Source organism: Dermacentor andersoni, chromosome 11 (assembly GCF_023375885.2).
Source record: "Dermacentor andersoni chromosome 11, qqDerAnde1_hic_scaffold, whole genome shotgun sequence".
In the NCBI taxonomy this organism is placed as follows: Eukaryota; Metazoa; Arthropoda; class Arachnida; order Ixodida; family Ixodidae; genus Dermacentor; species Dermacentor andersoni.
The window spans coordinates 66,276,514-66,420,692 of record NC_092824.1 but is presented as its reverse complement, the minus strand read 5'-3'; the positions used below and the strand labels follow the sequence as shown (position 1 = coordinate 66,420,692).

The 144,179-nt window shown below is 45.4% G+C and overlaps 2 protein-coding genes and 2 long non-coding RNA genes across 13 annotated transcripts; 1 reads left to right on the top strand and 3 right to left on the bottom strand.

Moving 5' to 3' along the window:
- The first annotated feature begins 7,291 nt into the window (after nt 1–7,291).
- On the top strand, nt 7,292–31,620 carry LOC129381582 (uncharacterized). Of its 2 annotated transcripts, none has more exons than XR_008609763.2 (7): nt 7,292–7,901; nt 10,237–10,620; nt 16,087–16,471; nt 26,133–26,274; nt 28,022–28,209; nt 29,991–30,383; nt 31,552–31,620. It is a non-coding gene; the product is annotated as an uncharacterized lncRNA (long non-coding RNA). The 2 variants fall into 2 exon arrangements; XR_008609765.2 differs by having other exon boundaries at nt 28,022–28,245.
- Nucleotides 31,621–33,699: 2,079 nt separating this feature from the next.
- On the bottom strand, nt 33,700–55,132 carry LOC129381568 (uncharacterized). Of its 4 annotated transcripts, none has more exons than XR_011891219.1 (9): nt 55,037–55,132; nt 54,556–54,722; nt 53,874–53,993; nt 46,821–46,913; nt 44,801–44,905; nt 40,709–41,558; nt 39,337–39,501; nt 35,223–37,314; nt 33,700–33,772 (listed from the first exon to the last, which is right to left on the bottom strand). It is a non-coding gene; the product is annotated as an uncharacterized lncRNA (long non-coding RNA). The 4 variants fall into 4 exon arrangements; XR_011891220.1 differs by having other exon boundaries at nt 33,700–37,314; nt 40,709–40,847; nt 41,464–41,558; XR_008609739.2 differs by having other exon boundaries at nt 33,700–37,314.
- A 35,437-nt stretch (nt 55,133–90,569) lies between these two features.
- Nucleotides 90,570–114,285, bottom strand: LOC140214293 (uncharacterized). Of its 5 annotated transcripts, none has more exons than XM_072285693.1 (5): nt 113,903–114,263; nt 111,078–111,200; nt 106,031–106,132; nt 102,226–102,348; nt 90,570–90,733 (listed from the first exon to the last, which is right to left on the bottom strand). In XM_072285693.1, exons 1-5 carry the CDS (start codon nt 114,001–114,003, stop codon nt 90,595–90,597), a joined length of 588 nt encoding a protein of 195 aa, XP_072141794.1. In that variant the 5' UTR covers nt 114,004–114,263; the 3' UTR covers nt 90,570–90,594. The 5 variants fall into 5 exon arrangements, with proteins under 5 accessions (XP_072141794.1, XP_072141792.1, XP_072141791.1 ...); XM_072285691.1 differs by lacking the exon at nt 90,570–90,733 and adding an exon at nt 95,705–96,968 and having other exon boundaries at nt 106,031–106,129; nt 113,903–114,285; XM_072285690.1 differs by lacking the exon at nt 90,570–90,733 and adding an exon at nt 95,705–96,968 and having other exon boundaries at nt 113,903–114,264.
- A 1,815-nt stretch (nt 114,286–116,100) lies between these two features.
- On the bottom strand, nt 116,101–141,914 carry LOC126518364 (uncharacterized). Of its 2 annotated transcripts, XM_055064540.2 has the most exons (6): nt 132,470–132,672; nt 132,262–132,359; nt 130,585–130,705; nt 124,246–124,372; nt 120,688–120,786; nt 116,101–118,401 (listed from the first exon to the last, which is right to left on the bottom strand). In XM_055064540.2, the coding sequence occupies exons 4-6, from the start codon at nt 124,368–124,370 to the stop codon at nt 117,183–117,185; spliced, it is 1,443 nt and encodes a 480-aa protein (XP_054920515.2). In that variant the 5' UTR covers nt 124,371–124,372; nt 130,585–130,705; nt 132,262–132,359; nt 132,470–132,672; the 3' UTR covers nt 116,101–117,182. The 2 variants fall into 2 exon arrangements, with proteins under 2 accessions (XP_054920515.2, XP_054920516.2); XM_055064541.2 differs by lacking the exons at nt 132,262–132,359; nt 132,470–132,672 and adding an exon at nt 141,667–141,914.
- Nucleotides 141,915–144,179: the final 2,265 nt, after the last annotated feature.

Here is a 144,179-nt window from a genome sequence, read left to right as displayed (position 1 = left end):
TAACACACTTAACAAACCAAGGTCCAAACGGTCAAAACATGTTCTTTCAACGTTTACGATGCCGTCGCTCTCTCGTCAGGGCTTCGACACCACACCGTGACCCAAATCGTCCCAGCCGCTGGCCCAGCGCGCTATCGCCACTTCGAGCAACAGAACAAAGGCAGAGAGATTTGCGTTTCACTGTCCCACTGCATGTCATAGCAATTTCGCTTGGAGCGAAAGCAAAACTGCAAAAAAAATACTTGTAGACTAGTTTGCCAGTCAACAGAATGCCAATCCGTAGCCTGTACTTGCCATCATTCCCATGATGGTTGAACGATCGCAGCGCCAGATTTCCCTCTACTTATGCTAATATGAAACTCTATGTGCAGGGGTACCTGCCACTTGGAAGTCGAGGAATTCGCTGCATTTCAGTAGACCTATGTCACGCCCACTTTGGTCACTGAGCTGTTTCAACGGTGCGGTGTCTTGCTACCTGCCCTGCAGACATGGTGGCCAGGCCTTCTAGCATGATGGTGTCTGACAGCCCACACCACGGACCTGGTGGGCAACTCTTCTAGCAGGCTGATGTCTTGATCCCCACCCAGTCCATCTGGTAGCCAGCTGATATGACGGCCTGGTAACTTCCTTCCCGGCCTCATGACGTGATAGTCAACTGCTCTAGGATCCACGTGACTTGATGTCCGCCCTGACGATATGGTGGCCAGCTGATCTAGCGACCTGGTAACTCGATTCGCACTCTTAGGAAATGGTGGTCAACGGTTCTAGAAGAGTGGTGTCTTAATGCCCAGCCAGCATGTTTAATTGTCAGCTGATTTAGAGACATGGTATCTCGGTGCCCGCTCTGCTTACCAGTTGTCCAGCTATTCTAGATGTATGGCATCTTGCTGAGCCCCCTGTATACCTGGTGGCAAGTAGTTCTGGTCGCCTAGGCTGGTGATCAGAAGATCACGCGTACATTAAGAAATAAGAGGTGTCAAATGTATTTTTTTTCTATCACAATTTCATTAAGAAAAAGAAAAGTTAAAAAAAAAATTATGGGGTTTTACGTGCCAAAACCACTTTCTGATTATGAGGCACGCCGTAGTGGGGGACTCCGGAAATTTGGACCACCTGGGGTTCTTAAAAAGAGAAAAGTTGGGCGAGTTGTTTAACATGCAGAACTTCAGCGTTTGTGTTGTCCTCGTAATTTTCGCGCTTTTGATTCGTGCCATTACTGTGTATTTAAATATTGTCTTCGCCTCAATAACGGGCGATGTATGCTGAATCGATATACCGGGTAGAATTCGCATTGCCTGCTATTTCGCCATAAACTGTGCATGTGTATGCAAGAAAGAGTGCTCACATACTCTGGTGAATACCTTTAGCCTATAACGCGCGAACGCCACTCAAACCGCTTTTTTGAAGATACCTTGAATTTGATGCATCAATGATCGCTGCTCTTTTATGCATGACACCCCCGTGGCTATTGGTTCAAACAACGCGAGGACGCACAGTCAAGTTGCAGACAAGGTAAGCAAAATCCTTGCGACTGTTTTGAATTATGCTCTGATAAATTTTGGCGTTGAGGCCACGCGAACTGCCATCAACTAGTTTTTCTGTAAGCGCTTCCTTTCTCGTGCTTAAAAAGAAAAGCGAATCTGCCGTTAGACAAATGTGCTACAGCTGCCTCTTCAGTGCACCACGTGCCTGAATTTGTTGTCATGTAGATGAAAGAAATAACCTGTAGGTGCCCTATTGCCAAACGCTATTCAAAACTTGCTGATAGTATTCAGGACATACTGCAAGCAGGTTGACATTTGTTGATGTTTAACCTCGTTTTTTATCCTTTCTCTCGCGGCAGCATCAGTAAAAGATAATGCTGATACGACGCACATGTTCTATTTGAGGCGTTTCTTAATAAATGTTTTACAGCGAACACAATTGTTCGATTTCATCCTATGCAATGATAAATCCACGCAATATTTATGGGCAACCTTCGACTTGGACATCCTTTAGAACTGTGCAATACACCGTTCAGAATCACTCCGAAATGCAAACACCAAATCAGGCGGATGCACAGTGTGAGGCGTTTGTGTATAATAATAATAATAATATTTGGGGTTTTACGTGCCAAAACCACTTTCTGATTATGAGGCACGCCGTAGTGGAGGACTCCGGAAATTTTGACCACCTGGGGTTCTTTAACGTGCACCTAAATCTAAGCACACGGGTGTTTTCGCATTTCGCCCCCATCGAAATGCGGCCGCCGTGGCCGGGATTCGATCCCGCGACCTCGTGCTCAGCAGCCCAACACCATAGCCACTGAGCAACCACGGCGGGTAGGCGTTTGTGTAGCGATGTGAACAGGGTGAAGGATACGTGTGATGCTTGTATAGGGAAGAATGCGAATGACAGGTGTGTGCACAGAGAACTAGAACATGTGCTTACCAGTGCTGCTATTGTATTACCACTTTGTATGTTTGTGTATCTCTAGGATAGGTTTCATATTCCCTTTACGTGTGTTCACCCTCCATTGAACTGTATAGCTTCTGCGTTTCATCTGACATGCTAATTCTACCGACTGTGCTAATTGTACACCTTCTTATCTTCTCTCTATAATGCTCGCGCATGTATGTGTTGCACACTTCGTGTGCTTTCATTATGTAATATCTCCCCTCCCCTAATCTAATGCCTGAATGGGCGAAGTGTAAGCTTACAAATAAATAAATAAATAAATAAATAAATAAATATTCGGGGAAATGGCAATTTTGAGAAAGTGCTGTTCGGCAGCTTTGCGCAAGGGGTCATTCATGGCCATGTGCACTCTGCTTTGACGCACAGGGCACATAGCCATTGCCCAGATTCGTCTGCAACGTGTACTTTCGCTTTTTTGTTCACTTCTGTTTCCAGTTTTCGGGAACTCCTCTTTCGCTTTAGTTGTCCCGTCAAATTCTAGGTGTTTATTTTATTAGATGTTAACCTGTAAATATACTAACCATAATCAACAACAGCTACATTCTACAGACAACAAGATTATGAGAGAACAACGTTGACATGACGACGTGATGGTGAATGTGTGGTTGGTGGCGCGACTGCCTAAGTGCTGCGGCACGAAATGGGTACAACGCTAAACACGCACTGCGGGTGCGCCGCCAATGACGATTTCCATTGACGATTTCCATTGATTGTTTCCATTGACTGTTTCCATTGATTGTTTCCATTGACTGTTTCCATCGACTGTTTCCGTTTACTGTTTCCATTGACTGTTCCTATGAACTGTTTCCATTGATGGTTTCCATTGACGGTTTCCATTGACGCTTTCTATTGACTGTTTCCGTTTACTGTTTCCGTTTACTGTTTCCATTGGCTGTTTCCATTGAGTGCTTCCATTAACTGCTTCCATTGACTGTTTCCATTGACTGTCTCCATTGACTGTCTCCATTGACTGTTTCCATTGACTGTTTCCATTGACTGTTTCCATTGACTGTTTCCATTGACTGTTTCCATTGACTGTTTCCATTGACTGTTTCCATAGACTGCTTCCATTGACTACTTTTGCCGCCACCGCTGCTCACGCAGCAGCAGCGGCGGCGCCGGCGAAAGTAGCAGCGCACGGTTTAGAAGGTTTACGCTAGTAAACTTCTAAGCGAATAATTTTATTGCCTTTTCGCCCGTTTTTGTGGTTGGTCGGTGGGCAAGGGTCGATGGTCGGACTCGGCATGCAAACCGTTCATTCGTTCGTTCCTTCGTTACTATGTTCTTCGTTAATTCGTTCTTCGGTTCGTTCGTTCGCTCGTTCAGTCATTCGTTAGTTGGCTCGTTCAATCGTTCGTTTAGTCAACGGTAGGTGCTTTCCTCCGTTCGTAATTTAATTTGTCCGTTCCTTCACTCGTTCGTTCGTTTGTTTGGAAATTATTATCTATAGCATATGAACACTTTTTTCCCTGCAACAGCACTTAAGTAGTCCTTCCACCGCCGTCAGTCATCATCGTATAGCCGTCATATTACTGTCGTTTTGTAATCTTGTGTTTATCATACTCCGCATGTCGGTCGGATCATTTACGGGTCACTGTTACGTAGAAGTTATTATTGTCGCTTTCTTATCTCACTGGTTTCGTTACTGTGCCGTCGTTTTCACACCCCTGTAGTTATGTCATCGCCGTCTTGTCGACGTCACAGTTAATCTTGGTCGCATTCATCACCGTTGGGGCCATGTCATCGTTTCGCCGCGGTCGCCTTCGCGACACCATCTAAGGGTTTATGTTGTACTTGGCACCATCATGTTCTCGTGATTTTTGTCATGTTTCAGCCTTCAATAGTCATCGTACATTGCCTTCTCAGTTTCTCTTTCGCACGCACTCACGCATACCTCTGAACGGCCTCGCAGGGACTCGCCCACGAAATGTTTTGCATGACAAAAGAGGTGAAGCATCTCATGAAACCTTGCAGAGCCGTTACTCTGCGGAGAGATAATCAGGCAAGTAGATATCTACACACAGTGGCAGCTAGCGTAACCATAATGTAAACACTATGCGCACAACGTAATAGGAGCAGTTTCAAAAGCGCATGCTTCTGGAGGCACAATGTCAAAATATGTACATAATTTGTTATGAAGCATATATATATATATATACATATACACACTCACACACAATGTGTTCTAACGTTAGATGTGCGTCGCGTGGAAGTGTCAGCAAACGAGGTATTATATAAGCTCTGTGCGAATACCAGCAACGTAGTTCCAGTGCGAACCGCTGTTCTGCGTAATAAAAACTACATATACTCCTACATGAAAGATCACCATGTAATATCTGCACATAAGTATACCTGAAGAAGAGAGACATCCTAATAAATTAGCACAGTCTGATAGATTGATTCTTCAATGCACTTGTCTGGCTATCCTGTCGGTATGTTCAACAAAAAATGTACACTCCAAAATGCTCCAATATGTACACAAACATGTGTCACGCTTTTCTGTGCGTACACCTCTTATCGCCATTCTTGCATCGACAAGCACAAGTTGCCTTTGCCCTCGTCACATCGCTGGGTAGATGTCTTAGGCTTTGTATCCACCTTGTTCTTTGTTTGAATTCCACAACAGGTTCTGAACAGTGCAGTATACAAATATAGATAAAGGTTCCATGAGATTAAAGTCTTGATCTTTGTGCTGAATAAATGTAAACGTTTTATGGGTTTACACACTCAACAGCACGAAAGTAAACACATTTGTAGGAATCGTCGTTAGTTGGATAGCTTTTGATTGTACCCTTTACTTCGCATAAATTGCAACATATGCCGAGGATCTCCATAGTTTTGTTTTCGTGTGGCATGCATCAGACATTTCCAAGGCAGAACTTGGGCGAACTTGGACATTGCAGGATGTACGGAAGCGTGACGATATGGGAAACGAAATTCTACTCGGGATCATTTATTGACATCGCGGATTTCATTGCGTTTCATATGCGGTGTTGGTTCTGTACAAGTCAATTATATGTATAGTTTAGAACAAAATAAGAAGTTGATAGGCTACGCAAGCATTTAGTCTTCACCTTGCTAATCCGGAAGCCACGTAATCCTACTCAATTATTTACTCCTTATCCTTACAATGTACTTGCACTTGCCTTCTCGCGAATATAAAACATCCTATTTACTACTTTGCCTCGTTGGTAATATAACACAATCATACTCATGGTTAAATAATGAACTAATCGAAGCCAAGCCCGCAAGCATAGCTCGATATCCTAACAAAACAAATGAAGATAGAAGTGTATATATATATATATATATATATATATATATATATATATATAATATGTAGTAGAAATGAGATATAGCATTCATTACATGGTAACACATGTTTTTGCGATAGCGCAACCAATACCACGCTCATGCTGTACAGAAAACAACCAGTACATCTGTAGTGTATTGCTTCATTGGGGTACTTGGGGGAAGATAAATGATGTCTTCTTTCTTCTCGAGTATTTGTCATTTAATTTTGTTTTCTATTGCCCAAAATGACCATGTTGGATCGTCTGCTTACGCGTTGTTCCTCATTGCACCTATCAAAGAAGGTCAAAACTAAGCTAAGCAATGGAAATGAAGCGAACCCCGCACAAAAACATACACCTGTCATCATAATCATCGTCATCCTGTTTTGTCCCCTCCCAGCAATTTCCAGTGACCCTCGCCATGCTCCACCTGATTGCCTTTTATGCCTGGCAGCTTCGTAACATTATAACACCGCTTATATTCCTGCCGTCCTCTACTGCATTTCCCCTTCCATTGACACCCATTGTGTAACTTTAATAATGCGCCGGTTATCTGCCCTACGCACTGAATGTTCCACCCTGCTCCAGCTTTTCCTTCTAATGTCAACTAAAATATGGGCTACCCCTGCTGACTTTAACATCCACATCGCTGTCTTCCTGCCTCTCAACGTTATATTTAACATTTATCTTCTAAATATTACTTGACAGTCTCGAACACTCTGGGTCTCACGTTACTGCCCGCAGAATGCAGTGATTGTATCCAATTCAAGGACAGCTGTAAGCTGCAGATTATGATTTCATAAGGTGTTCCGTATGCGATGCAACCGATTTTATTTCCCTCTGTGTTTCCTTCCCTTGATGAGGATCACCAATGAATGATTTGCTTTGATATGTGTTATTGTAGAAATTGATTACCAATCGGGGAATGTTGTTCTCGTGCAAGGTAATTCAACATTACCTTATAGCCCTATGTATACTAATCTTTTGCAATAGTCTCATTCCTCGGGCTCAGTCGTACCATAGTAATGATACTTTAACGCCAATTTCCATAATAGATAAAAAAATATTTATACACACCAGAATATCGGCACCAAGGAGCTGGAACGTTATAACAGAGAACTGATCCTTGTAGCAAAGCTCATCGCATGCACAACGGCCCTTAAGCGGAAAGGATGGAAGGTGGAGTCTACGACATTTGAAAATCAGAAGGCAGACATTACAGAGGGAAAACTGCATGCTAGGGTAAGTAAAGGTCGACTGAACGTAAGCCAAATGTCCGGAGAATTTTCTCGTGGCGTCCAACTTCCAGGCACATGGTTATCGCCGAAAGCTCCAGGAAGCTCAAATCTTGTAAATTAACAAAAATTAGCTATAGGTAGAGAGAGATACTCGAGCTATAATAAAGGTATAGGGTGGTTAGCTTTGTTACACGTTATCTTCGGATGACAACGGTGCACGTCTCATGCCAAGAATTTCGCGATCATGTAGTGGGTGGCCAAGGCCTGTAACTGGGTGGCACAACCTGTAATTTTGCGCTTCATTGCGCCGTTTTGATTTGTCGCTGTGATGAGACATTTATCCTCGAATTTTACAGAATGACTCATTTATTGAAAGTTGGCGCTATGTCCGTGTGCTTAACTTTCCTTTCCCTTTTTTCTTCTCCTGTCCATCATTTACTGCCCGTCAGCCTATTGGTGTCTTGTCATAAAACCACACGGACCGTTTAAACTGGCGCTACTGTATCCGGGACTACGTAGGTGAATAACTATCATCGAGGCGCTGACCGCCAGTGGTTCGAAAGCAACATCTGGGGCGATCACTTCTTGGACAATCAATTTGGGAAGAGATCACACCGGATCTGTGCACGTATACGGCCCAAAGCGTTTCTGGATCTGTGCTAGTCTCGCTATCTCATGGTGTGCAGAATAGGAGGTCAAGGTTTCGTGTTCTCATCCCTTCAAATCTACTTCTCACATAGGCATGTGGTGTCTTTTTCTCTTTTTTTCATTGGGGCCGAGAATGAACGATCACGAGATCGGCGTGGCCATGTCGTGGTACACGCATATATCGGGCAAGGACGATGCTGGCCTTTCGTGCGTCGTGGGCGTCAGCAGTACAACTGCGGCCAGACTATACAACCTGGCCAGAAAGGTGAGCGCATCAAAAACACAATCACCTGCTTCCTACTCTTTCCATGGCCTTTCGTTGCTCTGTAAAAATGTTTACACTGTTAAGCGCGTTTTCTTACCCTTACCGTTAGGGACGTACAAAACTTTACGGAGGCCGTCAACGGAGCTCTAACTAGACGTGCGATGACAAAAGACGTAGTTGAAAACTATCGATTCATTCTGACAGCCTTGGACGCACAGAAATATCCGACAAGAGAATTGCACAGGGAGGGATATGAAACTCTGCTTATCGTATATATGCAGCACTCTCTTGAACAAACCAATCAGCGGACGGGATGCGTAAGCATTTAGTTGTTGCTCTTCACCTTGCTGTCCTATTTACGACGTTATCTTACTCAATTCTTGACTACGTCTATTTACAGTGTACTTGTACTTGCCTTGTCGCAAATATAGAACTGCTGATAAAAATATTTACTTGAGCTCGTTGGCAATATAGTACATATATACTGATAGTGTATAAATGTTCTATTAAAGCGAAGCCCGCAAGCATAGCGCGATCCTCTGACAAAATAAAAAATCCGACAAACATAAGGTGATATATCATCCATTCCGAGATACAATAGTCATTTACGAGATAGCACAACTAATGCCGTGCTCACGCATGACAAACAACCGACCGATATATCTGTAATGTAACGCCTGATCCGCGTCTTCAAAGAAAAATAAATTTGTCGGTAAATTTTATTCGTTATTGTCCAAGGTCAAAGCGTTTGTTCGTCTGCTTACCTATTGCACTTCATTGCGTCTACCAGCGAACATGACCGTAAACAGTTCAGTAATGAAAAAAAAACTTTCATGAAGAAAAAAATAAAGCATACATTATCATCACCAGCAGTTTCCAAGCACGTCACCTACCAGCAGTTTCCAATAACCCTTGTCTTGCCCAAGCTCATTTTATCTCATGCCTTCCAAATTCCTATTTTTATCGCAGCACTTAATTGCCTGCCGTCCTCGATAGCACTTCCCTTCCCGTGGCACAAATTGTGTAACTCTAATATACCACCGGTTATCTGCCCTATACATTACATGGCCCGGCCAGCTCCATCTTATCAGCTTAATGTTAACTCGAATAACGACTAGCCCTCAATTTCACTCCGCGGTCTTGATGTCCCTATACGATAAGTCGTACATTTTTCATCTCAAGGTTCTTTGTTGATCCCAAGGTTTCTGCTCGCTATGTTAGCACCTGCATAAAACAATGACTGCACACAATTCAAAGATACTGGTAAGCTGCCAGTCATAATTTCACATTGCGTGCCGTATGCGTTTATTTTATTGTAAACGGTCTTCCCTAATCACGGCTGCCTTTCACTGATTGGCTTTGATAAACATTTTCTGTCACCGATTCTTGAGACTGACTACCAATCGCGAATGGACACTCTGTTGCTAGGCAACTTAACGTTACTCTATCCTTCTTTATATTAACGTTCAACCTTACTCTTGCATGTTGTCGGCTCTGTCTTACCATAGAGGTCATACCTTACGAGTAAAACGACATCTTATAATCGCAAAAAGTTTTACATGTTGTACAAGTTGGCATGTTCCACTGGGTGTCTGCCAATTCTTGGCCAATCCTGCGGAATGGTTATACGCCAAGATAGGATATACATGTGGTATTGAATATACATGCCGTAATTTCGAAACCAATATTCAGGTAAGCTTTTAACGAACCATTGATCTTTCTAGCTGAACTCATCTCAAGCACCGCAGTCTTCACGAGGTATGGGCTTAGATGCAGTCCATTGCATTCGACAATCAGTCATCAGACATGACGCAGGCAAAACTGCATGCTGCGTTAAGCAAAAATGCAATTAACCTGAGCCAAATGTTAGAAAGTGTTGGCGTACAGTTTTCGGGCTTACCGCAATCGCCGAAAGATAAAAGAAACTGAAATATTGCATATAAATGCGCATGAATTCACACGAATGAGATGAGGTGAAAACATATCACGGATACGTTTGTGATGCATTAGTAGCGCACGGCACTCCTTGTGCTATCACTTGGAGAATTACGGTATCTTGAAGTGGGATGGCCTAGGCCCTTCTGCACAAAATACAATTGCGGTTCTTTCGTTTTGCTTCTCCCCTCTGATGATACACAGTATTTACCCTCGCCTTTTCCAGAATGATGGATATGTTGGAAATGGGCGCTAGGTTCGTGTGCTTCGCTCGCGTTTGCCTCTTTTTCTTTTACTGTCAATCATTTACGGCCCATGAGGTTATCAATGTCTTGCCAAAAAACACCATGGCCCGTACCTTTGCGTTTCAACTGGCGTTGCTGTGTATGGGACTACGTAGGTGAATAACTATCATCGAGGCGCGGACGACCAGTGGTTCGGAATCAACGTCTTGGGCAATTGCTTCTCGGGTGATCACTTTCGGAGGAGATTACGCGGGATCTGTACGAGTGTATGGCTGAAAACCTTTCTGGCTACGTGCCAAGCTGGCTACCTGATGGTGTACAGAATAGGTAAGGTTTCTCGTACTCACCCAATTCATCGTGCGTCTCACATGCGTGCCCGTTGTCTTCTTTCACTGGTTCCGGATGAACGGCCCGAAATCGACTTTGTCGTGCCGTGCACCCATCTGTCGGGCAACGACGATGCTGGCCTTTCGCGCGCCATCACCAGATCAAGCGAAGGAGGCAGCGCGGGGACTGGCTGCACGAGTCAATCAAGCAAGGTGAGCGCAACGAAGAAGTGAATTGTTGCACCGTAACTTTTCCACTGCCTTTCGCACTGGCAAATTATTCGCCTATGAAACGATTTCACGCACTTCAAACTCGAGTACGCCAATGCTTGTATTTCTTAGCAATGGTGTGGGAACAACACGCTACAAAATATTATTTCAGTATTTTCTTATATTAAGGAATAATTATAAAAAAAGATTTCACTAATGCGGCCCACAATCCGAACACAATGATGTTATTGTCGTTTAATTTTGTTATTGCCAAACATGACTCAACAGGATGAAAGTAAACATATTTGTACGCATCGTTGTCAGTTGGACAGCTTTTGATTGCACCCTTTACTTAAGCTTCACATCGTATAAATTGCAACATATGCCGAGGATCCGCATAATTTTATTTTCGTGTGGCATGCGTCACATATTTTGACGGCATAACTTGATCCAACATGGACATTGCAGGATGTACGGCAGTGTGACGATAAGGGAAACGAAATTCTACCCTAGACCATTTATGGACATTTCGTACTTCACTATGTTTCCCATGTCGTGTTGGTTCTGTATGAGTCAGTGGTATATATGCTGCACCGTTTTGGACAAAATCACAAGCGGATGCACAACGCTACTATTTATTCTCTGCTCTTTGCCTTGCTACTCCAGAAACCACGTGATCCTATCTAATTCTTTACTATTAGTCCTTCCAATATACTTGCACTTGCCTCTCGCGAATATAAAACATCCTTATGAATACATTTACAATTTGGGCTCGTTGGTAATACAACACAGTTAGACTCATAGTGAATAAATAACTAATCGAAGCGAAGTCCGTAGGCATAGCCCGATCTTCTAAGAAAAGAAATCAAAAACAGGAGAAATATAAGAGCCCTATATGATGCATTCCAGGGTAACATAATTTCTTTTTTTTTTTTGCGACAGCGCAACGAATGCCACGCTCGCACATTACAAAATAATCACCGTCCCTTCCCAACCGCGAAGATGGTCGAACAGCGAAGCTATATTGTTTAAACCGTTGCACCATGTAAGACATACTTTGCAAACAGTCTATATTGTAAATCTTTCGTTTCGCCATTCTTTCACCTCACTTTTGCTGTTGCGTGCTTCGCGTGGTGAGCATGCTTTATGAATGCTTTTTTTTTTTTTGCGGTTCTCCCACATATTTGCGCTGAGGAAGGAACTATGATACTCTCGGAACTCGGAAGCTCTTCCAAAGAAGCGTTTAACTGCCCTACGCATGATATGGCGTGCCCAGATTACTCTTTTCCTCTTAATGTCAACTAGAATAACGCCTAGCTCTAACAAACCACTCCGCTGTCTTCATGTCCTATCCTCTCGAGTATTTGTTGCTTAATTTTGTAGGTTATTGCCCAAAGTCACCACGTTTGTTTGTCCACTTGCTTATTTAATTTTATTGCGTATATAAGCGACCGTGACCGTAAAAAGATAATCAATGAAAAACAAAGCTAACCTCAAGGCAAAAATAAAACCGTCATCGACATCACCGGCAGCCTGTTTATGTCGTCTCCCAGAAATTTCCAACCACCTTTTGTCTTGCACCAGCTGATTCTATCTTACGCATGCCAATTTCCTAATTTTCAAACCATACCATGCCTAATTGCATGCCATCTTTGGAAGCTTTTCCAAACCAGCGCTTAGCTGCCCTACGCATAAGATCGCCTGCTCAGATCCCTCTTTTCCACTTATGTCAACTAGAATAACGCCTAGCTCTAACAAACCACTCCCCTGTCTCCTATGTCCTATCCTCTCGAGTATCCTTAGCGTAATTTTGTAGGTTAGTGCCCAAACTCACCACGTTTGTTTGTCCGCTTGTCTATTTCGTATTATTGCTTATATCAGGGACCGTGACCATAAAAAGTTAAGCCATGAAAAACAAAGCTAGCCTCAAATGAAACATAAAGCCATCGTCATCATCACCAGCAGTCTGCTTACATCATATTCCAGTAATTCCTAACAACATGTTGTGTTGCACCAGCTGATTATATCTTACGGCTTCCAACTTCCTAATTTTCATACCATGGAATACCCAACTGCCTGCCATCCTCGGAAGCTCTTACAAAGCACCGGTTAACTGCCCTACGCATTAGATGGCCTGCTCAGATCCCTCTTTTCCTCTTAATGTCAACTAGAATAACGGCAAGCTCTAACAAACTACTCCGCTGTCTCCTATGTCCCATCCGCTCGAGTATTTCTAGCGTAATTTTGTAGGTTATTGCCCAAATTCACCGCGTTTGTTCACCTGCTTGCCTATTGCATTTATTTGCGTGTATCAGCGAGCATGACCGTAAAAAATAAGCAATGAAAGACCACGCTAACCTCAACGGAGAAATAAAACTGCCATCATCATCACCAGCAGCCTGTTTATGTCCTCTCCCAGAAATTTCCAATAGCCTTTTCTCTTGCACTAGCTGATTCTATGGTGCGCCTGCCAACTTCTCAATTGTCCTACCATGCAATACCCAATTGCCTGCCATCCCCGCAAGCTCTTCCAAACCAGCAGTTAATTGCCCTACGCATTAGATGGCCTGCCCAGATCCCTCTTTTCCTCGTAATTTCCACTTGAATAACGGCAAGCTCTAACAAACCACTCCGCTGTCTCCTATGTGCTATCCTTCCGAGTATTTGTAGCTTAATTTTGTTGGTTATTTTCCAAACTTACCGCGCTTGTTCACTTGCTTGCCTATTGCATTTAATTGCGCATATCAGCGAGCGTGACCGTGAAAAGATAAGCAATGAAAAACCAAGCTAATCTCAAGGGAAAAACAAAACCGTCATCATCATGACTAACAGCCTGTTTATGTCATCTCTCAGAAATTTCCAACAACCTTTTCTCTTGCACCAGCTGATTATATCTTACGCCTGCCAACTTCCTAATTTTCATACCATGCAACACCTAATTGCCTGCCATCCTCGGAAGCTCTTACAAACCACCGGTTAACTGCCCTACGCATTAGATTGCGTGCCCAGATCCCTCTTTTCCTCTTAATGTCAACTAGAATAACGACAAGCTCTAACAAACCACTCCGCTGCCTCCTATGTCCTATCCTGTCGAGTATTTGTAGAGTAATTTTGTAGGTTATTGCCCAAACTCACCACGTTTGTTTGTCCGCTTGTCTATTTCATTTTATTGCTTATATCAGGGACCGTGACCTTAAAAAGTTAAGCAATGAAAAGCAAAGCTAGCCTCAAATGAAAATTAAGAACATCGTCATCATCACCACCAGCTTGTTTATGTCATCTCCCAGAAATTTCCAACAACCTTTTGTCTTGCCCCAGCTCATTATATCTTACGCCGGCCAAGTTCCTAATTTTCATACCATGCAATACCTAATTACCTGCCATCCTCGGAAGCTCTTCCAAACCAACGGTTAACTGCCCTACGCATTAGATGGCCTGCCCAGATCCCTCTTTTCCTCTTAATGTCAACTAGAATAACGGCAAGCTCTAACAAACTACTCCGCTGTCTCCTATGTGCTATCCTTTCGAGTATTTGTAGCCTAATTTTGTTGGTTATTTTCCATTTTCACCGCGTTTGTTCACCTGCTTGCCTATTGTATTTATTTGCGTATATCAGCGAGCGTGACCGTAAAAATATAAGCAATGAAAAACGAAGCTAATCTCAAAGGAAAAACAAAACCGTCATCATCATCACTAGCAGCCTGTTTATGTGATCTCTCAGAAATTTCCAACAACCTTTTGTCTTGCACCAGCTGATTGCATGGTGCGCCTGCCAACTTCCTAATTTTCATCCCATGCAATACCTAATTGCCAGTCATCCTCGGAAGCTCTTCCAAACCAGCGGTTAATTGCCCTACGCATTACATGGCCTGCCCAGATCCCTCTTTTCCTCTTAATGTCAACTAGAATAACGCCAAGCTCTAACAAACCACTCCGCTGTCTCTTATGTCCTATCCTCTCGAGTATATGTAGCGTAATTTTCTAGGATATTGCCCAAATTCACCGCGTTTGTTCACTTGCTTGCCTATTGCATTCAATTGCGTATATCAGCGAGCGTGACCGTAAAAAGATAAGAAATGAAAAACCAAGCTAATCTCAAGGGAAAAACAAAACCGTCATCATCATCACTAGCAGCCTGTTTATGTCATCTCCCAGAAATTTCCAACAACTTTTCTCTTGCAGCAGCTGATTCTATGGTGCGCCTGCCGACTTCCTAATTTTCATACCATGCAACACCTAATTGCCTGCCATCCTCGGAAGCTCTTCCAAACCAGTGGTTAACTGTCCTGCGCAGTGCATGGCCTGGCCGCTCCATCCTTCGCTCTTAATGTCAACTAGAATAAGGGCAAGCTCTAACAAATCAATCCGCAGTCTTCTTGTCCCAGAGCGAGAGGTCTAACATTTTTCATCTGACAGTTCTTTGTTCATCCCAATGTTTCTGCTGAATATGTTAGCAGCTGCCGAAAACAATGATTGCAAACATTTCAAAGATACGAGTAAGCTCCCAGTCGTAATTGCCTAATGCGTGCTGTGTGCGTTCCAGCCGATGTTAATTTATTGCAAATGGTATTTCCCTGATCACGGCGGCCTTTGACTGATTAACCTCGATATGCGTTTTGTCTCTCCGATTTTCGGCTACTAATCGCGATTGAACTTTCTGTTTTTAGGCAATTCAACATTACTTTGTGCTTCTGATATTAATATTAAACCTCACTCTTGCTTGATGTCGACTGAAACTTACTATAGCGGTCCCACTTTACCAGTCACGTGAAATTGTATATTAGAAAAAGGTTGAACGGAACAATGATATACATGTGATAATTACTGCTGCAAAATTATGGTAGGGTCAGTATAACGAAGAATCGATCCTTCTAGCAAAACTCATCTCAAACCCGGCAGTTCATACGGGGCACGGACACATATGCAAACTCTCACATTCAACAATCAGTCAGCAGGCATGACGTAGGCAAAATTACATGCTGCTTTAAGCAAATGTCCATGAACTTGAACCAATTTTTAGAATATATTGTTGGCGTACAGTTCTCGGGCTTACCGGAATCTCCGAATTATAAAGGAAATTGAAGTCTTGCATATTCATGTAAATAAATCCAGACGATGGAGAAGAGGTAAAAGATATACCGCTGATGCGTTTGTCATCCGTTAGTAACGCAAGGAGCACTTTGTGCTGTCATGTGGAGAATTACGGTATCATAGAGTGGATGTCCTAGGCCCTTCTGCACAACCTGAAATTGCAGTTATTTCGTTTTGCTTGTTCCCTCTGATCAGGCACATTAATTATACTCGCCTTTTCCAGAATGGTTCATAAGTTGGAAGTCGGCGCTTTGTTCGTGTGCCTCTTCTTTTACTGTCCATTATTTACTGACCATGAGCCTATTAATGTCTTGCCATAAACCACCCCAGCCCGTTCTTTGCGTATCAGCTGGCGCTGCTGTATATGGGACTTCGTAGGTGAATAACTATCATCGAGGCGCGGGCGGCCAGTGGTTCGAAACCGACATCTGGGAAGTCCACTTCTCTGGTGATGCCTTTCGGAGGCGATTCCAGAAGATCTGCGTGAGTGTGTGATCGAAAACCTTCCTGGCTCTGCGCCTAGCTGGGTTCCTGATGTTGTACAGAATAGCTCGTTTCTTCTATACACCCTATTCACCGTGCGTCTGACATGCTTGCCCGTTGTCTTCTTTTTCATTGGTGCGGACAACGAACGGCGCGAGATCGACATGTTCGTGTCCTGCATCCATCTGTCGGGAAAAAACGACGCTGGTCTTTCGTGCGTCATCAACCGACCGAGCGGGAGAGGCAGCAGGGGACCCACTGCAGTAGTCAAACCAGCAAGGTAAGCGTATTAAAGGCATGACGTGTTGCGTCTTAATTTTTCCATCGCGCTTCACACTACCAAAGTAATCGCCCACAAGACGATTTCACGCACAATAAACTCGAGCACGCCAAAGCTTGTAATTCTTAGCATGGAAGTGTGAACAAGGCGCTATGAAAGTTTATTGCAGTATTTTCTTTTCCAAAGAAAAATTCAGAAAATAACTAACTAATGCAGTACAGAATCCCAACTAAATAAGGTTATCACTGCCAAAAATTACGAATTAGATTAACTGCAACTTATTCAGGGGAGCAGCGCATAATAACAGGGAAGAAAGAAAATGGCACACGTGCGCTTCCTCACAAAGGAAATCGGAAAATGGCATGAAAGCATCTGCGTCGTTCACATCGAGTATGGGGCGCTGCTATCCAATTAACTTTCAGTTATTAACAAGCGATCGCCTTGTCTTGCTGTTTCGTGCGCACCGCGTCAGTGGTTACATTTATCATTGCAGAATCCCAGCAGCGAAATTTCTCTTGTCTACTTACCTCGCTTTCCTGTAGTATGATATGTTGTATAATTGTCGTAACCCCTTTGTATGTTGTCGTAAATGTCCGTTTTTTGGTCAAGTTAGTAGTTAATGTTAGTTCGCTTTGAACGATTCGTCGTATAAACAGGTTGTATATGTTTTTCTCACCCTGCGCTGGAAATGTTAGAAATATTGGGCATCTTGTTCACGCGCGTTGCAGTGAGTATTCTTTCTGTAAATATTTAGCCTCGTCTATACCTTGCCAGAATTGCTTCGTAAAACATATAAACTGGCAATGTCTTGCGTTTACCTAATCATGTAATTCCCAAACATAGTTTCCCTTCAAAAAACGAATGAAACATCTTGTGGGCATGTATTTCTGGCCGTATGGAGTACAGGTGCAAACAAAAGTAACTAGAACAGGAGACCTGTGGTTGAACTGCATCACAATGCCCTCTAGTAGACTCAAGGGAAAACAATAAATCAGACTACGCATCCTCGCAGGCCGGTGATCATTGTATTTTCATCAAAATGCCCTCTAGCAGCTTTGAGGCTGCGCGAGCGGATTGGGCATTAGAACAGAGTCGGTTGCAGCTCCCATGTTCCAGTTACTTTTGAGCGCTCATTTAAACTCGTAAGATATTGCAATGAAATGTTGTTTTAGCAAAAGCTCCATTAGTATAAAATTACTTGTTTGTTCTTAAACTATCCGCAAATGAAACCTCTCTAAGCATATGAAAAACGCCAAGTTTCCCTTGCTTGAAATTTTGAGCTCTGAAACTTTGCGTAGCATGAAGGATGCGTTGTTCAATGCAGCGATGATGCTCATTTGGTCTAGATAACAGATATAGGCAAGTGTAATCAGCACCGCCGCGCACGAACACACACTCGTGTGTAACAATTACCGCGACTGATAAGACGAAGTAACGGCACGAATCACGTCACGGCAGATATAAAATTGCGACTGCGGACATATATATATATATATAATATGTACATACCGCGTTTGTTTGTTTGCTTGCCTAATGCATTTCATTGCGTATATCAAGGAGCATGACGGTACAAAGTTAAGGAATAAAAAACAAAGCTAGCCTCAAGGGAAAGATAAAGCCGTCATCATTATCACCAGCAGCCTGTTTCTGTCATCTCCCAGCAATTTCCAATAACCTTTTGTCCTGCGCCATCTCATTCTATCTTACGCCTGCCAACTTCCTAATTTTAATGCCATCCCATACCTAATTGCCTGCTGTCCTCACAAGCACATCCAAACCAGCGGTTAACTTCCCTACGCATTTCATGGCCTGCCCAGCTCCGTCATTTCCTCTTAATCTCAACTTGAATAAGGGCTAGCTCTAACCAACCACTCCGCTGTCTGCTATCGCGTCGAGTATCTGTACCTTAATTTTGTTGGTGATTGCCCAAACTTACCACGTTTGTTCGTCTGCTTGCCTATTGCATTACATTGCGTTTATCAGCGAGTGTGACCGTAAAAGGATAAGCAAGAAGAACATAGCTAAGCTCAAGGGGAAAATAAAGCCGTCATCATCATCACCAGCAGCCCGTTTAAGTCATCTGCCAGCAATTTCCTGTAACCTTTTGCCTTGCACCAGTCGATTCTATTTTACGCCTGCCAACTTCCTAACTTTCACACCATCCCATACCTAACTGCCTGCCGTCCTCAGAAGCACATCCAAACCATCGGTTAACTGCCCTACGCATTACATGGCCTGCCCAGTTCCGACTTTTCCTCTTAATCTCAACTAGAATAACAGCTAGCTCTAACCAACCACTCCGCTGTCTGCTATCGTGTCGGGTATTTGTAGCTTAATTTTGTTGGTGATTGCCCAAACTTACCACGTTTGTTCGTCTGCTTGCCTATTGCATTTCATTGCATCTATCAGCGAGCGTGACCTTAAATTGTTAACCAATTAAAAAGGTAACCTCAAGGCAAAAATAAAGATGTCATCATCATCATCACCAGCAGCCTGTGTATGTAATCTCCTACCAATTTCCAGTAACCTTTTGACTTGTACGAGCTGATTCTACCTTACGCCAGCCAACTTCCTAATTTTCATACCATACCATACCTAATTCCCTGCCGTCCTAGGAAGGACTTCCAATCCAGCTGTTAACGGCCCTACGATTTACATGGCCTGCCCAACTCCATCATTACCTCTAATCTCTACTAGAATAACGGTTAGCTCTAATAAACTACTCCGCTTTCTCTTATTTCCTGTCCTCTCGGGTATATATAGCTTAATTTTGTTTTTGATTGCCCAAACTTACCTCGTTTGTTTGTTTGCTTGCCTAATGCATTTCATTGCGTATATCAAGGAGCATGACGGTACAAAGTTAAGGAATGAAAAACCAAGCTAGCCTCAAGGGAAAAATAAAGCCGTCATCATTATAACCAGCAGCCTGTTTCTGTCATCTCCCAGCTATTTCCAATAACCTTTTGTCTTGCGCCATCTCGTTCTATCTTACGCCTGCCAACTTCCTAATTTTAATGTCATCCCATACCTAATTGCCTGCCGTCCTCACAAGCACATCCATACCAGTGGTTAACTACGCTACACATCATCTGGCCTGCCCAGCTCCGTCTTTTCCTCTCAATCTCAACTTGAATAACGGCTACCCATAAAAAACCACTCCGCTGTCTGCTATCGTGTCGAGTATCTGTAGCCTAATTTTGTTGGTGATTGACCAAACTTACCACGTTTGTTCGTCTGCTTGCCTATTGCATTACATTGCGTTTATCAGCGAGTGTGACCGTAAAAGGATAAGCAAGAAGAACATAGCTAAGCTCAATGGAAAAAGAAAGCTGTCATCATCATCACCAGCAGCCCGTTTAAGTCATCTCCCAGCAATTTCCAATAACCTTTTGTCCTGCGCCATCTCATTCTATCTTACGCCTGCCAACTTCCTAATTTTCATACCATACCCTACCTAATTCCCTTCCGTCCTAGGAAGGACTTCCAATCCAGCTGTTAATGGCCCTACGATTTACATGGCCTGTCCAACTCCATCATTACCTCTTAATCTCTACTAGAATAACGGCTAGCTGTAATAAACTACTCCGCTTTCTCTTATTTCCTGTCCTCTCGAGTACCTGTAGCTTAATTTTGTTTTTGATAGCCCAAACTTACCGCGTTTGTTTGTTTTCTTGCCTAATCCATTCCATTGCGTATATCAGGGAGCGTGACGGTAAAATGTTAAGGAATGAAAAACAAAGGCAGCCTTAAGGGATAAATAAAGCCGTCATCATTATCACCAGCAGCCTGTTTCTGTCATCTCCCAGCTATTTCCAATAACCTTTTGTCTTGCGCCATCTCGTTCTATCTTACGCCTGCCAACTTCCTAATTTTAATGTCATCCCATAACTAATTGCCTGCCGTCCTCACAAGCACATCCAAACCAGCGGTTAACTTCCCTACGCATTTCATGGCCTGCCCAGCTCCGTCATTTCCTCTTAATCTCAACTTGAATAAGGGCTAGCTCTAACCAACCACTCCGCTGTCTGCTATCGTGTCGAGTATATGTAGCCTAATGTTGTTGGTGATTGCCCAAACTTACCACGTTTGTTCGTCTGCTTGCCTATTGCATTACATTGCGTTTATCAGCGAGTGTGACCGTAAAAGGATAAGCAAGAAGAACATATCTAAGCTCAAGGGGAAAAGAAAGCCGTCATCATCATCACCAGCAGCCCGTTTAAGTCATCTCCCAGCAATTTCCTGTAAGCTTTTGCCTTACTGCAGTCGATTTTATTTTACGCCTGCCAAATTCCTAACTTTCACACCATCCCATACCTAACTGCCTGCCGTCCTCAGAAGCACATCCAAACGGACCACGCGGCCACCGCAAGGCTTGAGGCCTTAGGCATGCATAACACGATCGAGGAGCTCTTAGACGCTCACCACACAGCCCAAATCCGTCGTCTCTCGCTAACCCCGGCTGGCCGCACAGTCCTCCGGAAGCTCAGTCTCGAGGCTATCCCCGAGGGGACAGAGTACATTACGATTCCGCGAAAGGTCAGGGGGCATATTTATGCCCCACCTCTACCCCGCAACATGGACCCCGAGTTCCATCAGGGCCGTCGGCAGGCACGCAGTGAAGCCATTTGGCGACGCTACGGCTCGCAAGATGGAGTGCTTTACACAGACGCAGCCAGACACCCTCGGGGTGACCTCATGACCGCGGTGGTAGCGGATCACAACGGAGGACTGATAGAATATACAACAATCACGGCTGGCCGAGTGGTGGAAGCGGAGGAAACCGCGATTGCCATGGCCATGCATGCGGAAGCGAATACCGTCATCAGCGACAGCAAGCAGGCCATCGGCAATTTCGTCCGTGGTAGAATTTGCAAACAGGCGTACCATGTCCTCACACGACGCCCCCTAAGCGGCTTGAAAACCCTCGTGTGGACCCCCGCTCACGCGGCTGTGCCCGGCAACGCGTCGGCTCACAGTCTGGCTCGAGATCTCGCGCGCCGAGCCTCGTCCGCGGATGCGGACGGCGTGAATGAGGAGGAGAGACACGAGGAACCCTGCGAGACCTATTATGAAATAGCTCATCGGTATCGCTTGAGGCGTCGCGCGCTTCCACCACCGGCCAAGCAACTCGACAAAACGCAAGCGGTCGCGTTTCGGCGACTTCAGACAAATACATACCCACACCCAAAATACATTAACAAAATCACGGGGGGCAGGGAAAGCGACAAATGTAGGCTATGTTCAGAAATAGGAACACTAACACACATAATGTGGGAATGCACCTCGCTCCCGTTCTCTCATCCCCCCGTCAGCAGCGAGACTGACTGGACAGCCTGGCTCAGTTCCGGGGACGTCGACCGACAACTTGAGCTGGTGGACTGGGCGGAAAAGGCCAAGCAGGCCCAGGGCCTTACTTGAGCCCTAACCCTCAGCCACGTCCCTCTTTACCCTTCCCCCTTTCAATAAAGTTTATCACCACCACCAACCATCGGTTAACTGCCCTACGCATTATATGGCCTGCCCAGTTCCATATTTTCCTCTTAATCTCAACTAGAATAACAGCTAGCTCTAACCAACCGCTCCGCTGTCTGCTATCGTGTCGGGTATTTGTAGCTTAATGTTGTTGGTGAATGCCCAAACTTACCACGTTTGTTCGTCTGCTTGCCTATAGCATTTCATTGCATCTATCAGCGACCGTGACCTTAAATTGTTAAGCAATTAAAAAAGCTAACCTCAAGGCAAAAATAAAGATGTCATCATCATCATCACCAGCAGCCTGTGTATGTAATCTCCTACAAATTTCCAGTAACCTTTTGACTTGTACGAGCTGATTCTATCTTACGCCAGCCAACTTCCTAATTTTCATACCATACCATACCTAATTCCCTGCCGTCGTAGGAAGGACTTCCAATCCAGCTGTTAACAGCCCTACGATTTACATGGCCTGCCCAACTCCATCATTACCTCTTAATCTCTACTAGAATAACGGCTAGATCTAATAAACTACTCCGCTTTCTCTTATTTCCTGTCCTCTCGAGTACCTGTAGCTTAATTTTGTTTTTGATTGCCCAAACTTACCGCGTTTGTTTGTTTGCTTGCCTAATGCATTTCATTGCGTATATCAGGGAGCGTGACGGTAAAAAGTTTAGGAATGAAAAACAAAGCTAGCCTCAAGGGAAAGATAAAGCCGTCATCATTATCACCAGCAGCCTGTTTCTGTCATCTCCCAGCAATTTCCAATAACCTTTTGTCTTGCGCCATCTCATTCTATCTTACGCCTGCCAACTTCCTAATTTTAATGCCATCCCATAACTAATTGCCTGCCGTCCTCACAAGCACATCCAAACCAGCGGTTAACTTCCCTACGCATTTCATGGCCTGCCCAGCTCCGTCATTTCCTCTTAATCTCAACTTGAATAAGGGCTAGCTCTAACCAACCACTCTGCTGTCTACTATCGTGTCGAGTATCTGTAGCTTAATTTTGTTCGTGATTGACCAAACTTACCACGTTTGTTCGTCTGCTTGCCTATTGCATTTCATTGCATCTATCAGCGAGCGTGACCTTAAATTGTTATGCAATTAAAAAAGCTAACCTCAAGGGAAAAATAAAGCTGTCATCATCATCATCACCAGCAGCCTGTGTATGTAATCTCCTACAAATTTCCGTTACCCTTTTGTCTTGTACAAGCTGATTCTATCTTACGCCAGCCAACTTCCTAATTTTCATACCATGCCATACCATACCTAATTCCCTGCCGTCCTAGGAAGGACTTCCAATCCAGCTGTTAACGGCCCTACGATTTACATGGCCTGCCCAACTCCATCATTACCTCTTAATCTCTACTAGAATAACAGCTAGCTCTAATAAACTACTCCGCTTTCTCTTATTTCCTGTCCTCTCGAGTACCTGTAGCTTAATTTTGTTTTTGATTGCCCAAACTTACCGCGTTTGTTTGTTTGCTTGCCTAATGTATTTCATTGCGTATATCACGGAGCGTGACGGTAAAAAGATAAGGAATGAAAAACAAAGCTAGCCTCAAGGGGAAAATAAAGCAGTCATAATTATCACCAGCAGCCTGTTTCTGTCATCTCCCAGCAATTTCCAATAACCTTTTGTCTTGCGCCATCTCCTTCTATGTTACGCCTGCCAACTTCCTAATTTTAATGCCATCCCATAACTAATTGCCTGCCGTCCTCACAAGCACATCCAAACCAGCGGTTAACTTCCCTACGCATTTCATGGCCTGCCCAGCTCCGTCATTTCCTCTTAATCTCAACTTGAATAAGGGCTAGCTCTAACCAACCACTCCGCTGTCTGCTATCGTGTCGAGTATCTGTAGCTTAATTTTGTTGGTGATTGCCCAAACTTACCACGTTTGTTCGTCTGCTTGCCTATTGCATTGCATTGCGTTTATCAGCGAGTGTGACCGTAAAAGGATAAGCAAGAAGAACATAGCTAAGCTCAAGGGGAAAATAAATCAGTCATCATCATCACCAGCATCCCGTTTAAGTCATCTCCCAGCAATTTCCAATAACCTTTTGTCTTGCGCCATCTCATTCTATCTTAAGCCTGCCAACTTCCTAATTTTCATGCCATCCCATACCTAATTGCCTGCCGTCCTCACAAGCACATCCATACCAGTGGTTAACTACGCTACGCATCATCTGGCCTGCCCAGCTCCGTCTTTTCCTCTTAATCTCAACTTGAATAACGGCTACCTATAACCAACCACTCCGCTGTCTGCAATCATGTCGAGTATTTGTAGCCTAATGTTGTTGGTGATTGCCCAAACTTACAGCAGTTGTTCGTCTGCTTGCCTATTGCATTACATTGCGTTTATCAGCGAGTGTGACCGTAAAAAGTTAAGCGATGAATAACAAAGCTCACCTCAAGGGAAAAATAAAGGCGTCATTATCATCACCAACAGCCTGTTTGTCATCTCCCAGCAATTTCTAATAACCTTTCGTCTTGCGCCATCTGATTCAAATTATGCATGTCCACTTCCTAATTTTCATACCATACCATACCTAATTGCCTGCCGTCCTTCCAAACCAGCGGATAACTGCCCTGCGTATCATCTTTTCCTCTTACTGTCAACTAGAATAGCGCCTAGCTCTAACAAACTATTCCGCTGTCTTTCTGTCCCTTACCGAGAGGTCGAAGATTTTTCATCTGACGGTTCTTTGTTCATCCCAATGTTTCTGTTCAATATGTTAGCAGCTGGCGAAAACAAACACTGCAAACATTTCGAAGGCACGAGTAAGCTGCCAGTCATAATTGCTTAATCCGTGTCGGGGGCATTCCAGCCGATGTTTATTTATTACAAATGGTCTTTCCATGATCTTGGCTGGTTAGCCTCGGTATGCGTTTTGTTTCACCGATTTTCGGCTGACTACCAATCGCGAGTGAACATCTTGTTCCTAGGCAATTCAACGTTACTTTATGCTTCTTATGTTAATATTAAACCTTACTCTTGCATGTTGTCGACTCAGACATACCATAGAGGTCCCACCTTGCGAGTAACATGAAATCCTATATTAGGCAAACGTTGAACAGCACCGTGATATACATGTGATAATTTCGGGAGCAATAATATGGTAGGGGTATAACGAAGAATCGATCCTTCTAGCGAAACTCATCTCAAGCGCCGCAGTCCATACGGGTCATTGGCACTTATGCAATCTATCACATTCAATAATCAATCATCAGACATGACGTAGGCAAAGCTGCGTGCTGCGTTAAGCAAAGGTCCATGAACTTGAGCCAAATGTTAGAATTTACTGTTGGCGTACAGTTCTCGGGCTTACCGGAATCATCGAAGAATAAAAAAAAATTAAATTATGGGGTTTTACGTGCCAAAACCACTTTCTGATTATGAGGCACGCCGTAATGGAGGACTCCAGAAATTTCGACCACCTGGGGTTCTTTAACGTGCACCTAAATCTAGTACACGGGTGTTTTCGCATTTCGCCATCGCCGAAGTATAAAGGAAACTCAAATCTTGCATATTCATGTGAATAAATTCAGACGATAGAGACGAGGTAAAAAAACATACCGCGAATACGTTTGTCATGCGTTAGTAACGCATGGCGCTGCTTGTGCTGTCACGTGGGGAATTACGGAGCCATGGAGTGGTATCATGGAGTGCAGATAGTCTCCTTCTGCACAACCTGCAATTGCAGTTCTTTTGTTTTGCTTCTTCCCTCTGATGAGACAAAGTAATTACACTCGCCTTTTCCAGAATGTTTCATATGTTGGAAGTTGGCGCTATGTTCGTGAGCTTCGCTTGCGTTTGCCTCTTTTTCTTTTGCTGCCCATAATTTAATGCCCTTCAGCTTTTAATGTCTTGCCATAAGACACCACCGCCCATACCTTTGCGTATCAGCTGGCGGTGCTGTATATCGGACTACGTGGGTGAATAACTATCATCGAGGCGTGGACGGCCAGTGGTTCGGAAGCGACATCTTGGGCAATTACTTCTCGGGCGATCACTTTCAGAGGTGATCAAACCCGATCTGTGTGAGTGTGCGATATAAAACGTTCCTGGCTCTGCACCAAGCTGGGTTCCTGATGTTGTGCAGAATAGGTCAAGGTTTCTTCTACTCACCGCATTCACCGTGCGTCTCACATGCGTGTCCGTTGTCTTCTCTTTCATTGGAGCTGACAACGAACTGCGCGAGATCTACATGTTCGTGTCCTGCGTCTACTTGTCGGGCAAACACGACGCTGGCCTTTCGTGCGCCATCAGCGAGCAAAGCGGGAGAGGCAGCAGGGGACCCACTGCAATAGTCAAACCAGCAAGGTAAGCGTATCGAAGACATCACGTGTTGGGGGGGGGGGGGGGGGGTAATTTTTCAATTCCTTTCCACACTGCCAAAGTAATCGCCTACAAGGCGATTTCACGCACAATAAACTCGAGCACGCCAATGCTTGTAATTCTTAGCAAGGAAGTGTGAACAAGGCGCTACGAAATTTTATTGCAGTATTTGCTTATATAAAGGAATTCAGGAAATGAATCTAACTAATGCAGTCCACAATGCCAACTAAATAAGGCTGTCAGTATCGAAAATTGCGAATTAGGTATACTTCAACTTATCCAGGGAAGCAGTGCATAATAACAGGGAAGGAAGAAAATGGCAGACGTGCGCTTCCTGACAAAGGAAATCGGAAAATGTCATGAAAGCATCTACGTCGTTCACTTCGAGCATGTGACGCTGCTATCCAATTCACTTTCAGTTATCAGCAAGCGATCGCCTCGTTTTGCTGTTTCGTGCTCACCGCGTCAGTGGCTACATTTATCCTTCCAGAATCCCAGCAGTGAAATTTCTCTTGTCTACTTGCCTCGCTTTCCTGTAGTATATGTTGTATAATTGTCGTAACCCCTTTGTATGTTGTCGTAAATGTCATTTTCTTGGTCGAGTTATTAGTTAATGTTAGTTCGCTTTGAACGATTCGTCGTGTAAACAGGTTGTATATGTTTTCGTAACCCTGCGCTGGAAATGTTAGAAATATTGGGCATCTTGCTCACGTACATTGCAGCGATTATTCTTTCTGTAAATCTTTAGCGTCGTTTATGCCTTGCCAGAGTTGCTTCCTAAAACATGTTGTAAACTGGCAATGTCTTGCCGTTTAGTTAACCATGTAATTCCCAAACATAGCTTTCCTTAAAAAAAAAACGAATGAAACATATTGTGGGCATGTATTTCTGGCCGTATGGAGTAAAGGTGCAAGCAAAAGTAACTAGAACAGGATACCTGCGGCTGAACTGCATCACAATGCCCTCTAGTAGAGTCAAGGGAAAACAATAAATCAGACTACGCATCCTCGCAGGCCGGTGATCATTGTATTTTCATCAAGATGCCCTCTAGCAGCTTTGAGGCTGCGCGAGCGGATTGGGCATTAGAATAGAGTCGGCCGCAGCTCCCATGTTCGAATTACTTTTGAGCGCTCATTTAAACTCGTAAAAAATTACAACGAAATGTTGTTTTAGCAAGAGCTCCATTAGTATAAGGTTAATTGTTCTTGAACTATCCGCAAATGAAACCTCTCTACAGCATATGAAAAACGCCTAGTTTCCCTTGCTTGAAGTTTTGAGCTCTGAAATTTTGCGTAGCATAAAGGATGCGAGGCGTATAAAGAACAGCGGATAGGTGGTTTTCATAGACTGCCCATAGCCGTCGCACCTATTACCTGGTGTATTGTAGGGGCAAAGTTGTTTCAAATGTTTCATGCTGGTTATGCTATATAACACTAATAACGACTGCAACAGGTTTTGACAGTCATGTGAAAGACAAAGCTGAAGGTAACGCTCTATTGAACTAGCCTTAATATGGACCCATGCTGTAGTCTTTGCCAGGCCGTAAGCCTGGCATATGCATTGCCAGACCCCTGTGCTAATCCGTTGTTCATCGAAATAAAGGAATGAACGACACAAAATTACTCCCGATTTCTCTCTAATGTGGCTGCAACTGTTTAGCCTGGTCAATTATTCAATAAACTCAGAAAGACGAGTATATGTCATTCTCACTGTTGCCTTGGCATCATCCCAGGTCGACCTGACTTCTGTAGCAGCGAGGTGAACATCTCCTGCAGCATGCTCATGTCAAGCCACGTGTAGCAGCTGCGAGCAACGCAGGTGCCACAGTGTTCATGCCCCTGGCAAGGCTGAAGCCCACTGTTGTCCTCGCGCAGCCGGATGCTCCACTTTGGATGTCGGTTGGCCAGGATGTCCAGCAAGGTTGAACCTTCTTGCTCAGCGTTTTTAAGTGCAAAAGTATGTTGTTTAATTGACTCGGCCGCTGATATTTACAGATTAGTACATTTTGCTACGTTTTCACATTTCATGTCAGCGATGCACCGTTTCCATATTTTACGCTAACAATCAACGATCTGTGGATGTAGATGTCAATGTAAACTAATGCACCGCTTTGGCTAATCCGACACGCAAGGCTGCGCGCTAAGACTTATTCAATATGCGTGAGGTCTAAAGTATGTGTAAAAATTATACAAAGCGAGTTTCAACTGCTGAAGTCGGCGACAACAAACTCTAAGGCAGCCGCGTCCGCAGACGGAACTCGGCACGCCTTCAACGGCCGCATTGCTGGCACGAGAGAGCGCTCAGGCTTGCTCATCCGGTGGTCGATGATTGCGACGTGGCTTCCAGGTACGACATTGCTACCATGAAGAAGCCAGCCGCGATCGACGAAACGCGTAACCGACGCAGACTCAACATCGGTGCAGCTGCACAAATCGAAGGGCGAAAGCCCCGGCTCCCTTCCAAAGCATTGCCAGCGGCATGCGACAGAGCGCAGCACAGAAAAGTGAAAAAGTTGGATTAGAAATGAACGCATGCTGTAAACTACTTTTCCTTGTTGAGCTGAACATTTTCGGTCTAATCCTGAGCTTCGGAATAATTTGCTAGTACTGAAACAAGTAAATCACAATTGGGGGTAGCATCAGCGTAATTTCAAACGTGAAAATTCTGAAAATATTCGGACATATCGTCCCGTTCCGAAGTTCACCTGCATTTGTTTATGCGATTTGAATTAAGACACCAAAACCTACACTACAGACTATTGCTACATGCTTAAACAGAGGCTACATAGCAATTATATTCCATGTACCTACCTCACCAGAAATTCAATTCTGTCATTTTCTGATCAGGTTTGTATATATGCTGATGGTACAGTGGTTCAGAATTAAAATCTAGTTAAAGCCCATTGGCTAAACTTAGCCCCTCAAGTTAACAGTACGTAATGGCGGGTCTGCGTATGAAACATCTCCTTCAGCTAGCTTAATGTGAGCCTTGCAATCGGAGCAGATAAGCACTCGTTTCTGTATCGGAATTCATACTCCGCCGATTCATTACTTGGACTCGTGCTTTTGACACACACTGGCTCGCTTCACAAATGAGCAGCGTGCCATTGACAGGTCGCTATATGAAATATTCAGATCTTTGCAATTAATAGGGTGGGCCATAAGATGGCGTATATATTCTGGCTGGAATTGTCCCATATGTAGCACGTGGGTCGGGCTGTGCTCTTGAAACGCCAACTAGATGCATGCGCAACAGCGCAAGAACGTTGTGGCGTCCAAAAGTTTAGATAATGTCCAGTCGTGTAGTTTATATGAACTCTGTTGTGTATTCGCTTGACTAAGAGTATTGGGATTGTATTATTTTTCGTACATAGCCAATATATGTATGTTTCTTTCAGTACTCGTCAGCATATTATTTACCGCGTAAAGCCCCTTTACATATTGGCCCGATGAGCAGCCTGTTAGGTATTGTAAGTAAATAAAAAATTAAGTACATAAATAAAGTGGACTTTAATTGGGCTATATGCTGCGTAAGCGGCGCTAGGAAGCAGGGTCTGTAAATTTCGCCCTCCCACTTTTCGTAGCACCAACTTGGCATCGAACAGTATGCGAATTCCTGACAGTTGAGGAAAGCGCGCTGCAAGCAATTAATTCTGCCTGAAGGAGTTGCCATCGCTCTCAATTTTTTTTTTACGGTTCCAGAGCTGCGTGCACACCGGAAGTGACGATGATGGCGAGGATCTGCCCACCACGGACTTCGGAGAATCCCTCGATCTGAAGCAACCTGGTGTGCGAGCCACCGAGCAGCCGCTGACCCAGACTGGAGAGGTTCAGCTCGAATGTCAGGTCTCGAACTTGCGTCAGAGTGCCCCCTTTCACTGTCACGACGACGTGGCCATTCGCACCGTTGCTGAAAAGAACAAGCGCTTGGTTCCGCACACACAAAAATAAAGTCTGAAAACACCGCAGGCCAAAAGGCCAGAAGACGACGACGATGGCGACGTGTAACGCCCATGACGTGAAAGATGTCTTACACTTCACGTACCACGACTCGAACTAAAAAGTGTTTCCGGGGTACGTCCTGGGTAGCTTGAGGTGAGTTACGGGCGGGTCTTCGAAATAGAGCCTCGATAGCACGGCGGCTTACCGAGTTATATAGTTGGTAAAGGGGGAGGGGAAGACAAGGAGTGGAATGTTGGTGGAGTGCATGACTAGCTGAAATAACGAAAAACCCACGTACGACTGCAAAATTAGCCGGAGACTTTTGCGGTGGCGTATGTTATTTGCCTACTGTTATTCAATAAGCGAAGAACTTTGTTCAGGATCCTTTTAACCCTGCAATGCATAACGCGCCTTCCGATTGCTGCGCCGTTCGAGACTGAATTTCAAATTTCTGCACGTGAAACAGAAGTAGCGACATACATTCCTAAGCTGTTCACGTGTGAAACTCGGCTGCAATATAACTACTAGCTGCAGTGCTCGTTATGTTTGCTGAAGCTATCTTCAGTATAAGTTTGCGCTCCATGGCGAGAAATCAAGTTGTACGTATTTTGTGTAGAACGCTGTTTGGGCATTGCAAGGTTTAATGCGCCCAAATACGTTTGGTGTCTGTGTTGAATGCTCTGAACAGCGAACGCGTCAAAGTACTTGAAAAACTGCAGCAGTGGATAACGAAGCCTGAAAGGACACCACACCACTGCAAAATTTGGAGTTCATCTGGGAGGCGTACCGCAGGTTGAGTAGAAGACGTCGGGATAATTTATCACTCGGAACTGGCGCCTGTGTTGTGTAGCAGGCAAACTTACGCGTGACATTAGCATGTTAAGCAATCGCCGTATAAGAATGAAAAAGCTTGTTGAGCATCGGAAGTACTTTCGTGCTGTTCTGTAGTTTTTCCGCGTACTTTTCTCTCGCGTTCCACAATCTTCGCGAACTGCCGTGCGCCGTGCTTATTAGCCGGAGGCTTCCGTTAAGCTGTTCCAAACATACTTGTAGAATGGATTTCGTTGTTTCTCGCACAGATACAGCCTTCTGGGTTTTACGATGTCCAGGACTTCGGAATTGCCACTAAGAATTTGTGATAGTATTTGTTTTCCCTTGCCAGCGTTACTTTCTATTCCCGGCACCTCTCGTTCTAGTAATGGATTCGATGTCGTATTTGTGAGAAATTTGCACTTTCGGCGTCATGTGCGCGCATGTATACGGCGTAAATTAAGGTGGGAATGTTCGGTTTTTGATCGTCCCTCAATTTTGTTTTTTACAGGGCCGGAGGAATGCTTTTGCTGGTGTACGAATGGTTAAGAGCTCCGAAATAAAGTTACGGTGTATGGAATTAAGGCCCGTGCGTGTCTGGTCTCTCTTCGCTAGCATTTTCTTTCAGCGTGGACAAGCGTCCGAGTGTCGCCAGTCAATCGACAAGTATTTCTGTCAAAGGGGGACGTGGGTCTTCTCATAAAAGGAATTGAACAGCTTGCTATATTGAACCGCTCCTCGCAGTGCTACTAAACCGGGTCAAGGATTCAGATAACTACGGCGTGTTCAGTGACGCCCGATACAGTTCCGCTACGCTGCTGCAAAGTGTACGCAGAGTGTAGCGTAATGTGCACATGAGCACGCGGATAGAGCATGTGGTATGTTGTCGGCAGAACGAACTGTGTGACCAGCTAGGCAGCAATAGCGGCCCAGCTGGCCAAGCTACTGGTCGAGAAATAAACAGCGTTCGATGTGCCGTTCCGGTAGTCGAGCGGCTTGAGTGTTGATCTCGTATCCTTCAGGACGGCAGTTCGAATCCCGGTGCCTGCATCGCTGAAAAAAAAAAGGCAGCGATGCCGGGGCTCAAAGTGCCATCCATGAAGGTTCGAGGTGGACCGTTAAGGCTGGGTCTCGGACCCCAGAGGACCTCCTGCATCGTAGTACCGGCGTACGCATGGCCAGTGCGCGGATTGAAGGCGGTGCGGACGTCGGCACAACGACACAGGTGACCCCCTGGGATCTACGTCGCCGTGCAGCTGGCTGGCGGAACTGGGAGTTCCGGCACCCAGCTGTGCTCTCGGCCGCCGGAATGTGGCGGATAAGAGGGAGTTTTGTGTCATGGTGCACACTATTTCCTCTCGCTATCCCCCGGGTATCCTAAGAGGGTGGATACCTGCTGCTTTTGGGGGAAGTGCGGAGGGCACCCCACGGAGAAGGGCGACCACACGCGAAAGAGAAGACACAACGACGCCCAGAGAAAACCGACCTGCAAACGACCGGAGCCACCCCTCCACAGAAAATCGCCGCGCACCCAGCGACCCCCCCCCCCCTCCCCCGATCTTTTGCCGCGCCAGCTCTATAGAGGTCGGCCCTCGAAGATGTCGCGCGGCCCTCCATAGAGCGCCCGAGGGCCGCTCTATGGAGGGCCGCGCGACCTCTTGGAGGGCCGACCTCTATAGAGCTGGCGCGGCAAAAGATCGGGGGGGGGGGGTCGCTGGGTGCGCGGCGATTTTCTGTGGAGGGGTGGCTCAGGTCGTTTGCAGGTCGGTTTTCTCTGGGCGTCGTCTGTGGTCGCCCTTCTCCGTGGGGTGCCCTCCGCACTTCCCCCAAAAGCAGCAGGTATCCACCCTCTTAGGATACCCGGGGGATAGCGAGAGGAAATAGTGTGCACCATGACACAAAACTCCCTCTTATCCGCCACATTCCGGCGGCCGAGAGCACAGCTGGGTGCCGGAACTCCCAGTTCCGGCAGCAAGCTGCACGGCGACATAACTCCTAGGGGGTCACCTGCGTCGTTGTGCCGACGTCCGCACCGCCTTCAATCCGCGCACTGGCCATGCGTACGCCGGTACTACGATGCAGGAGGTCCTCTAGAGGTCGAGACCCAGCCTTAACGGTCCACCTCGAACTTTCATGGATGGCACTTCGAGCCCCGGCATCCGCATCGCTGCCTTTTTTTTTTTTTTTTCACAGCGATGCAGGCAGCGGGAATCGAACCACCGTACTGAAGGATACGAGATCAACACTCAAGCCGCTCGGCTACCGGAACGGCACACCACACACCGTTTTTTTTCTCGACCAGTAGCTTGGCCAGCTGGGCCGCTATTGCTGCCTAACTGGCCACACAGTTCGTTCTGCCGACAACATACCACATGCTCTATCCGCGTGCTCATGTGCACATTACGCTACACTCTGCGTACACTTTGCAGCAGCGTAGCGGAACTGTATCGGGCGTCACTGAACACGCTGTAGTTATTTCAATCCTTGACCCGGTTTAGTAGCACTGCGAGGAGTGGTTATAGCAAGCTGTTGAATTCGTTTTATGAGAAGACCCACGTCCCCCTTTGACAGAATTAGTTGTCGATTGACTGGCGACACTCAGACGCTTGTCCACGCTGAAAGAAAATGCTAGCGAACAGAGACCAGACACGCACGGGCGTTAATTCCACACACCGTAACTTTATTTCGAAGCTCTTAACCATTCGTACACCAGCAAAAGCATTCCTCCGGCCCTGTAAAAAACAATATTGAGGGACGATCAAAAACCGAACATTCTCACCTCAATTTACGCCGTATACATGCGCGCACATGACGCCGAAAGTGCAAATTTCTCACAAATATGACATCGAATTCATTACTAGAATGACAGGTGCCGGGAATAGAAAGTAACGCTGGCAGGGGAAAACAAATACTATCACAAATTCTTAGTGGCAATTCCGAAGTCCTGGAGATCGTAAAACCCAGAAGGCTGTATCTGTGCGAGAAACAACGAAATCCATTCCACAGGTATGTTTGGAACAGCTTAACGGAAGCCTCCGGCTAATAAGCACGGCTGTTCGCGAAGATTGTGGAACGCGAGAGAAAAGTACGCGGAAACACCATTATTTGATTTTTTTTTTTCGTTTCCGGTTGACTGTTGACATTCTGGCTCTTCTCCGCGCTCAAAGTCATCTACACGGTAATGTATGTACGATTTTATTGTTTGTAGGAAAACGAAGTCAGAGTGGACACGCACGGCATTAATTCAATGCAACTTTATTTCGAAGCCCTTAAACATACATGAAACAAAGCATTACTCTGGGCGTGTCAAGGAACACGCGTACACGTAAAATGAAGAGGCGGCTCTGCCCATTTGCTGATCCTCAGCTTTTAGTTTATGTAGTCCAAATGTGCACATACGTCTCAGGGACGATGGAAATATGTTGAAGTAATTTTGCAGTACCAAAAAAAAAAAAAAAAAACCACCAGCTGCCGGGAACCGGAAGTACATTACAAGTACGCAAGTCAAAATTAACGTGACAGAGAAATGTTTCAGAACGCCATAGCAGTTACTCGCAAATATTCAAGCACGTTTGCAAGAGCCCGAAGGCAGTAGCTTCAGAAGGAAATCGATTCTACAGAGACAATATTTGGAACAGCTTTAAGAAAGCATTGGGCTAAGCACAAGCACACAACTATTCATTCGGAAATAAAATAAGGCGGAGCACCCGAGAAACGTACGCGATAGCACATCATCGTCAACATCACCAGCCTTTTTGTCCACTGCAGGACGAAAGCCTCTTCCTGCGATCTCCAATCACCCCTGTCCTGCGTCAGCAGATTCCAACTAGCGCCTACGAATTTCCTAATTTCATTGCCCCACCTAGTCTTCTGCCGTCCTCGACTGCGCTTTCCTTCTCTTGGCAAACTACGAAACTGCGCGAAAGTACATGCGATATTGAAGTGGCTCTTATAAGGAGGCTGCTTAGCCTACGGAAAATGGAAATGACATGTGTACGTTTTCTGGCTACACAATCAATACACAGGCGCCAATTGAGGCGCGCGTCATAAGTTAATCCGATATTTTTTTATGTACTGAACCTGTTGTACGTCTCAAAGGCGCACTGTGGATATTGCAGTAGTAGTAGTGTCGGGCTTCGTTGCCCACTTACAAAGCCACTGGTTATTGAAGTGAACACTTACCTTGCCGTCGAAGGCATCCAAAAACATTGGCACCGACAGAACTGGGGAGTATTTAACGTTGTAATGGCCACTGTTCTACATAAAAAACTCGCCGAATTTCCTCAGCATTATTTCTCGCCATCCATGGCATATTTGTGCTAAAGAATGGTCTATGACCAGCGGGAATCATTGCTGTCGCTAGTAGTTGGCTTCCTAAGCTATTCAACACTGACACTTGGCTCGGGCGAATATGGCTAAAGAGCGGCAGATTGGGCGAGTTGGTAGTTTCCCCATGTTCAAAAAGAACGGCGCCGTTTGAAACGCACAGCGCCGCGTCTCTCCCTTTCCGATGTCCCACCTCAATTTTTTAGCGTTTGTTTTTTTTTTAGCAATGTGGAATTTGGCTACTTTGTGTAACGCGCACAATTTTCGATTTCGGCGTCCAAACTGCGCAGTATATTGGACATGACTTAAGCATTACAGGGTTCAATGGTCCTGAACTACATTGGCGGCTCGCTGTGAACATCCCAGCCAAATTTCGCAGTCATGCGCGACGCGTACTTTTCCGTTCTTCGAGCTATTCGTCCCATCCACACACATTCCACTCCTTCAGCAATGGGGGGTCACGGCACTGGATTACACGGACAAGAGCGAGACACTACGAGCGCCAAATTTCAAGAGAGCGTTTATTTCCATAAAAACAACATAGTCGCAGGTCCGCACACCGAAAACGTCCCAACCACCACCCACGAAAACAGACCGCTTGAAGGAACGCCAATTCACTTGCAGTCAGGGCAAGTGAAGGGCAACTAATGCAGCTATCAGAGGTCCTCGCTATCAAAGCAGCGTCAACTTCTCGCGTAACTTTGCGTTCAAATAAAACAGACCGCTTCGTAAACGAGAGTTTACGCCCGAAATGACCGGACTGCACAGACACATAAGCATCTTAGCATCGATTCAATATCCGGTTACGTTCTCTTAACGTATCATTCAGGCTGTCCAACGTAAATCTTCCTGCATGATAACGGAAGGCGATAGACATTCTTTACGCATGGCACTAGAGGGAGTAGAAAATTCTTTTTGCAATCTGCGTTTTTTTTAACAGACGGATCAGTGGCGCTGCATAAGCTGAGCAATTTCTCCAGAGCAGAAACTACTGCGTCTGCTTTAACCTCTCGTCCAAGTTTCTTTAGTGCGCGTGATAGGTTATGCAAATACGGCACAACGACCTTTTTCGTATTATCACTACTGCTCATGTGCATGCTATTCTGTTTAACGCACTTCCTGCTACTGATACATGGTCAGGGCAACCATAGTTCCATGCACGCTTTTTGCATGTCAAATCTTCTAGAAATTTTATGGGAACATGATTTCCGGAGAGCGTTGTGAAGACAGGTTAGCCATTGTTCGCTTCAGTAGCGTAGACCGAGCTGAATGCTGCTCCCGCATCTTTCATCCTTCCATGTGTGGTGATTGGGACTATTTCGGTGCGCGGCCCTACATACGCGGTGGTATTTTGGAAATAAACGCTCAGTTAAAAGTTAGAGCTGGAAAACACTGATAAGAGCTAAACAGGATGATCGCTGTGACCCCAACCCATGTATGTAACCAACTAGTCCAAGGAACCATTGCTTATAAATTTCACTCTTCTTTCCTCTGCCTTTACGAACTCGATAATTCGGTAGGCCATCGTGTTATCGGTACTCTATTTCGGCTACCCAGGACCTACCTCGCAAACACTTGTCAGTTCGACTCGTGGTAAATTAAGTATGAGTCGTCTTGCACGTCATGGGCGTTACATGTCGTCATCGTCGTTGTCTTCTATCCTTTTGGCCAGCGGTGTTGTGAGTCTTTATTTTTGTGTGTGCGTAACCACGCGTTTGTCGGAATACTCGGCAATGGAGCCAATGACCACGTCTTCGCGACGATAAGTATGGCCACTCTGAGGCAGGTTCGAGACCTGACGTCCGAGCTGAATCTCTCCAGCCTGAGTCGGCGACTGTTCGGTGGTCCGCGCGCTAAGTTGCTCCTTGACGAAGGACTGCCATTCGAAGTCCGCGGTGGGGATATCCTCGCCATCATCGCCACATTCGGTGAGCACGCCGCTGAGGAACTGTAGAAAAAAAACCAATCATTTGAGAATCCTTCAAGCAGAAAGAGATGCATGTCCCGTATTTTACTCAGTTTTCAGGAATTGGCATCCTGTTCCATAGAAAGGCGGGGCTACGGGAAGCGCGAAGACGAAATTAACGGACCCGGGTCATGCAAAGTGGCAGTCGAAAGAAAACACCTCGAAACACTCGAGAAGTAGGTAACACGCCCTAAGCTTTCTACGAAAAATTATTATAATCAGAATACGCATCGTCAAGCAAGTATACAAGTACAATAGTTGATATAAACTAAACAACAAGATAGTGTCGAAATTATCGAACGCCACAACGCCCTCGCACTGCAGCGTGTGCGTCTAGCTGGCGTTCGGTGACAAAACGCAGCTCAACCCTCATGCTCCATGCGGGACAACTCTAGGCGGAAAAAATAAGCCATTTCATGGCTCCTCTTATAATTAGTAAACAACCCTGAATATTTCCAATATTCACCGGTGAATTACATACTGCTCCTTTGAGAAGACTGCCAAAGTTTGCCAAAATCACGAGTCCAGGTTACGAATCGGCACAGTATACGAATTCTGATACAGAAACGAGTGATTATATGCTCTGAATGCAAGGCACAGATCAAGCTATCCTTACAAAAGGTTTCGCGTGCAGCACAGAAATGCCACGCTTTTATTATCATCATCATCCGCCTATTTTGAGTATACTGTAGGACGAAGATGTACCCCATCTCTCGTCGGCTTTCGAGTGAGAGAAGCGACCAGTTGCACCAGTATTTTGCCCTCAGCTCTCTAAGTTCTGTACGAGGTCGTCAACGCCTCGTATACCTAGCCGAGTTCACGGCCTCCTGCGTACGTGAGATTCCGGAACTGTGACGTCAAAACGGTTTAGAAATAATTCGACACTGTCGCGGATAGATCAAGGACTCCGAGTTTTTAGACCTGTAAGGTTTACGAAATGGACTGCAGAAACTACCGAAGCCTGCGGCCCACCGGAGCCTTGTATAGACATTTGGAAGCGAACCATATATAGGGGAGCGCTCATTTTTGCTCACGCATGATCTGCCTATTAGAACAGACTTGCATTGGTGGGCATTTTGTTTTCAAGTTGAAATTAAATTTCACCTGACCCATCCTTCTTCCTTGTGATAGCTTAGTACTCGTCAGAAAGTTCTGTTCAAGCTCAATACTTCTGGAACAACGGGTTCTTTAAACCTAAGTAGGTGTTCCCTTTCATATTGAAATCACCTGTAGGAGGTCATATCCCTTTACGTGTCAACTAGGTTAATATAGCTTGTAAACGTGCTGGTTATTTTTAAAGGCTTGAGTGAAGGTTTTGCTGTATCTGTCACGAAGAAAAACAGGATATGGAAGGAGAGGACACTTCATTTTGTTCAATACTTTCTTCGTATATGTTTTTGCTAGTAATTTGCATGGTGTAACCTTTGCTCTGAAACTTTCTAGGATTGGGACATTGTTCAGTCGCAAATATAACACTGACATTTGCATTATTTGGTCATATCATGTAACAATCCTTCTCACTTTTCGTTCTTTTGGTCCATCATTGGGTGGCATGGCACCAAGTCTTTGTTAGTAGTATCGGCCAATTTCTGAGAAAAAAAATAAATTGTGGTGTTTTGTGTCAAGACTACAATCTGATTATGAGGCACACCGTAGTGGGAGACTCCGGATTTATTTTGTCCACCTGGGGCTCTCTATCGTACACCTAAAGCTAAGTAAACGAGCGTTTTTTCATTTAACCTCTATCGAAATGTGGTCACTACCACTGAGATATATCCGCAATCTCGAAATACATTACCGCATTACCTATCTATCCGCATTACCGCAGTCATTAGCCATAACCACAACTTACTTACTACAGTGGGTGCTGATAAATTAAATTATAAATGTAATCGAAGGCAAACGATCATTACATGTTATAGCCTCTGGTGTTCTCCGTTGATTCTTCGTCGTTGCACAGACGGGCACTGGTCTAAACTTTCCCATTCAACGTGGTACCCTTACTTTGTCGTATGTTGCTTGCCGTCTTCATCTCCGTGCTTCTGGGAGCCATCTTCTCGAACGTAAGGGAAGAGCTCAACCAGGCGCACGTCTTGGATCGGCTCGGCTTTCACGATGCACTCCTCGGTCTCTGTCTCTAGCCGCTTCTCCATGGCTATATCGTAGACGCTGCGAAGACAGTGCTCAAGTCACCTGTCATCATGCTATGTAACAAATGTGGTATTATCACGAAACATTTTTTCATCAGGTTATAACTACTGAGCCTCCATTTAGTAGAACATTCATTTGGGTGTAGAACACGGCAGCAGGGGTATACCAGTACTGATATTTTGACCGTAAATCTGTAGAATTAAAGGTATCTGGGAAACATGTTTGGTCATGCAAGATTATCTATTTTAATAGGAGCAGACTTAAGGGTCCCCTGTGATAAATATCTTAATTTTAGCACATCAGCCAAATTGTTGCACCGGTGGACAATACTTGCAATACAATTTACAGAGTGATGTTAATTCATTAACAAAACACCCCTTGTTAACTTCATAATTAGTGAAGTTAGGTTGGTAATGTTAGTATTGTAATTAGTGAGGTTAGTGAACTTTAGTTCACACGTTTGAAATTAGAAATTGAAGCTGAACAGGAACAAAGCGATATTTGAGCAAAAATTATTTGCTTAGCAATGTGTGATGAAATGCATTGGCGCTCCAGTTCACACTGTGAACACTGAACAAGAAGGAATGCTTACAAGTTTCAACCGGATAATCAATGCATTTCATCGGAGATATTTCTTAAAACTAGTGCTAACCACGGGAGTTCTTGCTCAACTAAGGTTACTTCTTGACTTCCACTGATTCAATTCGACAACGAGGACATGCATTCTAACATGAATCTTTAACTTTAGTTGCGTCAGTTCGTCAGCTAATACCACTTTGCAATTTGTTTTGCAAGTAGTGCGCCCCTCTAAATAACAGCTGATGTGACAGAATTGCAATATTCACCAGCAGCGATCATAATTGAACTTGTTTACATTAAAACAGTTTAGCAGGAATACTAAATTGCTATATGTTGCTCTTAGAGAGCAGCATCATGATGGAAAATAAAACAAATTGTGCTAACAACTCCACTTAAAATACTTTCCCATGATTCTGATACAAGTTTCAAAAACTGATTCGCATTTCTATCACCTACAAGTGCGGTAGATCAGCCCAATGTAATTAATAAAGGGAAAATCAGATAGTTCGTAGCAATTGCTACAAAAGAAAGTCATACGGCTTCCTTTGTAGCAATTGCTATGAACAGGTAGATGTCTGACTTTCCCTTTATTAATTACTTCTCTCCACCTTGCGGGTTTCCGCAGAACTGTACGTCAAACTCTTGCCTTTGCTTCAAGTTGTTGACAAATTCGACTTCGCCCTGCCATCTGCTAGCTGCCTGGTTAGCCCAGAGGGTAGAGCGGCTGCCCCGGAAAGGCGGTGGTTCCGGGTTCGTGTCCCGGACCAGGACGAATTTTTCTTCAACTGCGAGGCTTATCTTTCGAGGAACACGTATGGGTTTCCTTTGTAGCAATTGCTGCGAACGGGTGGATGGCTAATTTTCCCTTTATTAATTACTTCTCTCCACCTTGCGGGTTTCCGCAGAACTATTACGTCAATCAGGCCAATGTCTTTCTCAAACCAGTTTGGCGTGAAAATGTTACGTGTGACGAGGTGTCAACGACGGGTTTACGATGGAATTGCATACATCATATGCAAGGCAACATATCGGTTTTTTATCAGATATTACTTTATTAAGTTGTCAAAGGTGGTACAACTGGCTCAAATTACGTAGCCTGGTCCTTTGCGTAACTTCACTTGTATGCCTAATATAGATGCGAGGACAAACGGTACCGTACTGCAACTCCACTATTAGATTTCATAACACAGTTTCCAATTTAAAAATATTTGAGAAATATTCGAAAAATATTAAACTTATAAAGAGGGACAATTAGAAGACTGAATTGTATAAGAATATATTCAATTTGTTATTCGAAATTTCGGATATTCGCACACCCCTAATACCATGTCCATTTACTCCATGAAAGCAATCCTAATGCCATGTTAAAAGTCGACAGACAATGATGTGCACGTATCTTACCTTTGTGTCTGTCACGGAGATCTCATTTTGCAACAAACACGCGAACTGCTTCATTTAAGCACGACAGACAGCTTCCTGCCTGCTCCGCAACAGTCCTGCAAACGATTTCATGTTAATTAACACTGCATTAACTCTCCCTGGATAAATAATAGGCTAATACACTTTGTTTTCCTGCCACATGCTCCATCAATGTTGATACACGCCTCACATATATTTCATTTCGACAGTTGTGGCCTCCTTAGTGCTGCGCATGCTTTTCGCTTAATTCTTCAGTAATATTGACTGCTCTGCATTTAGGTGAACAATTCACTAAAATTACCTGTGACCCACCTTGGTTGAGAGAGAGAGGCTGTTTATTAGAAAAACAGTTTTGCCGGGGTGTTACCGTGGTTCGGTCCAGCTACATGGTATTTGCATAGTTTTAAACTAGTAATAAAGCTAGCTGGCACACCCTGTCTGTCTGTCTATATTATATATATATATATATATATATATATATATATATATATATATATATCCTCTCCGATCTCCGATGCCTGCAGCCACCTCAGCAGCATGAGCCACACTAAACACGCAAAGGTAGGCAAAGAAACATTCGCTTTAAAATATCCACGTACCTAAACCATTACTCAACCTTTGTATTGCGCCTATAAAAGATAATCCTATTACAGTATTCGGCTGTATGTACCGCTTAAGCTATCCTACACCGTTCGGGTCTGCATGCCCATCTACATCTCGCACCCGGAAGCGAAGCTCCGGGCCCAGGTACCCGATGATTCAACCCCTTCGCCTATGGCGAATCATTTCTCTGTGTGTGAGTGTACGTTCGTGTGAGTGGGAGAAAGGGAGAGAAACACCAAATGAGAAGACAAAGGCACAACCACGACCACACATTGCGAAGACGACGGCGTTGAAGTACGACAAGAATGAAAAGGGCGCTATGATGAGAGTGGTAACCCGAGCACTGCGACGATGTGACGAAGACGATTGTAGTAGGATGACGATGCGGCCGCAGTGGTGGTGACGACTGCGACGAAGGTTGCCTAGGACACCAACATGATCATGACGGCGATGACAAAGACACAACAGTGGTGCGGCGACGACAGCACAATAACGCCGACAATAAAACACGTATACGACGGTGTCATTGCGGCAACAGATGACAATGACATGCTCAGCACGACAACCTCGAGATTACAAAACGGTGGTGATTTGACGACTAAGTGATGCTGACCATGTCGTCGGTGGCAGAACTGCTTACAGTGCTGTGACAGGAAGAAACTGTTTTGAAAACACTGATGATGATGGCCAATGTAAGCGAATAGCCTGAACGAACCAACGAACAAGTAACTGGACGTGCCAACTTCATGGACGACTGAACAAGCGGACTATCTATATAACGAACGAACGAAGGAACCAAAGAACCTACACACCAACAAACCAAGCCAGCAACTGACCAAGCCTAATTATTCCTTGCCCAGTCCAACCACCGACCATCCAAGAAAACGGGCGAAAGAGGCAAGAATGCTATTGGCTTAAGCATTCGACAACGCCTGCTGCAACCTTTTCTGCAACCACCGACGACATAGTCAACGAAATTGACAAGGCAATTGTGTGGTAAACTTGCTGTCGAGCTCAGCATGTCACTGAATGTTCATTATTATTATTATTATTATTATATTATTATTATTATTATTATTATTATTATTATTATTATTATTATTATATGTTAATTGAATCGAACAATATTCCTAGGGTCCACAATCAACTCCTAAAGAACGAGGTCACAGGAGAAGTGAAAACAGCTTCCGAAAGCTACAAACATAAGTGAACACAAGGCAGAACGCCCGTGATGCATACAGAAAACATTTGCAAGGATCGTCCACAGAGAAAGCAGGCACGGGCAGAAAGAAAGGTTTTCTGTCATACACCAGTCACGCTTATAATGCAACATGGATAACGTAAACGCGATTGTTCTTAATTTTAACCTACTGCACAGACGAAGATCGAACAAATTCTTTAGCATAACGATAAGATCGCTCTGAAATAATACTAAAAGAAAAGCTTGTCGCTGCAACAGCAGCAGAAGGTTCACGGCCCTCTGTGACCGTCTAATGGCTCTTTCTTTCAATTGACCCCAATATGTCGCGAATACACTGGCTTCACTAATATCGTAGCATGGCTAGGGGAAACATGCTTTTTTTCTCTAAAAGATAATATCACTATTCAAATACGCTTATGGGCACGAGCTCGCAGCTGCAACACCAGAAGGTGCTATTGGTCGTGTGTGACCGCCTATGCAAAGCTGCCGAACTACGTTTTATGGAGATGACAACTAGTTGCCTCGAATACGCCCCGAATACATGCGACTACAAATGGGTCCCACTTTTCTGCGCGCACAGCTGTCATCAGCATCCTTCGCAATAGACCTTAAGAACGCCGCCTCCCTACCGATGTACAGTGTACGCGGTTCGTTCGCGCTCGTCTCTCTCTCTCTCTCTCTCTCTCTCTCTATATATATATATATATATATATATATATCCCTTCCGCTTTCTTTTTTATCTCCCTGCTCCTTCTCCCCATGATGGTTAGCCAACCATAACTACCTCCGGTTAACCTCCATGCCCTTGTTATCTCTCTCTCTCTCTCTCTCTCCTCGAGAAGCACCGCCTTCACTCTCGTGATATCGCCACTAAGACGTCTCACGCTGTGCATCCGACTTATTTCGTGAGTGCTTCGGAACCACTTCTGAATGATGCAGTGAACAAGTACAAACATTTATGAGGTGAAAGCATCACTTTTGTGATGGAAAGAATTCGTGAATTTACTCGTTGCATTGGATCCAATTGGTAGCTTGGGTGAAACTTTAAAATTAAGTGCAATACAGCTAAGGGTCATGTGTACATTTAATTATAAAGTATCACTTTAAAATAATTCCCACATGTGCGTTGCATCTCCACACAATTTTTCGTTCTGCACGATTTGTTATTGACGTATCCCTGATTCGTCATTTTATCTACCTATGGTGCCATGACAAAAAAGGTCAAAACTAGGTCAAAACTTTGGAATACGTATAGCTGACTTCAACAGTGCTTGAACACCCCTTCAACAAGTGTTGAATTACGTTTCCGAATAAGGAAAGAAAGCTACATTTTCAACACGCTGACATCATATTCAGTGGTGCGCCTAACTGAAGTCGCAGCTGTAATGCATTTGTCCAACCGCTGATACACATGGCAAGCTGCAAAGGATAACGCTTTAGAGGCGCAGACAATCAGCCGAAGGCACATGTCACAAGGAGACTACACGAAGAGTTCGTTGAGCGTAACTACTTAACTTCGAATGCTGCAGCTAGGATGCTGCTCTCCTCCTCTGAGGCGAAGCGGAACTTAGCCCAGCTGTCCATGCCCGCGGTCTTGGAATCATGGGCCACGGGAAAGTCCTACACGAAAGAGCAAGCAAACGTTCTTTCATCCACCTTGTGGCACCTTCGAAAAAGGTTGTGGCCTGACGAGTGAAGACAAAGGCATTTGCGCAAGTAGGTGGGCACACTTGCACGTGATCACATGCACCAACGTAGGGCAAAATGGTAGCCAAGCCGAAAAACAAGCCGCAATATCAGCGCAGGCTACACCACCGTTCAAGTACATGTACATGATTATATTGCGGTTAGTGTTAAACAGACGAACGTGAAGGTCAGGACGCGGACGTACGTTGCATTACGTACGTCCGCGTCCTCTCTTTCACGTTCGTCAGTTTAGCACTAAGCGCAATATAATCATGAACGTCCACCACTAGCCCCGTTCATTTCTTTACTAAAAGTACAAAGTAGTTGCCGAAATCAAACAGCGTTGAAAGAACTAAGAGACTTATCTGGAGTGTGTTAGCCTCACAATTCGCCCAATTTACTGTTTCGATAAAGCTATTGTGATAAAGAAATAGAAGCAGTTGGTTGCCACCTGCGATGCTTAAAGGGACACTAAAGTGAAAGATGATTTCTTCTGCATCAGTAAATTACCTTTCTACAACACCAAAAACACCACTCTTACAACGATAAAACGTTTGGTAAGCCAGAAAAAGCGCAAGAACGAAATACAGGTGGCGACGCCTACTTAAGTTCCCGCACCTGGGGGCTGTGACGTCTTGGATTTTGGAGGCATCTTCTAGGGCCTACTAAGTATATATAGCGGTACAGATTGACTACATTGTGTTCTAAAGGAACCAGATATTAAACATGGCAAGTTTCCTGAACCTTTACTCCGTCAATGCGGCCGAAATGCGAAAACATACTTTGGAATACCTGACGTCACGCTGACGTACCAGCACGGGGGTTTCGGCGCGAAATTCAAATACTGATAGTTGGACCTTCATTTTCTCATCTAATATTGAAACTATCTTTTTGAAATGACTGCCTGCAGAGTTCTGAAACAATGCTTCATTAATCTAAACTGATTTATTGTTTCCCTTTAGTGTCCCTTTAAGAGCGCGCGTGACCTTGTGATCATCAGCAGAACGAAAGACTGGCCCCGTTTCTATTTTCAGTACGTACTCGCCTCATCTTATTGATTATAGTATATAAACCACCATGCTTGTTTAAGATAACCGAAGGAGGATCGATTCTAAGAACCGGCGTTTAAACTTTGTACATGTTTGCCATTTCTAACCGAGTAGCGTACACGCTGAGCAATCAACGACGGCGTTCGAGAGACGGCGACTCCGCGGCTGGCATGAATGCCTTTATGAAAACAGTGCTACGTTTCTTTTTGCTGCAGCTTTAAATTGGTGTATAATTTACCGAAGTAACTCGGGGATTATGAAGGATGCCGCAGTCTGTAGATAGGGACATATTTTTTTATGCGATTATAGGCAAGTTACAGTTGGGATTCCGGAGTGATAAATGTAGCCATTGAGGTAGCGCACGCAAAACAGCAAGGCAAGGCGAACTTTTGCTGATAACTGAATGAGTGTACAGCAGCGCCACATGCTGTGAACGACGCAGATGCATTCGTGCTGCTTACCAATGAACTTTCGCTTGACAGGCAGCGCCTGACTGCTATTAACTTCATACCCTGTTAATTCGCTGCTTCATGGGATACGTTACATTTCACCCACTTTGAATTTTTCGCTAATTATAACATTAGCCTGGTAGAATAACTGTTGCTACACTAGATAAAAATATTTGATTAAGTATTTAAAAATTATAAATGAAAATTCGCGGCGTCGTGCCAAAAATTACAAGAACCATTGGCGTACTTGTGCTTACGGTGCATAAAATTGTTTTATAGGTAATTGTCTCGGCAGAGTGATAGGCAATAGAAAGATTATGACACATGAAGTCACGTCTTCTATTCGCTCACCTTGCTCTCCTTTAATCGTACAGTCGGACGCTGTGCTGTCTCTCATGCTTCCTGGTAATCCCGCACTAAAGGCCAGGCCAGACTGGTCTTTGCCTGGTAGATAGGTGTACGACACGACCATGTTGATCTTATGCAGTTCGTTCTCGGCACACATGAAAAAAGAAAGGCATTGCGCGTGTATGTGAGAAACACGGTGAAAGATATGAGGAGACCAAACACTGACCTAATCTGTAAACCGTCAGGTAGCAAGCTTGGCACAGAACCAGAAACTCTATCGGTCGTATTCCCGCACAGGGCAGGTGTGATGGCCTCCCAATTAATTGCCTGAAATGTGATCTCCGACCCCTACGTAGTCCCATATACATAACGCCAGCTGAAACGCAAAGGCAAGGGCCGGAATGTTGTCTGGCTATACAGAATTAGGATGGCGACATTAGTTTGTGCAGAAAGGCCTAGCCCATCCACTCCATGATACCGTAATTCCCTACGTTACAGAACAAGCGATCCATGCGCGCCTAACGCGCGACAAACCCAACCGCCTATGTTTTTGCCTCCCATTTCTGGCATTAGTTTATTATTCTGGTTATGCAAGACTCGAGTTTCTTTTATCGTTTAGCGATAGCTGCAAGCCTGCACACTGGACGTCTACAGCATATTGTTATATTTTGTCCATGATCATTGGACCTTTGCTGAACCCAGCGTGCAGTTCCGCCCGCGTTATGTATGATGTCATATGTCATCGATTGCTTCTTTCGCCCATGCCACGGAAGGACTGCGGTGCTTGACAGATTTTTTTTTTTTTTGAAGGGTCAAGTCTTCGTTATCAACACACCAAATTTTTAGTGTTTGAATTATGTGTGTATCATTGCGAGGAGAAACCTTCTGCAATACGATTAGTAGCCTCCGATACCAAGCCAATGACCCAAGTTGTCTACCCGCATGGGCTAATAGATGTGTGCTCACGGTCATGATGCCGTAATGCTGATTTCATCGTAGTTCCAGTTCCTTCATTCCACTCTGATCTTGCCGTCGTCGTCATGCCTTGTACGGTCAACCCAGTAGGCCAACTTGCCTAATAGCTTGGGCCTCTATGTATGTCCTGGTGGTGGTGATGCCCTTGTGGTTGCATCATCGTCATTCGAGCTTCGTCAGCGGCCTCCCGTCACGTCATCTGACTTCTGACTAGCGTTGTGATAGAGGCTTCGTGATCAAGTCGTTACGCCATTGTCATACACTCGTCGTCGTCTGATTGTCCTCATACTTTCGCGAAACCATCGTTGTCATTGCGTCATCGTCACAAATTAGTCGTCATACCGTGGTCGTGATTTAGTTGCGGTCACTGCATCGTCGATCTGATTTTGTACGCCCAATATCGTTATTCCGTCGTCCGAGCATAGTAGTCTTCATCCCATTGTCGCATGCCATTGTCGTCCCACTGTCTTTTACCCCCGTCTTCACTTAAGCAACGTCATCCCATTGTGGTCCTACTGTCGTCGTCATACTGCTTCCGTCGCTCCGCCGAAGTCAATCCATCATTCTATCGTCATTATGCTGCCGTCAATCAATACTGATTAGGACGCCGTTGTCATACGATCCTCGGCATGGCATCATCGTTTTTCCGACTTCGTCATCCGGTTGTGGCCATACCGTCGTCTTCAGGCAATCGTGCTCCTACATTCGTGTCCTCCAATTGTCCTCATGTCGGTGTCATCACGCTGTCATCGCTCTACCAGCGTCATGATTTATGAATTGTCATCTCATTGTCATCATCCCGTCGTTGTCACAACTCTTGTCGTTTCATCGACGCCATTCCTTCTGTGACATTGAATAGTCGTTATTGCATCGACGTCATACAGTAGCCGTGAAGCCGCAATCCTCAAGCGTTACTATGGCAAGTCAGTGCCGTAGCAACATCGGAGAATATCGAGTCATGCGGCATCTAACCAAAACAACGGAAGTCTGAGACTAACAACTACAGATCTTAAACATGGCTTGAAAAATACGGTGTGTCGTCGCACTGCTCTAATGCTAATGGCATTACCATCGAGATTCATCATCAGGTGAGTTCTGCCATAATTTTTAATGTTTAAAGAATACACCGACCACAAGCTAAGCCGAAATTCATGCACCAAGTCATGCGGCTACACAGTGTCAGACATCTACGGAGCGACTACATCAGGACAAAAGGAACTTACGATGCTTCTCGCGGGAAGAATGGTGATGGCAGGAGTATGCATAGAGAAGTACGACATACGTCTAGATGTATTGTCAGGAGTGACAATCATAAAGAAAGAAAGAAGACGAGGAAGAAAGAGTGAAGCGAGCGCGTGGAGCCGCCATCTTGGAGAAGGGGCGCGCGCAGGGAAGGACGTGGTGGCCAGGGCGCAGCGTTCCAGGAGAAGACGGCCGGAGATCGCCTCTCTGGGTCCTGCCCCAGTTCCTCGGCGACACATCGACGTCCCATCCGAGTACCAGGCTCGGCGAGCAGATGTCCGACGTCCCCGGAACTACCGCTGGCCCGGACCTACCCGCCAGGACACGTCAGCGTTTGTGCCGCTGAACGTGGACGCGCGGAGGCTGGCTACAGCCAGTCACCGTCCCGTCCGGAGAACTACGCTGGGCCGGCGCGCACCGGGAGCGCCAGCCGGCACGAGCCGCGCTCTGCCGGAGCGCGACATGTAGCCCCTCAGCGACCGTGCCTTCGTCACGTCGACCGGGGCATCGGTGACGCCGGACACTAACAACGACTGACGACGACCAGATCGCATCGACGGACCACAGACCGGGGGACGCCGATACCCGCGTCGAACAGAACCGGTACTGTAAGCGCCACTACTACAGCGAATAGACGATCGCCGCACAGACGTTTGTAAACGCGGTAGTGTGAGCGGAAAGCTGAGCAAGGGTGGACGCAGTCCGTGTGTGATAAGTGTTGAATCTTACCGTGTGTTCCTGTTACTAAAATAGCCTATTGAATGAATGTTACGTGTGTATTGCATCTTGCGTTCGTGTGTTCCTTCCGCCCGCTGAAGCAAGTGTACCAGGCGTTAACTTATGCGTGACATATATTAAGGGTTCTCTGACACTTGTGCCTTAGTGGCACATACTCATTCTGGACGATTAGCCAAGAAATTGCGCACACCCACTGAGACAAACCTAGTGACTAATTCAAAGACAATCAATTACCATAACGTCAGGCTGTAGAGACTGTGAATACAGTTGCAAAGCTGTCCTTCACGAAATACTCTTTAGTCGGCAAACAAATGGCCAAAAAAAACAAGTGGCACTTGGAGCACAATGATAGCAGCAAGTACAGTCGGCGATCGTCGAAATTGGCCTTGAGAGTAACACGCGTGGTCCACTTAAACTTGACTCATACGCGGTTCCAGCGTAATCGCTGGCGCCCGCAAAAGCTCTAGAATGCACACTTCGCCTCACGCTTGAAATCTAATTACGCAGGCTCGGCTACAACGCATAACACCGAAATAATCGGCTACAAGAATGGAGAATGTCCTGGTACATGCAGGAGCGTCCTGCGTCGAGCGGTAAGGTTTAACATACGTTAGCCAGTGAAAAATAGTGACCGGAAAAAGAAACAAGTACATGTTCCCCAGTGGCCCATATCTTTTCTGAAGCATAGACAAAGAAATGAAACCCGCCCACGGGCAGATACTTAATGGCTAGACCAAAAAAAAAATTCTATACAATAACTGATAATATTGTGCTAATACACTGGGAGGTCTGTGTGCTTTAGAGATAGGTATGCGCAGATATTATATGTTAGGATATTGTGGGAACTTATTTTTCTATTGCGCCGAACACAGACACGCACTTGCACTAACTTGAGGTTAAGCATACAGGGTTTATATGAGCTCTTTTACTGGTACTTGCAGTCGGCTCAGATTTAACCTTCGCGCGCACACATATATATAATAGATTTAATTTTTTTTTTAAATTGTGGGGTTTTACGTGCCAAAACCACTTTGTGATTATGAGGCACGCCGTAGTGGAGGGCTCCGGAAATTTCTACCACCTGGGGTTGTTTAACGTGCACGTAAATCTAAGCACACGGGTGTTTTCGCATTTCGCCCCCATCGAAATGCGGCCGCCGTGGCCGGGATTCGATCCTGCGGCTTCGTGCTCAGCAGCCCAACACCATAGCCACTGAGCAACCACGGCGGGTTATATATAATAGATGTACCGACCAACTTGCAGCAGCAGTCATGCCGAATCCGGAAGAGTAGGCAAAGGTGTCTTAATTACGCAACCTGTGGATTGCGCATATCAAAGTGCCCCTGCTACACTATACAGGTGGTTAACGTGATGTTTACGCTAGCCTCCACTGTGGATATGCAGGCCGACCTATCTCGCACCCTAAGGGGAAGCTTCGGACCTTGTTCCCACAGGATTTAACCTCTAAGTGTGAGGCGAATAATTTCTTTATATGTGTGCTTGCGTAGGAGAGAGAAACACAAATTGTGAAGACAAAGGCTCAACGACGACCACAGGTTGTAATGGAAGACAATAGCATTGAAGTACGACAAAACATGGTGAGTGCGCCGTTGATATAGTGAAAGCATGCACACGGCGATGATGTTACAAGACGACAGTGGCTAGACGAGGACACGGCCGCAACAGTGATGACGCCAACAAAGTTTTAATATTATGGCAATATAGGGTCTATGAGACAACCACTACACTGGTGTGGCCGAGACAGTGCAATGACGAGGTCGATGAGTTACAGAAACGACGACGACAGCCGCATGGCGACAGTGACGCGTAGATGATGATGACACCAACATATGAAATAAACGAGAAGAAAGGGGGTTAACTGAGGGGCCCGATTTTTATTAGTCATATCATAAGAATCCAACAAACACTGACGTTAAGGACAACATAGGCGAAATTACTTGTGCTTAAAAAATGAAATAAAGAAAAGATAAATTAACGGAAATGAAAGTGGATGAAAAACCAACTTGCCGCAGGTGGGAACCGAACCCACGGTAGAGTGCCAACACTCCCAGGGTTCTACTAGGAAACATAAGCACCCAAGAAAGTGGATGGGGAAACGGCGCCGCGGTAGCTCAATTGGTAGAGCATCGCAAGCGAAATGCGAAGGTTGTGGGTTCGGTTCCCACCTGCGGCAAGTTGTTTTTTCATCCACTTTCATTTCCAATAATTTATCGTTTCTTTATTTCATTTATTAAGCACAAGTAATTTCCCCTATCTTGTCCTTGGTGTCAGTGTTTGTTGGCTTCTTGTGATACCAACATATGGAGAACGACAGCCATAACATTACAAAATGACCGCAATATGATTACTATGTGTTGATGACTGTGACGTCGCTGGCATGACTACTTATGTGCTGTCGTAGAAAAAACATTGTGCAGAAACAATCGACAATGACTGCCAAAAAGCGCGAACACATGAACGACTGAATGAACAAAATAAAGAACGAACGAACAAACGCAGCAACCGTTGATTGAGCGAACGACTGAACTAGCGAACGAACGAAGGAAAGCACAAATTAACGAAGAATTTACTAACAAAGAAGTGAACGATGGACCAAATGAACGAACGAACCAAACCAAACTAAACCAAACCAACCAACCAACCAACCAGCAAGCGAACCAGTGAACGAACCAACGAACGAACGAACCAACGAATCGAAATATCGAATGAACGAACGAACGTTTCCTTGCCGAGTCCGACCGCCGATCAACCATGAAAACTAGCGTAAGAGGCAGAAATCTGTATGCTTGGAAGTTTGCAATCGAACATTCTACCGCACGCGCTGCTCCTTTCGCAGCCTCTTATTCTTAAGCATCATCGTCACTGTCGAAGCACGCGCTGTCCGTGATTAGGTTCAACTTTATCATAACACAGCAGTTCAGTAGTCACGCCACCGATAACACAATCATCATCACGTCGTTATGTTAACATCATTGTCTCGTAATATTTTTAGATTAGGTCTAAAAGTTTGACGGGACAATCGAAGTGAAAATGTAGTTGCTGACAGCAGCAAGGAGAAGCGAACAAAAGACAGAAGGCACATATTACACACAAAGAAAACTTTGAAGGATAATGCGCATACAAACTAAACAGGCCACGAGTAAAACAGAACGTTTTGCAATATACTGAACTCACTGATGATGCGGCATGGGCAGAGGAAACGCGGTTGTTTCTCATTTTAACCCGGTGTGCTACCCAGTGCCAAAGAATATGTTCCTTCTCATATTGATGCCACCGCTCATGAGGAACTCAGGCGGGTAAGCACGTAGCCGCCCCAGCCGAGGGTACATGGCCGACTGTAACCACACACAATAAGCTGCCAAAACGCGCTTTCTAAAGGTAACAATTTCCCTGAATATTTCCCAAAGACATGTCCTAACAAGTGTGCCTTACTTCTCTGTGCTCATATCTGCTATCAGCATTCATCCCTCGACGGGCGTCACACATCGCCTTCGCCTTCGTGACAACTTCACAAAGACGTCTGACACTGTGCTGTCTTGTCGCGCGCGAGGCACAAGAGCTAGGCGAGGGAGGGAAAGGGGGGCGTTCTTCTCCGGCGCCTTCTGCGTACCGTGAGGCCTGTGCGGGCGTCGTATCTTGAAAGCAATCTGCGACGTGGCCGAAGTGCACGCCTGCACAGGCATCATCTTCATCGGCGATGTTTTCAGAGTGCGCGTAGTGCTCGTAACTTCGAATGCGCTGTGATTTGGACGTTTGTGCCGCGTTGAAGTGAGAGATGCACGAAGGTCAATTCGCTCGCTGCTGCTGCCGCGATTCCTCATTCCGGCGTCTTGACCGAGTTTCCGCGGACGTCGAGCGCAATGTGCTTATGTTCACCTGTGTGCACATGACATCATGCTTGTTAATTTGTGTAGTACACTAATGTTTGCATGTTTATATGGCCAATAAAACTACTAGCCTTACTTCGTATAGCTATCAACTAATTTGCTATCGCTATCAGTGCTTCACCTTTCTGCACTTCGCGTGGCTGCTACACGGAAAGCTGATTGACTTTAAAATAGTCGAAAGGATTGCGCTCACCTCGTCTGCTAGAAAGCGGAACTTGGCCCGGCTGTCCACCCTGCGTTGTCTGAACCAGAAACCACGGGGTTATCCTACATAAAGTGGCAGCCAGCATTAATCCAGTTGCTTGGTGGTGACCTGAAAAAAATGGCTTTAGTTGGGTTTAGACGTTATAGCTAAAGGTATTCACGAAAGCACGTGAGAATCGCCTGCACCGTCAATGACAAGATGGCAGCCAACGCGAAAGCGAACCGCGAAAGCGCTTCAGGCTACATCTCCCGTTTGCAGAGGAGGCAATCTTTAATTTGCACAGTGGCGCATAAGCACATGGACAAAAAAAGGACAGGACACAGCGCTTCTGCGCACTAGTTATACTGTGTAAATAATGTCCTCCCAACTAGTCCACCAGTCTGTCCTATTCAACAATTTTTAAATACGAAGACATGGCAAAGACCAAACAACGCGAAATGAACGAAGTTAACACAGGCGCTGATTATGCGTATGATAACCAAAAACTCGCCCAACTTCTCTTTTTCATAAAGAAATTGGGACAGAAAAAAAAAAGTGACATCTGCGATTACATAAGGTACGTGCTATCTTCTGATCAGCAACCGAGGACACCACAAGAACATCTGGCCACCTGCCCAATCTGTGGGCACGAAGCTATCAAGTCGCTACATCAGCTGGCCACCAGACTCACATGGTTGGCATCAAGACTCCAGACTGCTAGAACAGCTGACCAAGTCCGCAGGGAGGGCTGCATGACACCGTCATGCTGGAAGGCCTGGTCACCAGTCCACAGGGCAGGCAGCAGAAACTGGGTCCGTAGAACAGCCCAGGGACCCAAGTTGGCGCGAAGGATATTGACTGGAGGGAAGTGCGCACCCAATGGCACGTAAAAAAAAATAAGGTGCATTTCCGCGCCAAATCCACATTGTGATTATGAGGCACTCGGGATAATTTCGACCACCTGGCGTTGCTTAACGCGCACCCAATGCTCCGTACGCAGGCGCTTTTGCACTTCGCCACCACGTTACATTGACCGCCATGGTCATGATGACGAAAGATGCTATAAAATAGCATCTTTGGTCACAAATGATTCACAAATAGGTTCACACATGAGCAGAACAGACAAAGTGTCCCAGAATGGCGTAAAAAGTTCATTGAGGAGCGCCACATACCTTAAATAACCAGTGACTCAACTTGTTCCGAAGGTTGGTTTCGAACCCTGCTTCCTCAGTACACCAGCCCTATGTTCCGACCATGACACCACGGAATACTTCGTTACCAAAGCTGCAGTGGAGCAGGTTAGATACGCATATACAAACCATCAAACAGGCAAGCATAACGCAAGCTGCGGGAAGTTCCCAAGGAATGCTAACCAAAGTAACTAAGAAGTACGGTTTTAACGCGCAGTTGTGTGCAGTACTGCACACAACTGTAATATTGCCATGTTAAGGCTTTGAGTTGTGACATTATCCTTTATAGAATACTATCAGTATTCAGTCGGTGGGCTCAATATCTTCCGAGTGTAACTGCAAACGACTACGAGCCCCAATTCATCACACTCATGCACTTCGAATTCGTTCTCGTTTAAAATGCGTTGATTAAATTCATACAATGCCAAATGGGAAGCACGGGTGACAGCTTATGCCGATTCGGCTTGCGTTAGCGAGAATGAGAAATGATGCATAGAAAGGCAGGGAGGTTAACCAGAGGTAATTGCGGTTGACTACCCTGCCCGGGGGGAAGGGCTAAGCGGGATAAAAAGAGAAAGAAAGTGGAAGGGGTGATAGAGAAAGAGCCGAGCACGAACCAACCACGTACACTATGGAGCTATGGGGACGGCGTTCTTAAATTCTATCGTGAAACCCCGTAGATTGCAGGAACCTTAGTAACGCTAGTAAGGACTTCGGCCCGAATGTTCTTTGGGAGAATTGACCTGAAGCTTTTAGTTCTGATAGTGTACGACTGTCCAATTGATCGAGCACTCTGCACATCACTTCTCTCTGGGCGCTATGTCGCGAGCAAACGCAGTAGCCTGGAAAACCGTATTGTGTTTCATTTTGCCGCGGCTTTAAATCTGTGTATGTTAAGGTAACTGGACGATTATGAGGCACGCCGGAGTGAGTAGATACAAGCCATTTTTTTCCCCAGAGATTACACAACAAAGTGATGCGATTAGGCTTGGCATATTTCTCTGTTGAGATTTTGCATTCATAAATGTTCCCCCTGAAGCACCGCATAAGAAAAAGCAATACAAAACATTCGTTTGCGTATAACTGAAAGTTTGTGGACAGCAGCGTCACATACATGTTGTGGACGATGCAGATTCTTTCACGCTATTTTTCGATTAAGTTTCACTTGTCAGGATATTATCTTCGCACCCTGTTCTTGTTGCGCCTCCTCGTTCGATAAGCTGTGGGTCACCCTTCTCTGAAACTTTCGGTAGTGACAACATTAGTCAGGTAGAATTGCGGCTTCGCTTTAATATTATATAAAATGTGGAATTAAGAATTCATAGTGTCTTGTTCACACTTCATTCTTCAGAATTACAGGAACCATTGATGTGCCCATGTGTGGTGTGTGTCAAAATTGTTTTGTGGGCAATTTCCTTGCTAAAGCGAGAAGCAATGGAAAGATTACAGTGCAAGGTGTCACGTCTTCGATTTACTCGCCTTGTTCTCCTGAATCGTACACTCGGCCGCCGTGCTGCCTCCCGTGCTTCCTGGTGATCACGAACGAAACGCCAGCATCGTCTTTGCCCGACATGTGCGTGAAAGAACAGGCCATGTCAACCTCGGGCTGTTCGTTCTCGGCACCGATGGAAAGAAAAATGCATTGCACACGTATGTGAGAAGCACGGCGAACAAGATGGCCAAAAAACACCGACCTATTCTGCAAACCGTTACAAAATAACTTGGCACAGAGCTAGGAACCCCTTTGGCCGCAAACCCATACATGTCCGCTGCCATCACCTCCCTAAGTGATCGCCAGAGATTTGACTCCCCAACCACTGGCCGTCCGCGCCTCGTTCATAGTTGTTCACCTACGTATTACCCTATACAGCAACTCATAAGAAGCCAACAAAAACAAAGGCACCAAGGACAACACAGGGGAAATTACTTCTACAGACTGATCAAAAATAAAGAAATTATAAAATAATGGCATTGAAAGTGGTTGAAAAAACAACTTGCCGCAGGTGGGGAACGATCCCACGTCTTAGCAATACGCGTGCGATGCTCTACCAATTGAGCTCAATTGGTAGAGCATCGGTTGAGCTTTTTCATCCACTTTCAATTCCATTAATTTATAATTTATTTATTTTCAATTAGTCTGTACAAGTTTTTTCTACTGCGTTGGTGCCTTTGTTTGTTGGCTTCTTATGATATGCTTAATAAAAAATCGGGCCCCTCGTTTAACCCCTTTCTTCTCGTCCTATACAGCAACGCCATATGAAACGCGAGTGCATGGGCAGTGGTGTTTTCTGGCTAGACATTAATATGTGGAGGACAGTAAATGATGGAGAGTAAAATAACAACAGGCAAACGCAAGCGAAGCACAAGAACATAGCGCCAACTTCCAACGCATGATTCACTCTGGAAAATGTCATGATAGTTATTAGTGTCATCAGGAGAAAAAGCAAAACGACAGAACCACAAGATTGTCAATCGCGCTGAAAGGCCAGGCCATTCACTCCGTGATACCGCCACTCGTGATGTGCAAGTACCCATGAGCTGCTAACGCATTTAAAACCAAACCGCCACATAAATTTTTACGGCGGAAGTAAGCGGCGTTAGGAAGCTTGGGGCGTAATATGGCATCAGCTGGTGCGAGACAGGGGTAACAGCAAATCGCTGGTAGAGGGCATAAATACGCTAATGGTGACATCAACTCCAATTCTTTTCCAGAGGACTGGGTTCCTATTTTTCATTGCTTAGCCTTTATGTCACTTTCGGCGACAGACACTGTGAGGCGCAATGAATAACCAGACATACCGACGGGGGCAGTCGGATAAAGAACAAAAGCGACAAATACTAGTGAAGACAGGACTTACGCCGGTTAGTTCTGTCGTGCGTTAGCACGGCAAAAGTTGATGATGATGACTTGGGATTTTAATGGCGCAGCAGCCGTGCAGGCTATGATGCGCCAAGCTCATGTTTTTCGAAATAGCTTATTTGTTCAATTGTGATAAAATGGTGTAAATGGCCAAGTGAGAATATAAGAGCATGAAGTGTGCTACAGTTCTTGTAGGGTTCCTGTGGCTTTTAAATAGTTAGAAGTATCTTAATATGGCACGAGTAATTCATCACTCAATAAGAGCATGGCATAGGGATTCATATTTCGTAAAAAAATTTACTAATATCTCTGTCTCCATTTTTCTAAGCCGGGACATGTTATTAAAATGTGTAGCACGTTTAAAAATTTACCGTGGTGTTGGCATGTTGGTTGTGGTTTGTTATTTATTAGGTAACTATGGGTCAGCTTTGTGTGACCAATTCATAAGCGACATAGGATTACCTCGTGAAATCTTTTTCTGTGGAGACAACCGCGCCATTCTCGTAAAACACGTATTATGCAATGAAGCCTGTTGTGTTCTTGCTGATCCCACAGTTTCTGCCAGTGTTTTACAACTGTTGTTTCTAATGTGCTCGATAATCTCGCCAAGATAGGCCAACATCATATAGGTCCACATCTTGGTGCCGGCTGCCATAAAATCTGCTCTTTAGTTACCGGGGATTCCGACATGACTAGGAACCCAGGATAAAGTGACGTTGAAAGCTCTCAAGTGACATTTGGTGCATTGATTTCATATTTTCCTGAGCAGATTATTTCTACATGGTACCCTAGATGCGAGAGCTTGAAGAGAGCTCAAGGAGTCACTAAATATGGCAGATTGGTCATTTTCTCTTTTCGGGATGCCTTCAAGAGCTGACGAGATGGCATACAGTTCTGAAGTAAACACAGTAGCCCGACTTGGAAGCCTCATTTGTTATTAAAATTGATTTGATGTGACGGCAGCACCTACATTTATCATTGCTTTTTGATCAATCTGTAAAATATCTCGCCCATAAATTGTATTCTGATTCTAGTTCAAAATATTCACTTAATAAAGCCTCTCTTGGTGAAGATTGTTTTCTGTTTTTCGTTACCTTGAAGTCGCATTGCGCATGCTTCATCTCTCAAGAGGCAAAAGAAGGTTTATCTTGCAAAAATTGTTTTCCTAGCTCATAACATACGTCTTCATTGAGCTTTCGGTGCCTGATAAAAAAGGAAGGAATGACTGCCGGTTTCTTGCTAAAATGTGTTTTAAAGCGCGGGGTTGTAAATAGTTTGTCTACAAGGATGCGTTGAACAGGACAATACCTTCATTATGTAAGCATGGCAAAAGTTACGCTATCGCACAAGGAGTTATGGTATTTCAAAACGATGACACACCAATATATTTGCCTGTTTTTTAGTTATTTCTCAGAAGAGTGGGCTATGTTCACGTGCACTGCCTTTATTGGTCTATTTTTACGCTATTAGCTTTAAAAAGGCGACGTGTTCATAAAAGTTCCATAAGAAATAGAGAGCCCACTATTGCATGACCATTAGGATAAGTATAGTGCATTCTCTAAACCACTCAACTGTACACAACGAAATTATTTATTTCGTTAACACAAGAGGTGAAAGGCCACATCTAGACACCTATTTCCTTCCGCTCACACATCTCTACGGATTCGACTGTCCCATTTTTGCAACTACGATCGCTTGGCTTCATTCATCGTAACAACAATGAGTTATGAATTGACTAAGATAAGATGCTTTAAGCAGTAACAAGTTGAACAGCAGAATTCGTACATGAGTTCACTAGCAAGTGACGATTTTGCGATGAACAACGCAAAATAAATATAATTGAGTTATAAATAAAAACCATGGCAGATGAAAAATAGGAATGCACGAAAAGTTGCTCCATGGCTTAGAGTCGATTTTTGTTTCCTGCGTTGCCACAGTGTTGTACAACCTACAATGATCCAGTGGGCACAAATTAGCACGGCCAAATGTGTGATGCACGACAGACAAAAATGCATGTGCAAATCCCATGCACTTGTTGCTATATACGTCAAGCGAAGCTTACGTGAGGTGGGTAAATAAATGCTATATATCTACCGGCGATACATAAAATTGAGCCTACATCTATCCTGTGAAGGAAGTAAACCACACAATGTTTGTCCTCTACAAAGGTCGTAATAATAGTCTTCTGGATTTTTCTTTTATATTTGTATACTACACCGTTCTCAAGCAAGGTCGAAATTCAAACACTAAAGAAGTCGGATGCACAGTCACACATCTATGCAGCGATGTCCCGACAACGAAGGCAGCCTACGAAGCTTGTCGATGCAAGAATGGTGGTGACACCTGTATTCATAGGGATGTATGACAGATGTTTAGATATATTTAACATCGTACCTCTGGTGTCAACAACAAGAGAAAGGCGGCTAACCGAAGTGCCTGATTTTTAATAATGCTATCATGAGAAGCCAACAAACAGACACCAAGGAAAGCTTAGGGGAAATTACTTTTACTTACTAGCTGAATTAAAGAAATGATAAATTAATGGTAATGAAAATGGGTGAAAAACCTGTCCGCAGGTGGGGAACGGTCCCACGTCTTCCCATTGCAAGTGCAACATAGGGGAAATTACTTGTACTTATTAAATTAAATGATAAATTCATGGATATTAAAGTGGATGAAAAAAACAACTTGTCACAGCTGGCGAACGATCGCAGGTCTTCGCATTACGCGTGCGATCATCTTACCAGTTGAGCTACCGCGGCGCCGTTTTCCCACCCGCTTTCTGGGGTATTGATGTTTTACTACACTCTAAGAACAGATTACACCCTTTGGCGTGCCCCTTCTGCCACACAACAATAATCGCCATCTGCCTTGATTCGTTTCCTTTCTTTATCGCTGCGAGCCCGGAACTTTCCGGTAACGAACGGCACGCGCGTTATCAGAAGGGGCACTCCAAAGGGTGTAAACTGTTCTATGCTGATAACGCGCGTGCCGTTCTTTACTGGAAAGTTCCGGGCTCGCAGCGATAAAGAAAGGAAACGCATCAAGGCAGATGACGATTATTGTTGTGTGGCAGAAGGGGCACGCCAAAGGGTGTAAACTGTTCTTAGAGTGTACTAGAACTAACCCTGGGAGTGTTAGCCAGCGCCACCACTCGGCAACCTTGGCGGTGGATTTATCATCCCAGATGCCTACCGCCCCAGCAGAATCAGTCAAGCTAAACCCGCGAGGGTAGAGGAAGAAAGCTTCGCTTTGAAGTGTACACATATCTATAGTACGCAATTTTCGGATTGTGCATATCAAAGCTAATCCTGTAACACTGTTAGGTTGTATGTGACGGCTAAACAATCCTACAATATGCGAGTTTGCATGCCCGCCTATCTCGCACCCCAAGGTGAAGCATCCCGCCGTGTTACAACATAGTTCAACCTCTTCGCCTAAGGCGAATAGCTTATGCGTACATGTGCGTGCCGGGGCTTGCCTGTGCATGCGTGAGAAGCAGAGAGATAGAGAGAGAAACACAATGAAAAGACAAAAGCACAACGACGACCAAACAATACAAGGAAAGACAATGGCGTTGAAGTACGACAAGAATGTCACGAAGACGCCAGGCGATGCCACGGCCGCAGTGGTGGTTACGACTGCTACGAAGGTTGAACAAGGCACCAACACGAGTGTGACGGCGATGACAAATACGCTACAGTAGTGTGACATATTACAATAATGTAGACGATAAGACAGGGATACGACGATGTCATAGGGACAATAGGTGACATTGACAACGACATGCTGAGCACAACCTCGAGATTACAAAACGATGGTGATATGACAAATATGTGGTGCTGACTATGAAGTCGTTGGCAAAACTACTTAGCTTGCTATGGCAGGGAAATATTTTTTGAAACCGTCGAGGATGACGGTCAACGTAAGTGAATAGCCTGAACGAACCAACGAACAAATGACTGAGCGAGCGAACTAGTGAACGACTTAAGGAGAGATCTAACGAAAGAAAGAACCAACCAAAAATCAATCATTCAACCAAGCAACCCACCAAGCCATTCTGCAGCGAGTGCTGCAGCCTTTTCTAGTCGCTACAGTTAAGTAGTCATGTCACCGATGACATAGTTAACTTAATTACGTAGTAGTCTTGCTGTCGAGCTCAGCATGTCGCTGAATGTTTATTATTATTATTATCAGTATTATCACAGGTGGGTAATGGAATGGAACAAATCGCTGTGGTCTCCAATTAACCCCTAAGTAACGACGTGACAGGAGAAGTAAAAACAGTTTCCGTAAGCTGCAAACAGAAGTTTCCGCAAGACAGAAAAGGTAGTTACTGGCCACAATGAACATTTTCAAGGATCTTCCACTAGGAACACAGGCACGGGCAGAAGGATAGATTTTATGCGATACACTGGACTCACCTGTAATGCAGCATGGGCAATGTGAACTCGAACGTTCTAAATTTGGCCCTAATCCGTTGACGAACGTCGAAGAAGCTGTTCCTTCCCAAAATGATAAGATCGCTCTACAAAGATACTCGCAGACAGAAGCTCGTTGTTGCATCAGCACCTTGGTACGTGGCCCTCTGTAACTTGCAAACCTTACTTGGTTTCAAGATAACTGGCTCGAATGTGTCGCGAATGCACTGGCTTCACAAGTAACGCAGTATGAAAAAGGACAACGCGATTGTTTCTAATATTAAACGTGTCCATTGACTAACACAGAAGGAATACTTATTTCTTTGAAAGCTCTTCAAATACACATAGAGGCACGAGCTCGTAGCTGCCAGCAGAGGGTGCACATGGCCGTCTGTGACCGCCTAAGCAAAGCTGCCTAAATACGCTTTCTTGAGATTACAACTGGTTGCTTCGAATATGCCTGTCATCACACCTGTGACATCACGCCTGTCATCAACATTCTTCCCTCGACAAGCATCAGGCATCGCCTTCATTCTCCTGATATTGCTGCAAAGATATCTCAAGCGGGGCATCCGACTCATTTGGTGAGTATTTCAGAATAGCTGCTGAACGATGTAGGGAACAAATAGAAACATTTTATGAAGTGAAGGTTGGGACTTTGCTGTGCATAATAGTTTATGAAATTATTCGTTGCACAGCATCCAACTCGTTGCTTAGGCGAAGCTCTAAAATTAAGTGCAATATATTCAGCGATCCTGTGTAGAGTCAATCATAAATCTTCACTTCAAATTAATTCCGACATGCGCGTTGGATCTCCATATGGCTTTTTGTTTTGCATAATTTGTTATTGGCGTGTCCCTGATTCGTCATTTTTTCCACCGATTGTGCTATGACAAAAAAGACCAAAAACTCACCAAAGCTTTGGCAAACGTAAATGTGCCTCCAATAATCGTTGAACGCACTTTAAAAAAGTTTTGAATTTCGTTTCGTAATAAGAAAAGACATCTTCAATACACTGACAAACTTCATTGGCTTGCTGCCTTGAACTCGCAGCTTCGCGAGCAGGAAAAGGAATGCGCTTCACTGCAAAAATCAGCCGAATGCACAATATCGCATGGAGGCTGCACGAAGAGTTCATTGAGCGTAACTACTTAACTTCAAATGCTGCAGCTAGAATTCTGCTCGCCTCGTTCGATGGAAAGCAGAACTTGTCCCGGCTGTCGGTACCCCCATGGTTTGAATCATGAGCCACGGGAAATTCCTACATGAACGAGAGAGAGAAAAAAACATTTATTCGAACCATCGAGGTGGTTGCTATGAGTTCGAGTGGGTGGTGTCCTCATTCCAGGACTCCACTGGCCATGGCTGCTCGACGTACTTGCTGGACGAGAGCTTCTTGTCCCGCCAGGGTATCGCCGGTCAGCTGTACCTCCCACCGCTCAAATGACGTGCTAGGCGTCTTTAAATGTTGAGCAATATGAACGAGCAATATTTAAGTCACTGAGGATAGCAATAGGGGCTTGTTGGTACGGTATATCTTATTTTGTTATAGCGCAAGCTAGACAAGGACAACAGAAAGGCTCCAGAGGACGAGGCCACGAGGATCAACTCCGAAGTTGTCGGCGCCTTAAAAAGCTGTAAGCCTCCACGTCAGAAATTACCTGTGAAACACGTAGAATCATACTTGTTACAGCATGATCTGTGTGTGCTGCCAGCTGATAAGAAAGGCGGCTTCGCAGTTTTTTTCGCATGTAGAATTCAATGAGAAAGCTATAAACGCTATTTCGGCAGTTTTTAATGAAAGAAATGCAAATGAAAGTCTTTTGCAATAAGGTCAGAGCAAAAGCACAACAATTGTGTGAAAAGATGAATCTGCAAGGCGTGATGAACAGCATCAAAAAAAGCAAGAAGGATTGTCTGGAAGTATTTTTCAGCGCTAAGACTCACAAAGAAGGTGTACCGTTCAGGGTGATAGTTTCTGAGAGGGACACGTGGCAGAAATCTGTCGCTATGTACCTTCAAGAAAAACTAAACTTGTTAGACATCAGTGACCCTTTCCTGACAAAGAGTTCTGAGGAGGTTTTAAATTTTGTAAGAGCTCATGAAAATCAACGTTTAAAGGCCTTCTCTGCCGATGTTAAAGACCTTTGTTATTCTCTGCCACAATCAGAGTTATTAACCTGTATTGACAGTTGCATAGATACATATGGTGCCGTTAGGTTTAGCACGGAAGCAGGTACATCCATTGACAATTCTTTAGAATTACTTAGGTTTTATTTGTCATCTACGTTTATCGAGAACAAAGGTACCCTGTATCTGCAGAAACAAGGAGTGTGTATAGGTTCTTGCCTAGCACCAGTGCTAAGTAATCTCTTTTTAGCCAAACTTGACAGAGACCTGTCACAGCGCCTTCACGAATCTAAGGTTGTAAAAGTATTTAGATATGTTGACGACTTTTTAGTTCTAATTGACTGTTCATCTGCTTGTTTTACTAATGAATGTGCTCCTGTTATTACCACTATTCGTGACTGTCTAAATCCACTAGAAGTGACCTTTGAAATGCCATGTGACGGGAGCATTAGATTCCTTGACATCAAGTTTGTGCTCACCGATAACGAAACCTGCTGGTGTTACGAACCTAGGGCAAGTAAGCCACTTTTGCTATTTCATTCCGCGCATACAAAGCTTGTGAAGAGGGGAATCGCGAAGATGTGTTTCAGCGAAGCACTGAAAAAACCATGCCAACACCTAATGTACGACAGCTTCGTACGGCAAGCCTCGCGTTTAGGCTGCGCTGTTTTACCCGAGCCACGTGCTTGTGTCAGTCGCAGAAGGACTGCTTAAGAAGGCGCAGCAAAGCAGTTTGGAGCAGGTGCACGTGTCGAGCCCTGACATGAACAAAGGAAAGGTTGCCGTCATCCCCTACATACACGGATTCTCCCATAGAATACAGAAGATTGCTGGAAGGAGCGGCATTAACGTTGCGTTTTCGGCGCCTAATAAATTGGTCAGCCTCTGTAAAGACACAAGGCCAGAAAGAATCCCACGTAGCGCATGCGAAAAAGAACATAAAAACAAATTCGTTGATTGCATCGCCGGAGTGGTATACCGTATTCCTCTCAGCTGCGGACAATGCTACATCGGTCAAACAGGTAGATGCATAAATGACAGGCTACGAGAACATAGTAACAAAGTTAACAACGTGGCCGCTGACGGCTTTCTTGCCATCAATTGCCAGAGATGCAAGTGCAAACCAAGATTTAAAGAAACAGTGTTCATGAGTAGAAGCAGGTGTGAAATGACGCGCTTGATAATAGAAGCCAGACACACATCAACATTCGGCGATGCATGCGTCAGTAAACCTTCCATTTCATTATCTTCAAAAGAGCTGAATTATCTTTGTTAACGTTGAACGTGTAAAAAAAAAAGCGCTGTGTGTGTCAGATGTGCCTTCTGTTGTCCTTGTCTAGCTTGCGCTATAACAAAATTTAAGTCACTTTGTGGCATCCTCGAAAAAGTTGTGGCCTGACGGAAGACGTTATATGTATTCGCGCAAGAAGGTGGGCGCTCTCAAACGCGATCACATGCACCAACTTAGGGCAAAGTGTCAGCCAAGACAAAAACTAGTGCGATACCAGTGCTGACTACACCGCCATTCAAGTTCAGAGTACTGACAAAATTCAAGAGCGGGGAACTAATGAAGAAAAATGAGGCTGATCTGGACGATGTTAGCCTCCCAACTTGCCCAATTGGCCGTTTTGATAACTTTGTGATAGAGAGGAGGAAATAATCGTTTGCCACCAGTGGTTCTTTTGCGTTCGCGTGACCTTGTGATCACCAGAAGAACGAAAGACAAGTCCCGTTTCTATTTTGCAGTATGTACTCGCCTTATCTTGTTCAATAGAAACAACCGTGCTTGTTTTAGATAACCCACGCAGAATGAATGCAAGAAACCGGCTTTTACGAAAATATTGCACGCGTATCTCCATTTTTCAGTGAGTTGTGTACAGATCGGAGAGCCAACGACGTTTGAGCGACAGCGACTGAAGGTCTGGCATGAAAGCTTTTAATGTGGCATTAGTTTTGTTGCAAAAGTGAATTACGTTGGGGCTATTAACTTCTTATATGTCCCTGAATCCTGCTGTACCACAGAATGTGGAACAGAGAGAAGCGAGACAACATGGACAGCGCTGCTTGTAGCCGCCGAATAAAGAACACGTTATTTTTGGAACTTGTCGACATCAAATTTGGCGACGAGCTGAGCTGTAGAAGCAGGTATAGTGCGTTTGTCTCACGGCTGATACACCTACTTGCGAGCAGGAAAAAGAAAGCCTTTTACACCTAAAATGAGCGAAAGGCACATACCTGCATAGCTGCTACACGTAAAGTTCATTGAGCGCAATTTCCCTAAATATTTCTGAACACGCGCGATTACAAATGTGTCCCACTTCTCTATGCATACACCTGTCCTCAGCATTGTTCCCTTGACAAGCATCACAAATCACCTTCATCCTAGTGGCATCGCTACAAAGACGTCTCGCAATGTATATCTGCCTGATTTGGTTTTTGAATTTCAGAATAGCTTCTGATCGTTGTAGTGCCCAATCATAAAAATTGTGAGAGATGAAGGATGCGCATCAACATTACCTGAATTAGGTCATTGGATGGGTTCCAATCGAACAATTGAGATGACAGGTCGCTAGATCAGCTGGTCGCAAGATCCACAGGACGGGCATGAAGACATCACCCTGCAAAAAGCGCTGACCACCAAGTTTGTAGGACGCACATGGATGTACTAGGTTGTTAGATCAGCTGGCCACCATATCCCTGTGGCGGTCATCAAGACATCAGCCTGCTAGAAGAGCTGACCAACAAGCCAGCAGGACGGGCACCGAGATTCCAGGTCGCTAGATCAGCTGCACGCCAGATCCACAAGGCGAGCATCAAGACACCAGACTCTCATAACAGCTGGCCAACAGGTCAGCAGGGCGGACTGCCAGACACCATCCTGCTAAAAGGCCTGGCCACCAGGTCCGCAGTCCAAGGAGCAACACAACGGGCTGCTAGAAGATCGCAGTGACCCAAGTTAGCATGAATAAGATTCATATAGTTGCCGCGCATGTCCATTGGCACATACTACTTCATTTATCGAACTTGGCATCACGGATATTGAAGGATATTACCTATATGATTATGAGGAACGCCATAGTGTAGAACTCCGGATTCATTGTGACCACCTGGGGTTCTTTAACGTGCACAGAATTCGCAGTTCGTGGGCTTGTTTAGCTTTAAAGCATTCGATCGTATTCCTCAGTCTAGGCTCATTTCAAAATTATTTTCGCTTGGACTTGACTCACAAACGCTATCTTGTCTTCGAAATTGTTTGACATTTCGTAGGCAGTTAACACTTGTATATTCTTCTCTTTCTGGTGTGACTTCTCGAGTGCCTCCAAATAGTGTTTTGTGTCCTCGGGTTTTTCTAATTTACATTAATGACCTATCCTCTAACATTTCCTTCTGCGTGCGACTACTTGTCGACGATTGCATTTCATATAGAGCTATCAAAATCCTGATGGCCACATCTGCCTTGAAAACAACCTTAGCCTAATACATTCCTGGTTTTGTAATTCACTAATGACCCTCAGCTCGACAAAGTCCAAAATAGTCTCGTTTTCTGGTAAACAGACACATTAAAGCTTTTTCTACTCAATGAACAACTCTCCAATGATTCGGGCGCAATTATATAAGTACTTGGGCTTAAATTTCATGTCTACTCCTTCCTAGAAAATCCATAGCATTAGCATATGCGCTAAGACATCCCAAACACTAGGTTAGTTACGTCTAAACCTACGTCACTCACCTGCTAGCACACGCAAATCAGCTTATGTAACCTTGGTCTCTCTGCACCTTGAATCCGCCTCGTCAGCCTGGTCACCTCATCAAGATTACCTAGTTTCAATGTTAGACGCAGTACAAAACAGAACCACCAGATTAATTTCATCCGACTACGACCGGCGCTCTAGTGTCACTCAAATTCAAGCATTATGTACCGGTAGAACAACCGCATGTTATGTCTGATGTACCAATACATTCACTGCACAACATAACACGGTTTCGTTCTTGTATCCCCACTACCTATTTCTAGGCATCTTCATAGTCATCTCAGCCTCACGCGAATAATTGGCAGAACCAATTCTTTTAATTCCTCAGCGTCGCCGCAAGCCATTTCCGTCTGGAATGATTTTCCCGAGAGCCTTCTCTCCATCCCTTGACGTGAAAAATTCCGAAAGAATTTGTACACCCACTTCTTGTAAAGTTGTGTGTTCAGTGTTGTATATAATTTTTAGTTATTAACAACGTTCCTTTCTATCTGCTTACGCTTCATGTAATTTTTTTTGTACTTCCTACCCCATCACTCGGTGTTCCGATTAGAACCTGATGTGTATTTCTGACTAAATAAATTGCACCCTATCGAACTGTGGTCGCCGCCGCCAGGATCCCGCGCCTTCGGTCTTAACAGCGCAACGCCAAGCCACTATGGCACTACAGGGCCTAATGACACACAACTAATGTTTTGCAAAAGAGGTTCATCGATGAGCGCCTCATACGCAGTGACCCAGAATGGTCTGAACTAACTTAGGAGCGGTGCATACCGTCACAAACCAGCGACCCAAGTTTGTACGAAGGTTTGTTTCTAAACTTGCTCTCTCAGCACACCACCCGGATGATCCACCCATTAGACCACACTCTACCCTTTGACCCAAGGTGGAGAGAAACAAGTCAGAGACGGATAAACAAACCAACCGCTAGACAAACATACCGCCAACTGGGTGAAGCTCCCAAGTACTGCAAACCACAATAAATGGAAGACAATTAAAACACACTCGACTGCACAGAACTGTAATATTCTCCTGTTGAAGACAAGGCTTTGCGTTGTGTCGTTATCTTCAATATGTTTTCAGTATTGAGAAGGTGGGCTCTTATTTCCGGGTCAACTAGAAATGACGCCGTACCTACATTAGTCATGCCCTTCAAACCTTGTGCTTTCGCTTGAAAATGTGTGGTTTCAATACATCTATAGCCAATGGCAAGCACGGATGCCAGCTTCACGCCGAATGAGCTTGCGTTATCGTAAATAACAAAGAAGTCTGGAAAACCGTATTGCATTTCCTTTGGTGCAGCTTTCAATTGGGGTATAATATATTTATACCAAAGCCACTAGGGGATTATGAGGGTAGACGTATTGGGTAGATACTAATTTTTAACAGAGGTTATACGACAGAAAAGCGAAGTACGCAGACAATGCAGATTTCACTGCTGCGATTCTCGAGTTGGGAATGTAGCCATTTAGGTAGCACGCTTGAAACAGCAAGACAAGGCGATCTTTTGCTGATAACTTAAAGACTGGACAGCAGTTTTCCATGCTGTGAACGACGCAGATGGTCTGAAGCTGTTTCCCAATGAACTTTCCCTTGTAAGGCAGCGCACGTTTCCTATTATCTTTGTAACCTGTTGTTGATGCGCGTTTTGACGAAATATGTACCAGCTCACCCAGTTTGACATTTCTGGGAATGACAGCACTACACAGATTAATTGTGGCTATGGTAGTTATAAATATTTATTTGGTCAATATTCAATAAAAATAATTATTTAAATCTGATAGTGTCTTGTTCACACCTAATTTATAAGAACTGCAAGAACCATTGGCATACTCGAGTTTAGTGTGGGTAAAATTGTTTTATAGGCAATTATCTTGCCAGAACAAGAGGCAATAGAAATATTACGATGTAACAGGTCACGTCATCGATTCGCTCACCTTGCCCGCTTGGCCCGTACTGTCTGCCGCCGTGCTGCCTCCCACGGTGCCTGGTGATCACTAACGAAAGGCCAGCACCGCCGTTGCCCGACATATGCGTGCAAGAACGGACCATCTCCATCTCGAGCACTTGGTTCTCGGCACCGATGGAAAAAAAAGGCATTGCACGCGCATGTAAGAAACGTGGTGAAAGACAAGGGGACACGAAACACTGACTTATTCTGTAAACCGTCAGACAGCAAGCTTAGCCAAGAGCCAGGAACTCTTTCGGCACTATACCCGTACGGATTCGCTGTGATAGCCTCCGAAAGTGATTGCGAGAGATGTTGCTCGCGAACCATAGGCCGTCGGCGCCTGGATGATAGTTATTTGCCTACGTGGTCCCACATACCGCGACGCCAGCTGAAACGCAAACGCACGGGCCGTGGTATTTTCTGGCTAGAGATTATTAGCTTCATCACAGTAGTTTGTGCAGAAGCACCTAGGCCATCCACTCCGTGATACCGTACTAGTTCCCTGTGTTACAGCACAATTGGTGCCGTGCGCTACAAAAGCATGACAAACACAATCGCCGTATGTTTTTCACCTCATCTTACTCGTCTTAGCTTACGATTCTGGATATGCAATAAGTGAGCTTCTTTTATCTTTCTATCTTGCGGCGATTGCTGCAAGCCTGGGAACTAGACGCCGAGAGCATATTCTGACTGTTTCGCCTACGTTATGTCTGATGACTGATTATCGAATGTCATCGATTGCAGCTTGCGCCCATGCCGCGAAGGACTGCGATGCTTGAAATGAGTTTTGCTTGAAGGATGAATCCTTCATTATAGCCCCTCAGATTTTTGTTCAAGGAATTATGGAAGGAAGGGAAAACAAGAGGTGAAAGGCAGAGAGGTTAACCAGATTAAGTGTCCGGTGGGCTATTCTTTTCAGAGGGATAGGGTAAGGGATAGAAAAGATAAGAAAACATGCCTAAAAAACAACAGCGCAGCAGTTCGCACACACTATAATGTGGCAACCAAATACTAGTCTGCGCCTTTCAATTTATCTTAATTTATGTATCTGCACAACAGTGGTAATAACAAAATTGTCGACCGTGAGCAGCAGCAGATGCCAGTCGGAAGATGGCAGTCTTACCCAGTCAGAAAAAACAGTACGCAATAAGTACGTCGCTGAAAACACTACCGTTAGATGTCATCTGGGGGTGCCTATTGATGCCTCATTGACACACTTTCATAATCAGGACAGTACTTCTCGAGTTAGATAATTAACTGCAATTACCGAATTAAATCTCCGTACCGAAAGAATTACTGGGGGCTACTCCACTGTATCGGAAACAATATGTACTAGGATTTCTTCAAGTAACGCAACTGTCGTTTTTTAAAGTCTTCGTGCATGATAGTTGGGGCACCCTGTATAATTCACTCAGTAACCAAAATTAGTCCAAGCCGGATTCACTCTAAATCAAGATCAACAGAGTCACGCTCAGCAGCGCTTATACACGGATTCGCAGCAAAGGAAACGAGAGAGAGAGAGAGAGAGAGAGCGAGAGAGAGAGGCTGCAGTTATACGCCGGAAAGGCGAAGCAATATTGGTGATAGCGAAGTATACGACAAATACACAAAGGAAGATTACACCACCGAGAGATGCGAGATTATTTGTGGTGCGAGACGACCCAGGATGTGAAATTCAACTTTCTCCTACTATGAGGTCTCTTAATTCTCATATAAGGCCTTCACTTCAGTGAGCAATTCTTCGAAGTCAAACGAAGTTTCTTCAAGCGCATTTTCTCATTCATTCTCATTTTAACCAGGTGTGTTCACCAGCGCCGAAGAAATTCCTTCCTATTTCGATACGACCACTCATAAGATACGCAGGGCCATAAGCACTTAGCCACAACCGCAGAGGGTACATGGCCGCTTGTAACCATACATGCTAATCTGCCAAAACGCGCTTTCTGAAGATTACAAGTTCCCTGAATATGTGCCGAATACATGTGATTACAAATGTTTCCTACTTCTGCGTGCACACACCTGCCATAAGCACTGTTCCCTCGACAAGCATCACACATCGCCTTCGTCCTTGTAACATCACTACAAGTACGTCTCCTAATGTGCATGCACCTCATTCGGTGTTTCTATTTCAGAATAACTTCCGAATGGTGCAGAGAACACATCACACAATTGTACGAGATGAAGGTTGCACATATACATTGCATAACTTTACTCGTTGCATAGGATGAAATCAAATTGTTGTTCATATCATAGTTAGTTGTATAGCATTTAACAAAAAGCTCCACTTCAAATAAAGTATACCATGTCTGTTGGTTCAGCATTATTCCCCATTGAAGCTGCTACCATCGAAAGGATATATGATAAGGGCGACGCTTCAGTAAACGTAAACCTGCGTCCAGTATTCCTTGAGTACTCTATCACCAAGTTTTGAATTGTGTTTAGCAATAAGGAACGAGCAGATTAATCTTTCAACTGCACGAACACTGAATATAGGCACTTGCTACACTGAACAGGCAACTGTAGTACGTTTCGCGAATAGGCCAACTTCACGGCAAGAAAGAAAAGGCAGTCACAGCAAAATACAGCGGACGGCACCTCGCGTGACTGCTACACAAAGCTGACTGAGCTTAAATACTTCAATGCAGTCGAAAGGATTGGGCTCACCTCGTCTGCTAGGAAGCGGAACCTCGCCCGGCTGTCCATCCCCGCGTTGTTTCAACCAAAAGCCACGGGTACATCCTACATGAACGAGCAGCCAGCATTGATCCAATTAAAATCAGCGTGAATTGCATTCAGACGTTATAGGCTAAATTTATTCGCGAAACCTGGGGAGGCCCACATGCACCTTCAATCGCAAAATTGCAGTCAACGCCAACGCAACCCGCGATATCGATTCAGTCTGCATATACCGTTATTATGCCAAATTCAGGAGGAGGAGCAGAAGGAGGAAAAGAATGAACTTGGCCAGGCTGTTCGTCCTCAGTGAATGCAATTTTTAGAATACAAAAAATTGAGAAGCCACTTTACTCTGTGAAGGTGGCTGACCAGCGAAGCTGCTACGGCGGCAAAAATTATGTTGGTATGGAGTTTTGTTAGTATGTAACTATACATATAATTATGTATACGTCATTTATGCGAAATATAAAAAAATACGCAATCATCTGTTGTCTCTTTTCTCTTTATCTTGCCACGCAAGTGATGATGGCGTTGTGGTCACTGTGATACGCGGCCAATGGCTCTTTTACGACGACGCTCTAAAGACGCATGTGTTGTCGACACAGCTGCGACGGAGCGCCGTTTAGACGCAGGTGGCCGTTAAACCGAGCCTCGATGCGAGCGATGATATGCGTTGACCGTTGCTCAGTCCAAAGGAGTGCACGAAATAAAACAGTTTTGTTTTTAAATTGTGATTGGGCATACTTGCTAGTTCATTAGCTGAATAACAATTGGAAGGACAAGAGTTTTATTCCAGCGGAAAAACACTGAGCTGTACGTTACCCTCCCGTATATGCCCATGTATTGACAGCATACCTGAATTCCACAATATTTACGACTACACTGTGCACTACGTAAATATGAAAAGTAAATGAAACTAGGCGTAATGTTATAGTCGTTTGTGCGGCTCTCATAATTTGTTTCGGGATAGTTTCCATAGAACAAGGGTTACAGCCGTTTTCCTTGTATGCCCATGTATTGACAGCCAACGGGAATTCTGTAACATTTACAACTTCGCTGTGAACAAAGTAATTATGACAAGTAAATGAAATTCGGCGTAATAACAGAGTTGTCTTAGTGGCCAATTTCTGTATGATTTTTTTCCGAGGTACTTGCTATAGATTGAGAGCTACACAGCATTCACGCGAAAGTTGGTTTTGCCGCAGGCCTTTTCTGTTTGCCGCCACAATTTTTCCGGAAGGTAGCCATAGACAGCTTCACTGTAAAACATGGCAGAACACAAACAGCGCGAAAGGAGCGAATTTAACAAAGACGCTGATTTTACGTATTTTAACAAACAACTCGCCCAGCTTGTCTTTTGGATAAAGAAATTTTGACAGATAAATAAACACTGACATCAGCGTTTTCTTAACGCCCGCGCGATTCTCTGAACACCAGCAGTGGAAGCCGCTAGAATAGCTGGTCACCAAGTCTGCAGGGCGTGCAGCAAGGCACCAGACTGCTAGAATAGTTGTACACCAGGTCAGCAGGGTGGGCATCGAGGTACCAGGTTGATGAATCAGTTGGCCATCAGATCCACAGGGCGGGCATCAAGACACCAGGCTGCTAGAACAGCTGGCTACCAGCTCCACTGGGTGGGTAATAAGTTACCAGCTTTCGAGATCAGCTGGCCACTATATCGACGGGGATCCACATGACATCATATACAGCTGCCAACAGGCTAACGGAGAGGGCACCCAGATACCTGGTCGCTAAATCAGCTGGCCGCCAGATTCCCAGGGCAGGCGTCAAGACGGCAGGCTGCAACAACAGCTTGCAGCCAGGTCCAAAGGGCTGGCTTCCGGACAGCCTAATGCTCGAAGGCCTGGCCGCCAAGTCCGCACAGCAAGCTGCAAGATACCGGGCTGCTAGGACAGCCCAGTTGCCAAATTTGGCGTCAGGGCTTTTGGGTGAAAGGCAGTAGGTACACTGTTAAAAAAAGTCCCGTCATATAACGGCATGACAACCCTCAAACTCTTGATGACAGGAAGTTGCCTTAATAACGAGTAATACTACTGAAGCCATAGTTACCTATGAACATTACCAATGCCATACCACGAACGAATGGGTAAACGGTTATATAAATTTAAGATCCACGTTCAGGGTCGGAACCGTAACTGGCGCATGAGGGATCTCATCTGTGAGATATCGTGGCTGTAATGACGCCATAATAAATTTGTATGGTTGCTGTGCTGTACAGCAGGTTTAATAAATAATGAAAACGTCATAAAATTATGGAACATTGATATTCAAGTAATCACAACATCAGCGACTGTTATAGATGCCTGTGTGTGTTACTCCTTTCCTTCTGTGTTGTGCAGCATTCCCCAGTGTTGGACCCATCTGTTAGGCAGTCTAATTAAAATAGAACTCATACAGTCAAGAAGTCATTAGGTAAGAAATATGTTAGCCAGAATAATGAATAAAATAAGCTTTTTGGCTCTATCAGAAGCTCAGATTCGGTCGGTGAGCTTTCTTTTCTGTCCATCACCAGCAAATATTTTTTAATGCAGTAATAATCGATACTCCATAAAGGCTACATGAATACTCAGGATAGTTTTTGGAAAAAAAAAACGCAAGGTCGGCTTTCAGTTGTAGTGTACTTGAACATGAATAGCCTGTCTTGAGCCATCAGAGGAGCTGAAAATGAAAAGCAGGAAATGCAAGTCAGTGCCTGAAGTGAAGCAAACAACAATAAAAAGGAGCGTCAGAGCTCCATTTTTTTCTTAAGGATCGCAATCTATGCGCAAGCCGCCAGAGCCTTTGAGCAGGCTCTGTTGTTTGTATTCATTTGGTGGTGTTTGCACTCTTCGCATTTGCCAACGAGCTATCTGGAATGAATATGAGATAGGCAGGTTACAAATGCAAACAAAAACACCCGTGAAAAAACAATTGCAACAACTACCTTATAATACCAGGTTTATTACGCATCACCTACTAAGCCTTGCATGTAATTTCAGCCCCTACCACTATTGTAACTTGTTAAGATGCAAACACATCTCGGGAGCCACACACGATCATCTATCCAAATCTTGGCACTTATGCTAGGCTATTGCACACGGCAACGAAAATACGTGTAGCCATGGTGGTGTCCATGCGTGAACAGCTCGTGTAACTATGTTTGTAACTGCGTTCTTAACAGGCATCATCAGAGATGGACCAATTTAAAACTTTGCTCTTATATATCCAAGAAATAATGTGATAACTTACCTTGAAGCTGTCAAATCTCAGGAAAGAAGTGGTACTTTCAACGTAACACGATGCAGAAATTAAGAACGGCATGTCTTTCTGATGGAGAAGTCAGAATCAGGTACAATGAAAACCCCAAAGGCACTAGTCCAATAAATCTACGTTGTGTTCATTTTTTTGAGTAATAGTGTTTACAGGTAATGCTATCTGAGCAATAAGGGTAAGGGAGATTGAGCGCGCTAATACATGTCGCTGTAACTTGCGGATGCAACTTGCAAAATAAACTGCCTAGCCTCACATGCTTTCTTCACAGCATCATTACCTGTTTTTTTGTGGTCAACATGTAAAAATGGCAGGGCATAACAGACAAGGCAATACTATGTAGTCTTATCTTGGAGTGTTACCTTTCAGTGTTACCTTGGCCAGTCTTGGCTAGAGGGAACTTTTGCAGAAAAAAGAGTTGTAAACTGCGAACGGTAGCACACATTTCACAGCAAGTATGTCACCTTTATTGCCGTTTGTTCTTAGTGCTGTGTGATAAAAAAAGCAAGGTGATTAAACAACCTGAATTCTATCTATGGGAATACATGGCCGCAATCCATGCTAGGTCTGTGGAATTCCCACTATTTGCTTTCTTAAAATAATTTGTGCTTGGCGAAGCACAAAGCTGTTTCGACAGCTGTTCCACTGTGTTGAGCCAGACTTCTGTTGCCACACACCCCAACAAAACCGATAGTTCTACTATTATACGACGCGGCCCCTGTTGGGTATCAGCGTTCAACGGAAGGTCATTGAACAACAGGTTCCCGCGTGCTTGCGCCAAATATTGCTTTCATCTAGCTTCTGGGCTTCTCCTGCGAAAATTATTATTCTGCTCGCTCTTGCGTCGATTATCGAGCGCTAAATAATATCGCACGCAAGCACGTGTATCGCATACCTCGATTTGACGGCGCTTTCGACACGCTACAGGGGACGGAGTACTTCTCCAGCCTTAATCTTCGATCAGGATATTGGCAAATTCTGATGAACGAGACTGACAAATACCGCATTCGCCACACCGGGCGGCCTTTATGAATCTAACGTGACGCCTTTTCGCCTTTGTAACGCCCCAGCCACATTAGTTTTCGAGGGCCCCAGACTGAACAGGAATATTTTATTTCTGGTTATACTTTTGTTGAATATGCCACTAGTTTTACTACCAGCGTTACTACTAGAAAGTGGTGCGAGTACCAAGGAGCGACGCAAGTAATCAAGAACGCAGTTAGCTTCCTTGCTTATTTTAGTGCGAAAGCACTACTAGCCTATTAACCTGGATTGTACCTCTTTCCGGGTGAAGCCTCTTTCTACAGCCCCACGCAAACTGAAAACAATGTGTAGGACCGACGGCGGTATCTAACCTCGGCCGTCGAGCACAGAAGCCGGGTGCTCTATTAGGCCACGATCCCATGCATAAGTCTCTCTTCCAAAGCTATCCAGCTCTTTGAAACGCTCGGCATGATCACCCCTCATGCCACTTCCTCGACTTCTTTGTGACGGCTCGCGCGTCACGTCATGTCGCGTGACGTCATGTCACTTGACGCCATGTCATGTCTTGACGCCTTAGTCACTCCGCCCTTACGCCTCGCCTCGCGCGAAACTGCGCCCGCAGGCGCATGTATGAAAGAAAAAAATCAAGACAAACAAGAAAAACAGATAAGCAAGATATCTGAATCATGCGGGCTGGCGCTCAATTACGAGTGGCGTTTCTGTCGAAGTCACGCAGTCTTACCCGCGTCTAGTTCGCCGCCAGCGTTGGAAATTACGCGCGATGGCCCAAAGAAAGGTATTCTTGCTGCGATAACCGCAGCTGACTCGCGAATTACATTCCAACGTTACTCGAACGCATCCTGAGCGCGTAACCTAACGCCGGTGGGCCAGTGCAAAGCCGTGAACAGACTACGGTCACGTCCGCCATAAAGGCAGTAATTGTCACATTTAACGTAACTGCTTGAACTTCTGCTAATTCGCTATAAAGCGCGCATTATTCGCGTTCAGTACTTCGGTTAGGTGCGTATTACGACCGGCCAATCTGCGCTTACGGAAAGCTGGGAAACACAGCTTTCAATACGACGCCGATTAGTAAGCGAGAGCTATAGCAGAGGTGCTAGCAGAACCACAGGTAATTACGCAGCAGCGTCGAATGACCGGTAGATGCAAACCGAAACTACTTCGCGCATTGGCGGCATCGTAACAGTCGCATCTGTGCCTCTCGTAGAAGTAGCGGGTACTCCAACATTAACGCCGAGGCTGGTTGCGAATGTTGCGTACTTTCTGCTCAATGCGCAAACACAAACTGCACAAACTAGTCGAGCTTTAGGGGTCTGTGCTTACAATACGCGTGAACGCTTCGTACGAAGCGCACGTAGTCTGAACACGGGTTTAAAAGGCGCGGGTGGCACCTTAGGCCGTGCTTCCGCGCGTTATTATGAGTAGTTGTGAGGTACACGCAGGAAACATGAGCGCGCCGTCAATGCCGACACAAACTCGTGCAACGACACACTATATAAATCACCATCGCACAGGCACATCAGCTACATATATCGGATCCTCGAGCTGCTAGACGAAGTGACAAGCAAACACCGGCCGGCGATTGGGCGAGAAATATTAAAATTCCAGGGGCGACAGAGCACGCTACGCTGCTGTTACATGCCCAAAAAGAATGGCCACGGCTAAAAGTCACAAAGGCACTCGCATGAGTTCTAGAATATTAACCTATAGTAACGAAGCGTGCCATACAGAAAGGCAGGCGCACGGGCGGGCGGTGTATGAGTGATTCGCAGATGAACAGCTTTCTGCCACAACAAAGAATTCATGTTCACTTGAACTCACCGTGCAATCCTTTGACTAGGAGCCGGAGAATCACCAGCGCTGCACGGTTGGCCCTTGCAGCTGCGATAATACGCTGGAAATGATGAATCCCGGGACGAAGCCGGCCGCAGCTCGCACATCCGAGAGCACCGCAGATACCAGAAGTGCGTGCGCCTGGCAGTGTTCTTCCGCGCGGTGGCGTCGTCGCGCAGGTTCCGAGCCAAAAGTTAGTTCGATTGAAGTTTCAATGCTGCATTAGCGAAACGAATATAGGATTGGCTTCTTGGTAATCGCAGACAATAACGGTACGCACATCAGTCAGACTAAACATAAGTACTTATCATACCTCAAAATAAGATTCCATTGTGAAGCGAGTTCGGAGCCGTTGAAGCACTTTATAGGACGTGGCAGGTGCGGTGTTCGTGTGGCTGTGGTCCCGTAGGATGTTCCTGTGATTTCACGTCTTTTTTTAACAGTGCATACCCAATGGCACATAAAGAATTAAATTCTGGAATTTTGCTCGCGAAAATCCCGATGTGATTAAGAGTCACGCCGCAGAGTGTAAATGTGGATTATATTGACTATCTGGGGTTCTTTCCGGTGCACTCAGTGAATGTTACGCGGCGTTTTTTGCATGTCACCACCATCTAACCGTGGCCGCCGCGGTCGGGCTTCGATCCCGCGCATTCGGGCTTAACCAGCGCAACGCCAAAGCCACTACGTCACTACGTCGCGTAATTGTACGTAACTGTACATAACCAGGGACCAAAGTACGTATAAAACATTTTCACTGAAGATCGGTGCATACAGTCACCCCGAATGGCGTGAAAGAAGTTCAATGCGGAGCGGCACATTTCATCACATAACCAGTGACCGAACTTGATCCAAAGATTGGTTTGGAACCCTTTCCCTCAGCACGTCAGGCCCATGTTTTACCCATTAAACCACGGAATACCGCGTTACCAGTGTTGCAGTGGACCAGGTTAAATACGCATAAATAAACCAACAGACTATCATACCGCGAACTCGGTGAGGCTCCCAAAGAGTGCCAACTGCAATCATTATTGCGGTTGGGACTCTTTGGGAAATTGCAATGGAAAGTGAAGGTGCAATTCTAACGCACGAGCGCACGGCACTGTAATATTGTCGTGTTCATATTTTGGGTTGTGCCGTTATTTTTTATAATATTATTACTATTGAGTCGGTGGGCTCAACAACTTCCGAGTCGTTAAGTGAAAACGACTTTGGGCCCCAATTCATCACAGTCATGTACTGTCATAGGTGTGTAACACGAGGTCATGCGTCATCCGGATCGAAATTTCCTCGCGCAGCTTGCGCAAAGGAACCAATCGCGACCGAGAAATTCACTGGATCGCTTCACTGGATCAGTTACACTTCGCGCATCTTGCAATTTTCGTTTGTGATAACATTAGTCAGGTAGAATAATTGCGGCTACGCTAGTTATAAATATCTATTTTAGTCATAAATGTTGACTCGATTACATTTTATTCACCATATCAACGAGACAAATATGAGGTCTTGTTCGCACTGCATTGCTGAGAATTACGAGAGCCATTAGCATACTCGAGTTTAGTGTGCGCGAAATTATTTTATAGGCAAAAAAAAAAAATACTAGGCAGAGCGAAAGGCCATGGAAAGACCGACGCAAGCCGTCACGTCTTCGATACGCTTACGTTGCTGGCCTTACTCGTACATTGTGCCACGTGATGTCTCCCAAGCTTCCCATCCCAAGGGGGTGATGCACGAAAGGCCCGCCTCGTCTTCGACGTACAGTCGCGATCAATTTGAAGGTGATCGCTCGAGCTGCGACCGGCGAGCCTTCCAAGCACCATAGCGGCCGATTTCGGAACAGCGAAGATAAAAATTGCACTGCCTTCTTCCCCTTTTGCGCTCGTCCAGGCTGCAACCGTCACCCCCAAGACTAACTCGCCACATTTTTGTGCTTGTTACCCTTTCATGGCAATGATGTGCGTGCGTCCCTGCCTCATGCATACATTGGCTAACAATGACGCTTCTGTTTAATAGCTGATAAGGCAGTCGAAATGAATTCGCAGGTTATCTCAGGAAGGGTGACGAAAAGCTGCGAGTTGCCAGACGGGAGTGACACCTGCTCAGGGAACAGCAAAAGAGAGAGAGGGAAGCTATCTGATGTTTCCCTCTTGACTGACGGTGATGACGTAACGTGGCGCTGCTCCTAGTTTCGGTCGCCGCTCGAGCGATCACCTTCAAATTGATCGCGACTGTACAGATGCGTGTACGACACGGCCATGTCGATCACACGCCCTTCGTTCTCGGCACCGATGAAAAAAAAGAAAAATAACATCGCACGCGTACGTGAGAAGCACGGGGAAGGAAGATAGGAACGCGAAGCCTTGGGGCTCTATTCTGAACACCGTCAGATAGCGAGCTGATGCGATAGTGGCTGATGAGCTGTAAAATAATGGACAGTAAAAGGAAAGCAGGCAAACGAAGCACATGAACGCAACGCCAATGCCCTGCAAATGAATTCTAAAAAAGCCGAGGATAAATGCTTATGTCTCGCCACAGCGAAATAGCGCAACGGAGGCATAAAGCGCAAAATTACAGTTGTGCAGACTGGAATAAACCATCCATACCATGCATCCATCATATCGAAATTCCTCGCATGTGACAAGAACCTTGATAGCGTGTAACTAACCCAACCACAGTATGTTTTTTCCCCTCTAGTATCTCTCTCGCCGCAGTTCACTCTTATGAATGTTCAAGATCAGTTTCTTTCAATTCTCGGAGATAACAGTATGCCTGGAAGTTGGACGCCATCATCATATTCTCCTGACATTGGGCTTATTCGACCTTTTCTTAACGCAGCGTGCAATTTTCCATGCGCAACATCTGCCCACTGATTGTCGAAAGGACTATGGTGCACGTGATGCGTTTTGCTAGAAGGATAAGTCCTTGGTTATAACCTTCGATCTTTTTGGTGCTGAAATTCTCACGTGTACATCATTGCGGTAAGCTATCTTTTTTTTTTCGGCTGTGGGAATTGGCGTTAAATGTAAAGTATGACTGCTATGGTATGACTCAGCCAACGGAATGAAAGCGTAAGGCAAAAGATTAACATATACTAGGCTAAAGTATTCTCGGATTGTCTAGCAAAAGAAAGGAATTAGCCATTGGTTACCAGCCTCTAGCATAGCACATATCAAGGTAAATTAGGCAAATGTGATCCTGATCAAGAAAATGAAATTTAGAGGAAAAATAAAATTGATTGCATCGCATGCAGCATGCTTTACTAGACCATGATCAGCAGCTTACCGCTATCCTTAACATGGGTACAATCATTGCATTCTACGGCTACTGACATAACAAGCAGGGACTTCGCGATTAAGAAAAAACCGTAAATGTTAGGCATAACGTTCAGAGTCAAGAAAGCAGCGAAGTGGATTAGAGAGCAAACAGGATAGCCGTTATTTTAGTTGACGTTAAGAGGTAAAGATGTAGCTGGGCGGGCCATGCAATCCGTAAGGCAGATGACCGGTGGGTTATTGAAGTTACAAAAATGGGTGCCAAGATAACGGAAGTAGTACAGTCGAGCATGTCAGGGAAATAGGCGGTGTGATAAAATTAGGAAGTAGGCAGAAATAACAAATAAGTTTACGCAAAGCAAGGGTTATTCTAAATTACTGGAAGAGGACATAACTAGTCTGATATTGATGATTATGACTGCTTTATTTTTCTTTCTCTTCGGGGTTTGCTTTCTGCTTCATTAATTTGTGTTTTTACGGTCACCTTCGCTGATAACTGCATTGAGGTGCACTGGGCAACCAGACAAACCAACGCGGTAAGTTTGGGCAACAATAAACAAAATTATGCGAAAAATACTCGGCATAAAAGGAGATTTTCGTTTTCCCTCAAAGACAACAATGAGGCATTACATTACAGATATAGCGGTTGGTATTTGTCGTGCTTGAACATAGCATTAGTTGCGGTATCGCGTACGGAGTGATGGTATATCGAAATGGATGACAAAACTATATCCTATTCTTGATTTTTTTTATATAGGATCGTACTATGCTTGCGTGCTTCGTTTCTATTAGTGCACTTATGCACTGTCAGTATATCATTACTAGATTACCAAACAGCCCAACTAGTAAATTTTCTATCAACAGTTTTATGTTCGCGATAAAGTAAATGCAAGTACAAAGCATGTACAAGGATTCAAGAATCGAGAGGGATATCATTGTTTCTCGAGTAGCAAGAGGAAGAGCTCAGACTAAATTTTTGTGCAGCCTATCAGTTGATGGTTTTGTTCAGAGCGCTGTAGCATATACTTTGTTTCTGCGAAGCCTTCGCGTAACTTTTTTTAATCTACTCTGGCTGGACTACTCGAAGAGGTGAACGTTACTTGCACAAGAAATTGAAGTGCCTGATCTACTGATTAAAAAAAATTCATTAATTAACTGAACTAATTACTTTACATCAAATGTCGCAATTTAACAATTTTATCTCGTTAGAGTGCAAGGCCTACCCATTTCAAAAGAATTCTTTGGATGACACCATCTTAGATATACGCGCTATCAAAGTTGCTTTAAATGTGGACTGTCATTCCGCTTTTTTAACACAACGCCGTTTTATGCATTCAAGCACAATATAACAGGACCACCAATGTATTTCTGCGTGAAATTCGGGAATTAATATTTCGAAATTGGTGCCATCCTGAGAATTTGTTTGAACTCGATCTACCTTGCGAACTCCAAGGCTACAATTCATAAATTGCAATAAGTGCTGCAAGGGTAATATGCGTTGTAACATAATTAGTGAGTTTTTTTTATTATTCAATTATGCAGTTCGTTTTTTCACCCGCATAATGTCCGCCTGTTTCCGCAATTCTGCTCAAAAATTATAATTGTCCCGTTTGCCACAAATACCTTTTAAATTTACTGAAAGTATTCGCAGTCAGTATTAGGAACCAAGAGGACATATGAAAAGTAATGAAGTACAAAACCAATACGGATCGCCCAGAGTAGAATTTCATTTTCACGTATCCTCGTGCTGTTGTACAACGTGCAATGTCTCAGTTGGTCCAAGTTAGCCCTTCGTAATGGCCAATGCATGTCACATGAAAACAGAATTATTCAAATGTTAAGTCTACGCTGGAATTTTCGTGGAGCGAATATTAAGTGAGAGAGAGAGAGAAAGGCAAAGGAATGACAGGGAGGTTAACCAGAGATTATCTCCGGTTGGCTACCCAAGATTAAGTGAGGTGTGTCATCAAGTGCTATAAGACTAACGGCGACGCGTAGAAATGTGTATACGTGGAGTGTGTAATACCAAAATGTTTGTTTAACTACGACAAAAGTGGCAACCTTAATCTCGTGGAATATTTTATGTTTGTAGATTACACCGCTCACAATCTATGCAGAATTTCAAAAGCTAAATAACTAAGACACACAGTGTGAGACCTATACGCAGAAAGGCCACAAGGACAAATGCAACTCACGATGCTTGTCATTGCAAGAATGACGATGACAGGCGTGTGCGCAGAAAAGTATGACACGCGTTTAGATACATTTAGGATTATGTGCCTCTTGTCACGGTGGCACACACCCAGTGGAACACACAGAACAGGAACAGTTCACAGAAAATGAAGTCTACTAAAGAATTAATTAAAGCGTATCGGTGCTTCAGAGAGCCTAATGCGCGCATATTGTATGTTAAGGGTTTATGTAGGAATTCACATATTGTTTTATTACACAGAACAGAGATGCGCACTGGCACTATGCCGGTGAGCATAAAGTGATGATATATTACCGTTTGCTGGTACTTCCACGCGGCATACATATTGGTGTGTGTATATATATATATACCTGCCTATCTTGCGCCAGCACCAAGACCTGCGAGGTTGTTGCTGAGCTCTTTAATAAACAAATTTTATTTATTTATTTATTTATTTATTTATTTATTTATTTATTTATTTATTTATTTATTTATTTACTTGCCTAATCCTCAAGGCTTAGAAGGACATTGCAAAGGTGGGTGTAGACTAAAATACCAAGACTATACACACACAGTATTGAAAGATGCGTGCTCGATGCAGACGATGGAATTGGGTAGGCGGCTGTGCGATAGAAAGGAATAAAAGATTATCAAGACGCGACGACATCTACGAAGGTTCTGAAATGAATTCTTTAAGTGAGTTATTTTGGTAAAGAAATTTTTTGAAGAATGCAAAGACGAGAAATTTTTTCTTCGGAACTGCAAATTAATAATACCAAGGTCTGCTTTCAATAAAGAAACGCTAGGTGTACGGGAATAACTTGAAAGGGTGAAACGATCTTTCCTGTTCAGAAACGACTCAACAGTATCTGCTAATGTCATTTGACCAGTGTCCCAAACTTATGGCGTGTACTCTAGCTTGTGCCTAATTAGTGTTTTGTAGAACAGTAATTTTAAATGGGTGAGGCTTTAGAGAAATTCCTGCTTCTGTAGCCAAGGGATCTTTTTGCATAATTAGTGATGAGTTTAATGCGAGCATGCCACGAAAGCTTATTGTTCAGCTGGATTCGATATATCTATAAACAATCACGTGCTCAAGGTTGCTCCATTGATAACATAGCCGAAAGGAGTAGGTGAGGTTGCGCGACGCGAGACATAATTCAGCATTAAGTGGGATTTAAAACCATTAGCAATGGTGAGCACCATCTTGAGGCATTATCTAGATCTGGATAAAGAATAGTTATCATTCTGACTATGTATTTCACGGCATAGAACGCAATCGTCGGCAGCTTAATAGCACTATTATTACGGCAGGCAAGTCGTTAATATACATTATGAATAGTAACGGGCCCATGACCAAGCCTTGAACGCCTCACTTTAATGTACGCAATACTGAGAAATTATTATCATTGTCGTTGTCGTTGTTGTTGTCCTTATCGTTGTCGTTGCTGGTGTTGTCGTTGTCGGTGTTGTCGTTACTGCTGCTGTTGTCGTTGCTGTTGTTACAGGATTTAGTAGAATGTAACATATCACCGGGGTTTATAATGAACTCCTTAATAATTAATTACGTCTCAAGAGAAGTGAAAACACATTTGCCTAAAGCTACAAACCGAAGCGAACACAAAAGAGGAGGTCCATATTGAACACAAAGAAAAGTTTCAAGGCTAGTCCACGAGGAACACAGGCACGGTCATATACGAAGCGGAGTCACTCAATGCAGAAGGGACAACGTAAATTCGATTTTTTCCTAACTTCAACCTATTCACTTTCCGAACAACGAAGAAACTTTTCCACAATGATAAGATCGCTCTTCGAAGATACTCAGGGACATAATCACGTAGCCGCAACAGCAAAGAGTAGATGGCCGTCTTTGATCGCCGAAGCAGAGCTGCCGAAACGCGCTTTCTTTAAAGATTTCAACTGCCTCGAATACGCGGGACTACAAGTGTGTCCTAGTTATCTGTACGCACACCTGTCACCAGCGTTCTTCCCTCGACAAGCATCCCACATCGTCTTCGTCCTCGTGACACTACTACGCAGTCGTCTCGCACTGTGCGTCCGACCGATTTGAGAGAGAGAGAGAGAGAGGAGGTTGAGGAGGAGGAGGAGGAGGAGGAGGAGGAGGAGGAGGAGGAGGAGGAGGAAAGGCAGGGAGGTTAACCAGACAGTTCCACTCAGTCTGGTTAACCTTCTTGCCTTTCCAGGGAGGGCCTTTTTAGAAGGAAAGGCAGGGAGTTAACCAGACCAATTTGATGTTTGCATTTGGGGATAGGTTCTGAACGGTGTAGTGCACAATCATAAAAAAATTGTACGAGGTGAAGGCTGTGCTTAAGCATTGCGTAAGTTTACTCGTTGCGTATGATGAAATTAAAATGTGGTGTGCATCGCCATTAGTTGTATAGCATTTAAAGATAAAACTTCGCTTCAAATAGACACCAGCATGTGCTTTGCATCTGCATTATTTTTCTGCGTGATTTTAGCGTTCTTGGCATGCTCCCGATTCGGCATGTTTTCCGCAGATGGTACCACGATAGAAACCAGCTAAACATGGCAAAAGCTGCCTGCAATAGTCATTCAATGCACTTATTGCAAGCCTCGAGTTGCGTTTCGAAATAAGGAACGAATGGATCGTGTTTTCGATGCACCGACATCGCATTCCGCGACGTGCTGCACCGAACCTGCACGCAGCTCCCGCGCATTTGTCTAAGGGCTGACATGTCTACTTGGCTAGCTGGAAAAAGACGTTTTACAGGTAAAAGCAGCGAAAGGAAGAAAGCGCACATCTGCTGCACGATAAGGCACATTGAGCGCGTAATTACTTCAAATGAACTGAAGGATAACTGCGAGTCGGCCTAGTTGGAACAGATTCATTATTTAAGAACTTTTTGTGCGCAAACAGACAGGGACAAAGAAGAGGATCAAGCGCTCGTCCTTGTGTTGATCCTCTTTTTTGTCCCTGTCTGTTTGCGCACAAAAAGTTCTTAAATAATGAATACTTCAAAACCTCGGAGCCAACCACGTTTTTTTTTTTCTCTCGCTATGTGGCATCACATTAATATAACCTCTGTACTGAAAAAGTTGCAGATTTCACTTTTGTTTCAGTAGAAAAGCAAGAAAATCAGTAGATTCAAGCGCTTTATCACTGAATCAGCAGAAAATTTTAAAAATCAGTAGATCTACTGATAAATCAGCAGCCATGGCATCACTGGCTTGACCGACTCCGCGAGCCGGCGCGAGTACTCGAGACACGGCTCACTGCGACACACAGCGGCCGCACGGCCTTGCCGTCTGTCGCCCTGGCCCCCGAATAAGCCGAGCAGGAGGAGATCGGCTATAACCGCGGCCAGCAGAAGCGCAGCGCGCAAGATGACCGTCGTCTGCCGCCTTCTGAGCAACGCCTGCAAGCCGTCGAAGCAGAACGATTACGCAGTCACAGGTTCAGTTTAGCCTCTTTGGCGTTTCGTCGGGACACGGGAACATCTCTCCAGGTCTGCAATGCACCATCTAGCCCGTCTGCAGGTGCTGCTAATCTCTCCAGGTGTTTAGTGTGGACAAAGTGCATGTGCGACTGCTGCAGCTACTAACTTTAAGCAGGTACTCATGTTGGCTCAAGTGTGGATGGCATCACGGTGGCGTTTACGGAGCTCAGATTCCAAAGCTCGGGTTCGGCTTGCGTAAAACTGTCGGGACTCGACAGACGTGGATATTCAGTCACCGTTTCGGTCCACGTGTTTCACTTTGGTGTCACGATTTAACTGGCTACAAAAGAAAGACCTGCAATTAAAAATATTAGGCTTTTCTTTGCATATGCGGAGAACGTTGAGTACACCAAGTAGGTGCGGCCGCGTGTTTAATACAGCAATAACATGCACGCACAACCTCGCTGTCTTCACAAATTCCAGCTTAGAAAGCACTTTGCTTGTTTGTTGTCGATGACATTTACCTTTATTCAGTTTTGAAGAGCAGCTCCATAAGAACTGTACTACAAACAAGCACGCGTGGGTCTTGTGAAAACGTCTAGAAATAAAATATGAGCTTCATTTGTTTCGAGCAATAAATATTTGCCCCGATAACGGTGAAGTGTCTCCGGTAATTTTAATTCATTCGCCCATGGACTATAGACATTCCTAAGGGGGAATAAAGAACATTTTTCAGCCATGCACTGCTCGAACGTGCACCGTAAAAGTCTTCAGCCGTGGTGGCGCACCATACATACTAAAGGTAATTTTTTTTTCTTCCGGGGTAATCTCGAGAGATCACCTCTGGTGATATCATCATCTCAACAACATTTCGAGTGACTCGGCAGCGGACGCGTCGAAGTAGACGGCCGAAAGTATTGCAGGCACTGCGGAAAGATAGCAAGCTTGGCACAGCACCAGAAACGTTATTGGCCATAGATAAACGCCAACGCGTCTTATGTCGAGTCACGCGAAACATCTCGAAAGTGATCACATCCCCAATAGACAGTACAAACAACTTTCAACATGGCGAGACAGGCGATGACTACACGCCCTATCACGCAGAGTTATGGGCAAAGAAAGCTTTGTGGGAAGCAGACTGGCCAGGCAAGCTGGTGCGCCCGTGCTCGGTTTCGCCAGTCTGTGTTACCTGATAACACCTGATCCCAGATAACAGAGATAACAGATATAGCACCTCTGTGTCCGAGTCTCCGAGTGCGTGACGGATGGCTGATCGATGCACGCATACCGTGCACATTGTGATAGGCCTCTGTCACAAGCCTCGTGATTTCATGTCTACTTGTGCTAATGACGTCAGTTTCATGAACCTGATCGACTGTCGTTCAGTGTTCACGCATGCTCTGGTGAATTTAGTGCTGGATGACTCTGTTCTGGATGAATCTGTTAGATTAAGGGTGCCGTAGCTTTTGTTATCTGCCAGGTGTAATTCTGACATGTATGTACATCCCAAGATTCCTTAAAAAATCTCAGTTGTATGGGAGCGTTCATCCTATCTTCTGTCTTGTTCTTGTTACTTTGCGCTGTATACTTTCATTATGAGCTAGATAGAATTGCTAGAGCATCACGTTCTGAGAGCCTGTTTATTATGATACATTAGTTTATCGTTTTGAGACTGGGCTTCAAGATGGTGTCGTGATGCTTCCTCCTAGTCTTTCACCTTCCTCCATCCGCAGAGAGTCATGTGGACACCTCCACACATTCGTATACTCGGCCTCCGCGAGCCCAGACAATCGAAGCGCTCCGATATGGCCAAGCCCCTGCTATGATCATAACGCACCAGCCTCCACATTTCTCAATTTGACATAGGCTTCACCTTTCTAGGCGCCCAAAATGAAGACTAACTGCGTCAAGCACCTTCACACTCTTGTCGGCTAACAATACCTGCATCGTGCTGGAGAGGAAGTGCCGTGAGCTCAGCTGCTTAGAAGACGGAGTCGCGCCCTCGGGGTGAACGTCTGCACGGCGACCCGCGGTCTTAGGCGACGAGCCCCGCGTCCATGACGACGGAGTCGGGGTCGAAGCGGTGTTGCTGTGGAAACTGAGAGACAGAGCATCGCTGTCCTGCAGTTTCTTCATCCATGGCGGCTGGAACATGAAATGTTGCTTCGAGCGAAGACTCCGTTGCTCGGGCGATTCAAACAACGCACTTGGCGGGGGTGAAGGCGGCCACTTCTCCGGACTCGGCTCGGAGGTAGTGCTCTGGTCCGGGAACTCGAGGTGATCAGAAGGCGAAGGAGATGACTGAGCTGTCACAAACTTCGCGCCCCGCAGCCGTTTGTGGTAGGTCGGCAGTAACAACTGCAGGTGTGGTGGTATTTTTCCATGGGATTCGCGAGCTCCCGCCAGAAGACCACGTGGAGATCCCGGTAGCCGGCCGAGAAATCTTCCCGCGTTCCGCTTCTTCAGTCCTCAAGGCGTCGTCTTTGCTTAACGAGACTGAAAGGAATCTCGATGATGGCGTCGCATGCGAATGATACCTTCGCACAGATATGCCGTCTTTTGTGGCCCGAGTATCAGTGCTTGGTCGATCGAGATGTTCACGCCGTCTCCTAATTGACTGCAGCTCCTCTTCACGCATATCGGAGAAGGATGGCATTTGCTGAACACTGCTGCTTCCTGCGGTTGCGTGAAAACCAGCCACGGGCGACTCTGTCGCATCCAGAGGGTGCGCTGGAGATGCGGAAGCCAATGTACCTTTGCCGATTAGTCGCTGCGGTCTACATGACGACGTCGTCCAAGTGTTCGCCTTCGACGTGGGATGCAGCCAGTCTGTCTGCTCGGACTCGCTATCTTCGAAGTACTTGCTCTCTCCCGCAAAATGTGGCACCGATATTTTGCAAACCTGGAGGGGAAAATGAAGGCGCATTCAGCTCACCCTTGATAACACAATCAATAATCTATTGCTGGAGAAAGCCTCAGTAGGATTTCTTATCACCGAAGCCCGTTTTCTTTCTTTAACTACGAAATGTGAACTTTAGCAGGGGCGATGGTCCAGCGGTGGGGTCAACGCCAATACAAAAGTAGGAGTTGTTTTTTTAGCTCCGCCAACGTAACGTTGTGCATGAGACAATGTCCTCAAATATCTGCGATGAAGAATAAGAAAAAAAGAAGGAGCAATCCAATCGGTGTTACCGTTACAAAATCGTGGCAGTACTCAGCAGTGGCGGAGGGAGCTCACGCTGTGCCGAATGTGGTGCATTCGAGTGCCCGATGAGTTCGTGCGTCTCGACACTTGGCATCGCCGTCATTGGCTGCGTAGCGTGTTCGTGGACTTCGCACGCTCCACGAGATGGTTCCACGTGGACCGCCGAGGAAGGACCAGGCACGTCAGCTACCTGCATGTCAGCACCACCGGAGCCGTGGACCACCGAAGGGGACGGCCCGACAATGTGGTGCCGCGGAAGATCTCGTCGTGAGTCGGCCGTCGGCTGCGGAGAAGTCGCCGGCATTCCTGGCACTTCGGCATAGCCGCCGGGCGGAACTTTCTTCCGGTTCCTGCCACGCGAACCTGGTTTCCGTACGGCCTCTGTTGGTTGAAAATGCCACCCTGCGCTTGTACTCTTCTAAGTAACATCAAATAGTAAGAGAGGTCATGTGGCTTTTTTAAAAACAATATTTCGCTCGGTGTCACCACCGGTACCTCTGGGCAACCACCGAGGGGACAAAACTGGTTGCACTTAAAAGGAACCGCTAAATTCTGCAGACTATAGTTAGCAGAATTTGGCTTACGAACCGAAATTTTTTTGGAGCAATTGCGCAATAATGTGTCCGAGAATTCATGAAAATTTCAGAAAATTGAAGCAGAACGTTTACAACACCAAAGGTTTGCACAAAAAAATAGACTATCAACTCTGCAAAGCGCACGGCGGACAAGCCTGACGCTTTGTGCAAAAATCTAGGCACGTTGGCTGGAATCGCTAACAGGCCGATTTTTACAATGCCCTATCCACAAATTATTTGTGTTCTTCACTGACACGTTTAATATATGAAGTTTGCGAACTCTTTCACCTAGACGTAGACACCGTTAGAGTTTTCAACATGATGTTTCAGCTTAGTTACATTGTCGGGATGTTCAACGAATTTTCGTAAAACCAAAACTTCCAACTCAAATACTACGATAATCATACGTTGGGCGTGATGCCATTCCGCACTTGTGAAAAACAGCGCGAATCAACAAAGGTCGATGCAGCGGACTAGAGGTGTCACAGGGTTGACTTACAACAGAAAATTTCATTGAAAGCACGAGAGTAAGTGGACTGCGAGGTTACACACACGTGATCACCGTAATCGATTCCAGTGGTGTGCAGTGCAACAAATATAATTGAAAAGCCGCCTGCGAGGTGGAGTTTAGCATGCTTTTAAACGTGAAAATCTGTTTAGGTGACGCTGAACAAAGACATTTCAATTTCAATTTATTAAGATAGGAGTGCCCATGGTGGAGTTTGCGGCTGAACACGTGATCACGAGTTCCATTTCTGGCAGCGGTGGCGGCTGCATTCCGCTAAGCGTGGAACAAACAAAAAAGAATGCTCCTGTATTGGGAATCTCTCACACATCATATATCCGGACGTATATCCAACGGACAAATGCAAAACGTGTGAATCCAGAGCCACTCTGGAGCATATATTACGGGAATGCCGAGGGATACATAACAATAAAGAAAACGCGGCCTCTAGCAGCAGCCTTCGCACGCGCTGGGAAGCCTCGCTGGGAAGCCCCGCCCTCGAGGATCAACTATGGGCCGTCCAGCGGGCCGAGGATGCCGCCAGGACCCAAGAACTCCTGGCCGTCACCTAGGCGGGGCCTTTGGCCCTCCCCACCAACTCGCAGGGCGCACAATAAAGCTATTTCCTCCTCCTCCTCCTCCTGTATTGGGCACTACTTGCTCTACGGTTTTCCTCATATCACAATGCGCAGCTTCAGCACGTTCAACTTCAAAGAGCCTTCGCTGAAAAAGGGAGTTCTTTGTAAACAAGCGCTGATAACTGGATCGTGTAAGTTGCTTTGGGAGCGAAATTGTTGTTACATTAGGAATGAGGAAATAAAGCAAATGATACTATAGACCACAGATGAATTTTTCGCTCTGGCATGTATGATGAACCTGATCCAACCTAATTATCCCCATCTGTTACGCACTAAAGAGTTTTGTTTAATTCAAACGAAGAGGCACATTTACCGATCACTTGCCTATTCCTTTATTACATTAAATATTAGGATCGAATTAGCAGGTGAAAAACGTTCTTCAACGCATGCCCATGCTATACCTCCATGGCGTTTATATTGAACTATATCATACAATCACACAAAGCTTTATGTTATAGACCATGGGGTCGTATAAGACTTGTTCGTGTATTCAGATTATGGCACATATATTTCGTCGGGCACTCACATAATCGACTTTTTCATCTAGGTTACAATACGTCGAAACAGCTATAAACCCGTTTACGAAAGAAATACTAGTGTTCCCGAAAGTCATCAAATTGAAGGAGTTCACTTTTCATATCGGATGCTTGAAAAGTAACAGAACAGCTCATTAGAACTTAAATTCAGTGTCTCGACTACGGAAAATGCACTTCGCGTCTAAAGCAGGAATATCAACATAATAAAGGGAGTCAGAGAAGTCACCTCGCTAGACGAGTCTACTTTCAGTAAAAAAGCATGCGACCACAAAGCTCGTTCATACACGCACACACAAAAATGCTTTACATATTCTTACTAAAGATGACTGGGTTTATCAATAAAGTATTGCCGGCATCCTTGACAAGCATTGCTTCCCGAAAGGACATACAGCCTTTCTTACAACACCGCTTTCTACGCCAAAGAAATAACGGCTTCGTCTGATTTATGTGGAAGCGGTCACCAGCAATAACTAACTTTTAATACTTCAATGCGAATTGTCCTTTAGAGCACATCTCTTAATGGCCCGTTCCTGCGGTGAGCGGCGGTGGTGACGGCGTAACCGAGCGAACGAGTGCAACAGCGAAAGATGAAAGAGCGAACGCGGAGCGGCAGATGAAAGACTCGAGTCGCGAACGGAAGAGACCAATGAGAGAGGCCCTTTCAGCGACGTGCGCGCGGGAAACTGGTGTCATGCAGACCCGCCCGACCGCTCGATGCGTACTCGTATGTGGTCTCAGCCGAACCTCTCGTTTCGCACCATCGTCTACTGTCGTCTGCTCGCGCCAGCTCTCGTTGGCGCTTGTTTGGTTTGCTTGGTTTGGTCTCGTTCGTGCTTGTTTCGATTATAATATTTTGCGATTGTTTTTGTAATCTGACCGTACGCGCGACGCGAATTGTGTAGTACTTTCTGAAAGCCAAGCGGCACTAGCGATTGCACTGTAGAACCTTCGACGAGTCATGTTTAAAAGACGACGCGCTTCACCCGCAGATCAGATTTTTGACGGATTGCCGACATTGCTACATGTCCCTTTCGATATCCTTCCCTCAATATATCGCGAAATGAAAACGCGTATAGAGCTGCGCTCAAATTTGGCGTTAGGAAGTATGGTAATCGTCGGTGAATTTCTTCACGTAATCCACCTCTCGTGTAAAACTATTTCAGGTGGCTAAAGTAATAAAGGGACGTAATCTGAAGCCACCTATATAGTACCTGTTCCTTTTTCATGAACATGTGTTTTATTAACTCACGTACTATAACGTGTAATTATTTTCTACCAATTTATATACTACGTTACATCTTTCTGCACTCCAACATGCAAAAATATCTGATATCGCAGTCTTCGGAAATATTAAGCATGTGAAAGAATTTCGCACTGCGAACATCAAGAAAATTGGGCGGAAACCAAAAGGAGAATTGTCATCAAATTCAAGTGAAAGCTTCCCGATATGTCTCCTGAGATAAGCTACTGCTTAGCCATATTTGTTATTGTGTTAAGCAGTTAGGGGCGACGTGACTACGCGCTGCCTCAAAGATTGGACCGGCCCGCGTTGTGAACCACATGAAAATCCTCACATGGTCGCGCATCCTGCAATGCTATCAGTATCGACGTATTAAGCTATAAACTTTGACTACACTTCACCCGGGATCGGGCAAGCTTCGATTACAGTTTCCGTTGTCGGCCCAGCTTATTCGGCGTGACAGCCATCTACAGAAAACGGGGTTAATCATCTGGATCAGTGTTCACAAAGCTTACAACTCGTATGTGCTGGTTGCCATCAGCCTTCAGCCGTCTCTAACGACACGTTTGGCATCGAGATTGGCTAGCACCTGCTCTTACTGATTAGTCTTACCTTAACACCTTCTTTGGAAATAAAGACCACAAAATTTTTTTTTGATTACCTTGGTTATGACGTGGCGACTCTGGCTGCAGGCTCTCCTGGCTCTTTTCGTGCTCCAAGGAAGACTTCTCTTCGGCGTCTTCAACATCAGCGTGACGATGCTTAGCCGCTGTTCCACTGTCATCGCGGTGTGAACCAGTCTCCACCGCGTCAGGCAGCGTCAGTCGTTCCGGTTCGCCATGCGAGGGTTCTTCGACGCCATTGTGGTCGCTGAGCCTGCCGCCAGCGACGGGAACCGCTGTCGTGGCGTTACTCGGTGTGGTACTTGCGGCGACGGACCGCTCGGAAATATCGCCTGGCGTACCGCGTTCTCTGTTCATGGCCGCGGATAGCAGTACGCTAACACCGGGTGCTTGATTCTTCTTTTTCTCCAGCGCATGCGTGCGTGCTGAGATAGATGACCGTGATCGTTGTCTTGCCCGTATTTTCTTCCATCCCCTTTCTTCTCGCGCCGCATTGAACTAAAGATATTGTGCACCTATAAGTAAAGCAATGCGAGTCGACACAGATGCCCTCCACCTGGGTAAGAGACGATTTATTATCGAACAAAGTCCCGTCAGGATAAGTGCTAATCGTTCACATGCCTAAAAACTCTAGCGTACTTGTCTAGTCATTGCTAGCACAAATGCGTCTATCACTTATTGAATCCGTACCTGTCACAGGCTAAAATGATTCCACAGCTGTAACCATGAAGCAGAGCAAGTCGACACAGATCTCTTCCATGTGGATAAGAAACTGCCCTTTGAAAGTCACAAAGGTTCTATCAAGAAAAAAGAACGATAGGTAAAAAAATTGCAGAGAACGCATCATGCAGTGAAACTCCAAGCAATTTGAATCTGACTTATGGTCTCATTATACTATGTCATCGGCTCAGTTTCAGGTACAGCACAAAGTCCTTCGGAATCAGTGAGATACACAAAGACTGCAGCATGCCTCGCGCTTATCTTGGCAATCACGAAATAAATCACTGAATCAACCAAATTTTCAAAAAACTGCACTGTGAACACCAAGGCAATTTTTTTTTCTTGCTTTCAAGATTCTGCAAAACTACAAATGTTTCTTTTTTTATTCCCACTGCAAGATCCATAAAAAAATTGAATGAACGTTTCTTACTAGAACACTCAAAACGCATGCAGGGGAAACTTCTATATGTGAACGAGGAACCAAGGAGCTTATGCGTACATTTAAACGTGCTAATTATGCAAACCACAAACTTGCAGCCCATTACAGTTTGCCTTGAAGTGAGTTCGCAAAAGCCAAGTTCTAGAACAACACAGTTATGCGAACCGCGGGCAGTGAGAAAGGTCTTTAAAATTCTCTGGCATTGGAGATGTCCAGACTCTTCAGGCGACAGTCGAGTCCAGTGATGTAGAAGAGCCAGCTATAGCATTCTCCTAAAATTCATTTCACTCAGCCGCTTTTCACGTCAAAAGAGGCTTTTTCTTCGCACGCGTTGCTTTCGGTCGGTTTCTCGGATTTGCGGACGAATATCGGCCTTCTTTTTTTTTTTTAATGCACAGCTTCACTCTCCCGTTCCCGTGCAGAAACCGCGAGTGAGTTGGTTCATCCGTGCACCAGTGACGCTACTAGCGCACTTTAGTGCGCTTTGAGGTGAGCGACCAGTTGGTCCGTATCCGGGAAATACGCTCCACACAAAACGCACGTAAATTTCTTGCACACGTGTCTGTCGAAAGCTGACTTGTCCGCGAAAAAGGCTTCGCAGTAATCGCACTGACACGGCACTCCCTCGGTGCGGCCATGACGGTGACGTCCGAGACCTGGGCTGTACGGAAAAGATTCACTGCTTATTCGGCAAACGAAAGATTTGACGCCCATAGGGCAGGGTGAAACGGTCACTAAGAATTCGCTCACATTTAAACGACTTGGCACATTTTTTTTTTTTTTTTGCGGACGTGTGATTTCTCGCGTGCGTGCGAGCCTTGATGTGCATTAACACTCGCCATCTGCGTGAGCCATTTACCACACGCATTGCATTGTGGGACTTCACGCCAACGTGCGCGCGCCCATGCAGTTCAAGACTCGCTAGTCACGTGAGCGACTTCGCACATGCTTTGCATTTGATGAGGTTTATTCGGCGCGTGCACTTTCGCAACTGTCTTAGGGAATTCGACTCCTTTACAGAGGCCCGATCACATGCGTTGCTAATGCAGGCTTTATCGCCCGTGTACTCTGAGGCATGCCTGCAAAAGACGTCTACTGCAAGTCTAGCCGCAGACACCGAGGAAGAATCGCCGTTTTCTTTCCGCTGTTCCGGTAGCATTCTCCGCGTATAGCTCGACAACATGTTCCAAGATGGCGCACGGTCTGTTGTTACGACAGACAGCGAGACGCTTATTTGTGAATATATAGCTTGGCAAACTAGCTTGCTCAGCCTCAGTGCTAACTTCGTGCACTTGTATGTATCGCCCGATTTAGGTAGGCTCAAGTTTAGTGGAAACTGAAGGCTAATGCATTTGGTGGTCTGTGGCGCCTAACTCTGAGATACACAGCCCTCTTTCGAGTCGCAAATTAGAACACTTCGTGTTCTACTATTACATTAAATAGAACGTACATGTGAAAGGAGTAGGTTAGTTCAGTTATCTGTAATTGACTTATACCTGGTTCATCCATTGAGAATATTCGTGCATCTTCAAATCGAAAACTAAGAATTTCGAGGAACAAGTGATAAATTTTGCCCTCGGAAGAGAAGCTTTCGGCATTCAAAACTAATTTTGTCCAAGAGATAGGATGTCTGCATCCTTTATGACCTCTTCTACGCTTACGACTATAATGGGTTATTGTTACAATGATTACGTTGTTATAGGTGGTTGCAAGGCAGTGCATTGTTCGCGTTATTTCTGACAAATATATGTGGACTGTGTCCCCGTCGAGCATCGCGTGCCATAACTCAATGTCTACATTGCAAATATGAATAAGAACTTTCGGGATATTATTTTCGTGCTGCCTACGTAACAAGTCAGTTAAGAACTGGCATGCATTTTCCCATTAGGCCGATAATGCTAAGCGCATTAAGCAACCTATACGCACATAACTTATAGTTTCATGCGCCACGTGCAAAAATATGTTAATTACTTCCACGTTTTCACGCACAGTGGAGGCAATATGCTGCTGAGGGATGCCTTTTTTATCTCTTTCTGCCAATATACGTTTCAGCGTTCATTCCAATCTGCTATTATGTAAATAGACAACCTGCTTACGTTTCATCCTTTTGTTTCGGTGGTTGTGACTTGCGTTGCTTCGTAAATTGATGAACGTTATCCGCTATTACTCATCCCGGTAAAATGCTATATATTTGTACACTTACATTTCTTGTCATTGATGATGCGACCGATTATATCTTATGTTGTAGTTGAACTCACGTGTTGTTACCTGCCGAATATTTTGTGACCCCGCCGGGTTGGACTAACTAGACCACATTATGCAAGCAATACATCAAAAATAAATAAGTTACAAAAACTGAATAAATAAACGAGCGATTTCACGTGATGCAAAAGCGATTTTGCAAGGAATCGTGCCGTTCTTCATGAAGGCTCCGAAGCTACTGAAAACTATTCCTAACATTTCCCGCCATTTAAGTATGGTTGTGTTGACCGAGTGTAAATCGCAATGAGTATTCCACTACATACTTATTGGAAGCCGTTCTTTCTTAGTAAATCAGTCGCCGTATAGAAAGAGGCCGCTTAATCGAGCTGGGTAACTTTTCTGCTAACGCAGATCTTGCACTCAACTTTCACGAACATATGCACAGGGGTGTGTCCTTATCATTCATTGTGTGAACGTGTATTTTTTTTTTTTTTTTCAAGTGCGCTGCTTCACCGAAATCTTCGATCGCTAACTAGTCCGTCAGTACCTATTAAGAAAGATGTAATTGAACTGCAGTCAAAGCACTTCCTCAAGGACAAGTACAATGAATTAAATCTAATTTCTATAAATTAGTAGATTTTAACGGTTCCCAAAGCTAAAGCACTTAACACCGCAGGCACATGTCAATTTTTTGGCACTACTCAATAAGTAGACCTTCTCCAGAATGAAGTATAGATGCAGGATTAATTTATGACGACGAACATCCGAATTTCCTGCTTGTTATTCGCTCATCAGGCTCGCCGCCACATTTCGCTGAAATGCGTCAAAGCGTTAAAACTTCACTACTCACATTGAGCCCTGTCCCATATCTTGGCAACGGGATGCAATCCCTATGCGTTCAGACGTGCTACATTATGCTTAGTGCCATGTGCGGCAACTTGCTGTTGTTCCATGCTCTTCCATTTTGTGCATACGGCATATATTGCAAATATATGAATACGCTGTTGTAACTACGTGAATATTTTCTTCCCTCAATCTTTAGGTCAGCATTCTACACCACATTTTTTATTGGCATAGTTATGACATTTCGTAAGTTTGTTAGCTGCTTCTGCTGTATTATGCTGCAATTTGTATTGGTTTAGATGGGCGCCATTCCAATAGTTACAATGCTTTACAAGTTGTACGTTGTTTTTGTAATATAAAGTCCAGAAATGCATATGGCCTCGCGCACGTGATTTCCTAATGAACTGCCGCGTTGGCACGTTTCAAAACAAAATCGAAAAAAAGGCCATAAAAGTAAAAAAAATGAAGAGAACCAAAGCGCTCACTACTTTTAAAAAAATAAACGAAGATTAGAAGAATGCACTATTGACGGCACATTCAGGACATGCGAGCTAGTTCTTCGCCTGACAACGCAACCGAAGGCTTACTGACAGCATCACCTTGGCTATAAGTCCGGCCTCAACTATCACCCTTGTGCGACCACTCGCATGCTTTGTAACGACCGTAGTCTGATGTAACAGCGAACACAAAAGCAGTATAGTTGTGCCATCCATAACAAAAGTGCTAGTTGGAAGTCAGCGCTTAATTGTGTCCGTCTCTTCGCTCTGTCTTCCGTCCATTATCGCATTGTTATCTACAATCGCTTACCAACTATGCCGGTCACACACTTTGCTTGGAAATTTAAAGCCTTCGTAATTATGTCAGGTTCTCTTACCGACCTAGTGCATATTCTATTTCGTGCCTTGTTTCAGTTCTCGCACACACGTTGAGATTGTCATGTGTGCCATTTAGAATTCAATTCAATTCAATTCAATTTTATTTCCCAGAAGCATCTGGACGGCTTCCTGGCTAAAAGCTGCTAGAGCAGCTTGACAAATGGCGCAGGAAGCCGTTACAAGGCATAGCGGACAAGTCAGATAAAAAAAAACAGGTATAATCGCAAGCAATGGAATCAAACACGATTTCAGTTTAAGAAATCAGTTTTGCAAGATACGCCAAAGAACAGCAAATTAAGTATTGAAAGAAAGAAACAAAGTTGAGAACAGGTAACGAAATCACTTGTGTCCGTAAATATTGTGAGGTTCCTATGCACTCTAGAAGGCCTTTACGCTCGATGTATTCTGTGTCAAAATTAAATAACGTTGTTATAAGGCAAATAAGGTGTTCCCACGTAAATTACTTGTAACCAACTGCCTCAGTTCCTTTATATTGTTTAACCCCGCTTGAAAACCTGCGACGAAACGCGTGCTTCTTAATTTTTGACAATTTGGCCGACTAACCATCAGGTTATGTATAATGGCTCAGTCGCGGTAAATTTTTCAACGAAGTTGTTAGGTCGAACCGCGCAACAAAAACTTAGCTCAGCCTGTCATTCGGAAATGCTTGAGCGCACCTGAAGATATCTCTTAAGGCACTCGTCTTCCTAAGGAGTAAGGTATGTAATACTCCAATAATTGTTTATAAATAGCATACTGCAAAATATAGCAATTAAGGCTGCATATTGAGACTAACAGCGCGACTGTAAAATGTATAAGGCCTGCGCTGTTTGACTAAATATGCCAAACCAACTAGTCCAACCAACTCGTCGCGTTGAATTTCCAAGTCTGAGTTTATTGAGAAAAGCCGAGACTCCAACCTAGAGGAGTCGTATTATCCGGCAAAATCATAATATAGAAATATTGCCAAGGATAAATTATCGGAATACAAAGCACAGAGACCTGTGTATCGCCCTATCTTTTTTTTTGTTATTCTAGACAACGTTGCACCCATTGGGCTACACTTCTACACAACTTAAAAGTAAATACTATTCACAAAAGTGAACACCAATACCTACAAATACTAGAGTTATCGTAATGACACACAGGCAAAACAAGGAGCCCCTTGTGAAGAACGGCGATGTTTCCCATAACACCTCAACGTCCTGTAGGTATCTGCTTGGTGCAGACAGAATGACTCGACAAGCAAAAAAGAACTGCGTGCTACCTGGAAATAAAAACGAGTTTGTCTGCCACTACGAATGTTTTGTACTTGAAATTATTACACACGGGGTGAATTGGCGGTCAAAGCGAAATTCTATTCTTCAAATAACTATTTCGTTTTCTTTCTTATGAGTCATGCCAGAACGTGAACGCAACTAATGAAAGTAAGCAATTATTTGAAAAAATAACGTCGAATAATTGGAATGAAGGCCTTAGTCATCGCTCCGTGCCACTGTTTACGCTTACGAATTTATATTCACTTGTATTTATTTAAATGTTTATTGTCCGGCCCTTGACACCAACCAGTGGTCGCCAATCCGACCTTCGTCCCAGGAAGTTTCAAGACCCCTCCTCTGCTACAAGGAAGCGAAGTTATGAATATTGCTACGAAACGACTAATCTTCATCCGTTGGGTGAAAAACTTCAGAATATTGGTCACTTAACTACACATTTGGTTCACAGAAATACTACACAACACTACGGGACACCCTATATGCGGTATGTGTATCTTATTGCAAGTTCAATATACACATTTACAATGTTTGCCTTCCGCTGAAAATGAGATATCGGCATCTGCTGCACCGCCACAAGAATAAACGGAACCCTTCGATCAGCACCACTCCCGTACCGAAGGGGAAATTGCCCCTGGAAGAACTACTGCACCACGAGGTGACTTCTTTGGAATTTTTTCAAAGGACTTATTTAAATGAACTTATATGGCAGGCCTCACCTCGCATCGTCTTCCAAAACGGCTGGCGCTTTCTGCTTGGCAGCCATCCTCTTCCTGGACTTTGACTCATCGGTGCCGCTGGTGCAGCTATTTCTGCACTGGTTGCGTTTACTTCTGCGAAAGCTGGCGAATACGAAACATATGTAACGTAGCAAATACGCAAATATGTAGCTTTGAAGTTCACAGCAGAACGTTTGCACATGGCGATAACTATACTGGTAACCAAACTTTGTGCTATTACTTCCGGCCAGGGACGGCTTCTCGTTCTAAAGAATAGTACCTTAAATCTCTCGGCTATGCATGACACGTTCTTTTGGCGCACTGACTTCCGAGCGAGATCAGTGCTAAATTTATTCTGGTAGTAGCCGAACAACATTGGGCACTTCAATCCCAGACAAAAATTTGAGAGCTTTTGAATATGAGCCTCGCTTCTTCCACACTACGGCTACCAACCTTACTGAAACGTTGGCACAATACCAGGCTAGCCATAGAGTACCCTCGGAAGCTTGAACAACGCCACAGAATCATGGCCAATGTGTGCGAGTGAATTACGGCCTTCGTAACGGAATTCCTTTACAAGTGCTCGAAAGCTTTATTTACGGACAGCGTTTCGAACTCAATAGTCGCATATGGGCAGCCTTTTTAAAATTGTATAATTACAGGAACTGAAAGTCTTATTGCAGCTGCTCGCTGGGAATTTGTTTACGATTCTGGAAGGTTGTACAAGCTTGTCGCTTTTTCTTTGTCTTACCTGACTGGGCAAATATACGTTTTAATGCTCGCTGAGAGCCAGTGCACACCTAAGTAACCTGCGTATCTATCTTGCTTTTCTTTCGGCGGCTGATGCTTATTTTGCTTAGTACACTGATGCACATCTTCCGCTCTTTCTTCTGTTTACAAGCTATATGATGGCGTAATTGTATTTCTTTTAAATGTCGGTAACGCGAACCATGAACTTTTATGCTGGGATTCAATCAGCATGATATTACCTTGTAAATTATTTGTAAACGCGCCCGCTCGGCGTTTACCTAGACCGCAATTATAAATCAATGAATGAATAAATAGGAATAAATGAATCACCAGAGTAAATAAATGAAGAAACTGGTGCACTCTGACGTGCTGACTGTCGGTGCATTGTAAATGAGCCCACCTGCTCTCAGTGACCATAAGAACTGGTTTGGTCGCTCCGTATACATATATATCGGTCCCTCTATGGCACATTACTACGGCGGTGCCGGAGGACTGGAGGCTAACACCTACAGTAAGTTGAGATTCTGATACCGCTTCTGTAACATCGAGTGACTGGAGAGAATTTGTTGCCGAAGAGCAAGAAGAGAGAGGAAGGCTGCAGAGTTTAGTTGACTATGGAATCACTAGAAGCGGCCGTGGATCAAGTAGTGGAATATGCACACAAGGACTCCTGCAGCTCTACTTGACAATCCGAACGAGATGTGGCGATCATTCCTGCAACGAAACGCCGATGTGGAGAGAATCTAGACGAGAATGACGGCCCTATATAGATATGTTAATGGGAATGCGTGTGTAACACGCACAGAGTGTTACATGACATTCTACTAGATGAAGATGTGTCGCTACTGGTAGAGTACTGGAACAGTTACGTATTACACGACGAGGGAACGGATTATGGACTGTATCCATTCATGGACATGGTGCTACTGAAAGGCTGGCAATGCCAGGTGTCATTTCGAGCCGAGGAGAGGCGATCGCAATTGCTGAGGAAACCAATAACACCATCCCAAATAGCAGCTGGCGCCACGGTCACATCGTCCACCCGTGTCCTTCGAACGGAAACTTCTACCGCTGTAAGCCCCGTGGAGGAGTCCCCGTCAGACGACGTGTTAGACCAAGTCGAAGATAAGGAGACTTCAGTATGCGACATTTTATCGACCTCATCTTGTATCTTATCACACGTCCTGGGGGTCTCGTGCATCGTTGAAATTTTCGGTGCCACCGTCGGCATCGCACATAATTCAGGTAATGATAGTAATTTATTGTGTTTAGTAACCACAGTATCCGTTGCATTCTTTTATTACAGCTCAATGTATACCTTAATGTATACCCAACCTGTGAAGCCTGGCAACTTATACAACCAACAGGTCCTCCGACTCGGTGCGGTGGCTGGACTAACATTGGACAATCGCCTACTGATGGCCATGATAATATGGAGGACATCATGAGAAGCCAATCACTGAATTAACTCAAGTGCGCCGTAAGCAAGGCAGCACTGTAAACCAGATACACTTTTTTTTTTGAAGGGCGCGTCTGTTTCGTCGCCAAAATACGCTTGCTTCACCTTACAATGGGTGAGTGACCCTTTAAGTACTTATTCAGACAAAAATGCAGAGTATGTGGAGGGAGTCAGAAAATGGGAAAACAATTGCAGTATTGGAGCTGTGAAGACTTTCTACGTCATTACAAAAATGAACAACCCAATCCTGTGTTCGTACCCATGACTCAGTACCTCTCTATGCCGGAAAGTGTCGCTATGCTAGAAACTATTCTTGAACTCCAAACTAATAGTTGGTAAAAGAGTTTCTAAATGAAGTCTTCCAATAAGTGCTTGAGAAGAAGCTTCCTAAAAAAAACTGCATCTATGTAATATGCCAAGCAGCGGAACCAAGCAGTGGAATAAACTACGTTTTTGACTGCAAAATAGGCTTTTATTTAAACACCGGTCAAATGGGAAACATTAATAATCATACTGAATTTCCATGTCAGGACTGCGACAACCGTTCTGCGGAATGAGCCCAATATTGAGCCCTCCAGTTACGAAACCGTCGAGATGTCACTCGGGGGCGGTAAGTTGGCGGTCAAGACAAAGTACGAAGACTATGGCGACATTAATCGCACCACGGTCATCATGCTTACCAACACAGAAGTACTCCCGCGAGGCTCCAGTTTGGACTGACAGATGTTCTTGTTCTTTTTCTTTTTTTTTGCACATGACAGCGGCTTAACGTATGACACAGTGATGTGGAAGGACCACACCTCCTTGCATGGAAAGAGCTCGCTTTGAAATACATTCAATAAAAAATATCTTTATTCTTCTGAATCACGTGGCTGTCTGGAGTCGATGGTCAGCGAGCGCGTTTTGCACCCTTGTCGTTTCCTCCTTTCGTCAGTTTTCCCGCATTCGTTTTTCAGCAGCTGCAATCGTCTATAAGCATCAGCTCCGGCTCCAGCACGACGCTCTTCGAAGGCGTGCCGATACGCGGCAGTGTCTGCGTAGCCGTATTCGTGGACTACATCCTTGGCTGTCGGGTGTTTTTTATTTTTTTCAATAGATTCGACCTGAAGATCCACTTCCCATCCACCAAGATTGGTGAAGGAGGCACCAAGCCCGAATGAAGATCTACGGTCATGCGCGCTATCGCCTCGAGCTCGGCCACTTGCTTGTACTTTGCTTGGCGGGCGTCCATCTCTATCGGATCTTCCTGTAGCTGGCCGTGTCTCCTAATCGAGTGTAAACCCATTTAAATGTTCCAGTACAGTTATTCGAAGCGCATGTCACTCTTTTTGCAAGATTAGTCGCACTAGAAAGGCGCTGCTTATGAAGCTGCAGCGGCAACTTCCCAGTAAAACACATATTTTGCACTCTCAGCTGCGGAAGTTAGATGCTACCCTCAAGTGAGCTGGTCATTTCTATTATTAGGGGGCAATGAAGAACTACAGTGACGAAGAATACTACAAGGCGACTAACACTCAATCGTTGAAAGAAAAGCTTCAGAACATTAGTTGTAGGACAAGCAATATGTTAGCGGAATAGTTCGTTGGCAGTGCTCACCCCGCGTTGCCTTCCGAAACTGACGACGTTTCCTGTGTGGCCACCTTACTTGTCCCGCGCTTTGATTCGTTGTCCTCACTGCTGGTGGTGGCACAGCTGCTGCTGCGGTTAGTGAAAGCAAAACATATTTAGGGGTAAGTGTGCGCGGGCGTCGCGGATAGAGGAAAGGTTACCAGTTGCGCCGTCTGTGAAAAAAAAAAAAACAGTAACAGTGCAACACAGGACAGAGGGCTGTCCTGTGCCCTTTACTCGCTCGTCCCGTGTTGCGCTGTTCCTGTTTTTATTCTAAAGATGAAACAACCAGCCCCATTGAACACACTTAAAATAACTTCGTCTCCATGTGAGATAAACACCCGCATAAGAGAATCAAGCTCATTGTTGCCATTTCCCGCCTCCTTGGCTAGCTTGTTTAGCGCGACCTATTCGGGTGACATTTGCGCAACGCACACGTGATGGGATGTGGGCAAAGTTCCCGTGGTGCGCACGCTGGGAGAGGCGCGGTTCGATTCGCAGCTATTCGGGAATGCAGTTGAGCATGGTTTTCATGCGTGCTGAAGAATCTCAAGAAAAAAGCTGCAGGACGGCGGTACTGACTGCGAATAGGGGAGGGGCAGCAACAGGCGAACAAATAAATCCAAGACACTGAACTGCTTAAAAAAAAGTCGCGTTAAGTAACCCTGTGCCAAAGCACTTGGAAACAGTGACGTGGGGTAAGTATAAATAGGGGGTTTTTGCATGCCAAACCCGCGATGAGGCAACAGAATGGTCAATCGGGCTAGTAGATTGATCTGCAGCTCAAAAACAGCGATCGATAGAAACAGGTCAAGGCACTTACTCGCAACTGAAAGACTTAGTGAAATGAAGCGCAAATAAATATGCACAAAAATGGAGTGATAGCGCATGCGCAGAAAAACAGGGGTGACAAAAGGCCAATAGTGAACCCTGAGAAAAAAATAAATATGTGGGCTACCTATCGAGAAAGGCACGAGAGAAGGGCGGCTGACACACCGGCATCTCCTCTTTTGGTGATGCGGCAGGCTAGAGTTAGCTGATTGTTGCTGTTGGAGACGATCTCGGTCTCAATGAACACGTGATAGCGCCCGTATTTTCTACAGTGAGCAGTCAAGTGCGACGACCCCGAAGACTCGATTGATGCCTGGTGCTCCCTGAGCCAAGTTTATGCAACGCCCACACTGGCCCACATGTACATTGACAAGTGTGCAATGCCTGTCGCACTGTCTTCGAGCTGTTTACTGCGTTTAATGATACATTCTGGGGGTTTTCCGCGAGTACGCGAACAAATAGCGTGAAGTTCATTTTTTGGCTGGAAAAATTATGTCAACTCTGTACCTGGTGCTTACGTGTTGCAATTCAATCGCTTTGGTTTCGATGAAGGTGTTAGCTGTTAGATGAAGGTGTTTAAAACACTCCGTGGACAGGCAGCTTGTAAATTTTTAACACAGAACTCGAACTCGATTTAATGATTTCTCTTTTACCAGTTTCGAATGGCCCGACCTGCAGTTAAGGAAAGGCCTAATATATCTAGGTAGGCAGGTAGTACCAGCAGACGCGAAGCTGTTAAAAATATTAATTTCAGGTCAAAAAACTAACTGGTTATGTTGGGGATATTTAAACAAAATGTCTTGCTTCATGCCGTTTAAATAGCAAGAAGAACGCGTACAACTTTCTGGAATTATTGGAATTAGTGAACATTTAAGAAATCATACACTTAGCTAAGGACTTTTTTTTACTAGCCCTGAAAGATGACGTTCTAGCGCTATATCAAGCTTAATTATCTAACTAAAATGCGCTTAATCTTGGTGCGACTGACAATCCTCTAGAAATCCCAGAACGCTGAACACAAAGGCCTCCCTACCAGAAACGTAGACATTAAGCAAAAACAAAGCAACTCAAGGAAGTTTGCAACCGAAGTTCCACTATTCAAGCGAAAGGAAAGCTTGTAATTATTAACCAGGAGGTCGTTATTTATTAGGCAGGTCGTTATTTCCCTATGGAGGATAGAATGGTACAAGTCTTCCGAATATACATTAATGCATGGTACCTGCTAGGATTATCCTCTTTCAGAAAACGCAACCATCGCTTCGAAATTGACAGGGAGAGATAAACGGGGTGAGAAAGGCAGAAAGGCTTTGCTTACAGGATAACGATTCGAGATGCTCACACGCTCCAAGTTCTTTTGTAGATATTGCGAGAAAACGTTTTTTCACGTGTCTCCTTCAGGTACTAGGTCCCTCAAAGGCATAGGACGCTTGTGGGTTTTTATGGAAAAAAGATGTCAAGTTGAAAGTGCTTCGCGGTCTTGACAGCAGAAGCTAGCCGTTGAGAATTGATTTTTGAATTATTTTTCTTTCTGTACATCAACAGAAATCGAAGCAATAGGCTATATAACCTGACGGATGCTTTTGCTCCGAGATACAGTGCGGCACGCATACATAATACAAATAGGAAGAGAGGAGAAATATACAATATTTAAAATCAGGTAATCATTTAACAATCTAAACTGCCTTTATAGATATAGAAAAACAATAAAAACATTAACAAAGAGCGAAGAAGAGAAGCAAATCGACATAGTTATATCATCACAAGCAGCAACAAAAATAAACAAATGTGTCCTCGTCGATAAAATAAAGCACACTGTGAACATTGAGCAAGATGAAAAGCTTAAGACACATGGAATTTTTAATTGACACGAAAACTGCACTTAAATATACTCAGTTCATATGTAGCACCAGGGAACGGGCCCTTTCTTTTACAACTTAGTTGTATATGAGTCGGATCCCGGGATTTCCTCGTCTCCGTCGACAGAACTGTCGACAGAAAACGATTCATTCGCCGTGGTTGCTTAGTGACTATGGTGTCGGGCTGCTGAGCACGAGGTCGTGGGATCGAATCCCGGCAACGGTGGCGGCATTTCGATGGGGGCTGAATGCAAAAACACCCGTTAACTTAGGTGTAGGTGCACGTTAAAGAACCCCAGGTGGTCCAAAGTATTCCAGAGTCGCCTACTACGGCGTGCCTCATAATCAAATCGGGGTTGGGAAGTAAAACTATAATATTTAGAAAACTATTCCAAGAATTTGTCTTGTCAATCATTTCATGCGGTACATTGCTCCATCGTTCAAGGCTACGTCACATTGGTCTTTCGTATAAGGTGATGTCACAGCTTCGCTGGCCAACCACCTTCACAGAGTAGATTGTAGCCCAATATATTTTTCTTACAAGCATGAAGTTTTTTTAAGCGCCGTTGACGCCTTCTCTGAAGAGTCCGTTCACCTAATATCACAAAAGCTTCCTTTTCTGGCCAGTAGGACGTGCAAGCTATTACAAGTCATGAAATAAATAGGTCGAATTCACTGTGCTTTTTTTAACGAACACTAAATGCGCGTCACTCTTGCATTTAGCCCCCCATCAAAATGCGGCCGGGATTTGATCCCGCGACCTCGGGGTTAGCAGCGCAACGCCATAGCCGCTAAAGCATCACTGCGGGTGAATGACTTCTTTGCGATCTGGGTCGACATTAGCGATAAAGAGGAGGGACAATGACCTGGACTAAGGGCAGAATCACGATTAGTTTACTTCCTGTGACATACTTAGCAACTCCCGCGAATTTTTCATAAGTTTAGAAATTTTGGCTCATTTTACACTTTTATGAATGCGTCAGGTCTCGCGAAAAATAAGTTTTCACGAATGTTTTAAAGACGCTTCTAATTGGAGCCGTGCACGATTACTAAACATAAATTGTGATGCGCGAAATGTCAAATACCAGAAGCTCATGTGCTTCCAGCAAATTTATGTAGACAAGTTTCTGAAGTAGAAAAAATCGGAAGTAACAAAAGCGCTGAAGAAAAGAAACAGTGCGATCTAAAAGAATGTTGTCGATTTCCGCTGTTCGAACTTTACTGCTGCTTGCGTGAAGCATCTAAAGGTAACTAATTGAAATACTAAAGTGTGCATGATGCACCAATGTAGGTAAACGCATACTATGCGCTCCCCTGCATCCGTTCCCCAGCGAAAAATGTTTTGTCCGTAGGATATTTAGTTGTAATGTGCACAGTTTGGCAGATATGCCACAATATGCTATGTCTGCACAAGCGCCTTATTCCAACAGATCGGCCCACATTGTAATCGGACCCGAGGCAGAGGATCAAACTAGAGACATCGGGATTGTTCAGCAGCGATACCTCGGCAACCAGTTTATAACTTGCGCCCGATATCACGGCAGGTGTCAGTTGCGCATGCGCCATTCACGTGGTTATAAGCCATTTTAGAAGCAGAGTAACATTCACGCGTTCATATGCCTTCTCTTTCACTACCGCATTGTCTTTGGCAGGCTATTGGTGTTTACAACGTCAGGCAAAGAGTGACGAAGACAATATGCCCAAGTTCGAACAGCGAGGAGCGTATATTACTCGTAACTACCCTCCAGGTTAAGTGTGCCGTGCAGCAACGCAAAATAGACCTAGTAATCGTTCGCTCGGCATGTTCGTGATCTGTGAAAACATTCAGCCGCCCGCACTGAGACATTTGCGAAAATCCTGTCAAAATAGTGGTTATCCGGGCTTTCTGCCTCTAGTTGTTGGACTTGCTTTTCCTGGTGACTCTGGGTGAGCGCATTCAGATGCCTTCAGCGAAACGCTAAACATTGCTATCACTTTCAATGCTTCGCGCCTACGAGCGAAACAGTCAATTTTTCGCCCCTAAAGAAAGTCGGCGTTTCAGCTAGCTGAAGCGTTGATGGTATCGCTTCGAGGCGTTCTTCGGCTGGCTACCTCGACGACTTCAAAATAAAGGGAAGTACAAACGCGCTGATCAATCATTTCCAAGCTGCGAAGTAGAACTGAAGTTTCTAAAGTCACGCGAGCGTCTCAATCCAAAATCGCAAACAAAACACCCCATAACTGAGACGCTGCCTACTCTGAAGACAATTGGGTGGCAAGAAATGAGAGTATATCACATGCCGTGTGCGGTGTCCTTGCTCAGACGGCGGCTTAATTCAACGTAAATGTAAAGGCGAGTGGCAGCTTACCTCACGTTGTTTTCCGCGGCGACAGATCCACTGGCAAAGCCCGAGTCGCTTGTACTGGTTGCCTCGATGCTTGATGGAGCAGATGCGCCGCCGTTCGTTTCTTCACGGATAATCTGCGGTTGCCTGAAGGAAACGCCAAGCGGATTTGATCGCAACAATGCAACAGTAGTAAATCGGCAGTGTGGGGAATGCAGCGTGTCGTAAACGCGACTGATTGAAAGGAAGAAATTTTTCTGCTCAGGGACACGCGAATGCCAGTTTTATTGTAAGCTAACTGGGAGATCATAGAGGGTGCCTCTAGTCCTGCGCTAAAAAGGCACGGCGAGCCGGTTAACGTGGCTTATTTCCCGACCATGAATTGTTTCCAACGTAAAATGCGTGCATGCCTTGCAAGTTAAGTTGTCCTTGCGAATACTTCTTGGCCTTGCTGACCGCGGCAGCCGTCATTCCAAATACACGCTCACGCAAGCATTCACATAATGCATCAATGTCTCAAATGTAGCCTCGACTATGCTACATCCTATAAGAATAGTCGTCATATTCACTAACTAAATACTAACAGGCTACTTGCATAAAAAAGAAAATTCAAGGACACTTAAGGACTGGCTATTACAACTGGTATCGACAAAACAAGGGTCATTTAGGAGCCGCATGACGGTCCATCTACGAGAGACCCCGCTAACAAAGTTAGAGCTTATCAGCGCCGTACCAATGTGCTTAAATATATGTTTTTTCGAAAATGATTACCGATTGGAATGAGCTCTCTAATGAAGTGATTGCAGCGTCTAATATTTAAAATGCTATTGAGTCATATTCTTCGAAGGTTGTTTTATTCATGTCTGAACATACACAACAGTGAGCACCGTTTTTGCGTTTTTCTTGCCCTAGAAATTATTGCCTTCCGCTATTGCAAATTTGCTTTCACTGTTGTATTCTTTCGATATTGAATATTTTTCCGTTGTGACCCTGTATTTTAACCCCCCCTACAATAATGTCGTACAGGCGATGTAGGCATATCGAATAAGTTGTAAAAGCAGAAGCATTAACTTCTAATCGAATGCTGCCGAGCGGTCATTCGAGTTATGAACTCCTCGCGGGCAAGTGAGAGCGTTGAGACATTTTTCCAGCGCCTCCTAGGTAGCGCATGGCCGCTGCACTTAGATCCGTGACGTCATGCTGCCTTGCCCAACTGCCACAGAATCGAATGGGGACGCTCCTTGAAGGCTTCGGCGATTTTGACTTCACCGCCTTTGTCACGCCGGGCTTGGCAATGGAAATTTCGGTCCAAGTAGCGTGACGTCATGAGACGGAGTGGACGGGCTTGCTATTAAGAGGAGGCGCTGGTTAAGTCCAGTGGGTAAGACACTCTTTCCGGGCGTAGGGTTGTAGTTTCAAAACTCACTGTAACCAACGTTCTTCCTTTCGAATTACTTGCGTGTTTTTTTATGCATCGATTTTTTAATAGCGATTAACGAGGCGAAGTTACAACCCAGGCAAGAGTTTGCGCTGACAAAGAACTCGCGGATAACACAGGCACCCGAAAGCGACGGTGACGTGGCGTCGTGACGGTGACGTCACGCAGCACCTGGCGAGTGGTGTACACTTGCACCCGATTTGCTCTCTCGAGGCGTGCATGTGACGTGGCGTCGCAGCCAATGGGAATTTGAGGTGCCGCCTCGCGGCTGCAGACGCCGGCTCTTGTGCTGAATGAGCCATTTGATGCTGTCGCATCAAGAACCACTCCCTTCTTAGAAAATGCAGGTAGTAAAAAGAGCACTTTTCAATAACTGCTGAAGCTAGAAAAAAAAAAAGGACCAACCTTGCTGCACTCCTGCTAGACTTCACAACTGCACTACGTCGGTAGCGCCGTTACTAATGTCACTGAAGTATAATTATCAACAATAGAATGAGGCATTGTCATGTAAGGTGCACGGTATTGTAAAAGCACAAGAAGGTAAAATAATACATGCGAAAAAAAAATGAGAACCACGTCCTTTCACTAAATATTAAGCATCAATTATAGGCATACGTTATGTTTAGCAGAGACATTACGGCGCCACGACTCCGGATAACGACGTTCTACAATTAACCCCAAGCAACGTCTTTTTTTTTTTTTTTTTGCAACGTACTCTAACAATAATGTCAAGAGTATATATATATATATACGTAGTTCGAGGGAGCACTTGTTGCACCGGTGAGCACCCATATATTAGGTTAAGGAATCAGTTTTGTAACCGAATGTCTATTGCTTAGTGCGAGCATATATGTGCGCTATGACCGTCTCACCTAACTTTCCGTCCAACACAACAACAATGCTATACAGTTGACCTAAATTTTGCGCAAGACTGTCGCAGTCACAGCATAACACACCACGGCCAGACGATATAGGAGTGGCTGAATAGATACTTCGTATAAGCCACTAAAAAGCCTTTCTGGCTAGTAAAGGCAGCACTTACTAGCCGCTGGCTAGTACATAACTAGTAAGAATGTAATAAAATGCATAGTAATCTGGTAAACGCGTGCATTTACTAACTAATTACGAACTTCATTTTCAAGAACACCTTTGCAGATTTGCCGGTTTTCCGGCTCTGTTCTCTAGGAGTGTTACGCAGGGAAACAACACTCGGTACCTGAATATGCTCAGTGCAAAAAATAGATGCCTCAAGAGTATAGTGTGGTAAAGACGCTCGCGTGTTTCCTTTCACAAATATGGCGACTGTACACGTGTCGCAACGTAAACATGCTACTCCGTAATTTAGAAGCAAATGCTATGTCTCTCGGACTTGAGCGAATGGAAATCTTTGGAAAGTTCGAAGTATACTCACCTAGTGTCGCCTTTGAAGATGTCTTCATCTTCGCCAGCCCCGTCGAGGTCAGCGCGGTCGCAGGTGCTGGACACCGCGAACCGTGCACCATGGCTTTCCATCTCGGCCCGTGTCTGGAAAGACGCTATTTGTGCTAAACGAGTAGCGAACTAAACGCTCGCCGCAGCGTGATGGCAATTGACTGTGCGCAGGCAGTCAGTTCAACGAAGCGCGCAAGAGCGACTGCTAATACAAGCTACAGCCGAGGCTTGCGGCTTTAAGAGAAAGTCGAGTGGAATTCGCCTCGTCGCTAGCAAAGGGAGCACCAATGAGAGGGCGCCAAAGAAGCATGCGCATCGGTTTGCCGAGCATCGAAGGCTGGAAATTATTTCAGTTAACCAGAGCCATCCACGTGTTAGGAGGGCTGGCCCGTTGTTCGCCAAGTGGCGATGAATTCTTAGCGCGTCACGCTGATACTTATGTGACAGCGTTTGCGGGTGACTCGGCCCTTTCGTCCAAAAAGAGCTCGAACCTATTTCCGACGGTTTGCGTTCCACTGGTGAGAGGGAGACAGCGCTCGCCGCATGAGACGGCACTTTTTCGAGCGTACCCTTTCCTGTCGACGATGAAGCGATGCGCTCTTTCTCACATTCGAGTGAGCGCCGCAGTCTTTTTTGACGAGGTCCTCGTAGAAGCGTGTCATCTCTTCGAGAATGGCAGCCTAAATAGTTAAGGACAATTCCTTATTATGTATTTCAGTAGAAACTGCAATTAGGTGAGCGTGACAAGGGCGGCCGTGTTTACCACAACACGCGTTATCGCACTGCTTAGATAGTTTCCTGTACCAGTTAGTCTGTTACTTTATTTGTTGTTGCAAATACGCAGTGGAAACAAATTCACGTAAGGCCGCATTTCATCATTCGGCCTTCAAACTGACTATGGCGGCCTCCCTGCTTTCCGTGACGGTCTGGCAGTCGTTGTCGAACGCTAATCATTCCCTCGTCCAGATGCCTGCTGCTTGGCCAGTCACACCCCTGCGTCATTTCCCAGAAAATGACGCCATTGTGTTCAAATTTCTCCTAGTGTCGCCTACTTTGAGTTGGAGATTATAATTTCCTTTGTTGTAGAGGCCTGTGCTACCCGCTGCCTTCTTGTCGGTCGGCTCTGAAGCTGCTGCGTGACGAGATTGCAGATGTCCACACGACAGTCAGTAAAAAGTAGTCGTTATGATTGCTCCTTGCGGCTATCATGACAAATGGTAGTGAATTGCTGCATAAGAGGGCCACTCAACCTGAAAGTCTCGGCTGGTTGGTTGTTCACATTCAGGGGGGAACAGCGCTAAGCAAACGGCGGGCATTGGAACGGCTGCCGGACTGGACGCGAAGTAGTAACTAGAAAACAAGTAACGGAAGAGCAGATAATGACAAAACTTCAGAAGAAATGCGTCAGTGCGTCATCTGTTTTGTAGTCTTGCAAATCAATGGCATACTTGTCTTCAAACCTGCGACCAGCTAGCGCACTGCATGACCGCGCGCTTGCCCCGTTGTGTGACCGCCCCGGGGCCGTTTTTTTTTTTAATGTTTTCATGTTCGTATGCCTTTGACGAAGCGTCCTAGCGCATGCAAATGCTTGTTCGTTGCAAAAAAATAACTTGCCAATTAGCGTGAAGTATCATTTTTGATGTGCCTTCAATTTGTTCGTGTCGTGATGTGCCTTCACCTTGTTTGGTCGTGACAACGTAGAAAAATGTTGCACGTACCTCGAAATGACAACCCCGTTTCAGTTATCGCGTAACAATAATATTTTATTTGTCTTACCATGGTTTCAATTGTCGAGTGTCGACATCTGGAGAGCAATTCTCAAGAAGTCGATAGTTCTTCCCCGCTCAGTTCTGAATCGGCTGAACGAGGGCGCAGATTCCTTTATTGCCACTTGATGCACTGTCATACACGTTCCATCACTGAAATGAAAGCCTGTCTATCTCAAGTTAGGTCCGATATTTTCACTTGTCTCACCGTCCCCTTTCCTTGTTTTCGTTTCGCTTTTGTGCTTTCGAAAATGTATTACGCTATTCACTTAGCGGGTGAAGACTCATTAGACGTGTTCATTGCACTTTAGAATGGGCACTTGCCAGGCACCTTTCGCGCCGTAGGATAATATTTAACTGTGACTATTCGGCGAAGACGGTAGCCCTTTTTGTCTTTTCTTTATGTACTAGTGGTAACGCCAACGTAATGATTAGCGCATCCAAGCACAATGTTGTTGCCGGGCTTATTACTTCATCCAACGCGTTCACCCCATTCCAGTATGGGGTGCAGCAGGCAGAACAAAGTACAGCTATCCTCACTGCAACTCTCCCTTGTCACATTGGACTAAAAAAAAAAAAAGATTGCATATCTTCAAGTAGGGCAGTGCGAGTCGACACAGACGTCTTGCATGTTCCATAAGAAGCTTTTGCCTTTATTTATCGACTGAAATTCCGTCAAGGCTTAATCATTCATACACCTAAGCACCATACGTTACTTGCCTAATCATTGCTCGCACGAATATGTTTTTCACATAAGGCTAAAAGGATTCTACAGCTCTAACAGCAGAAAAGTGAGAGTCAAAACACACGACTTCCCAGTGGGAAAAAAAAATGCTCTTTAAGACTGCCAAAGGTTTCGCTAAGTCAAAGCAATGTTAAATAAAAAAAAATTTGCAGTAGATTATACAGTACAGTGAAACTACAATGATTTGAACCTAATGCAGTATCACCATGCAATGTCATCAGCTCCCAGTTTGGGGCGCAGAAATAAAAAAACCTTCTGCATCAGTAAACGAGCTAAAGACTGACTCACATGCATCTCGGCAATCAGAAAGAAAAAGCTCAATACATCGAACAAAATTACAATAAAGAAGAAATGTTTTGCATACTCTGCGGCTAAATATTATCGCAAGAGTATCTCCAAGTACTTTCTCTCGTACGCAACCTGCCCCCAAGTACCTCAATATTTGGTGGAGCTTCACACCTATTCTGCTAGAAAACACGCCATTGCCTTAGAAAAATACTTTATGGCAGCAAACGTTCTTTTTTATTGACACTGCAGGGTGGAAAAGTGTAATAAACGTTCCTTACTAGAACACTGTGAAAACGCTTGCCGAGAAAACTTATATCACTGAACGAGGAATCAAGAACCCTCGACGTACATTTGTTTCGACGCTCTAATTACACAAAGCACTTGCAGCTCACTAATTAGACTTTGTCTGGCAGCGAGTCCGCTTAGTCCGTGTGCCAGTCACGCTGCGAGCGCCGAACACTTCAGTGCGCCTTGAGGTGAGCGATCAGTTGATCCGTGTCCGGAAAAAACGCTCCGCACAGAACGCACGCGAATTTCTGGCACATATGTCTGTCGAGGGCCGACCTGTCTGCGAAAAACGCTTCGCAGTAATCGCACTGGTACGGCATTTCCTCGGCGTGGCTACTACGGTCAAGTCCAAGACTTGGGGTGTCCGAAAAAGATTCGTTGCACATTTCGCGAGCGGAAGCTCCAGCGCCCGTAGGCAGGTCGAGCCAGTCACCGAGGTCTCGCTCGCATTCGAACGATTCGGCGAATTTCTGGCCCGCGTGGGACGTCCGGCTCCAGGGCGCGCATCGATGCGCGTTCAGATTCGCCCTCTGCGTGAAGGACTTACCGCACGCTTGGCAACTGTACGGTTTCTCGCCCGTATGTGTGCGTCGGTGCACGTTAAGTGTCGCCATCTGCCGGAAGGAATTGCCGCACACTTCGCACAGGTACGGTTTCTCGCCCGTGTGCGTGCGGTGGTGCGCGCTGAGGTTGGCCTTCTGCGTGAACGACTTGCCGCACGCGTCGCATTTGTACGGTTTCTCGCCGGCGTGGGCGCGTTGGTGCGCCCGAAGGTTGGCGGCTCGCGCGAACGACTTTGGGCACGTCTCGCATTTGTGGAGCGTTCGTGGCACGTGACTTTGCGGAGCGTTTGCGGCACGTGACTCTGCGGAGCGTTCGTGGCACGTGACTTCGTGGAGCGTTGGTGTCACGTGACTTTGCGGAGCGTTTGCGGCACGTGACGTTGTGGAGCGTTTGTGGCACGCGACTTTGCGGAGCGTTGGTGCCACGTGACTTTGTCGAGCGTTTGCGGCACGTGACTCTGCGGAGCGTTCGTGGCACGTGACTTCGTGGAGCGTTGGTGTCACGTGACTTTGCGGAGCGTTTGCGGCACGTGACGTTGTGGAGCGTTTGTGGCACGCGACTTTGCGGAGCGTTGGTGCCACGTGACTTTGTGGAGCGTTGGTGGCGCGCGACTTTGTGGAGCGTTTGTGGCGCGCGCGCTTTCGGCGCTGTCCCGCGGAGTTGGACTTCTTCGCGGGGGGCTGAACGCGTGCTCCGGTAACGCGGGCTTTATCTTCCGTTTGCTGGACAGCGTTCTTGCGCGAGGCATCCTGTCTGCTGTAGGCTTTGCCACTGCAGACGTCACTGCCGAACTCTTGCCGTTCCTTTTCCCCGGTTCCGGTAACGTTCCTGCAAGTACAGCCCGACAAAACGGTTTAAAATGGCGCACCGACTGCTGTTCCGGCAGATTGCGACGCGCTTTCGTTAATTAGAGAGCTGGGCGAACTAATCTCATTTGACTTCAGTGATAACTTCGTGCATTTGTGTCTATCGCTCGATTTGGGCTCTCGTTAAGCAGTAATCGAAGACTAGTGCAGTTGGCGCTGTACGACGCCTAACCCTGAGAAAAAAAAAACGGTCCTCCTTCGAGTCGCGAATAGGACGGAATTCTTACTGTTCGCCTAGTACGTGAAACATAGCCGACATGTAAAATAAGTAGGCGAGTACAAATATGTGGGATTGTCTTACTGAGAAGCTTGCCTGGTTAAAGCGTTGAGAATATTCGGACATCTTCGAGTCGAAAACTAAGAATTTTGAGGATGTAGTCATGAGATGGGGGTGCCCACGGAAGTGGTATGTTCTATATTTAAAAATGACTGTTTCGCCCCCCAATGGGAAGACCGTCTTCGTTCTTTAGAACCTCTTCCGCGTTAACGATAATTATAAATTACAAATTACGAGGCAGTGCACAGTTCACGTCATTTCTGGTAACCTTCGGTGAAACTGTCCCCGTCGAACATCATGTACCATAACTCCATCCCTACATTACAATTGCGAAGAAACACTTCCCGGATCGAATTTCTGTGCTGTCCGTGAAACAAGCGAATTTGCAAATTTATTAAAATTTGCCCCTATTACTTTTACCGCTGATGTGCTATGCAGTTGTGTACTTATATTTATTTCTGTTATTGTTGACGGGACTCATAAAATTTTATGTCCTGCTTTAACCCACCTGTTGCTACCTTTTAGATATTTTGCAGCCCCACCTGCTTGAACAGTAACTAGACTGTATTACGTAATATATACATATATGAATAACCAGATAAATAAATTACCAAGTTAAACAAATGAATAAACGAGCGCCGTCACGCGTAGCAATAGTGGCTTTAAATAGAATTGTACGGTCCTAAATGAAGGCTACTACTTAAATATGGTTCTCCTAATTTAGTGTAAACTGCTATCAGCATTACGAGACATACATATCGCAAGCAAGTGTCACTCTTTTTGCAAAGTCAGTCGCAATATAGAACATAGCCTAAGCTTAACCTAGCTCGGTAAATTTCCAATCAAGCACGCGTATTCACTCTCAACTGCAGAAGCTAGGTGCAAGCCTCTGGCGAGTTTGTTATGTTCATTAATGTAGAGCAATGAACTCAAGTGATGAATAATGATAACAAAACGACTAATGCTCATTTATTGAGACAAAAACTTCAATATATGTGTTACGTAACAAGCAATATGTTAAAGGCGCCTCGAAACACTTTTCAAACTGATTATCGAACGGACTCGCTGTTAAAGTAAGTCGTCCCACGAAAATCATGCCGCAATGTTTTTTTTTTTTAATTCTTCAACTATACGTGGAGTTATCGCACAGATAGCCGCCTTTCTCTCTCTCTCTCTTTGTCTCCGCTAGCGCGCCGGAAGCTATACAGCGGAGAAGCCAAGAGGGCCAAAAGTTGACTCGTCGCGCCACCTCGTGGTAGCCACGGTAGAGTACGCCACGGAGCACGTCGCTGCCGTCGCAGACGGCTACGCGCAGCAGACGCAGCTACGCGTTGTGCAAACGTGAAATTATTTTTCTGCCTTTTTTTTTTTTGAGATCGCACGCATATACGTTTTTTTTTTTATTTACTGAACTCAAAATTAGCAATTATGCATTACCGAGATTGTTCTCGCGATCACCAAATCAGCCAATAGCGTTGGTCGACCAACTGATTGCGATCAGCTTCCGATGACGACATCGTGGATGCGAGAGCAATTGCGTCTGCTCAGTTCTTTTGGCACGAGATTGTGAATTTCCAGCGGCATGCAGTGCAGTAACATTTGGTTCACATGTTCACAGGAACCTCGTTACTAATTCGGCAACGTTTTCTTAACATGTTCAAAGCGCGTTCCAGGGCTCCTTTAACCGAAATATTCTTGTAGTATCAGACAAGGCGGCAAGTCTATGACTTGAGTGCCGCAGTACATACTCTATATATAACTTCATCATGTTTAACTTGCGCTGCAAATAATAGGTTCTGACCTTCTCTGCACGGCCACAAAATAAAACCAGAATATTTCACTCAGCACCACTCCCGTACCAAAGAGGAGATTGCCTCGGCAAATGTTATCGCGCGATGGGTTGACCTTTTTTCTTCTGCATGCGATTTATAGGAATTTTATTTAACGAAACATATCGTTAGCAGTGCTCACCTCGCGTCGTCTTCCAAGATGGCCACTGCTTCCTCCATGCCCGCCATACATGTACTGGACTTTGACTCGTCGTTGCTACTGATGGTGCTGCTGCAGCTGCTGCGGTTGGTAAATGCAAAACACGTGTAGGCTTACCCGGGAAAGCATGGTCATGGCACCGATTTGAGGGCGCCTTGAGTGTCCCTATACAACTAATATCGCAGTAAAAATAATTCTCTTTTATGAGTGCCTACTACATAATAAAATTATTGTGCTCATTTTTTCCTTAAATAAACACTACTTACACAACTTACGGGTGCGACAAAGCTGGCATAAGCAGGTGCTATTAACGCCAGATATATTCCGCGGACCCATATGCCCCAATGTCACTCACTGTCTAATCTATAACCAGAGTCCTTTTAGGCGGCGACCTGATGTTAAAGGAGTCGTACGACACTTTTTTAAAGTGACACTGGAAGAAGATATTGAGTCGACCTAGATCAATAAATTATTCGCCTAGAATTCTCTCATCGTTTCCCGCGTGCCAATACGTCATTTTACTGTGTAGAATATTGCCGTTGAAGGTACGGCGGCTGCTCCTCACTTTAATCGCTCGCGCAAAAGCGGATGAGTGACGTCATTTCCACGCGATCTCCCGTAAGAATCAGCCATAGAGTTTCTCACTATAACACCTAGAGGGAAATCTCGCGCCACCGTCTATGGGAGTTTCTTAAGGGGCGCCGTGCCGTCCTGGGAATGACGGTATATGTGTCTGTGAGGCTTGTGTTGGTTGGTGTTGTAAGAGGCTTCGTCTAGAACGCGGATTTGGTTACACAAATAACGCATTCTTAAAGTAAAATCTTCATAAAATGGTTCCATTCACGCATAATAAATCTTCCAGTGAGGTTTACTCACCTACAATGTATAACCAAGCGAAGAAAAGCAAGAACAAACTGTTTCGAAGCTAGCGCGAATCTTGTCGTCTGTCCTCCAACTTTAGCGGCCCGCTGATACTTTTTACGTTTCATATAATTGTACATGCAACAACAAGTTCTCATAGTTAAACAAAACATGTCTTTGTGTAATAATAAAGCTAAAACAGCTTTTCACGTGCAGTTTTAGTAGAATATGAATCATCATGAATCATAGTAGGATATGAATGATATGAATCCGGGCTGCTTCAGATCGGGCACATTGAGAGCATTGGCTATATTCTTGCCCTTCGGCGCCCTTTTATGGAGCGAAATATCTAAACGTTAGCGGCTGCATTCGTCACACAACAGTATTTATTTTTTCTTCAGTGAAAGCTGGCGTCCGCTTTTCTGGCTGATACAAAACGAAAGGAATCCCGTGCAACCGACCAAGCACAGTGCAGGTGCTCTTTCCCCACTTTTCATCCTTGTGTCTTTCGAAATACTAAAAACATATGCGTGCTTACCGAACGGAACGAGCAGACGAGTGTGTGTCTTCGGCAACCGAAACGCTGAGCCATTGGCTGAGCAGACGATCAGGAGCACTGCATGATCTGTGGTCAGTAACGTGCAAGCATAGACGGCGTTATTGATGTATTAACAGTTTCTATTTTATTTTTCGCAAGTTATAAGAATTTCCGTTGTGTTTTTCCACAAGATGTTTAAATTTCGCGTGCTAGGCACGCCGGCCGATCGCAGCGCCCTACTGGTGGCGTCATCGCAGAAGCGTCCCCAGTTCTCCCATTGTTTTTCCGTGCAGACGATACACTGCCCCATTCCACACACCATACATATACTGTCATTCCCATGACGGCACAGCGCCCCTTAGGAAATCCCCATAGACGGTGGCGCCAGATTTCCCTCTAGGTGTTATAGAGGGAAACTCTATGCACCTAGCGCCGACGTTACGGAACATGTACCGCAGTCCTCAACAGGAAGCGCCTCACCGTCTTCTTTTTTTTTTCAGTTTCCTGATTTTTCTCTCTTAAAGAAAAACAAATTCCCAATAAGAGAATGCTTAACATTCATCTAGCTTTACCTAATACTTCCCTTTAGTGTCCCTTTAAACACGGTAAGAAAACGGTTGCGATTCCTGACAATGTCATCGGGAACCTGAGGACGAAAATTAATTCCGTTGCGTTCATCAGGCTGCTTACACCCTCACGCAAAAAATGATAGATTCCCCTCTCCGGTTGCCTTCTAGACACCTTGTATTGTGTTCCGCCTATGAAGTCATTGACCCGCGCGACAAACCGAAGGCGGCAGCCATGGAGCTGATGCACACATGAAAGCCCCTCCAATTTTCTGGTAAATTAGGGAGGGAGAGAGAAAGAGAGAGAGCGAACGCGAAAAAAAATAGAAAGATAAAATAAAGAAGAGAGCTCGCACCCCAAGGAACCGATAGAAAGACGGGAGAGAAATGGACACGCTAGAGGGAGAGGAGGAAAGAGCAGGACCACCTGCGCCAGAGGCAAGAAGTACGGAGTGCGGAAGCAGCAGAGGCGGTGGCTTTCCAGCTCCGTAGGACCAACTGCACTGATTTGCCGAGCCTACTGCAAGACTTGCCAGAATTTCGAGTTGGAAAAAATACATACTGTTGCTCCGGAGCGTAACTGCAAGTATCGGAACCGTTGTTCTAAAGACAATTACTGAATCGAACGGAAGCCATTGATACCCTCTTTAGGAGAATGTAAGGTATTGACGTTTCGAAAAAAAATTTGCAGACACTTATTTAAAAGAAACTTGCATAATTAGAAGCAATCCATAAAAAACAAGAAAATAGACCTCGTACTCAAAATAACCACACAGCAATTCATACCTGCGCAAGTTTTTAGCGCCATACCTCGAACAACAAAGATTTCATTTATTTTATTTTTTTAGTTTGAAGACCAACATTTTCCTAGAACAAATTGTCGCTGGCAGCGTTTCTAGGCTCCCATTTTTGTTCTTGAACGAATAAGCGGTGGTGTCTGTCTCGGCAATTGGATATTCCATACACCAAAATACGCTGTCGTGCCCCTTCTAAGCCGCACTTGTAGTAAAATGGAATTGATGGACTACTTACGTTTATCCATCCGATGATATTGAAACCAGAGAAGGAGCTAGGTTAGTCGAATATCTGCTTTGCAATATTTGATTAAGTATTTTCTGTAACACTATCATTTGGGGCATCCACACAAGGCTACAGTCACAGTGAAGTTCCTTGCGCGAATTTTATCTTTCTTTTTTTTATAGCGATTACTATTCTTCGAGAACCTCCTTTGCGCCTTGCCTGTTTGTCCTTGGCTAACCTCTTGCATGCCAACTTATGTCACTGGGCAGTCAACGGTCTAATTGGTAAAGCATAAGGAGCACGCAACAGGTAAAGCATTCGCGAATACGTGACAATCGTACGAGTTACGAGTGTGCTGCACATGACAGCATGCTAATACCAGCTCCCTCTGCCGCATGCTCAAAACAACAGTTGATAGAGTGGCCGTTTAAGGAATCAGAGGTGCCCTCTCCAGCAAGATCCCCCCCGCCCCCCTGCATAATTTCACCACAGGCAGCACTCCGTGCCGTCTCTGATTGGCTTCGTGCAAATGAACTTTTTCAAAGTTGGCCTCACCTCGTGTCCTCGTCCAAAATGGCGGACGCTTCATCCATGCCAGCACGGCTTGTGCTGGGCTTTGAGTGATTGGTGCTGCTGCTTGACAGCAGAGGCGGGTAAGTGGCGCTTCCGTTGTCAGTCATATCTATATGGCCCCAAAGAACAGCAAAGGTGTTCACTCGCCACTGTGCAATAGCAATTCATAAGGCGCATTAATTCCGTGCTGAGAAATGGTGAAAAGTAGCAAGTTTTCGTTTAGGTTAAAAGCGGTAGGGGAACGCTACTGCCATGCGTACTCGTTTTTTTTTTTTTTCTGGCATAATGCCTTCATTGCAAGCAAGAACTTCTTGGGGACAAAAATCGAGCGCGATCGAGCTTTTCCAATGCTGAATTCTTCTAGAAATTGTTACGCTGTATTCCATAAGGCAAAAACGGAACACTACGGTGTTCGAAGCCGAAAAACGACGTATACTTTTTTATTATTTCTGCAACCATTGAATCAACTCATTTGCTCTACTTTTCCAGTAAACAAGTACATTACATACTTTACTAAGTTCTCGGTTCTGACTGATTCATTAGGAGCAGTAAGCTTTCAAAATGTCCATGTCCGTTTTTTCCGTTTTCCCTCTTTTCCTCTCATATAAGGGCAGGATCAACTGCCCACAGCTGGTGAGTTACCCTGCCTCTTCCTCCTTGCAGGGACACCTAGCAGAAAAAAAAAATATTGGTGGCGCATCCATACTTTGTAGGTGATTGGCGACTTCCAGACGATTAGCAAGCAAGGTGTCAGTGGTGCAGTGGTTACACATAGCAACCGAATTCTTCGCCCACGAGCTACGAGAACTCGCGCGCCACCAAAACAATCTACTCCTCTGCGAAGGCTCGGCTGTATAGCAAACGCTACTGAACTGCAACAATACATTCCGTCTCGGTGGCCAGGCGTGGGGCTCTTCCATACCAGTTCTCGCCGAAACACGTACTGAGAACGTGTACCCTCCGCGCTCTTCCCCTTGTCTTCCGGTTTGAAGCCGGACTTACGCAGTCCCAGTTTCCGGTTTCGAACGAAATCGCCGTCACTGACGTCTGACTCTTGTTACGTCTCAACACCACCGAGGGCCTTAATTAGACGATTACCACGAGGCAACCCCAACTGTTCATCAGGGCCTACATATTTAGCACCATCGGAGGTGGAGCGCTGTGGAACGATGCGACATCATGAGCCTGGTATTGCTACCGATTCGACTATTATGATTGGTGGAGATACAGTCATCAGATTCCCTAGTCTAGTTGCCTTGGGAAGACGGCGGGATTATAAGTGGAGGTCTTTTCGAGGAAGCTTTAGCTCGGGTGCTCCTATCTAAATACATGTAAAAGGAGAATTCGTTTTTCTCGGCAACCACTGCACCAAATTTGACTTAAAATCTAGTGACTGTTGGTTTCGAATTTTTGATTTAGGTCCTTAATTTTTTATTAAATATTGACAAATATTGCAAATTAAAAAAAAAGAAACTATCAAGTTTACAACTCTGTAACTCTAAAACTAAAAACGATAATACAATTCTTTGAATTGCATCTAATAGTACATCTAAAGCGGACAAAATTGATATGCTATACATGAATCTAAAAAAATTTAGTAATATGGAAATACAGCTTTTGCAGAACCTTTGTAAACAACGTAACAAATTCACGTAAGATATAAAATGACATATCAGATTTGTCCGCTTTCAATGGTCTAATGGATGCCGTTTACAAAACCGCGATATCTGTTTTTGATGCAGAGTTATGAATTTGTAAGCTTCGTTCTTCTATTCTTTTCGAACTTCCGAATTTGTGAAAATTCTTTTAAGAAGATCCAGGACCTAAATCGAAATTCCGCTTCCAACAGTCACTAGAATTTAACTTTCTCTCTCAAACGCAACAAACTTCATTAAAATCGGTCCCAAGGTTATCTAATAAAAGCGTTTTTGCGTTTTACATGTATTTGAATAGGCCGCGTCGGAGTTGGGCCCGAGCTAAAGCTTCCTCTTAAGATGCTCCTATGCGGAGTGGGCTTCCGTATCTGGAGCCAGCTTAACTAAGGTAAAATGAACCCCCTTTTTCCTTCATTCCTACTACCGGCCGTACTGATCGATGGACTTGGTGGATTCCTGGCCCAAACGCCACATCGAGTCGCAACACTCTGTTGCCTCATACTCCACAGCTGGCTCCGTTGCCGCTCGTCATTCCAGCGTAGAAGTTTCCTCTTCTGTCGTCGTAATGGGGAGGCCGCGTTTAAGGGTGTATGAGCCATTGCTTAAGGGGGTATGAGCCGTTGCTTAAGCGGGCATGAGCCATTGCTTAAGAGGGCATGAGCCATTCATTGTCTTACGTGACGGATAGGTGTACTTTTGAAGCAATATAATCTTGAAGAATCGCAAGCGGCAATGCCGGGCGGATGCTGCTAACCATACCACCGAGATAACTCGAGACATCGAATGCAAGCGACAACGGCGGACTGTGGGCATACCGGCACTGACTTCGTTCTCACCTTCGCAGCCCAACGTGTGCGTAACCTCGTTAAGAAACACAAAGACGACAACCGTCAAACCAGCCCAACCAAACGTCAAAACGATTGCAGCGCTCGGATCTGCAGCGGTGGGCCTTGCGCCCAATATACGGAGATTTGGATTGGTGGTTCCGCACGTTCCACCCCAGCTACAACTACCGGAAGACCACGAGTAGTGCGTACTCCTGAGGAAGAGGACGCTTACCGCAAAAGCGAAAATGAGGTGATGTCATGGTGAAACAAAAGACTTACAATATAGATTGCTTCCAAAGTTTTAATTGCGTGGCGCAACGCTCGGTGTAATTAACACACCTTCATTGTTCGACCATCTTCACGGACTGGAAGGGGCAGTAGTTTTTTTTTTTTTGATAACCTAAACAAAAAAATCTGCTTCCACCAGCGACTAGATTCTAGCCTTTGAATGCAAGAACCCTTGTCGAAATTGGTGGAGTAGTGGCTGAGAGAAATTACTTATTCGTTCTCATGTGTTTAGAGAGAAGTTCAAAAAGGAGCGGCAGACAGGACCTCCTTAAGCGTGACGAGTGAGTTTAAGAGAAATTGGGAAACTAAGTATTGCCTTGTAGTAGTGCAGTTGCGGGTCCTCCCACACACACAAAAATAATTCTGGGGATTTACGTGCTAATTAACAACCCGATTTCAATGTGAGGCAAGCCGTAGCGCGTGACTCCGGAATAATTTGTCTATCGGATTGTTTAACCTGCACGTAAATCTATGTGCGCGAGCGCTTTTGTATATCGCCGCCATCGAAATTCAAGCGGCCGGGATTTGATCCTGCGACCTCGAGCGAGGTGCCACGCTGGGCATTTGTTCACAACAGGCACTGTAAACAAGAATACGAAATTAAGCCGAGCGGGTAACCGTGCAAATGCTGAAACGAACTTTGGGATTCAGGCGATTTTCGTCACTGCTCTGTCTTGATTGTTTTCCCGTGTTTACAACAAGCCCCGGACCGCGCTTGCAGATCCATGTCTTGCGACTATGGGCAAACTTAGAGAAGGATATTTTTGTTACGTTAAGAGTAAAAAAAAAATTCCTCGGTTTTCACGTGCCAGAACCACGATCTGATGATGAGGCACGCCGTAGTGGAGACTTCGAATTAATTTCAACTACCTAAAGCTCTTTAGCGTCCACCCAGCTGACGATAGACGGGTGTTTTCTTCCATTTTGATCCCACTGAAATGCAGCCGCCTATTCCGGGATTCGATCCCGCGACCTCGTGCTTAGCCGCGCAATGTCATAGCCGCTAAGCCACGACGGCGAGTTGTTCCGTGAACATATGTTTTTGTTTTCTAGCTACAAGAACCGCTTCCAAGTCCCTTTCACGACACAGCCAATGATCACCGACTGATTCTGCCCTTCGCAACAAGCCATCACAAGTTTACGCCGTCAACACGAGGGGGGGGGGGGGGGGGGGGGGAATTAAGCAAGCCGCATGGTTATGTAGGCGATGTTACGGTCCACTGTGTGCGGCGATGAATGGAACGGATGGGCCAAACGCCTGTCTCGACATGCCTAATCCAAGACTAATCTGCCTAATCCGGCTGACTAATCTGACTAATCTGCCTAATGACGCGCATAATCCAAGACCTAAGGCCAAGACTCGACGTGCCTAATCGTCACGCTCGTCAACATGAAAAGACTTGTCCGCCGGGTTTGTGCGACGGAATTATGCGCGGCATGTACAAATCCCACTCCCCTCTCTCCTACGTTCAACCCCTCTGCGCCAGTGAGTGGTTTCTCTCCGAATTCCTCTATGCGGCCTGACCGGTGTGCTGACAAGGCCCTCTACCGGGGAGCAATGTTGTAGGGTATAAGGCCAGCGAGCACGCACGCTGGTCAGGCCACGCACGCCGAACGCTTCTGCAGGAGCACGCACGCCGAACGCTTCTCTACTTTTTGTCTTGGAGCGCACCGCTCACCCGCAACTATGTATTAAACTTCTGTTTTTTTTTTTTTTTTTACGTCATGTCGTCTTCCAGTGCGAACCCTCTGCGATGGTCAACTTGGTTTGTGCTCCAATCAGCCGCTGTTGAAGGCCGCCGAAACCCCGTCTCCGTAAGGACTTGTGGTAGCCTCAACAGCGACAAGCACGAGCTTTAGGGCGAATTTCGGTAGAATCAATATCGACAGCACACCGCTGCTGAGCGTACAAAATTATTTGACCGCTTTGGAGGGCGCACGAACAATTGTCCCCTCTCCAGAGCCCCGGCCTTTTATCCTCCTCCTCGCCCACTGAAGGTGGCGGAGAGTGAGCTACGCGTAGATAATAGAGAGTTCTAGTTTAGGGGACGCAAGTGGCTTGCGTACGCAAGAGCTTGGGGCGACGGTACTGCGCATGCGCAGATCCAGACGTAGGGGTCTGCGCATGCGCAGTACCGTCGCCCCTAGTTCTTGCGTACGCAAGCCGCTTGCGTCCCCTAAACTAGAACTCTCTAAGAACGCTGATAAGGAAAGCAGTTGCTTCACTGGCTACAAGTCCCTTTGTTGAAACGTTGGCTTAAAGCGTCGTTCCTTGTTCGACTACGCCTCATCTTTTGTTACGCAGGGAAGTTCACGCCGAATGTCCCGCTGCTGCTTCTCGATTTGGTCCGCCCGTGCCAAGACGAGCTAGTTCAGTAATGGCCACGTGACCTTTCTCTATGCCGCTTTCTGTGATTCAGCCAATGCTGACGTCGCGTGAGAGGTACCCTAGTCCACAATAGGTGGCGCCACACCGCTCTTTTCCTTAGCAAACACACCGGAGCAAATATTCGCAATCAGTCGAGGCATGTGTATGCTGCAGCGAAAATCCGGAGGCCACTCAGCACATCCTAATGGAATGCGAAGGGATTCACCCCCGCGAGACCAGCACGTAACGTACAGCTTCCAGAAGCTCTTGGATTCAAATTAGACGAAAGCATAAACCTGGTCAGTAGTCTAGATAAGCAAGAGACGTTCACGGTAGTGTTGGGAGAACAAAAGGCAGGGGAGAGACTGATACGACCAAATACATTACAGGCATAGGCAGCGGTACGTACAAGGTAGATAGAGAAGATTAAAGAGATGTATACGCGAAACGCCAGGAGGAAAAGCATTGATAGCATAGTTGAGTAATTCAAGCAGGCTTGGTGACGATTTGTCCTCTCCCCGTTTCAAAGGGTACAAGAAGTCTGTTATCCCTGTGACTGGCGAATTACGTTAGTATAGAGCGAACTTTTTTCAGCCTAGCTCGACTGAATATTTTTACTTATAGTCCGTCTAAACAGTATTCTTATAATTCTTTGTCCAAGGCGCAAACCTTCAAGTCCCTTTTTCATAATATTTATCAGCACAATCGTGTTTAAAAGACAATCGTTTTTTTTTCCTACTCGCGAACTACATATCTCAAAGTGACCACCGTTACAAAGCACGTCTGCGAACCTCACTAATTCGTATCATGACATGACCCCCTTGTGTTAGAGAACACCTTCCCGCACGCCCTCAATGGCACCGGTAATTTCAAGATCGTCTTGAAAGATCCCTCATGATATTCTTTATTGGCTCACTTCGTAGTTCATCTATAGTATCCCAATTCTTTCTAAAGTGCCTTCAGACTTTCAACAATGTTTGATAAATAAATAAGCAAGTAAATAATTAATAAATAGGTAAAACTTTCAGTGGCGCTTTAGCAGTAAATTCGAGAGAAAGACGTTAGCACTACGTCGCACCTCCTACAGATCCCGGATCCACGATTTAAACCGCGTTCACCACAATGCGAACTGTCGTTCAGGAGCTCACTCGACACAAGCACTGCCTCTTCGAGGAAGGCTCACCCCATGTCTTCTTGGAAGAGTCTGTGTCCTCCTTGATTCCAAGTGACTACGGCTTCTGGATCCCCGTTGCCCGTCCTGGTCGCCATGGTTCTTTGTCCCGATATTTCTTTCGTAGCCAAGTCTAGATGTGCCAAGAAAATGAATGTCACGCATCAGCCTTTGGTAATCTTTTTTCATGAGTACCTGTTTGCTGCGGGTCATGCACAAATAGACGGACAAGTTCATAAGCAATGTAAGACAAAAAATTCTCACGGTAACTTATCGGAGCATCCAACAAGTAGCGCTATCAGCAAAATCAAGGTACGTGTTGCTTGAGAATGTACGAGCGACACTTCACACGATGATTGCCGTCTGACTTAATAAAGGCGGTTTTGTGCCGATCCCTCTCATAGACTTCAATTTGTCACTAGCCTATTATATGACCATTCCATGAAAAATACCTTGTATTACAGAGTCGGTTCAATGCGTCGTCTGTCCGTGGAACAGGCTATACGTCCTTCTTCGTGATTTTGTGCGGGCGTCGGTAGTCAACGCACAAACGCACAGTTCCACCCGTTTTCTTCACCAAGACTACAGGAGACGCCCATAGGCTTTTCGATGGCTTGATTATGCCCCACAGCATTTTGCCGACTTGTTAACTGATAGCTTCACGTTCTCGCGTCGGAACTCGGCATGGGGCTCTGGCGGAGTGGTCGAGGACATCTTACGGCTATTACGCGAGGCTCAGCAACTCGTGTTTGCCAAATCCTTGATGACGACGAGAAGCAGTTCTTGTATTGATGCGGATACCCTTGAGCTGCTCTTGCTTATGCCTGGAAAGACTTGGATCAATATCGAAAGCTGTTTCGGAAACACGGACAGTGTTTTGTTGTTGTAAGTTCGCTAGAATCCGAGAGTTCAAATGCATCACCGACTGCTTCAATTTCATCCATATCTGCGATCTTCGTGCGGTTGTTCAAGCGCTTATATATTCCTGACTGAAGTTCCTCACCATGACCCGCGCTTTCCCTCAGCGCAATCGCACGATGCCCCCCTTGCAACGCCGATTTCTCGGTCGAGTAGAGGTGTCTGAACCTCAGGTCGATGAGTACGCCGCGCGGGTCCAAGAAGTGTCCGTGCCGAGAATTGCCTTTCGTGAGCGCTGCCACAGTATACAAATTCAATGTCTATAAACTCAGTGTACTATCCCGCACGTAAACACAAAGTTTGTGCACGCGGCAAAAACAAACAACGTAATATCAGAGGCCCACTATATAGCACGATGTAGCAGAGGTGAACGGTGCGTTCAAATCCATCAGTAGAATTTTCATCGCAGGAAGCACTCGGCAGTTCCTTGCAGATTTCTGTCGCGGCCGAGGAGAACGACTGATGCCAACAATGTTTAAGGGAAGCATTAAAATTCATCTGCCCACTACTTCTTCCTTTATGTAAAACAGACGCACGCTTCTGTCTGTGCTTAATTATGTTTAGGGCCTATTCCATAACGTAAAAAAAAGTCTCTTCATCAGCAGCATTTATCTGCAGCATTGCAAGGCCCTTTGGCCACGCGAAGTTAACATTAACATATCGTTAATATTGCAAATTTTGAAATATTCTATTAAGCTGCCGATAATTTGTGCTGAGCCATGTTTGACTAGCTGTACCGCGTAGCGTAAAAATTGCCGTAAAATTACGTACCGCAGGTACACGTGAAGCATCAGTGGGAGCTCTACGTCATCAACGTTGGCTACTTCCTCTTAGCCGGAGCCACAGCCAGGGACGATCTCGAAGACAGCCTGGATTTGCAAGTCGCACAATAACTTGCCAACTGACTCGCGCTAACAACACAGAAGATTGGGCTTGTTGGGCTCCGATTCACAGTGAAAATAATGCAACGCAAAAGTACCTGTTGTCCTTGCCGGTAACGTTGGATAAAAAATCCCTGACCACCTAAGCACGCCAGTGCTTGTGGATGGGCCGACACAAGCAGTACGATTTTCCCGTGTAGCAAAACCTTCACAAGGCCCACACACGAGGCTTAAAAGTATTCCTGGAGGCACGTAGTACGTGCGTACCTCGTGTTTGTTCTTGCGCGTCAGCCTCGGATGTTCATCTCAACGTGTGGCAAGCTAAATTGATAGGACCGCGCACGCAGCACGAGATCAGAGTACGCATGCGCGTTTCTGCCGTAGAAATATCCATCAGGAAAGCAACTGTCTGAATCCTGAGTGTCTATACTGATAAAGTTTTTCCGACAGTTTTACTACGTATAACCCCAGAAATGCGCGCAACAACGCAACGAAAGACCTGGCCGACAGGTTGACACCCAAACTATCACGTCCTATCACCGAGAAAACTAAACTCTCTTATGACAATGAAGGAGCACGGTTAAAGAAGCCCAGGCGGTCTTCGTTATTCCGGAGCCCCTTACTACGGCATGCCTCATAATCAGATCGGGGTTCTGGCACGCAAAACCCCGTAATTAAATTTTTTAGTAACCAAGGAAAGCTGATGCACCTGTTACCAAATTTTCTGATGTAAAAACGCCTCCTCCAGTGCCCGTGGAACGGTGTCCCTGCTCTTCTGCAGTTTACCTGTGGTCGCCAACAAAGATTCACGCGTGCAAGTGCGGTAGACGTGCGCCCGTCCCATTCTGAACCGACAGCGCGCACTCTCACAAACGATCATTTACAGTACCGGCTTGTTTGGTGGATGCGCACCTTGCCAAAACTCGAAGGGATTTTATACACCATTCCCACCGAACATTTCGAGAAGCAAACTTACGTGCTTCTTGTCGCGCTACGCACTTTCTTCTAACCACTGATACGCGAGCACAAATTGGTGACAATTCGCGGCAAGCAGGTAACACCACCGGTGCATCGTGCCTTGAGGCCAGACATATTCTTCAAGGAACGGACAAACCTATGGTTGCACGGCATGACTCCCGGGCGGGTGTTTCCTTGTTGCCACATCCGGTCGCTTGCACATTGCATGGAATACGTAGTCTGCTGGATACGTATACTCCATTAACGCTGTCTGTAGTTATTTGCCTACGTATGTATTTGCTTTTAAAATGTCGTTGTTTAGATTGCTGCAACAAGCCTTTAACGAACGCAATGATGATTTTAACTGTGTTCTGCACAAACGCGGAACGATGTAGAAGATTGAGCTGCCATCCATCAGAAAGCAGTGTAATCTACATACAAGGAGAATTCACGCGGCCGCTGCGCTTCGTTCCATGACGCCACGCTACCTTGCCAGGCTGTCATGAAAATTAATGGGGGAGTGCTCCCGAGTAAGCCGCGCTCATTTTGACGTCACCGCTTTCGTCATCAAGCATCATCATCAGCATCAGCATCGTCATCAAGCGTCATCAAGCGTCATCAAGCACAGTGCCCAGATCTGCTATCTATAGAAAGCGTCGCCATAACCCGTGCACCGCCTCTCCCCTTCGGCGAGTTCGTTCACCGGAAGAGATGTGGACACTACGCAAACAAGGACGTCGCGTTACCGTTATTTCCTTGCTTGGAAACACCGTCCATTTTCGCTCGCGTTTTTTCGGACACGCGCTTTTCCATGCGTGCGCGCAGGGCGCATGCGCAACACGAGGCGAAATCAGTTGCTTTCAGTTGAAAACGGGCAATCGAAGCAACGAGTGGACGTGCCAATGCAAGGCGAAGGCGTACTTGCAGCTGGACTGGACATTATGTACCCCGTATATGAACCAATCATCAGCTTTGAGGCTTGTGACGTCACGTGCAAATCTTTGTTGGCATCACGACACGTGAAGAAGCGACCGCAAGAGAACCGCAATAGGAGCTCGCCACAGTTTTCCTTTTAATTATCAGCGGCGGTCTCATCGTCATCGGCAGCAGCAGCAGTCTATTTTTATGTCCACTGCAGGACGAAGGCCTTTCTTTCCCTGTGATCTCTAATTATCGCTGTCTTGCGCTAGCTGATTCCAACTCTCGCCCGCAAATTTCTTAATTTCATCACCCCACCTAGTTTTCGGCAGACTTCGACTGCGCTTCCCCTGGGTTAGGGTTAGGAAAGCTTCTGCCACAAAAGAATAAAGTTAGATGCAAGGAACTATAATGTAAGAGTCCAATACATTCGTATTCTGCTAGAAGAGTTTTCATCTCTTCAATCTATACGCCATAAGCTGGCGAACGTGCAGTTCTACCAAACGATAATTACTAGAGACTTAGGCTTGGATTAGTGAATGGGTCTGTGTCGCGATTGGCCTCCTAGAGACCACTACTGACTAAGCCTACGCAAACACAGAAGGGCCCTCAGGCTTGTCGACTGTGACGCGGAAACTTATTACGAAGTCCATAACTGCTTGGAGGTCATACAGCTCCATATCAGGGCAACCCGTGGTCTCCGCTGGACTCTACGGCGCATCTTCAGTGATACGGCTCCGTACATTCGTATAAACTGGATCGCGTGCCCTGGCCTTGTCACGGACAGTTTGCCAACCTGGGCCACCTACACCCACCGGCAATGAGAGTCGACTCACTGCCTGCCCCCAGCGTAACTGAAGCTGACATGTTCGACTACGCTGGTGGTCGGTTTGTTATCTCCAAAGGGTGCATAATATTCTTGTACGTCGCGCCTCCGATGTAGCGTATTGCATTGTGCGTATTTTTCCTTGCTCGCCTTCTGTGCACTGTTTGAGTCTTGCACTACTTCGATGAGCCTTGATGAGCCGTCCTACCTTTCCACTGAATAAATGGCGATAACAAATGGTCCGTCTGGACGGTTATACACTAACATGTCAAAGCACATTCCCGTTTTCTTTTTTAACCTTTTGGGGTTTTACGTGCCGAAACCACTTTCTGATTATGAGGCACGCCGTAGTGGGGGACTCCGGAAATTTAGACCACCTGGGGTTCTTTAACGTGAACTTAAATCTAAGTACACGGTTGTTTTCGCATTTCGCCGTTTTCTTTTTTCAGTACTAACCTGCAAAGACAATTCTAGTGAACATCGCGCTGTCTTCTCGTAAGTTTCTTTTTTTTTTTTACTCGGCGTCAGAAAACTTCAAGGGATATTAAATCAGAACACTTAATCTGTTTAGACGAACAACGCGTCTTTGAAAACTTTGTTGTGGTTCATTTAGAAATAATTGCAGACGAAGGCTCCACCGTGCGAGTCCCCCTGAGGGGTCCCGAATTTCGGTCAACCAGCATGACGAATGATGGTCGGTCACTACTTCGAAGGGGTGAGCGTAGAGGTAAGGCCGGAACTTCATGGTGGTCCATACTACAGCGAAGTACTCTTTCTACGAGGTGGAGTAGTTCACCTCTGCGCGTGAAAGAGTACGGCTGGCGTAAGCTGTCATGCGCTCTGTGCCCTCTTGGTGTTGTACCAGGACGGTGCCAAGAACCACGTTGCTGGCGTCGATATGAACTTCAGTATCAGCGTCTTCGCCAGAGTGAGCAAGAACTGATGCTGTGTGCAAAAGCTCCCGTAGCTCTGCGAAAGCCGTGTCCTGCTCTTCGTTCCGGCCAAATGGTACATCTTCTCGTGCGAGGCGAGTCAGAGGTTCGGCAGTCGTAGAAAAATTGGCGATGAAGCGGCGATAGCACTCGCAGAGCTCCAGAAAGCGACGGACTGCCTTCTTGTCACGGGGAACAGGAACAGAGGCTAGTGGTCTTCTCAGGGTCAGGCCGAACGCCATCCGCGCCCGCATGGCCGATAAAGTTCTTTATAACCCAAGTGGCATTTTTCTGGCTTCATCGTGAGGTTAGCGACGCGGAGCGCTTCCAGCACAGTCTTCAGACAATGCATGTGTTCATCAAAGGTCGCCGAAAACACGACGACGTCATCAAGATAAACCAGGTAAGTATATGTCACGTCAGACCGGTGAGGACAGCGTCCATCATTCTCTGAAATGTCGCAGGCGCAGAGCACAGGCCGAAGGGGGAGCACTTTGAATTCATACAGGCCATCCGGTGTAACAAAGGCAGCTTTTTCGCAATCTCGTTCATCGACTTCAATCTGCCAGTACCTGCTCTTCAGATCTATAGATAAAAGATACTTGGCCCCCCGTCGCAGTGTGTCTAGGAAGTCATTGATGCGGGGCTGTGGATAGACTTCTTTTTTAGTCACGCTGTTTAGCCTCCGGTAGTTAATGCAGAAACGTAGCGTTCCGTCTTTCTTCTTTAGGAGGACGACTGGCGATAACCAGGGACTTTTCTAAGGCTGTATAACATCGTCCTGAAGCATCTCTTCGACTTGCATATGCATCGCGTCAAGCTCTTTGGTCGAAACTCGGCAAGGCTGTTGTCTTACGGGCTACACGTCGGTATACGTATTGATTCGGTGTTTCGTGATGGGCGTCTGATGCACCTTAGAGGACGAGGCGAAACATTCTCTGAATTGAATGAGCAATTCATGCAGCGCAAAGCGTTGTTGCTTCAGGAGGGTCTACCTTGTCGAGTGATGCAATCGCGGCCCTCGGGTTTCGATTGGAAATCATTGTCCAGTGATGCAGACCTAAAACATTCAGTAATGTCCGTCGTGGGGTAGGCGAAAACGATCGCAGTGCGACAAGAAAGGTGGCGGTACTCTTTGCTAAAATACGTCGCAAGCGGCGTAGGACGTCCGTCACGAAGCGTGACGAGGCTGCGAGCCGCGTAGATATCTCGTGTGAGCAAGAGCGACACGTTGTCATCAGCGAATGCCTCGTGGTCAGATAACTTGTCGCAGACGACATCGACCAGGACGCTCAAACGCAGGGGTAACGCGATGCTATCGGCATAAACGTGAAACAGGGCGAGATTGCTGTCGTCGGTTCTGATCAGCTGCTCTCTCTCTGTCGAGAAGGTCACGGTGCGCTCCCGAAGGTCGATAATAGCACCATATTCCCATAGAAAGTCGATACCCAGGATGAGGTCTCGGGAATATTTGCGAAGTACAAGGCAACTGTAGAGAAACGCACGTTCACAGACGTTAACTCTGAGTGTGCGTATAAGCAGGATGACATGTCCGCCGGCAGTACTAATTTGTGTTCCGTGCCAAGGCGTAATTACTTTATTCAGGTTGCGTCGCTAGTTTTCGGCCCCTGATTGAGTAATCAGCCCCTGTGTCCAATAACGCACTGACTTCATGGTGACCGTCGAACACCACAGGGCACCACCATCTAAATAAGGGCAGCGTCCGAGTTCAGTTGCTGCCGTCGTCGAATCGCTGCTGGTACGTGCGCGCGTCGATGGCAGGCCTTGCTCGCGTCGACTGTCAGCGGCCTCGTCCCCCGAAGGTCGCTGTCTTTACTTTTCTCGTCTAGGGCTTGCCGGACGCCCCTGCGCCGCCACTGGGGAGCTCCGGGAAAATTCGGGGAAAATCGACTCGAAAACGGTGACCGTGACTGCCGCCGCCAGGGCAGCGGCGTGCGCTGCTGAGACAGGTATTCTTCAATCGTTCTTGGTTTCGCCAGATCTTAGCCTTGGCGAGTCGACGGCAAAACCCTGAAGTCCAAGGTTGCGATACGGGCATTCGTGGTATAAATGTCCGGCACCGCCACAGTGATAGCACAGCAGTCGCCTGTCCGGTGCGCATCAGACGTCCTATTCCATTTGGAGCGGTTGCCGATTCTCCAAGTGCTGGATCGGTTGCACCGATGGAAGTGTATCGTGAGGCGTGGGGCGCACGAAGTGCAGTGGAGCTGGAATATAACGATTCGCAGCTTCCGCGTATGATGCGCGCCGGAGCTCCGTCGGCACAGGTGGCGTGACGTCACTGGCAAGTGGGACTTGCAGAGCATGCTGTACCTCGTTCCTGACGAGGCCGGATGTGGATCCCGCAGCAGGCTGAGGCGGGCAGAGAATCCTTTGTAGCTTTTCACGCATCGTTGATCGGATGAGGTCGCAGAGAGAGTCGATGTTGATGCTACTCCCGGCAGCTCCGATGTGACCCATCGATGACGCGACACCGATTGGCCGCTCGTACACAGCTGACCACTGCTGAAGCACTTTTGTGAACAATCGCCTCTCCGAAAAAGAAAATAGTTCACGATCGTCTTTATCGTGAAAAAAACACATGTCGCTTCTCCTCACGATAAAGACGATAGCCTTTAACCTTGTCCCTTTGTCGAAATGTTGGCTCCTGGTTCCACCTTGTTCTCGTTTTGCTCATTCGTCTAAAAGGAGTAAAGAAATTCAAAGTGCATTGCTATAGAAGAACAGTGCCTTCACGTAAGAAACACACAGGAACCGGCGTGGTTGTACGCTAAAGATATGCTGTCAAATTATTCTCTGTGCAGCAGCTAGCGTTGCAATTGAGCGGAATTTTAAATTAAGCTGACTTTGTGAAAGATAGCGCAAGAAAATTTTTCTACTCCTTTCTTTTATTTCAGAAAGGAGGGAGGGGGGTGCATTTTATTACTCGTAGTAGAGACACATGAGAATGATATTTCATTTGATTTATTAGTTGTTTTTTTCTTGATACAAGACAGATACAGGTGCTAAAGGTCCTTGTACCACTTGTGTAGTCAAATCAGAGGTGTAAGTGAAATGCCCTTACGCCTGCTATCGGCAGCATCTGATTCGCGATATCTGAGTCGCGGCCACTGTTTAGCATGCGGATTCGATGCTTTCAGACATTTCGTTCTTTCGCCCATTACTGAAAAAAGCAGCCCGATAGCTTTCTTTACGGCTTCGTCACGGATCCCTTTTCTCGCCTATAGCGGCTAACAGCAGTGGGAGGACACTACAGAACAAAGACGACAACAGCTGCAGCATCTATGCGTGCAGCTGTGCTATATAACTAGCAGTTTCGTTTTACCGCGCTGTGGTCATTATTGGCACTGTGCAGATCATTCGTTCTAATACACCTACAGTTGCCAGTAAAAATAATCGTCTTTCGACCAGGGGTCGTCCTAATTATGGTAAACAAGCAATTCGATTTCCCGCCGTAAAATTTTGGAATGATTAACCAGTTCACATTAAAAGCGCTGAAAATGACTTCTAAACGCACATATCAATTTCTTATTATAAATTGTAATCTGGACCTTTTTCCATGTTTCGCTTTTGCTGGTGCACCTTTCTTTCTGTGCTAACAGTATTTTGATGTTACTAATGATAATTCTGTATATTTACTACTTTGAACAGCTGATACCATATATTTATGTTTTAAACGTCATTATAAATAGAGGTCTCCTTACAGTGCTTCACTTTGGGGCCTCTTTCTCTATACGTGTTACCAGGCAATGTACTGTATTTGAAATCGATAAACTAAACTAAACTGCGGTGCTTTGCGGCAGGTCAATAGATGGCGCTTTACATTTTTGAATATCCCCTATTACAGACGCGTCTGTGCAACATATGATTTTCTGATCTAAAGTGATGGATGTAGAAGCTTAGCGCTCTTAATTTCCAGTGGTGGTCTCATTACCTTCATAAAGGCACCGTGCTTCCAAAGCAAAAAGAAAAAAGAACGAACGTGCCGCCGTATTCGGTGATGGTTTCATTATAGACGACATGACACGTATCAGCGATGGAAGCTGCGACTGGCCGGCAGAGAAGCTCGCCTACAAGCTCAAGATTGTTTTTATGAGGAATGTGATGCTGAGGGCAGACCGTGGTGGCCTTCGAAACTGTGAACTGGCTCGCCTGATGGCTGCAATCCAATTTTCGCGTCATATCCCGGTCACAGTACTTCCGTCATGGTTGGAACATACTGTTATCTCAACGATGCTCTCTCTCGAAAAAAAAAAGAAAGAAAGAAAGAACAATGTAATGCAACACAGATAAGGTTTCAAATACTCGACAAACATGTGCAACTGTGGTTTACGCCCATGGTTGCACAGTTGCTAATTTCTCCTCTTTCAAACCAAGTTATTTCAAATGCACATATGCGCAGGGCTTCACGGCAACAGAAGTAATCGGTCTTTTTGTTTGTCTGTCTCCATCAAGGCAGTTACAATAACTTTAGAGCAAAACTCGATGCGATATTCCGTTTCAGCTGCACACAGAGCAGGCACTGCGCGTGTTAAAGGTAAGTGCACGTGCTATCGGCGTCAAATAAAATGCGAACAGCGGAGCGCGTGGCCAAAGCATAACTGAAGGTATGGTACGCGCAGTCGGCCAGTCATCTGCAGAAATCACTGTACAGGTTCCCCGACGGGAGACTATACAGTCACTCTAGTCATCCCCATTTACAGACACGCACATCCAGTCTGACTGCGCTGTAGGTTGATGCTCGCCCTATACTACGATATTTACGTTTCTGTCTTAGTTACCCTTTATTCGAAAGCGAGAAAACAAAAATGAAAGGAAACAGAAGCGAAAATGTAGGATTATGCATTGCGAGCACCATCGCACCCTGCAAGTAAACTGGATGAGCGAATCTATTTCTAGAGATGACTGTTATACGGGCGCAAACGGCGCCTTCGGATATCGCAGTATAGGGGGAGCATGATCGCACGGAGCACTCAAACCTCATGTGCGCGCCTGTCAATGACATGTCGTAACTGTCACTCATGCCTCGGCCACGCGTTCCGCCGCTCGTGTTTCAGCTGGTATGGTACACGCAGTTTCAGTTTCCATGGTACATGCAGTAATCCGGATGCCAGTCGAAATGCGAGGGTAAGTCTGGCATAGTCCGGTGCACGCACGTTTAGATTTCTTAGTTTTCACACGGCGAAAAGGACGGCCCGCGAACGCCTCGAAGCAGATGCGTTTCGCCGCCAACACGTAATGGCAAAAAAGTTTCTACAGCAGAAACATTCGTGTAGCTGTGTCAATCGACAAATGGTCACCGCTCTTGAAGAATGTTACACGCGTGCTGTACGATAAGAAAAAAACAGTTTCTTTTACGGTGTGGCACGACGATGTAGCCCTGTGCTCAGTGTGACAAGTGGCCGGAACCGTGGGATAACGTCCGGATAACGCCCGGTCAACATACTGTCGCATCCCACAAACAAACACCCAATAAACCGCGACTGGTTTCAGGTTTAAGGGTAAAGCCTATTATTTTCACGGTGAAGCCGTCGCGAGACGACTTCTAAATCAGTCGGTTGCATGTCTAGCGATTGAAGCAAACCACTATCTACTTATTCAAGAGCGCGATGGAAGTGCGAAACAGCAAGAAAGCGCTTACTTTTTTGCCCAGACTTGAGAAGGCCACCAAATACCGTGCGCAATGGGACACAGTAGTCTACCGACATGGCGACGGATCACAGTCGCCAGACGAGAGCACGAAGATGGATCAGTTCACCACAAACGTCGATTCAACAAGCCGCGTTGGGAATCACGCACGCCAAGCGCACGTGACTGTTCACGAACCAATGGCGGCCACTGGCTACTTCCGGTAAACCCGTGCAGATGGCGCTGCAATTGGTATTGTTTGTTTGTTTGTTTGTTTGTTTGTTTTCACCACCATTGAGATTTTCAAGAATGGCAAAAAAGAAATTAGAAGGGAGAACTTGTACGATGACACAAATGGCAGTGCCTTGCTGTTTGAGACGCGAGCTGGTTGCCTAATGACAAAAAACATACCGGAACAAATGTTCGCAACAAGATGAGGCATGCGTGGGTTGCAGCGAAATTCCAGTGACCACTCAGCCCATAGTAATGTAATGCGAAGAAATTCACCCAATGGGACGCATAGGAAATGTCCTCCTTCCAGAAGCGCTGGGATTTAATGCGGCTGGAAGCAATAACCGGCAAGCAGCCGAGATAAAAAAGAATTCTGGGGTTTTACGTGCCAAAACCACGATATGATTATGAGGCACGCCGTAGTGGGGGGCTCCGTATTCGTTCTCTTTTTTTTTTTTTTTTTGACCACCAGGGGGTTCTTTAACATGCACCCAATGCAAGATACACGGGCGTTTTTGCATTTCGCCCCCCATCAAATGCGGTCGCCGTGGCCTAGATTTGATCCCACGACCTTTGGCTTACGGCTCACAGGCATCTCCAAAGCGCATCAATCTGTTAATGTAATGGTGAATTATATTTACCCAGATTCTTTTCTTTGCTTAATATTCGTTGATTTAGCCACTCAATATGTGTCACTGGGTTTCTGGCCGATCCTCCAGCATGAGCGCGTCTCACAATGTGGGACCCCTACATAGAACACGAAGATGCATTGTCGGTTGACAGATGTCTCTATAGCACACCGATGTGTTTCAATACGAGTAGAATGGTGAAGTATATTTCACGCATTCTTCGATTTACTTTACGTTCTTTTTAGTGTAACCATTCTGTATGTGCTACTGAAGATCCTCCGGAAATCATCCGGAATTGGTACGTCCCTCTGTGGCACAGGAGGTGCAGAAACCAAAAATTGATTAATAAAGGGAAAATTAGCGATCCACTCATTAGTATAAATTGCTACAAAGGAAACCCACACGGGTTCCTCGAAAGAAAAGCCTCATAGTTGAAAAATTCGTCCTGGTCCGAGACTCGAACCCGGGACCACCGCCTTTTCGGGGCAGCCGCTCTACCATCTGAATTGACCAGTCGGCTAGCAGATGCCAGGGCGAAATCGAATTTGTCGACAACACACGAAGCAAAGGCAAGTGTTTGACGCAGTATTTCTGCGGAAACCCGCAAGGTGGTGAAAATGTTGCTTGATACTTACCGTATTTTACTGCGCACGCACCTGTCATCCCCAAATTGTTATGCGCCGCCGTTAGCTGCAAACCATTGAATTAGCCATTTAACTTAATCTTCGCTTCGTATAGATACCAACATTTTCGTTGGCTCTGCCAATTTTATTTTATTTATTTATTTTTTGGTTAAAAACCCTCAAGCGTATACATTCCACTTCAATCATAACAGGCAACGCTGCGAAGGCTAGAAAGTATTCTCTTATTGCTCGCATTCACGGCGAAAAAAGAAACATCGTTTGTCACATATATTACAAAAGGACATACCTATACGCCATGCGATTCGATGTAACATTAGGCCTCATGCTATTATGTCTCAAATTATGACGCGTTGATTACATAAAATCATTCGACGATCTCGACCTACTAATCACCGAGCGAGCGGAGTGATACGTTTCTGCGTTCAGTGGCCACAGCACACCGCTTGCGCTAGCGAACAAACATAGTTTGTTGCGCTATAAGCCCCGTGTGCGCAAAATAAATAAATAAAAAGAAGCGGTCGACCAAGTGTCGACGCCAAAAAAAAAAAAAAAGACAAAGTCGACGTAAATAGCGGTTAAAATGATTCACTGATTAATTGCTAACTATATCTCTCCATTCTGTCTCTTCTTCATGTTCCTTATTTAGACATATTGCATTTTATTCGTGTCGTATTTCACGCGCGTTTGCGTCGACCTTGTTTTCTTTAACGTCGACAATCGGTTGACCCGTTCTTTTTTTTTTTACCAATTATAACCCATACCGGTAATTTTACCTACTCTAGGATTAATTCTCGCTTTTTGTTGGCCTTCTAGATACCAGTGCCTCCCGCAAGCCCTGCTTAGTCAAAGCGAATTCGCTCGATTTCCTTAAAGTGCACCGTAAAGTGGCTTTGCCTCAACATGCATGTATCTACGGCGGTGCATCCTTTACAGGAGTATAGTTCAATGCGGATATTTACAGCGAAGGTGCCCCAGGCGGCACGTCAGGTCGGGCCAACGTTGGAAACGTATTGGCAGTTCCT

Bases quoted from the DNA above. Each gene is read 5' to 3' on its own strand.
- LOC140214293 (XM_072285690.1), bottom strand. From the start codon at position 114,003: ATGGAAAGCCATGGTGCACGGTTCGCGGTGTCCAGCACCTGCGACCGC. The intron at 111,201-113,902 runs GTGAGTATACTT...CGTTTCCTTCAG, and splicing joins ATCTTCAAAGGCGACACTAG to GCAACCGCAGATTATCCGTG. The intron at 106,133-111,077 runs GTAAGCTGCCAC...CACTAACCGCAG, and splicing joins GCCGCGGAAAACAACGTGAG to CAGCAGCTGTGCCACCACCA.
- LOC126518364 (XM_055064541.2), bottom strand. From the start codon at position 124,370: ATGACTGACAACGGAAGCGCCACTTACCCGCCTCTGCTGTCAAGCAGC. The intron at 120,787-124,245 runs GTGAGGCCAACT...TACCAACCGCAG, and splicing joins ATTTTGGACGAGGACACGAG to CAGCTGCAGCAGCACCATCA. The intron at 118,402-120,687 runs GTGAGCACTGCT...CTGTACTTGCAG, and splicing joins ATCTTGGAAGACGACGCGAG to GAACGTTACCGGAACCGGGG.